Source organism: Phascolarctos cinereus, unplaced genomic scaffold (genome assembly GCF_003287225.1).
Source record: "Phascolarctos cinereus isolate Bilbo 61053 unplaced genomic scaffold, phaCin_HiC Scaffold_9;HRSCAF=440, whole genome shotgun sequence".
NCBI classification, from domain to species: Eukaryota; Metazoa; Chordata; class Mammalia; order Diprotodontia; family Phascolarctidae; genus Phascolarctos; species Phascolarctos cinereus.
Window position 1 is genome coordinate 84693451 of NW_027556402.1, and position 144179 is coordinate 84837629.

The following is a 144179-nucleotide window of genomic DNA, read 5'->3' on the forward strand; positions in this document are numbered from 1 at the left end:
GGTTCTAATTCTTACTTACAACATCACTAATATGAAAATATGTTTAATAGGAATGTATATGTACAGCCTATATCAGATTGTGTGCTATCTTGGGGAGAGGGAGAAAAATTTTAAGCTCAAAAGTATATGGAAGTGATTGTTGATAAATCTAAATAAGTTAATTTTAAAAAAAGAAGGGAGTTAGACAAAAAAAGTGGGCTCCCATTTATCAAGGAGATACAGGAAATATTTAGTAAATAACTACATCATCCTATGGAAACAGTTTAGAAACTTTGAATTGACTTCCAATCAACGAAGTTAAAAATGTTGGGTATATCCTTGGAGAAGAAAAATGAATTTATTTTATTTATGTGCACATTCATCATAAACTCTGGACTTTATTTCCTTTCATACTGAATAGGGGGTAGGGGAAGATTTGTCAAAAAGCCAAGGAGTACAGGGATCAAAAAAGGTTGACTTTGAACTAGGTGCCAAATCCAGCCCCTATCTAGTTCTGTACAGCTAGTAAGCTAAGTTTTACACTTTAAATGCAATTTTATTTAAGCACAACTTTATTTACAAGTATACAAGTTTATTTAAAAATGCAAAAACCATTCTTAACTCTCAGACCATATTAAAACAAGCAGTACACAATAATTTGTCAACTCTTGGCCTACACTAGATGATCTACAAAGTCTCTTTAAGCCCTAACATTCTATTACTAGAAATAGAATAGGATTTCAGAGAGAGGAGAAATCACAAGAATACTAGGAATATTTAGGAAGAATTCAGAAAAGAAGCAACATTTAAACTGAATCTTGAAGATTTGGGCAAATGAATAAGAGTACAAAGGTATTTTAGGTTTAGGTAGAAACAAGAGGGCAGGAAATAAAGCACAGATAAGGGTAGTCTTCTTAATTTCTCATTTTAAAAATTGTTTTTCCAGTGGGCTCACAACTGTCCCATACCTTCCTAATCATACTCATATCCATTAATCACATGATCTCTCCTTACCACCGTATGAAGAAGAAAAAGCAAATAAACATTTGACATCCTATAGTCATTCATTCTCCACCTGTATCCAGTTGTTTGAAACTTTATAGCAGCAAGCATTGTTTCATTTGGGTAGACTGACTGCGTTCCAAAACATCATTGCTTATTCTCTTTTACCATTTAATATTAAGTATGGCTAATGAGTAAAGTTATTGAAATTACCCAAGAAGCTTATTGGGGTAACATATCTAGGTTTTGCAACCACAAAGGTTAGGCACTAACATTTCTCTGTAAATCTTCACATGGGCCTGGAGTTTAATTCACACTCCTTTGACAGCCAGTTTCCCAAAAATATATATGGGCCTTTTCAATTCATTTTTCATCTTTCTGAGTCATACAACTGCATGATGTGTTAGGTAGCAGATTTCAGTGGTGCCCTGAAGTATTCCCGTGAAAAATCTAGTGAATGAGGTTGGTTTCTCTAATGGAGAAGGGTGTATATCCTCCTTTTTTTCAGATATACCAGTCTAGACATATTGATTCTACAAAATGATCCATACAGAAGCTCTATGGCAAAATCTTAGATATGGGTGGGACCTCAGAGGGTATCTAGTCCAAACCCATACCCAAATCAAAATTCTGTTGCAGCTCTAAAAAGTAGTCACCCAACTACATAGATGTCCAGGGAAAAGAAACTTGCTGCCTCCTAACATGGCCTATTCTAGTTGTTAGGAAGTTTTTTCTTACACTGAACACAGGTCTGGTCAAATAGTTGGTACATTGTCCACTCATGTTCCTCAGCAGCAGCCTTCTTCTATAGTACCTGTCTTTAAAACAACCTCATGTGCTTATAAATCACAAACCGTGTTTCATCTCTCCTGGGTAGCTCTCCTATTTTGCAGCAGGATAATCAGAAATGAATATTATAGACGGTTTCTTTCCTGGTGGCTAGTCAAATAAACAAAGCAAAGAAGAATACTGGAAGGTTCTTGTTTCCAGCTCCCTATTCTTCTGGCCGTGTTTCATTAAGATATCCTCAGTTATACAATACAACTTTATGTAGAAAAAAACAGAATTTTATGAAAAACACCCCAATAGATGGTTTCCTGCCGTGTCCTCCTACCCTGTCCTTTGTACAATCTCTGGAAACACTGGAACTTCACTGGAAATAAAAGGAAGCATTTTCAGAGTCCAGTGCATACTGGTAAAAACAGAAATGAAGGTATACAGAATAAAAATATGAATAAAAGAGGAATAAAAAATGAATAATGCTGTGTATACATATTGGTTTGCTTTTCTTTAGGGAGATAAATAGCTCTGAAGAAAGCCACAATTCTCTTCCATATAAGAAACTTCTGTAATAGAGGTTAGAGGAGGAAGGGGGAAGGGAGGATGGGGATGGAAGGGAGCACAGAAGAGAAAAACATAAATAAAGGAAGAACAAAATCGAATTTGCCCAAGGAAGTAAGAATGACTGTTATCCAACACCCCCTTTTTCATGAGGCAGCTATATAAAGGAACTATGCCTCTTATTTCATAGGAGACAGTAGCTTTTCTGTGAGAGATTTCCTGAATTTAACCCAACTGTTGCAAAACTTCAACAAATCTCTGTAAAACAAATATGATTTATTATACTTGATAATATATATATGCTATATATATAATATATAGCAGCAATTCTACATGTGCCACTTAAAACTTGTAGGGATATAAACAACAAAAGCACATCCTATACTAAAGAATCTGCCTTCATTTAAAAAAAAACAAAATAAGTTGATCCTTTATCTTAGTATATTCCATCAATTCAGTGCTAATGTTAGTGCTAATGTTAGTCCCTTCATAAATCTTCATTCTCCACTGAAGCTAATGGTGAATATATAGGAAGATATAGGAGACAGGTGAAAGATGAATTGTGAAGGATGATGCTCAATGAATGAAGGATGGTTTTGGAGTGATACTTTATGCCAGCAAGCTCACATTTTGATGTTTTACTTCTCGCTCTTGATGTTCTAATAACATTTACAATAGATATTATCACAAATGTATATGCATACATGTGGCACACATGTGCACATGCACACACACAGAACGTTCATACCAGAGAGTTGCATGCCAGAGTGTGGCTGTTTTTGAATGCCAGACCTAATCAGACTGTGCACAGATCGTTACATTTGTGATCATACTTTGTCCCTCCCTCTATTTCATTGCAATTGCTCCCAATTATCTCTAAAAATTTAGGTCTCTTTTATGGAGTCCCAAGTCCCTTGCCATCATCTGGGGCTTCCTCCAACTCTTCATGCACACAATTGAGAATGCTTTAAACCAGGACTTCTTGCCTTTTTCTATATCATAGACCCTGTTGGCAGTCTGGTAAAACCTATGAAACCCTTCTCAAAATAGTATTTTTAAATGCAGACTTGCAAAGAAAACCAATTATATTGAACTAAAGATATAACATTTTTTCCCATCCAAGTGCAAAGATGAACCCCAGGCTTTGGATGCTGATCCCAGCAGCAGGTTTCCACATACCCTTTTCATCTTTTAGACCTTTCCTCCAATAAACACAGCAGCCAGAGTGTGTTATCCATGATCCAGCCCCATGCACCCAGAACTAAGCTGAAGTCCTCACTGATAAAACCTTTGGGATGCCTACGGGTACCCAATTAAAAGTTTATTCTGTTGTAATGAAAGCCAAACTTTTGATGCAAGCCAGAAATGATTATTTTGTGGCATGGACCCAGAGATAAAGTGAGAGTTTGTCTTTGTTAGTTTCTTCCCTCTTGCCACACCCCTTTAGCTTCCCCTCCCTTCTCACCCTTATTTTAACTAGAAATTCCTTATTTTTAAAACCTACAAGTATGGTCACTGTCCTATTTTTTTATGCAATTCAACAAGCATTTCTTGACCAACTATAGCCCATAGCCCAGCTCCACCTTTACACACACACACACACATACACACACACACACACACACACACACGCAAACATACATATGCCTCTGGGTTCACATAGACTCAGTCCATATCTGAGGACTGATCCCCAGAAGGGCCATTATCTCTCTTTGGCTTTTTGCCTCCATGTGGAGTTTCTCCAGGAAAATCTCTAAATATAACTTAGTTTTGGCTCTTATCTAAGTTTTCCCAAATGTAGATAACAGGGTCTAAGTTCACAGGCACTCAAGGTAGTAATGCACAGGGGTAGGACACACTTTTACTACATAGAAAATACAGAAAGTGTGAAGGGCTCACTGGAGTCCACATTCAGAGAAACATATAAAGTACTCAATAGCCCATTGGCTCCCCTCATCATTTTGACATTCTGCTGTTCTCTTATGGGGCATCACTTTCTGCCGTAATTGCACTATAACTCTATGGTTTGGTTTTCCTCAGAAGGCAAACACACTTTAGGGTTACTGAATAAGCAATCCCTTTCCTATCAAATTTATACTGTCCAAATAAATCAATAGTTTTTTCCTCCAAGGATAATGCTATCCAAGAACTCTGGGAACAGCTTTCTTATTTCTCCAAGAAGCATAAATACAGAAGTAGGCAATTCCCTCCTCTCTGTAAAAGGCCTGATCTCCAAACTCTCAAACTTGGGAAACTGAAGTCATCCACAGGGAATCCCCAGTGTTGGAATTCTCCTCTCAGGCCAAGTGGGCATATTCATGTTTGGTCTGGTCATGTACTTCTAGAGGAAATTATTTGCTGCCCTCGCTGTTACCCTCTCACGTGTTGGAAAAGTCCTCTTTTAAGGTCTCTCCTCTCTCCAACCACTTGAAAGCATATCTGTCTTCCACAGTCCCTCTGCAAAAAGGCAACCATTTCTAGTTCCAGGGGAAAGGAAATGTGTCCATTTATGGGCACAAATCTTTACCCTCCCAAAACACAAGTCAGTTCTGTTTCATACTCATCTGTCTCCTGAACAGAAGAAGGCAAAAAGAAAGTCGAAAAGAGAGAATAAGCTGGTGTGTCAGCTCACTTTTACAGACCACATTGAGGGATGGCTCCTCATACAAGGGTCCATTTCCTTGAATCTCAAGCTATCAATCATCTAGGAGACATCCCTAATTACTGGGAATCGAAATAGGAATTCTGTGTCTTCTCAGTAAAGTGCCGCTCCAATCCATCTTCCATTTAGTCACTAAAATGATTTTCCTAAAGTGCAGGTCCAATCATGTTGGACATGAGCACACACAACAATCCTCTCCACTCAATAAACTCTAATGACTTCCTATTGCCTCCAGGAGCAAATACAAAATCCTCTGTTTGGTATTCAAAGCCTTTTATAACCTAGAGCCCTCCTAAATATCCAGTCTTTTTATATCTTAGTCCCCAACATGTATTCTTTGTTATAGTGATACTGGCCTTCTGGCTATTGCATAAACAAGACACTCCCTCTCTTGACATTTCCTTCTCCTGCTCATTTTACAGATGAGGAAACCGAGGTAAACTAGGTTAAGTGACTTGCCCAGTGTGGCCCACCTAAAAGTATTTGAGGCCAGATTTGAACCCTGAGGACTTCCTGAGTCCAAGCCCAGTATTAGTCCCATCAAGATAGTCTCATCAAATTGATATGGGACTCTCTCTCACACCTACTATATTTAAGGATCTGTGCTAAGCTCTGGGGATATGGATGTAAAGCTAAAAGAAGAAAAAGTATCCAGAAGAAAGTAGTAATGACAAAAAGAAAGGTCTCAAATATCAACAGGTAAGTTGCCACTACCTGGTGCCAGCACTTGCATGCACAATAGAGACCTGCTGGGGTAAAGTGGTTAATTACATAACTTCACTGCCAGCTAGGAAGATATAGTCTGTCTTTTCATTTAATTCAAGTGTGAAAGTACACAAAAATTAATAGGCCTGATGCCACTACTTTTTTTCCAAAATAACATGGCAACCAATCGATCAATGAGCATTTATTAAGTGCCTCCTATGTTTCAGACACTAGGTGCTATATGTACAAATACAAAGAATTAAACCATCCCTACTCTCAAAGAGCCTATAGTCTAATGGGGGAAATAAGTTACTAAATAAATATATGGAAAATAACTATAAAAAGAATAAATATAAGGTGGTCAAATACAAGGCAGTTTGGGAAGGAGGGCACTAGTAGTTGAGAGGATCAGAGAGGCTTCATGCAGATAGCGGTGCTTCAGCTAAGATTCAAAGAACTAGAGGTAGAATAAGGAGAAAGTGCTTTCAAAGAATGAGGAAGGGCCAAGGTAAAGGCATGGAGACTGTGGATGGATTATTGTGAATAAAGAACAGAAATAAGACCAATCTGACAGGATGACAGAGTGTGGGAAGACAGGTAATGGACAGTGAGGTTAGAACGATAGGTAGGAACATGTTGTGAAGGGCTTTATTTTTTTTTACCTCTGACAATTTTTTTAATCTATTTTTAGTTTTCAACAATCACTTCCATAAGCTTTTGAGTTTAAATTTTTTCTCCCCATCCTTCCCCTTCTCCCTCCCCAAGATGGTGTGCAATCTGATATAGGCTCTACATATACATTCTTATTAAACATATTTTCACATTAGTGATGTTGTAAGGAAGAATTAGAACCAATGGAAGGAACCATAAGAAAGAGGAAACAAAACAAAACAGAGGGAAAAAAAGAGCAAATAGTATGCATCAATCTGCATTCAAACTCCATAGTTCTTTCTCTGAATGTGGATAGCATTTTCCATCATGAGATTTTTGGAGATGGCTTAGATCCTTGCATTGTTGAGAAGGGCTAGGTTTTTCCACAGTTAGTCATTGTACAACATGACTGTTACTGAGTATAGTGCTCTCCTGGTTCTGCTCACTTCACTCAGCATCAGTCCATACAAGATTTTCCAGGTTTTTCCGAAGTCTGCGTGCTCATCATTTCTTATAACACAATGGTATTACATTACATTCATATACCACAACTTGTTTGGCCATTTCCCAATTGATGGGCATCCCCTCAATTTCTAATTCTTTACCACCACAGAAAGAGCTGCTATAAATATTTTTGTACATGTGGGTCCTTTTCCAATTTTTATGATCTCTTTGGGATACAGACCTAGAAGTGCCTGTTGCTGGTCAAAAGGTGTGCACATTTTTATAGCCCTTTGGGCATAGTTCCAAATTGTTCTCCAAAATGGTTGGAAACTGTCACTTCACAACTCCACCAACAGTGCATTAGTGTCCCAATTTTCCCACATCTTCTCCAGCATTTATAATTTTACTGTTTCGTCATGTTGACCAATCTGATAGGTGTAATGTGGTACCTCAGAGTTGTTTTGATTTGCATTTCTCTAATCAATAACAATTTAGAGCATTTTTTCATATGACTATAGATGGCTTTAATTTCTTCATCTGAGAACTGTCTGATTATATCCTTTGACCATTTATCAATTGGGGAATGGTTTGTGTTCTTATAAATTTGTCTTAATTCTCTATATATTTTAGAAATGAGGCCTTTATCAGAGAGATTGGTTGTAAAAATTCTTTCCCAATTTTCTACCTTCCTTCTAATCTTAGTTGCATTGGCTTTGTCTGTGCAAAAACTTTTCAATTTAATGTAATCAAAGTTATCCATTTTGCATTTTGTAATGTTCCCTATGTTCTGTTTGGTCATAAATTCTTCTGTTCTCCTTACATCTCACAGGTAAACTATTCCTTGCTCTCCCAGTTTACTTATACTATCAGCACTTATAACTAAATCATGAACCCGTATTGACTTTATTTTGGTACATAGTGCAAAATTTTGGTTCATGCCTCATTTCTGCCATACTCTTTTCCAGTTTTCCCAGCAGTCTTTTTTAGTGGGTTCTTATCCCAGAAGCCGGAGTGTTTGGGTTTATCAAACAGTAGATTACTATAGTCACTGACTACTGTGTCTTGCATACCTAACCTATTCACTGATCCACCACTCTATTTCTTAGCCAGTACCAAATAGTTTTGATGATTGCTGCTTTATAATACAATTTAAGATCTGGAATGGCTAGGCCACCTTCACCTGCATTTTTTTTATTAGTTTCCTTGATATTCTGGATCTTTTGTTATTCCAAATGAATCTTGTTATTATTTTTCTAGCTCTATAAAATAATTTTTGGTAGTTTGATTGGTATAGCACTGAATAATAAATTAACTTAGGTAGAATTGTCATTTTTATTATATTAGCTTGGCCTACCCATGAGCAACTGATGTTTTTCCAATTATTTAGATCTGACTTTATTTGTGTAAAAAGTGTTTTGTAATTGTGTTCATATAGTTTCTGGGTTTGTTTCAGTAGGTAGACTCCTAAATATTTTATAATGTCGACAGTAACTTTAAATGGAATTTCTCTTTCTATCTCTTTCTGTTGGGTTTTGTTGGTAATATGTAGAAATGCCAATGATTTATGTGGGTTTCTTTTATAGCCTGCAACTTTGCTAAAGATGTTTATTATTTCAAGTAGTTTTTCACTTGACTCTCTAGGATTCTCTAAGTATATCATCATATCATCTGCAAAGAGTGATAGCTTTGTTTCTTCTTTGCCTCTTCTAATATCTTCACTTTCTTTTTCTTCTCATATTGCTAAAGCTATATCTCCAGTACGATATTGAATAACAGTGGTGATAAGGGACATCCTTGTTTCACCCTTGATCTTATTGGAAATGCATCTAGCTTATCCCCATTACATATGATGCTTGCTGAAGGTTTTAGGTAGATGCAACTTATCATTTTAAGGAAGACTCCATTTATTCCTATGCTCTCTAGTCTTTTTAATAGGAATGGGTGTTATATTTTGTCAAAAGCATTTTCTGCATCTATTGAGAAGATCATGTGGTTTCTGTTAGTTCTGTTGTTGGTATGATCAACTACACTGATAGGTTTCCTAATATTGGACCAGCCCTGCATTCCTGGTATAAATCCTACCTGGTCATAGTGTTTTATTCTTGTGACAAGTTTCTGTAATCTATTTGCTAATATTTTATTTAAAATTTTTGCATCTATATTCATTAGGGGAATTGGTCTGTAATTTTCTTTCTCTGTTTTGACTCTTCTCAGTTTAAGCATCAGCACCATATTTGTATCATAAAAAGAATTTGGTAAGACTCCTTCTTCACCTATTTCCACAAATAATCTATATAGTATTGGAATTAATTGTTCTTTAAATGTTTGATAGAATTCATATGTAAATCCATGCTGTCCAGGCTCTTTTTTTCATCATGGTTTTCGGGTAGACCAATAATTTTTAAATTGTCTCTCCTGGATCGATTTTCCAGGTCAGTTGTTTTACCAATGAGGTTTTTTATGTTTTCATCTATTTTTTCATTCTTTTCTGTTTGACTCATTCTTGCTCTCTCATAGAGTCATTAGCTTCCACTTGCCCAATTCTAATTTTTAACAAATTGCTTTCTTCTGTTACATTTTGTACCTCCTTTTCCATTTGGCCCATTTTATTTTTTTAAGGAGTTCTTCTCCTCAGTGAGTTTTTGTGCCTTTTCCATTTGGCCAATTCTGCTTTTTAAGGAGTTGTTTTCTTCAATGTACTTTTTTTCCAGTTGGCCAATTGTATTTTTGTAGAGACTTGCTTTCTTTAGTGTCCTTTTTTTCTGTTGGCCAATTGTGTTTTTTAGGGACTTGTTTTCTACAGTTAATTTTTGTCCTTCCTTTTCCAAGCTATTGATTCTCTCTTGCATATCTCTCATTTCTTTTCCCAATTTTTCTTCTACCTCTCTTATTTAATTTTTAAATCCTTCTTGAGCTCTTCCAAGAAGGCTTTTTGGGCTTCAGATCAGTTCATATTCCCTTTTGAGGTTTTGGATGTGGGTTTGTTGATAACGTTGTCCTCTTCAGAATTTCTGCCTTGATCTTCACTGTCCCCATAATAAGAATCTATGGCCACTGTATGTTTCTTTATGCTCAGGGTTTTTGCTTATTTCCTGACCTTTAAAAAAATTGAGCTCTTCTGCTGGGGAGCAGGGGACACTGATGCAAGGTTCTTGTGCTGCGAGCCCAGGGCCTGACTGCTGGCTTTGCATGCTGGGGCCTCAGATGCTGCCATTTGGAAGTTGTAGGGTTCTTGCAGCTTACCTGATGTTGGTCTGGAATCATCAACACTGGAGCTCTAGGAGTAGGGGTGGGGAGTCTGGCCACTGGAGGATGCCTGCTCACCAGGGCCTTTCTCTCTTTTCTTTGACTCCTTGCAGATGGATGTTTCACTGCTGTAGGATGTTTCTCCACCTGGAGATTTCCTCTTGGAGTTGTGCTTCCCAGAGTTTTGCTGAAGCACCAGGAGACTTGGCTGCTAAAGAATGCCATGGCAGGTGGTGGTTTTCTGATCCAGTTTCCACTGGTTCCTCTGCCCATACTGAGGCACTTGGGGGGTCCTGGTGTTGGTGCTTGCCTGCTCCACCACCTGGGGTTTAGGATCTCCCCCTGGTATGCTGAGGTGGGGCTTTCCCCCATCTTGCTGGGACATCTCCCATTCTGTACTGCTTCCCCTCCCCCAGAGCAAAAGGGGCCTTTCCCATTAATCTCTCAAGCTTCCTGGGCTTCCTGAGCTTCCTGGACTGCTGCACCCCATCTTTCTGCTGGTTCAGCTGTTGCAGGGTTTTACCTGGGGTGATATTTTCTGGGCTTTCAGAGGTTAATAAGGGAAGGTAAGAGCAACTTACTTCTTACTCCACCATCTTGGCTCCCAGAAGTGGAACTCCTGTGAAGGGCTTTAAAAGTTAACAAGAGGAGGTCATATCTTCACTTAAGTCACTTAGGTAACTACATGGAGGATGGCCTAGAGTAGAGAGAGGCTTGAGACACAGACCAATTGGAAGGCTATTACTATAATCTAGGCAAGAGGTAATGGGAGCCTATGGTGTCTATGTCAATAGCAAAAAGAGGTCCAATGCAAGAAATGTTGTAGAGGCAGAAACGGCATGGTTTGCAACTGATTACATATGTTGGTGGGGAAAGGGGGGTGAGGTAGCAAATTACAGAGTCCATAAGAGATTAAGTTTCTGGAGTTCTTCCTGGGATCATCTGGAAGGCGCTTGGGCTCAGTCATTATACAAATCTTGCTTTTTGTGACTTGAATATTTAGGGCCTAAGTAAAAGTTAGCAAAACTGGCATCAAAAATCAGGTTGCTACTTGAAGGTAAGTCTCAAGGACTGAGGTTCTGTGAAGACTGAGTAAAAGTTCCAGGGCCTATATCAAACACTGAAAGTGATGAAGATTTCTTGGAAGGAAGAGTAGAAGAACACACCTTGTCAGAGAAGCTACCATTTTTATTTCGGAACATTATGCTATTTTTCATATACAAAGAAACAACTTACTGGCCATCAGCTGGGCACGGACTTCTTTTTTAATCATATGTTTGTATGGTAGGAAGTATAAAGTGCTACACTTGGAGACCTGAGTTTAAATCCTGCCTCAGACACTGTGGAACTTCATGCCAGTCACAGACACTATAGGTCCTAGATGGGGTTTGAATGCTTAGCAGTTCAGCTCAAGAAAGGACCTCATTGTCTGGTACCTTGTCTTGCCAGGTGATCTTCAGAATCTTTTCAAGACAATTCAAATGGAAGTGCTTCAATTTCCTGGCATGATGTTGGTATACTGTCCAGGGTTCACAGACATAGAACAATGAAAGTCAACACAATTGGCTCTGTAGACCTTCAATCTATGGTAGGCAGTGTAATACTCCTTCTCTCCCACGCTTTCCTTTGGAGCCTCCCAAACACTGAGCTAGCTCTGGCAATGCATGCATCAATCTCATCATCTATGTGTACAACCCTGGAAAGTATACTGCCAACACAAATGAATTTATCCACAACATTCAAAATTTCTCCATTTGTTGTAACCAATGGTTACAATATATGGATGGTGTGGTGCTGACTGGTGGAAAATCTGTGTTTTCTTGGTGTTAATTGTTAGGCCAAAATTAGCACAAGCAGCAGAGAACTGATCCATGCTTTGTTGCATCTTTGCTTCAGAGACTGCATTGAATGCACAATCATCTATGAACACAAAGCACACACCAACTCTCCCTCCACTTTACTCTTGGCATGTAAACTTTTCAGGTAAAATAACTTGCCATCAGTATGGTAGCTGACCTTGATGCCATTTTCATCCTCATTGAAGGTGTGTGACAACATCACTAAAAACATCTTGCTAAAAAGCACGGAAGTGAAAACATAGCCCTGCTTCATTCCATTGATGACCGGGAAAGCTTTAGAGTATTTGTCCATTATCCAAAACCTATTTAAGCATGCCATCATGAAAATGGCATACAACACTAATGAACACCTCCAGACAACCAAATTTTGCCACTATATTCCACAAGCCCTCATGACTGACAAAAGCCTTGGTCAGACTGACAAACATGTACAGACCTCTGTTCTGCCCCTGGCACTTCTCCTGGAGTTGTTGGGAAGCAAACCATGTCAACTATTCTTTGGCCCTTTCTGAAGCCACACTGGCTCTTGGGTAGATAACAATCTTCCAGGTGAAGGATCAGCCTATTAAGGAGGACCCTAGCAAGAATCTTGCCAGTAATGACTAAGAGATTCCCCCTGTGATTGTCACAGGACAAACCTATTTCCTTTTGCTTCATAGAGATGGACGATGGAAGCATCCTTGAACTCCTTGGGGATAACCCCTTGCCATGTAACCTGGAAGACTTCAGTCAGCTTTTGTATGAGCAGTAGACCCCCTGCCTTATAAACCTCACCTGTAATATGATCAGCACCAGGCACTTTGCCACACAGGAGTGTGGCATAGAAAACCTTTTCTTCAGTTGGAAGTTTAGCTGGAGAGGGATTGACTTCAACCTGAAGTATATGGTCAATGGCTTCAGCATTGCTTGATGATAGTAGGTTGAGAACACTATGGAAATGTTCAGCCCGTAGTTGGGGCAGCTATGTGGCACAGTGGATAAAGCATGGGCCCTGAAGTCAGGAAGACCTGAGTTCAAATCCAGCCTCAGACCAAACACTTGACACTTACTAGCTGTGTGACCCTAGGCAAGTCACTTAACCCCAATTGTCTAGAAAAGACAAGAATCGTGTCCTTATTGCTGAGTTTGTATCTTGATCTTTCCAGAACATAGTAGCTTTTTATGGTCAAGTTCTTTTTTTTTTATTGTTTTCTCATTTTTCCAGCCTATTTCTTAACTTTGAATGTTATATTAAAGTTGGGCTCTGGGGGCAGCTAGGTGGTACAGTGGATAGAGCACTGGCCCTGAAGTCATGAAGACCTGATTTCAAATCCGGCCTCAGACCAAACACTTGACACTTACTAGCTGTGTGACCCTGGGCAAGTCACTTAACCCCAATTGCCCCCCCAAAAAAAAGTTTAAAAAAAAGTTGGGTTCTGCTAATCTTAAGAGAGGGAGGCTCTGTCCCAAGCTTCAGGCTTTTTTGTAGTACTGTTTTCAGACCTAGTCTGGGGATCTGCATATTTTCTGTATTTCCAAGGTGGTGTGATTAGGAGAGAGATGTGGTCATTGTTCTCCTGGTCTGTGCTCTAATCTACCAAGGAAGGGCCCCTGCCTATAGCTACACTCCTTTTGTTCCTAAAACTGCTATGGACAATAGAGTTGCCAATCAGCACTCAGTGCCAACAAAAGGTCCCCTGTAATCTCTTACCAAGCAGCTGCCCAACCCTCTTACCATCTCTGGACTGAGAGCGCTGGAAACTGCTGTTGCGGTTGCCTCCAAGGCCCACCATTAATGCTGGTGCCACATGCACTATACTCTGGACCAGCCTCCACCCCAGGGTCACAGAACTTTTCTGCCAACCTCTTCAGTTTTTTTTCTTTTCAGGAAAACATTTTCAGCCTGACATTTTCTTGGCTCTACCACTCCAAAATTTGATTTGAGGCATTATTTTAATTGGGAGAGTTCTGTTGAATTGCTGCCTCAAATCCACCATCTTACCTCCACCCTATCATGTTTCTTTGAAGATAAAATATAGAATCCACTCATAAGACTTGTCATTTTCATTTTAATAATATGTATGCTGGTCTCCAGTTGATGAGATTATAGTGTATAAGAATATCTTAGAAGAGAAGACACCAGCAAACTGGGCTTGTATTCAAGAGATCTTACAGAGTAGAAATGACAAAATTTCACAACTGACTGGATATGTGGGATAAGTGGGAAAACTTCAGGATGGCATCAAGGTTGTTTTAAGTCTGGGTTCTTGGATGAATGGTGGCGCCTCTGGACAGTAACAGGAAAGTTCAGAAGAGAGATAAGTTAGGAAGAAAAGATATTAAGTTGTTTTGCACATGTTAAGTTTGAGATGCCAATGAGACATCTAATTGGAAATGCCCACATGGATGTCAAATTGCTGGCCCTGTCTAATAGGATATAAAATTGCTTGCCTTCTGGGGGAGGGTGGGGACAGAAGGGAGGGAGGAAGGGAGGAAGGAAGGAAGATCCATTAGGTAGTCTTAGATAAGAAAGGTTGGGAAGAAAAACTCATTTTGCTAGCAACTACGACTTCACTCTGCTGAGATCCATAGCTTTAGAATACACATGAATTCTTACTTCCTCCTTTGTCCTTCAAATTCTAGTGTCTCTGGCTTGACTTGGCATAGTCTCATGACTTGAACCATTCCCCCTCTTCCAACATTTTTTTTCCCAGGAGGGTAATTAAAGGAAGCCAAAGGGGAAATCCACACTGTTACTATTTTCTTCAGGGGGCAGAGATTCATTTTTTTTCTCTTTAAGATTATGGGTGCCTTCCCACCTGCCCCCCACAAGAGAATCCTGAGAAATATGAAATAATATAGAGTAAATAAGCATTACCAGGAGAATGGTACCCACAACAACAGTACTACCAAGACAAACAACCCCAAAAGACTCTGATCAGTTCAGCGATCAAGCATGTCTCAACAGGCCCTACGATGAAGCATGCTACCTATCTCCTAACAGAGAGGGGATGAACCCACCTCCTTTAAGAATGGGGATAGACCCAAGACATAGTAAAAGACACATTTTTGGTCATGGCTACTGTGACTGTGTTCTTGAATATACTTATGTGGCCCAGGTATATTCTGAGGAGCCTTATCCAAACCCCTACTCTCATGGATGAATCAGGTCTTCCAGACCAAGAGCAAGACTACAAATAATGGACTTTTGAAACCATTCTAAATATAGGCCACCAAAGAATAATAATAACAACTTACCTTTGTACAGAACTTTAAGGTTTTCAGACTGTTTCCCTCCCGACAATCTAAGGAAAGCAGGCAGACATTGCAGAAGTTGTTATTCTCATTTTACTGATGAAGGATCTGAGGTTCACAAAGATTAAGTGACTTTGTAAGGTCCCAAAATCAGTCAGTGTCAGAGATGGGATGTGATTTTCTATCACCAAACCCAGCACTCTCTCTCAGTGCTATAAAAACTATATAAACTGCTTCAGTTTACAACTCAGTGGACGTCTTGAGGTGGAATTGAGGATGTAAAATAACATATGCTTCATTTTTATTGTCACAAATGGGTTTTTTTGCAGTAATCACTTCACTGAAAAGTCATACGTCATGTTCAATTTTTTAAAAATTCCCGCTGTAAATAAGTCATAGAAGAAGAGTCACTAATTTGTTTTCTTGTGAAAACTCAGCATTCCAGTCTCTTCATAAATAAATTGTCATGACAAATTACAGGATGTTTCTAAAATTGTATGGCAGATCTGGCACATTTATTTTATAACAAATTAACTATATTTATTAGTTTTAATTTCCCCTCATTCAATATAGCAGCTTCACTGGTCCAAGCTAACGCATCTAATCCACCCTTGCATGAATTATTTGCCCAATTTCTGCCAATGACTTCAAAAACAAATTGTACTGAAGGTCATGTACCATGCCTGGTTTGCCATTCATTTGCATAAGCAAGAGTGATTTATTGTGTCTAAGATTTGTTTCTGTGGTGACACTGCTTGATTCTCATATAATGCAACCTCCTTATCTAAAGACCAAATCAATATTTATTTACTTAATTAAGATGCCAATTTCATAGGGAAAAAAGGGTATCTTTTCTAAAAATTCTATCTCCTAATACTTTTCTAACAAGCATGCTGCTGTGCCTAGGACTGAGCCCCTGAAGTGATGAGGCTTTCCTTTAAAGGGGCAAAAGGGTTGATCTTATAGTATGGAAGGAGTGCCATGCAGGGAAAAGAAAGATGAATATGGAATTAAAGGACATGCATTTGACTCGTGGCTCTGCCACCTGTGTGACACAAGGGAAGTCATTTCATCTCTTCTGATCCTCGGTATTATCTGTAATACTGGGGATTAGATGACCTCTGTAATCCTTTTTAGTCCTAAAATCCATGATTCGATGAGCTCTAAAATTTCACCTCTAAAATCAATTATCTTAGGGGAGTCTGGATGAGGGCATTACAGCCATCTAGGAGGCACCCACAGGAATTCTAACTACCTACAGCAGGGCCAACACAAGTATCTTGTGGCACAGCAGCAACTGGGATGACTAGAGTAAAAGTTATAATTTCTAGACCCCATGTTGCAGGGAAGAATATGGAAGCAGGACAATACCAAGGTCATTCTCCATTCCTCTGATTGCAAATCAGCTACATCTTTTCATAACTCCTAATCAGAACAAATCAACCATTTTTCTACCTATTGCTTAAATATGGTATGTATGCATGGGAAGATGTGGACAACCAGTCAGTCACCAAGCATTTGCATAGGACGTTGCAAAACGACTGGAAAACACAAATGGAACTCCTGAATCCATGAGCAGATTCATGGTATGAGTATCTGAATTGAGTATTTGCATGATTGGAATTGAGTATATGAATATATAGAGTTGAATCTTTGATTATAAAAGATAAACTCAGAGGAAAAGGCACAAGGATCAGGGGTAAACAGAAAAGGCCTCCTGTAGAAAGTGGCATTTGAGCTGTGTTGAAGGAAACTTATGGATTCTAAGAGACAGAGATAAGGAAAAGTGATGATAGAACTTGGTAGCCAAGACTCAGAAGAAACAGGACAGGGAAGTTGGTCCTAGGGGAAGGCATTTTTCTGCCTTTTCTAAAAGAGCTGGGGAAAACAAATTATGTATATGTTTTAAGCTAAAAAAGCATGGCAATAACCCCTCTTCCCTGAGGAAAAGAGCCAAGGATTTCAGCTTCATTATAAGCTGGAGATAAATGGAGACTACAGTAGAGCAATGACTGGCAAAGGCCATATTTGAGCAGCATCCAGCACAGACTGTGAGGCCAGTGGTACCATGTTGAGAAGTAGAGACTATGGGTTCAGGAGAGTAGTGACTAATGGAGAACAGAGCAACACAAGGATATGACTGAAAGATATCCACTGCCCTCAAAAACTGGAAGCGTTAAGTGCTACTCCACATATATGCCATGCCCATATGTGGCACGTGTGCCACTACGTGTATGTTCCCTATATGTGTCCACTCTTCTAAATGATACTGTGTGTTTGTAGGTAGGTATGCCCCAGTTTTGTAGAGCAAATGTTTTGTTGCTATATTTTTTTGGTCATTTAATTAAATGCCTGTGCTTGAACTAGTTGCTTCAATTACTAAAGATGAACACAATAGTGTGGCCTTGAGTTTATGTACAGTCACAGAGTAACTTGAATCTGCAAGTTGGTGGGTTACCTCTCTCTCTCTCTATTTCTCTATCTTTCCGGGAATGGCTGAGCAAGTTGTGGTATATGAATGTAATGGAATACTATTGTTCTATAAGAAATGATGAACAGGCTGACTTCAGAAAAACCTGGGAAGACTTATATGGTCTGATGCTGAGTGAAGTGAGCAGAACCAAGAGGACTTTGTATACAATAGCATCCACGTTATTCAATGACTAAGAATGTTAAACTGAACCCTTCTCAGCATTACAAGGATCTAAGACATCTCCAGAGGCCTCGGAATGGAAAATGCTGTCCACATCCAAAGAAAGAACTATGGAAATCGAATCGCTCTCACTTATTTTTACCTTCAGTTGAGTTTTGTTTCATCTTTCTGATGGTTCCTCCTATTGGTTTTAATTTTTACTTACAACTTCACTAATGTGAAAATATGTTTAATGGGTATGTAAAAGTAAAGCCTATCTCAGATTGTGCACCGTCTTGGGGAGCGTGGTGGGGAGGAGAAAAAGGGAGAAAAAATTTTCAACTCAAAAGCATATGGAAAAAATAAATTTAAAAAATAAATAAATAAATAATTTCTCTATCTTTCCCTCTCAGCAGCTATACGCACACACACATATAGATTCTAACTAATCTTCATAATAATACTATGAAGTAGATAGTGCAAGTATTATCATCCTCAATTTAAAAAATAAGAAAAGAGAGGCTCAGAGACCAAAGTTAAATGACTTTCCCAAAGTCACACAAATACTAAGTGTTGAAGGTTAGAGTTCAAACTCAGGTCTTCAGACTTCATGTTCAGTACTCTTTGCATGACAACACATGCCTTCTCAAATAAAATAAAATCCCTGCTCATAAATCCAAATAATTAGGCAAATAGTCTTTAGATGCAGACATTTTCTTAAATATCACTTCGTAGTAATTTTATTTATGTGATTCATCATAACTGGCCTGGGCCTATACTTTCAGACCTTTTAGTATGAATTGTCTTTGTTTCTAATTTCTTTCCTCCTTATTCTTCTCATCAGTGAAAATTAAACCATTATTAAAGGTTACCAGAATATTATCAGAAAAATAAATCTGCTTAATGTTAGATAGTATGGTAAAAAATCATAAGGTGATAATAATCACCTTATATATGCAAACATATGCATATATGGGTATATGCACATATCCACACATGCATACAAGTGCTTTGGCTTAAAATGAATTTGTTATTCAACCATTTCTGTCATGCATAATGTGCAACAACTGACTTTTAAGATAATTAAATATAATATTCATGAGAGACAGTCAAGGGTTCTTGAAGACTACCAAGGCCCCTGCCCTGACAAGCTCTGTCCATTTTCAGGAATTAGTAGCCCAGGCTGTAAGACACATATAAGCCTACAGCATTAGAAGGGAATCAATCAGTCATGTTATCTCTAGGCAGTCATGTTATCTCTAAGCAGTCACTCTATTTTCTTCTTGATTAATTTATTCCTTTATTACTTCTTTCCTTCCTTCAAAAAGCACCCGGAACAGGACCTTGTACACAGCAGAAACTTAATAAACAGTTGCTAATTGAATGAATGAAGCACCTACTACATGCGAGATACTATGATTCTTACTAGAATTACGGCATTGCTAATTGTTATTAGCAATTATTGAGTTCTACCTATCCTTTATTCCAAGAAACGTGAGTCATTGTCATTTAAATGGTTTAAGAAAGCTGCAATATGTGTTCATAAATATAATCATATCAACATTCATCCTGTTATATGACTACTAAACTTAGAGAAATTGAATTTGTTCCTATTAAAGTAGTACAGTAGCCATGTGGAATTTAATTGCAGAGGTGGCAACAAATTACATAAACAGATGAGCCACAAGAAAATGTACATAAATATTGTATTGCTTATACAACAAGCATTGATTAAACCTCTTTGACTTTCTTCTGCCTTTTAGTGAATGCCAAAAGCAGGGAAGAAAACAACTTTTTTTTTTTGCTTTTTGGCTAGGCAATCAGGGTTAAGTGACTTGCCCAGGGTCACACAGCTAGGAAGTGTCAAGTGTCTGAGGGCAGGTTTGAACTCAGGTCCTCCTGACTTCAGGGCTGGTGCTCTATCCATTGCATCACCTACCTGCCCCTTAAATTTATACTCTTTGATCTCAAAGTAGGATATTTCCAGAAGGCAGTGAAGAGTACTGAACATGAAGTCTGAAGACCTAAGTTTGAACTCTAACCTTCAACACTTCGTATATACATCAGTATCTCCTCTACCTGGCAACTTTCTTCAGTTGATACTAACTAAGCCTTTTTATTTTTCAGTCTTGCTTCTTTGATTCATTGACCTCCAGTAAAACAGACCAAGGAGGAATTACTCTTCAACAGGATCTGAGGACCACTGGTTGAGGTTTTCCCAACACTGAATGCATTCTAAAACAGCCTTTGCTTTCTTAGTTGTTATATCACACCACTGACTCATTCTGAACTCATAGTCTACTAAAACTTGAAAGCTTTTTCAGATTATCTATGATACTATCTAGTGATATTTCTAGTTATATTTCCCACATCTTATCCTTGCAAAGCTGATCTTTTGAACCCAAGCATAAGATTTTACATTTATCCTTATTACATATAATCTTACTAGATTTGACCTAATGTTCTAACGCATCAAAGTATTTTTGATCATGATCTTGTCATCCAATGTGTTAACTATTCCTCCCAGCCTTGGGTCATTTGCAAATTTGATAAGCATATCCTCTCAGTTTTTTTCCTAAGACATTACCCATTTTTTCTCCTCCTTCATTTCTTTAATGATGCATTCTATAATTTCCCTAGTAATCAAAGCCAAGCTTAGCATCCTATAATTTGCAGACACCATTCTCTTCCTTTTGTTTTAAAATTAGAGCATCCACCCCAATACTGTGATTGCTTTCTCCTTCATGATCTTTCAAAAATTGAATGCAGAGACTCAATAATTATATCTTGTAGTTTTTTCAACACCCTAGGACATAGTTCATCTGAACATGATGTCTTGAACTCATTAAAGGCAACCAGATGCTCTTTTAGTGCATCCTTACTTTTCTCGGGTATCAGCTCCTTAAGGATAACAAAGAGCATTTTAAAATTCTATACCTATTAGGGAAAAGTAGGACCAAAAGAGGAATAGATAAGACTGCTACTTGGGATAAAATAATGATAACTGATGATGGAAGGGAGAACTGTTTAACTCTCATTTTGCATTTGTGAATTCTACCATGGAGAATAATCTCAAGAATGGAAAACTTAGAAAACCACTAGTAAGGAGCTAATACCCAAGAAAAGTAAGCATGTAAAAAGTAAGCATCTGGTTGCCTTTAATGAGTTTAAGACATCATACTGAGATGAACTACGTCCTAGAGTGCTGAAAAAACTGCAAGATATAATTACTGAGTGTCATCAATTTTTGAAAGATCATGAAGGAGAGAGCAATCACAGTATTGTGGTGCTTAATTTTTCTTTTCAGCCTCAGCTTATTCTGAAGTTTAGCATTCCTAACACTGTCTTTACGGGACTATAGCATGGCCTCACTTTCCCTGTTCTTTGCATATTTTCTTTAAAAATTTTGGTTTTACTGTGAGTTCCCTGAGCATCCACATGAGCCTCTACAGACAATTCCCCTTTTACCTCCTCATCAAAATTGTTTATCATTTTGTCTTCAGAATTTCATTCTTAAGAGTTTCCTACCTTCTTGTGCTGCCTTTCCCTATAGAATTTGTCCTATCCTTTCTGAGACCTTCAACTTTTGATCCCTCCCAAATGCTATTAGTGTATGTTAAGTTATTTCCAGGTTTCTTCTCTTTGTGTGTCACAAATTCTAAGACAGAGCAACCATTTCCCCCCCAAGACACTCACTTCATTGCAATCCATTTTTTCCCACTATTCTGCCTTCCTACTCCCCAAATGCACTTATAAATGATGCCCATTCTGCCTAGTTTATTTAGAAAATTGAGGCCATCTTTACTTCTCAGCTTGACCACTTTATTTTTAAAAAACTTATCAAAATCATTACCTGTTCTTTCCTTTCACTCTAGTCACAGAGTGCCTAAGTCTAATTTCCTACCTGCACCCTTGATCCTGTTTCCTCCATACTCTTCCAAGATCTTTCTCCTCAGGATTAAGGTAGACAGAGGTAAAGTGACTTGCCCAGGGTCACACAGTGAGTGTCAAGTGTCTGAGGTTGGATTTGAACTCAGTTCTCTTGATTCCAAGGCCAGAGCTCTATCCATTATGCTACCTAGCTGCCCCCTGGGAAGAATATTTTTACACAAGAGCTGTAACGTTTCAACAAACAGAAATACAGAATCAATAACCAAGCAGAATGAAGTCTAAATTCTAAACAGAATTCCCTCCCCAGAGGCAACATCTACATTTTAAAATGTTTACATCAAGAGCCATAAGTAGGGCCAGGCAATTGGGGTCATTTCAGGTTCCTGAAATTTGGAGGGAATGAATAGCCCTTGTGCTTCTTTAGCAGTAGAAACAAATGAGTTCAGCACTTAGCAAGAATAATTAGTTAAAACAGAAATCTATGAAATGGACAGTTTCCCCTACCAATCTACTCCAGTAGACATAGACATGTCCTAAATTAATTCCTCCTCAATCTGAGCCCATTCTATTACCTCCTCCCACAAAAGCTTCCCTAGGAGCAATCTCCCAAGGTCGCTACATCCTTCCCTGCAATCGAATTTTTCTTAAAAAGATGAATTAAGAGCTTGCCTAGTTGTAACTCTGCTTGCATCTAAAGATTCCTTATTTCATCCCACCACCACATTCGGGCAATCCTATATAAAATTTAGGTGGCAGCCACAGAGCTTATATGAGTCCAATGGTCAGAACAAAGAAAGGCCAAAGGCGATAGCATGTTTGGACAGTAGAATAAGTGCCAGCCTGTTGAGCCTGCTCGACCCAACCATCGGAAGGTGGAGGGGGCAGAGTCTTAGAGAGGTATTGGGCCATCATGTCTCCTCTTTACAGACTGTTAGGTACCTGAAGGCTGGTGCTCTATCACCAGGGAGGTCCAAAATGTAAGCCACAGGATGAGAAACAGAAATAACACTTAGCTCTCCTGGCTACCTGCCCAAACACCAGGTTAACAGAAGAAGCTTATCCTAGGACAACAGTCTATTATTGGGACTGCACTCAATATTGTTTCAGTTTGGCAAGAACTACTAGAATTTGGGATCAGCTGATACAGCTTTCCAAAACCCAGGGTGATCTCCACATCAGAATGAGGCATCAGGATAGTACTTAAAAGGAAGATATTTTTGTTATAATGTGGGTCAAACGAGCTTTTGTGATCTGGCTTGAAAAACCTAACCACTCTGCATATTATTTTGTGAATTCCAAACAATTAAATATTGGAACCTAGTTGTAAATTAGGGGTTGCCTGTAGGACCAACTCTCAAAAATTCCCTTGGGAAACAAGGTTAAGTTCTACCACATAATCTCACACTTCTAGCTTCTTCTAGGCTCCTTAGCCCCATATCTACCCATTGCCCTACAAGCTGCTGCAAGGAAGAGATGGACAGCTTTAACGTCCACAAAATATTTTACATATACTATTTAATACTCACAAAGACCCTGTAAGGGAAGAGCCATTATTATTCCCATTTTACAGATAAAGAAATTGAGGTTAAGTGACTTGCTCAGAATCACGCAGGTAGTGAGACTACTTTAGAAAGACAGCGTCTATGGCAGGATTCAAACTCAAACTTTTCCGTCCAAGTACAAGTCCAAAGCCACCTAGCCTCCTTAAGGCACACTCATCTACCATCGCTACCTTTCAACTCCCAGCCACACTCAAATTCAGGTATCCTAGGTGCTTGGTAAGCACCTTTTCCTTTCTTTGGGGCCACTCTCCTCCCCCCCATTCCAGGCCACCCAATATGGTACAAAGGCGTGAATCCTATCTTTGGAACAGCCTAGGAAACCATAGTTTTCTACCAGAAGCGTGTAAACTGACTATGATAATGAATTAAGTCATCTTTCGCATGTAATACATTTTGTTATTTCCTAATCAGTGACAATAATGGAATTTTAAGTTTATTTTCTTCTGAAATAATTAGGTCCCATTGAAATATTACCTCATGATATCAGGTCTGGAAATCTTGTTATAATGGTTAGACATAGAAGAACATGTCTTTCTCAGATGTTAGTTCATCTCTACCCCCCAAAGATGTAATTTGAACTAAGGATCCAATAGCAATTTCACAAAAGTCTGAATTCTTGGGGCAGCAAGGTGGCGTGGTGGATAGAGCAGTGGCCCTAAAGCCAGAAGGTTCTGAGTTCAAATCTGACCTTAAACCAAACACTTGACACTTACTAGCTGTGTGACCCTGAGCAAGTCACTTAACCCCAATTACCCCCCTCCCAAAAAAGAAACTTTGGCACCAGGTCATCAGTGGCCTCAAAGCTACAGAGGGGTCTTCAGAATAGGCCTGGGCCCCAGATTCAACTTCATTCCCTAAGTTGCTCCTTTGCCTTCCCCCACACACACCAACACACACACGTACACTACTTGTGGAGGAAGGCTTTGGACCAGAGACATTAAGAGGTTTGAATTCTAAGTGGAAGCTTATCTAACATCTGGGTTGGTATGAAGGAACCCTGGATCTTTTGTAACATAATGCCATCATTCTCCATGGCAGGTGAAAGCTGATAAGCCAAATAGTAAATGCAACAAAATTAACCAACCAAAATGGGAACCAATTCAAATGTTAACAGTCTCAGACTTTTCCCTTTTTTAAACACAGTGCTTTTCTCCCAACAAGCCCTGTAAGGTAGGTAGTGCAACTATTCTTACTCTCTTCCCATCTCCCCCCCTTTTTTTTTTTTTACAGAATTGCAAACTAAGGCCTAAAGAAGACAAATGGGCTCACTCATGATTACAAAGCTAGAAATAGAAGAAACAGGTCTTCAGTCCAGGGTTCTTTGCGTTTCTTGAGAGACTTCTTCCAGCTCATCATTCTATGAATCAATGAGATATTTTCCCCTCACCTCTTTAACTTCCCTTTCCCTAAAATGTGGATTAAAAGCACTTTTCCCATACATATACAAGATAATTTGCAGCATCTGTATTAGACTACAAACGCCTCCATTAGACTGTGAGTTCTCCGAGGGGCAAAGACAGACAGCTTTTTGCCTTTCCCTACATCCTCAATTCTTAGCACCTCGCCTTATATAGTAGGCGATTAATAAATGCTAGTTGACAGAGTCACTGACCACGTGATAGTCAGCTCAGCTCCAGGGCCTGTGTTTGACAGGTGGAGGATGGGGAGGAGAGAGGGGAGTGCATCCAGGTTGCCCAAGAAAAAAAGGGGAATAGAATATAGTATTGCATTCAAGGGGTAGAGCAACCGATTTCATCAACAAGTTCTCTTTAGGACAGAGATATGACAGCACAGCTTAAAATATGAAGTTTATGAAAATATCCCCACCCCCCCGGGATGCAGTTAGCTCCCTGAGGACAGGCATTGTTTGTTTAATGTTTTTGGTCTCTGCATCCTTAGCTCTTTGCCCAGTGCCTGCCAAATAGCAGGCACTCAATAAATGTTCATTGAATTGACCAGTGATTTTAAAAAGGCAATCGAAGGCCCTTGAAAAAGGTCTTGACTTCTCGAGGCTGAAAAAGGAGAAGGCTGCGAAGTTCTCAGCGAGAAAACTGGCGCTCCAGTTCCACGGACGCCGCAAAAAAAAAAAAATGTAACGAAAACATCTTCGTCAGGCTTCAGTCTCACAGGAGGGTGGGCTGGGGTGGGGTACGAAATGAAGCCCTGGGGTACTTCACCAACCCCGCGTGTTCAGCAGGTGCATGCGCGCGGCCCCCGGTCCGTACCCCTCCTCCCACTTCCCGGAGCCGGCTTGCTATGCCGTCCTTGACCTTCTCCGCAGTTAGCTAAGGAAGGCAGCGGAGCCTGGCCCCATCGCGAGCATGCTCAGTGGAGCCCTGACCTACTTCTGCGCCTCCCGGCGTAAGGGACCAAGGCTGCCTTGGGCCACTTGGAGTATTTGTGCGGGGACCCAGAGAGGTAAAAAGGAAAGAAATCTGCCGTGGAGGGCCACGGCTGCCAGAGAAGCTTCCTGCGTGTCATCAAACCCTGACCCAGCGACGAAACATGCCCAGTGCGTCCTGGAAGTTCCTCCGAGGAGGAGCAATGGAGAAATCTGCTTCTCCGGGTCTTAGCCACAGCTGAAGGGAATGGAAAAGCAATGCAACCCTTAGAAGGAGTGGGGCGGGGAAAGAGGAGGGTATAGGGATGGGCTTGGAAGAAAGGGTAAGAGCTTAGGATATGGGCACCCCATAGGTGCAGTGTTATTCTGGAGGATTGGTGCACATGCACATACACGAACGATTTTCCCAGCAGAATTTAGGAATGTTTGACTTTAGAAGTGGCAGCAAACAGACCTGAGAACACATTGAAAACTAAGGTTGCAGCTCCTGGGCTGCTCAGTAGATGGAGTTTTGGACCTGGAGTCTGAAAGAGGCAAGTTCAAATTCAGCCAGACGCTTGGCTGTGTGACCGTGAGCAAGTCACTTAACCAGTTTCCTCGTCGGTAAAATGGGAATAATAGTACTTACCTCTCAGATTTGCTGTGAGGATAAAATGAGATATTAAAGTGCCATATAAATGGTAGCCATTATTATTCCCTGGGAAGCCTAGTGAGACAAGCAGGAAGTGCTTTTTGAGAGTTTTTCCCTTCTATTACCTTTAAACCTGGCTTAAAGGCATTGTTCATGGAAGGGGGGGAAAGTTCACCTGTTTAAATGCTCTATTCTCCCAGTATGCATTTGATTTCACGCCCACCATCAATGTGTGCCCAGCACCACTTTCCCTTTCTTGGAGTTCTCATTCACCCTAGCTATCAGTCACCAGCCCCTAAAAGCATGTGAAATTGTTTGATTCCCAACATGCAGCCTGGTGTCCCCCTCTTGTTGCTTCTGGGTCTGAGGACAAATTCCATTGGCTTGCTAGCTATAGAACCCTTGGGCAAAGATAATCCTCATCACTCTGACAAAGTCTCAGTTTCCTCATCTGGAAACTGCTAATACCTCCTATGCCACCTACCCCACTGAATTGTTGTGAACAAGAGATGACAGGAGCATAGATTTGGAGCTGGAAGGGACCTTGGAGGCCACCTCATTCAACCTCCGTGTTGTATAAATGGGGAAACTGAGACCCAGAAACGTTAAATGGCTTATCCACAAACTAACGTAATAGGAAATGATATTCGAACCAAAGAAGTCTGACTTCAAATGCAGCATCCTTTCCACTCGACTACGAGGACTCAATCCAGACCACGCATGAGTAATAAAAGTAGGGATGTGAACTTAAGTCCTAGGTGCTGTGCTTCAGAACATTCTGAACTACAACCATAAAATTATATTATTGCTGATATTAATCAAGCCTTAAAATGGGTTAGGTATAAACCATGCATTTTAAGCGGTTAGAGCCCTACTTTATAGAACCTTCCAACCTGTTTGGGAACAACTTGTGGCTGCTGATAGTTTTCTCCTTGGCCATTGACCCCCTCTCCTTCTCCCTCTTCCTCTCCCTCACCCTTACTCCTCCTCCTCCCCCTCCTCTTCTTCCTCTTACTTTCGCCCCACCCCCTTGGTAGGTTTCACCTCCTGGGAACTGGGTGGTTTCGACCCCACCCCCGACTACTCTTCCTGTGGCTGCTGCTAAAATCTGGAACAGTGGAGTTGCCTCCCTGCAACTCTTCTGTAGCTTTGGCAAGTCAGACTGGGCATGCTCAGCAGCCGGGCAGGTTTTCCTTTTTTTTTTTTTTTTTTTTTTTTTTTGGCCGCCAGTGGGTAGGCGGCTCTTGCTCTCCCGCAGCCTGCGGCATGCAGCCAGTGCATCCCTGAGGAGGCGGCGGCGGCGCACCGAGAAGACGATCTGGGCACTGTCCGCTCGCAGTAAGCACTGCTCTGGGGCTCGGGCGCGCAGGCGAGGGAGCCAGCCAGGGATGGAGGCGCTCAGCCCGGTCTCGCCGGGCTGGTGATGGCGCATGGCACACGCTGGCTACCTGAGTGGAAGCGTTCAGGTTAGCGAGGGCGCCCGCCGAGGGGAGGAAGGAGAGGGGTGGGGAGTGAGAGCCAGCTGCGGCAGCGAGCGCCTAGGGCGCGGGGACCTGGAGACGCCGAGGCTGCGAGCTGGCAGGGTAGCTAGCGGGCGAGAGTGGGGGCTGCGCCCGGCGTTTTGCGCCTTCTAACTTTGGGCTGACAAGCCCAGCGGGATGGGGAGGCTGCGCGCTAGAGCCAATACGGGGCATGGTGACGAGCGAGCGAGCTTCTCGGAGGGGCGCAGGATGCCGCAGAAGCCAATAGAGGGAAGGCTGGTGAGAGCGCAGCAGCAGGCAGCCCGCCGGGGACCCGGGACCCAGAAGCGGCCGGGCACCAGGACTAGAATACTGGGGCTAGCAGATAGCCTCGGTCCCGCAATTGGATGGACCATGATTAACCTTCAGACAGAAGGAGAGGCTGTTCACCTCTGCGCACCAGGACACCGCTTTTCCATGATCAGAAGAGGGCGGTGGGAATCTGGATTTCTTGCTACTCCTGGGGTGTGTTGGTTGGCTTCCAGTACCTCGGTTTCCTACTCTCGAACAGAGGTGTAATATGTGTTAGGGGTTGGTGCCTCGTTGCGAAGCTCTGGGGGCCGGTGAGGCGTGAGTGTGTGGGAGGCGGCCGAGGGGGAGGGGGATGTCTCTTGATCAACGATGCCGCAGAAGCACACGGAGCTGAGCTGTCAGTAAGAAGTGCGGCGTGACATTGCTGAGGGTGGGCTCAAGTTTCCACTAGAAGATGAAGCTTGGGCAAGTTGGCATCGGATTGTTTCATAGGGTGAAATTTGGAAATGTACCTCATCTGCTTTTAAAATAGACCTTTCTCTGATTTAAAAACACACAGAGAATGCTAGTAGCTGAAGCTATTTTTTAAGCTCTAACCCCAAGAGAAGACTATATTGAGTTTACAGTTTTTGAAAACAAGCCAGCAAGAAAAAAGTTAAGATTTTTCAGTGCCATTATCTGCCCACACTGCAGAATTTAAACTACTATTAGAGCTAAGTTGTGGATGTATTTAAAGGTACCTAGAGTGAAGTTATAGTTGTTATGACAGACTATACTTTGGGGTTTTCTTTTCTCTTAGGTTTAAATTCAAAATTTGGAAATCTGGCTCACATATAATGTTTAATGCATAATGAAATGGCAGAGGCAGCTTGGTAGAGTGGAAACAAAAGTGGTCTTCTAGTCCAAAGCCTGCCTTTCAGCCTTAGTTTAAAAGCGTGACCTGGGCCTGTCACTTAACCTCTGTGCTCACCAGTTTTCACATCTTCAAAATGGAGGTCATAATAGCACTTGTTCCACTGACCTCTCTGGGTTGTTTTTCAGGAAAACCCTCTGTGTGCCTTAAAGCCAGTGATATGTAAATGTGCATTTGTATATAGGAATAGGGACTGGATCTGTGATTTCATTAGTTTTGGAAATTCTTTGTACCTAGATAGAAGTACCTTCTCTTCAAACTACAGTCTTTGAGTGGCCTGGAGCCTAAAGGTATTAAATGACTTGCCCATGGTCTCACTGCCAGTTTGTGTCAGAGGTGAGACTCCAACTCAGTTCGTCCTGGATGCAGGGTCAGCTCTCTATTCATTATGCCAATCAGCAGCTCACATTATTTTATTATATTACTTATGACATTTTCCCAATTTTGTCAGTCCATGAAACACAGGGGCATTGTTCAGCAAAGTGGTTTAAACTGACAAGCAGATGCTTTATCTTAAACAGAGTACAGTAGTCTATAATCTTCTTAATTGTTACAGTAGTTGAGCCATTGGAAGGTTTCTCCTATAGTGGCCCATTGGTCCTACTCCAAATCAGAATAAATACTTAGGGTCCAAAAAAAACTACTTAGAGTCATTTAAAGCCACTGGAATTATAAACTAAGACTTCAGATAAGTGAAATGAGCAAACCCGTGCCCCAGTAGGAACTAATTAGGTAGTATTTCTGTGATTTTCTAATTCCTAAAATCTAGATTCCCAAACTCTCAGTCTCATTCTTTCTTGCCTGCCTTATACAGATGGCTTATGCCTCTAGATGGGTTTGCCAGTTTTACTGCCATGTTTATGAGAATTTCAGGAATCTTGATTTCTCTGCCCTTCATAAACCATTGCTTTTGAGTAGGCTTACAATTGTTCCACATTTCTGTGGGTCTGATCATCCTTTTTGCTAATAGGGATAAGACAAATATATACAGCCACATGTTTTTTCCATCCTATTGCTTGGCAAATACCATATGCAGGAAAAATCCCTAGGAATCAAGGAACTTTGTTTCAAGTGTCTTTGGATTTTTTTGAGGAGCAATATGGTAATTGCAAAAAGCTTAACATAACACAGAGAGTGAAGCTATGTTTTATGACACTGAGAAGTATCTTCTGTACCATTAATGAACCACCCTAACTATTCATTCCAGAGCAGAAATTGGTAAAAGTTCTTCTAGGAACTCGACTCTAGGAACTTAGCATCCATTTGCTAAGAGAGTAAATGGAATTTGTCGAGAAGTGGCATTTCCCTTGGTTGCTCAAGATCCGACTCCCATATAAGTATATTTAGTGTTCTTTAAGGCATGTGATTTTTTAAATTTAAAGATTATGCAAATAGTGCTAGCTTCCAACTTTTATAGTTCTCTCCAGATTGGAAAGGTCAGTGAATGGGACTGTTTGGTGCATGACTGCACATTTTTCAGAAGGAAATATATAATCTCTTTCACAGAGGATAGCCCAAAGGAAAGTTCAAAATAATTCAGTTTCAAGAGTTCTGATAACAGCCCCCTAAAGTTGTCAGAAAATTCTGCCTGGCACATATGGTTGTTAGTTTTTACTAGTTTAATAGTCCCTCAAATTAAAAATAAGAGAAATTGAGTTAATTGTGAATTAAAAAGGAAAAAGCACTTCATGATTTATAACTGACTAATAAACTACACCAGTTTCCAAGGACACTCCAAAAAGAGTGTCCAAGAAGGTTGTATTGTCCTAACGATTGCCAGTACCCTAAAGGATTAAATGGAGGTCTCCTCTTTAGACCTTGCCCTTAGAGATAGAAAGCCCTGTGCCTGTATTCCTTCATAGTCTTCAGAAACATCACACTCAGCCAACCATTTAGAGTTCAAGAAATCACTTCCCTGCAGTATGAAGAATCTTAGGGTACAAAGGACATTAAGATTGGCAAGCATACACCATATTTATAGAGGTCAGCTTTTGAAAAGAGGATCCTTTTAGAGACATGTTCTTTCTTCTGGACTCTATTTGGTTCCCAAAACTAGGGCCTTATTCTACTTGAGAGAGCCATCAGAAAAGTCTGATGTGTCTTTTTAGCTCTCTCTTGCTTATTTGTATTAATAGCCCAAGCCAGAGCTGTAATTTTTATTGTTACCCTCAAACCCTGAGGAAGGAAAATGCTTTTGTCTGAATTCTTAAGGTACTAGGTCCACCTCCATTCTCAGAAGTTAAAATTAACTAGTTGATCAAGTCAGTCTCTCAGTGATTTATTCCTCATCTGCAGTGGAGCATGCTGGGCTAGAGGACCTCTGAGGTCCCTTTCAACTCTTAATCTATGATTCAAATGGATTATCCACTTTATTCCTCTCTTTTTAATCTCATTTTCCTAGCCTCTTGTTCCCTGCATTTCCCCGATGAGAGAACCCTTCTCCCTACCCCCATCTCCTACAAATCCTTCTAGGCCCAGCTTAGATCCTTCTTCCTCCACAAAGTTTTCTTTGTTCAGCCCAACTGGAAGGGATACCTTTGAATGCCACATTACTTATTATCAATATCATTCATAAACAATTTAACAGACTGGTTTGTATCTGATATGTCCAAATTTCTTGTTTTAGTATCACAATATTTTTGCATATAGTAAGTAGGTACTTGGATAAGCATTTGTTGAATGAATGAACAAGTAAGTGAATAGGATTCTCTTGTCTTTAATAGATTCTTTCCCCTCTTATCCTGAGGCACCAGTATCTGCTCCCCTATTTTCAGCTTCCTGCCAATTGGTTACAGGTTTAGTGGTCAAAAGTATGTACTTCTGTAAAAGCAGAAGTACTGCTTTACAGGAATTTAAGTCATACCATACATTCATATGAATGATTCAGTTTATATGTTAGATAACCAATCTACTTATATTTATACGGTACTGCTCTCTCAAGTCTACCAGTAATATTCTTAATCACCAAATTCATTGGCTTTTTCATAGAATCATTTGTTTAGAGTTGTAAGGGGCCTTAGGGGCCATTGAATTCAACCCCTTCATTCAATAGATGAGGAAACTGAGGTCTGCTGAAGTGAGATTTGAACTTAGATCCTCCTTACTTCAAGCCCAATGCTCCATGTACTCTTCCACACTCCCTCACAAAGATTCGTCCATTTAAACCTGTTGGTTCTCTCCTTCTGGAAACTTTGCACTCTTGGTTTCTAGGACAACTACCTTTCTAACAATTCCTTCTCTGGCTAATCACTAATATTTCCTTCTTCTGTTCCCTAGATGCAATCATTTCACCAGGGTCTGTACTTAGCCCTCATTTCTCAAGAAAGGCAGCGTGGTGTAATGGAAATAACCCTGAATTTGGCATCAAAGAACCCAGATTTGAATATTGGCTCTGTCATTTACTAAGTTTGTGGTTTTAGTCCAGACCTAACTCTCTCTTTGAATTTCAGGTCTTCATCTGTGAAGTGTGGAGATTGGGAGAGATGATCTTGGAGGTTTCTTCCAGCTCTAACTCCTGTAGCTTTATTCTCCCTTCAAGACCTTGGTCCATACAGATGACTCTCAAATTTATATCTTAAGTTTTTACTTATCTCTGCCCCAAATTCCACATCCATATTTCTAGCTGCTTGCTTTGACCTATTCCATCAGTACTTCAAACTCATTCTGAGCAAAACTGATCTCAACATACTTTCCTCCTATTAAAAAAAAAATTAAAACAAACATAAAAAGCCGTTTTCCTCCTGACTTTCCTGTTTCTGTTAATGGCACCACTGTTCTCCTAGATTTAAAATGTCAGTATCCATTTTAATTTGTTTCCATTTTTTGTGGGTTACCTTACTTCCCCTTGCCCCAATACACTTAACCAGTCGTTACATCCTATCAATACCACCTTATCTGTGCCTTTTCATCCATCTCATCCTCTCCATCTTCACTACTGAAGTGTAAGTACAGGTCCTCATTACTTCTTGCTAGGTCATTTACAATAGTTTCTTAGCCCATCTCTTGCAGTGTTTTCTCCCTTTCAACCCATCCTACACATGAATAAACAATTAGTGTTCCTAAAGCATAGCTCTGACTACAAGATAACATTTAAAAACCTCCAGTAGTTCCCCATCACCAACAGAATAAAGTTCACATTCAGTAGACTGGTGGCATTCAGGACCCTCCAAAACTTAACTTTAGCTTATCTTTGCAATCTCACCTCTCATTACATGAATTCACAGATTCTCTGCCCCAGCCAAACTGGATTTACTTGTTCCCCAAACACTTCCTGCCCTTATTCATCTTCATATCTTTGCTCTTGCTGCTCATGGTTTAAAATTACTTTTCTTCTCCTGTTTGAGAACACTCTGGCCAGTTTCTCCCCTTATTGTTATATCCTCCATGAAGCCTTCCTTGATTACTAAAATGGGAATTTTTTTCTTTCTGTCCTAAATTCCTTAGGATTTTGTGCACACCTTCCTGATTTCACTTTCCCATTATATTTTGTGTGTATAGCTCTATTCTCTCCCCACTATCACATCCTTCCCTCATCTCACCACACATATATTTTGGGTAGCATTGAATATTTATCAAATAAATCCACAAGCATTTCTTAAGCATCTGCTATGTATCGAGCACAGGGAACACAAAAACAAAAGAGAGTCCTTGCCCTCAAGGAGTGTGCTTTCTATTCTGGGGAATAACACAAGTTCACAGATAAGTAAATACAGGATATATACAAAATAATTTCAGAGGGGGTAAAGTGGACACTCACAATTGATGGAATCAAGAAAGTTTCCAGGGGCAGCTAGGTGGCGCAGTGGATAGAGCACCGGCCCTGGAGACAGGAGGACCTGAGTTCAAATCTGGCCTCAGACATATAATACTCACTAGCTGTGTGACCCTAGGCAAGTCACTTAACCCCATGCCTAACCAAAAAAACCAAAACAAAAAAAAAAAAGAAAGTTTCAATAGTGTAGCAGGTAGCATTTGAACAGAGTCCTGAAGGGAGGTAGAAAGGAGGAAGGAGAATATTCCTACCATGGGGGACGTAACCTTAAATTACTTATACAAGAACAGCAAGCAGTCCAATTTGGCCAGAGCATAGAGTGTGTGAGTAGTGATGTAAAATTCTTCTGAATAATTGACTTTTGTTGCTAAACAGAGAAATTTACCCTAGAGGCAATAGGGAGCCACTGAAACTTCTTGACAAGATGAGTAACTCTGTCAGATGTGTTTTGAGAATATCAGTTTGGTTGCAGTGAGAAGAAGGAAGACAGAGAAATCCCATGGGTGATGCAGAGGGTCTGAGGTAGAGTGGTTACAGTGTGAACAGAGAGAAGAGAACAATTGGGAGAGATACTGTGGAGGTAGATTTGACAAAGTTTGGCAAAAATAATTGAATATAAGGGATGGTGAGTGAGAGGGGAGTGTTAAGGATGACTCCTGTATTACAAAGATGGGTGATTGGAAGAATGTTGGTGTCCTCCAATAGGCATAACAAAGTCATGAAGGTGGGGGAGGAGGTGAGGAGAGAATGAGTTCTGTTGTGGACAGAGTTTGAGATGCCTATGGAACCTCCAGGGGAAAAAAAAAAGCAGGCAGTCATAGATTTAGGACTGGAATGGGAAAATGAATATAGCGATCTTCTTTATATGCTATGCTGAGATCCCCAACAACAGATCACCAGAGACAGAAGCACTGTACACTTGATCCCCAAGGACCTCCATAAAATCACAAAGTATGCAAAGTTTGTCTCTGACATTCAGCATTCAACCATTGAATCCCCATCTCCCTTTTTGTCCTTTTCTTCTACCTCCTGATGCTTCCTCTCTGATTTATAAGTAGAAGTTTTAATAATGATTGCTCATTCCATTAAAGTATATTATGTTTAAAATAGTCATCAAATTTATTGTGAAATAAAGTTATCAAATCATAATCACAAATGCCCGTTGTTCAGTTTTCCATAGACTCTGCCTCCAGTTACCCTTTTTAGTTATGAATTGTTTTTTAGAACTCTATGTGGTATAAATCTGAAACTCTATACATTGAACATCATTTACAAATTTATATGTGAAAGCATCTTATATAACAAACATCTTTCTCTTTCTAATAAAAGGTGGTACATGTATAGACATGAGGAAAGGGAGCTGGACTTGTGATTTCCTTAGCGTAGGGAATTCTCATATAAGGAAAATCCCTCTGCCAATGCAGGTTGGCACCTTCTCTATAACTTCTATTCTTAAAGAGGGCACTGATAGGTTGAGTGACTTGCCCCAGGTTATAAATCCAGTATTTGTCAAAGTCAGGACTTGTAGGGTCATCTAGATGGTGCAATGGATAGAGCACCAGCCCTGGAGTCAGGAGGACCTGTGTTCAAACTGGGCCTCAGTCACTTACTAGCTGTGTGACCCTAGGCAAGTAACTTAGCCCTGATTGTCTCAAAAAAAAAAAACAGGACTTGAACCCAGATCTTCTTGGTTCTGCTCACTATCCTCTATTACACGTGAGATATGTCTAAAATTTGAGGGGTTGGGAAAAGCATGATATAGATGTATACAGAAGAATAATGAGGTATAAAGAAGCAGGGAAGACCAGAGAAACACAACATTTCGTGTAGTGGTTTGGAACCATATGACCTGGGTTCAATAGGTTCCGCAGCTTCCTACTACCTGTGCAGCCTCATCTGTGACATGAAGGATTTGGATTAAATGACCTCTAAGGTCCCTTCCAGGTTTGTATCTATGATCCTATGAATTAGAGACAGAAAGTCCTAAGACCTAGGTCTGAGTTCTGCCATTGACCTATTAGGTGACTATGGGCAAAAAAACCATCTCACCGTGCTGGGTCTGTTTCCTCATCCATAAAGACTTAGAACAGTTCAGGGGTTCTTAACATTTTCTGTGTCGTGGATCCCTCTGGCAGATTGGGGAAGCCCATGAACCAGTTCTCAGGATAATATTTTTAAAAGTATAAAATAAAATGCATAGGATTATAAAATAAACCAATTATATTAAAATACAACTACCAAAGTATCTTTAAAAACAAGTTTACAAGGGGCAACTAGGTGGGTACAGTGCTGGAATCAGGAGATCTGAGTTCAAATTCGGCCTCAGACACTTAATAGCTGTGTGATCCTGAGCAAGTTGCTTAACTCCCATTGCCTCGAAACAAAACAGAACAACCAGCTCAAGTTCACGGACTTCAGGTTAAGAACCCCTGGAGATGATCTCCTAGCTCTAAGTCTATGAAACAGGGCATTTTTTATGTGAAAGCAAGAACTTTAACCATGCAGCCAAGTAATTTGAGCCCCAGGTATCATAGCTTCATAGGTTTAGAGTTAGAAGAGAACCTTAGAAATCATCCAGTCCAACTGACCCCCTTGCTGTGCAACCCTGGAAACAGGCCCAAAGAGAGGTGAAATAGTCTTAAGAATCCTAGGATCCTATAGGGATGTAAGAGGTCTGTTAGTGTTAAAGCCCTTAGGATGAAGATTTTATAGGTTAAGTGAGCTGCTCAAATTCACACTGATAGTCACTTGCTGATCTGGAATTTGAGCCCAGGTCCTTGAATTCTCAGTCTGTCCTGCCTCCTACTGTATCACACTACTTTACTCAAGGTCGATTAGGTAGTAAAAGATTAATCTAGATTCTAGAATATAAACTCCAGGCCCTCTTACTTTCAGCCAATACTCTCTTTATGCTTAACCACACACATTTTATAATAGGATCTCTAGGGTTAGGGTCTCAAGATCTCTCTGTCTCTATAGGATCTAGAACATAAGCTTCCCCCCAGCGATTAGCACAAGGCCTGAAAAAGGGAAGCACTTGGGAAGTGCTTCTTGACTTGACTTGGGTCAGTCACTAAGGACAAGAATTCACAGTAGCTAGGAATTAATATTGAACAATCTTTGACTAGAATGGAAGATCAAGAGTCATACAAATACATACATACATACATACATACGTATATATGCATATACATATATACATATACACATATATATACGTATATATACATATACACAGACATCTACCTATACATAGATGTAGATATGTATGCAAAGAGAAAGAAAGCAAGAGCAGAGATGGAAAGAAAAGGGTAGAGAGTTACCTTATCATACAGGGACACACCAATGTTGTGGGGAAATAATGGAGGAAAGAGGAACTATAGTGGACAGCTAGCTGCCCAGCTATTTCCAGAAGCAGACAGAGGGGTGGGCAATCTGGGGCCTCAACTTGATTGGGAGAACTTGCTAGAACCTTCTCATTTAGAACTTTCGATCATTAGGACTGGGGGTGGTGGGCTGAAGTACATCTCTATAGAAAAGAAATATTTATTAAACTTGCTGAATAGTACAAACAAGAAGTCCATAAAAGTATACTTAAGGTATTTAGTGCTAAAAGAGGAGAGACCAGGATTCAAAGACATCACTGGCTCTATGACCATGGGCATTCTCTGGACCTCAGTTTCCTTCCCTGTAAAAGGGGATGATCATTCTTGCAGTACTTATCTTAGAGGATTTTTGTGAGGAAAGTATTCAAGACCAGAGCCACCTTCATCCAGGCTACTACTTTGATATGCTAATTAAAAGCATTCTTATCTATACCTTCAAGCTGACCTCTAGGTATTTATCCCACTGAGTTGAAATACTTATGGAAACTGTCTCTGTCAGACTAACTTTCTTCTCTTCTTTCTGCCACCCTGGATCCTAGCAGAGAAGTTGTCTTGCCTCCCCTTTACCTTCTCAGAGCACTTTTACGTGAGCCTAAATGAGTCTTTGAGATTTTAAAAAAGAAATTAGAGCTGTCTGTTTAGAGGTAACAAAAGAGCGTTTCTGAAAATCTACATTATGAAATATTTTAAAATAATTCAGTTGTGTTTGGATTCCCAACCCTGAACTTCACTTATGCAGTGCTTCCCACTTGTAATGTTTTGTAGGGCTGGAAACTGGGTCCCAGAGACTTTAAAAAGATTTGCCCCAGGTCCTGCTGGGAATAAGTGGCTGACTGTCTTTTCTGCCTAGCTATAGTTGGTTAAGTCCTCAGGTCAAGTTCTTCCTCCTCCCAGAACCTATTTCTAAACCTTTCTCCCCATATAGTATAGATTTATCTCTCAGCTTTCCTGCTTCTACTATATACTGGCTTGTCATTGTTATATGTTCTCAAATTGGAAACTCCTTAAAGACAGGAAATGGGCTTTATATTTCTGCATTCTCAAGGCACCTAGCAAACAGTTGTTCATATTTAGAGGGGTTCATTACATACCCTTTCAAGTATAACTGAATTGATATTGAAGCAAGTTCCAACTTCACACAAATAAACATTTTATTACCCATTTACTGTTAAGAAGATAAAAATAGATTAGTCCCTAATAAAATCAAAGAGCTCACTCTCATAGGCATGGACAAACAAAAACAAATATATATACAAAGTAATTTGGGGTATAGAGGTGGGAGGAATAACTAACAAATGAGATAAAGGCCTCTAAGGTGCCTTTGTAAATACAGAGAGCTTTCCAGTCAAGGAGGCAGAAGAGTATAGGCCCATCTCCCTGGAATGTGTGAGTGGAAATAATGTAGACTCAATTTGGAAAGATAGGTTGGTGGAGACAAATGATAAAGGTTTTCAAAGCCAAAGGAGTTTGTGTGTTATTCTCAAGGCAATAGGGAGAGACCAGAGTTTCTTGAGCCAGAGGAGTGTCATGATCAGATTCGTGATTTAGGAAAATCTAGGATGGATTGAAAAGGGAGGTAGAGAGATCAATGAGGAGGCTGTAGCAATAGCCCTGCCAATGAGGGCCTTAAGTGGGCTGTGAATAGACATTTATGAGAGATGCTTTGAAAGTAAAGTTGATGGCACATGGCATCTAATTGAATATGGAAGATGATGGGGGGGGGAGTTAAAGATGATCCCTAAGTTATGAATCTGGCTAACTGGAAGTATTGTGCAGCCCTTTCACATAAAAAGAGAAATTACACCAGCCCTGGAGTCAGGAGGACCCTGAGTTCAAATCCAGCTCCAGATACTTACTAGCTGTGTGACTCTGGGCAAGTCACTTAATCTCAATTACTTCCAAAAAACAAACAAAAAAAATTAGGAAGATTTTTAGAAAATTAAGAAGAGGATTGGGTTTAGGGGGGAAAGTTGAGATTTGCACGTGTTGAGTTTCAGATACTTATGGGACATCCAAATTGAGATGTCCAGGAGGCAGTTATTGAGGTGAAACTGGAGCTCAGGGGAGAGGGGTGCTGGATTTCTTAGCTTTTAAGTGTGCCTAAGTGCTTAGAGAAAATACAAAGTTTAGACAAGATGCAGTTCCTGCATTGGAGGTGCTAACTGTCTAGTAGGGGAATAATCAGTCAATAAATATTAAGCACCTGTTATATGCCAGGTACTGTGCTAAGAGCTAGGGATACAAAAAGAGGCAAAAAACTGTTCTTGCACCCAAGGAGTTCACAATCTAATGGAGGAGACAATAAGCAAATGAATATGTATAAACAAGTAATATACAGGAAAGAAAGGAAATTATTTTTTTAAAAAAAAGACACTAGAATTAAGAGGGGTTGGGAAAGACTTCTGTAGAAGATGAGATTTTAGTTGGGACATGAAGGAAACCAGGGAAGCCAGGAGGTAGAGATGAGGAGGGAGACCATGTCAGACATGGTGGACAGCCAGAGAAAATGTCAAGAGTATTTGTTCAAGGAGTAGCAAGAAGGTGTCACTGCTTCAAAGACAGAATAAGATGTAAGAAGACTGGAAATGTAGGGGGGAACTAGGTTATGAAGGCCTTTGAATGCTAAACAGAGGATTTTGTATTTGATCCTAGAGACAATAGGGAGCCATTGAAGTTTACTGAGTAGGGGTGACATGGTTGGACTTGTAGGTTGAACCTGAGGAACTAGAAGGATGGTGTTGCTCTTGACAGTAATAGGGAAGATTGGAGAGGCAGAATTTAGGAGGAAAGATCATGAATTCAGTTTTGGACATGTTGAATTTAAGATGTCTACTGGACATTCAGTTTGAGGTGTCTGAAAGGCACTTGGAGATTTGAGATTGGAGGTCAGTACAGAGATTGGGGCAGGACAGATAGATGTGATTGTCATCAGCACAGAGATAATTAAATTCCTGGGAGCTGATGAGGTCACCAAGTGAAATCAGATACAGGGCCCATTTCAGAACCCTGAGGGACACCCATAGTTAGAGCAGGTCTGCGCAACCTGCAGCCCGACAAAAGATTTTCGGGCAGCTCGCGAAAAATGTAAATGTGTAGTTTGCTGGACCATAAAGTGTGAAGGGAAGAGATCTGGAGATTTAAGGTGGCAGCTGTTTCTAAAGGGTCACCAAGCAGCAGAATTTGAACCTTGCTGAGAACAGGATAGGACTGGGTGACCCAAAGGACAATGGAAAGATAACTTGAACTTAAGAATTATTGACAACTTGCTCTTGAGAGGTGCTGTAAAATGAGTCACTGGAAACATGAGCTGAAAATGCTGTGGGCTGGTTATGTATTTCTAGGGAGGGATAAGAGACTGATGGGCTAGGTTCTGAATTGGTCTCTTTGAAATGTTAAACCAGAAAAAGATCTGATCACTGGGTAGGTTTTATGGAGGACTTATGGAAAGACATGGACAAGAATAACTAAGACAAACTGGTTGCAATTTTCATGAACATCGATATCATGGATCCATTGGAAGAAGTCTTATGGAATCAACTAAAAATGTGTCATTAGAATCCTAAAAAATTAAACAACTGGAGATGGATGGATATCTATGCTTTTTCCTGCCCCAGAAAACAAGTGCAGTCATTTTTCTTTCCAAGTTATCCATTTAGAAGATGTTTAATCTACCTTTCTCCTAATAAAGCACAAGAATTAAGTTAACTTTTAATCTTCTGTCATTTTTTAATTAATTTATTTATTTTTAGTTTTCAACACTTCCATAAGATTTTGAGTTTTAAATTTTCTCTCCCTCCTTTCCCTCTCCCCTCCCCAAGACATATACATTCATATTAAACATTTTCATATTAATCATGTTGTAGGGAAGAGTTAGAACCAATGAGAGGAACCATGAGAAAGAAGAAACAAAACAAAACAACAACAAAAAAGAGAGCAAATAGTATGCTTCCATGTGCATTCAGACTCCAAAGTTCTTTCTCTAAATGTGGATAGCATTTTCCGTCATGAGTCTTTTGGAGCTGTCTTAGATCTTTGCATTGCTAAGAAGAGCTAAAACTATCAAAGTTAGTCAACATACAATGTGGCTGTTACTGTATGCAATTTTGTCCTGGTTCTGCTCACTTCACTCAGCATCACTTCATATAAGTCTTTCAAGGTTTTTCTGAAGTCCATCTGCTCATCATTTCTTATAGCACAACAGTATAATCATTACATTCATATGCCACAACTTGTTGAGACATTCCCCAATTGATGGGCATCCCCTCAATTTCCAATTCTTGGCCACCACAAAAAGAGCTGCTATAGATATTTTTGTACATGTGGGTCCTTTTCTCATACATATGGTCTCTTTGGGATACAGACCTAGAAGAGGAATTACTGGGTCAAAAGGTACACAGTTTTATAGCCCTGTGGGCATAGTTCCAGATTGCTGTCCAGAGTGGTTGGATCAGTTCACAACTCTACTAACAATGCATTAGTATTCCAATTTTCCCACATCTTTTCCAACATTTATCATTTTCCTCTTTTGTCATATTAGCTTGTGTGATAGGTGGGATGTAGTACCTCAGAGTTGTTTTGATTTGCATTTCTCTAATCAGTAGTGATTTAGAGCATTTTTCATATGCCTATAGATAGCTTTCATTTTTTCCAATCACTTTTGAAAAACATTTAGCTTTGGTTTATCTTAAATTAGACATCTAGATTAACTGGAAGATATGGGAAGAAGTCATCTGCCTTTCTTGGAAGCAATGCTTTTGTCTTAAAGTGACAGTCACATAAATCTTTAAATAAAATGATTATGTAACTGTAGCCAACTTAACAAAGGCTCAGTCATTTATCATCTTAGTAGAAATGATGGAAAGGATGTGGGTATCAAAAATAATATGAAGTATTTGTGCTTGACCAGAGATAGAACCTGACAAGCTCATAGTGATCTGATCAGTGGGACACACCGTACCTTGACCCCAGTATGGTGATGTCATTTTGGTTTTCTTCCAGAACAAAGGACAGCAACTGAACAACTACCCAAAGAGTTAATGGGGCCTCACTTTGCATTTTAGAACTTCCCTTCTGTCTTTTTGGTTTTTAACATTTGGAGAAGACCAAATATTTATTGTTTCCCTATGACAAAAGGTCATAAAAGTTTTCACTTAAGGCTCAGAGAAATGTTCATGGTACAGTATTTACTAATGATAGTGGCCTTGTAAAGGAGGAAGAAAAGAAAGGAAATAGTTTATCCACTCTCTCCACATATTAGACATATTTTTATAAATACTGGAATATTTCTCAGATAAAAGGTGAAGCATTTCCTATTCAGTGTGTCTGAATTGCCTTAATCAAACTCTCACAGTAAAATTCTTACAATGGTTTGGGTTTTGTTTTTATTTTATGGAGGGAGGGCACTAAGGGTAGAGTTGTGGGCTGAAATTTTTGCAAATCATAGGAAAGGGCAAGCTGAAGGCAAACAAAAGAATTAGGCAATTGCTTTTTATTCTTTAAGATCAATGTTAAGAACAAAGCAACTGTTGAAGTTGAATTAGGTACCTAGTGAAGTGGTCATTATAGACTTCTTCATTGCCAAGCAACCAGTCCTCTGGAGAGGCAATTTTCCTACTGTTCAATGTTAGCCTGAGCATCAGCCCAGAAATCATAGAATCATAGACTGTTAACACTGGAAAACTTCAAAGGTACTCTAATTCAACTCCTTCATTTTACAGAAGGGGAAACTGAGTCCCAGAGTTGGAGAAATTTTCCCAACATCACCTACTTCCTTAGTGCCAAAGGGATCTCTAAAGACATTAAGCATTTAGTAACATTTTATTATAGGGTCTCCATGTTTGGCATGGTTGTGGGAAAACTATGAAGTGGCATATGAACCTCCATGTAGCCCCAATAGCACTAATTTCATGGGAGCCATCTCTGTGAATTCATCAAATATTTCTGAAAAGTGGGTGGAAGTTACAAGAAATGCTAGAAAAATGTGCTGGAATTTGACTTATTAAAAGTGTATGTCATTAAAAAAAGGAGTATGATATGAATGGCAGAAGTTTAAGGGATCTTAACTGTTTTATTTAATTGCTCTTAGAGATACATGAGTACTTCTGTAATCTCAAAAATGTGGGTATTCTAATTGTAACTTAACCATAGATTGTCATCCCATAGGATGCTTATCCATTCCCCATAGATTTTCCACCCCAGATTCTGGGAGCCTTCCTCTAGGTCTGTTAACATTAGATAATTACCAATTAAGCGCACAGTTGTCCATCCATTATCGCTCACTCTAACAATTTTATTGGCCCACATCCTTTGCCAGTCACACATGGCATTCTTTAAGATTTCCTTGCATTGGTGACATTTTATAGCATGCTTTTACTCTCCATGCACCTCTCTTGGGTACCTCATAATTTTCTTTGGTAACTATGGAGTCAAATCAAGTTTGACAAACTTTTATTAAGTACTTACTGTTAGGTAGGCTAGGCACTTACTTTGTGCTAAGCATAGGATATACAAAAAAATTTAAAAAACAGTCCTTGCCTTCAAGGAGTTCGCAATCTAACAGGGGGAACAAATGTGCCAACCATGTACAAACAAGATATATGCAGGATAATTTGGAAGTTGTTGTTCTCTCATTTTTGAAGAAGACAAATGACATGTGATGGTGCTTGACTTGTGCATGAATCTGAAGGTAATATCAGGCCGAAGGCACTCGTATCAAGGGGGACAGGGAAAGGCATTTTGCAGAAGGTGGGATCTAGCTGGGACTCAGCCAGGAGTCCAGTAGGCAGAGATGAAAAAGAGAAGCATTCTAGGCATGGGAGCAGCCAATAAAAATGTCCAAAGTTGGCATGTGGAGTGTGAGGAGCATCAAGGAAACCAGTGTCATTGAATCATAGGCTATGGGGAGAGGAACCAAAATTATAAGAAACCTAGAAAGTGACAGTCTTTGGGAGAGGGTTGTTGTAACCTCTAGCAAGTTACTTAACCTCTTTGGCTTCCTCAGCCATAAGATGAAGGGTTGAACTAAATGATCTCCAAGGTCCCTTCAAGGAGGACCAACTGTCTATCAAGGAATCTTCACAGATCTAGAGCTGAAGGGATCTCAGAGGCCATTTAGTCCAATACCCTCATTTTACAAATAAGAAATCTCAGGCCAAGAGACATCTGTCCAAATATATACATCTAGTAAGCGGCTAAGTCAGAATTTGAATTCAGCTCCTCTGACTCCCAAGTTTTATCCTCTTTCTACTGTATGTGTTAGATGAGTATTTGGACAGATGTGGGATTAAATAGATTCTGTGACTCCAAGGAGAAAAATCTTTAAAGGGCCTGTTTATGCTTCATTCAGTATTCACAAACAAACCATTATACCCCCCACCACCACCCCTGAAATTCTGGAGATGTTCCAGTTGCTTTTTCTCTGATAGCCATCACTTCTGGCTAATAGAAAACATCACATTGAAACAAAAAGAAATTCAGAGAAATGGCCCAACTAGTTTTTCAAAACTCAAATGGTAATTATTTTATCTAGATGACAAACTTCAATGTAAATTCACTTTTCCTTCCAGCCGGGATGGAGAAGGAGGGAGGATAAGAGGGAAGGAATGTTATGTCATTTTCTTTAATGAATTATAGCAACAGTAACTCATCTAAATAAGTCTCTCCAATTCTCAAGGTTGCCTGGCCCTTATACTTAGCAGCAGATAAAGAGTGTGAAGCTTTTGTTTGGGGTGGCTGCCAATTAAAATCAACTTTTGGGTCTGTCCCTGATGGATGGGCAGAAAGCTGCTTCTTTGAGCACCATCTCTTAATAGAATGTTAATATGAAATTAACACTGAAATTTGGTGACCTGACCAGGCAGAAGAACAAGATGAATAACTTAAGGGACAGCTAGGTGGCACCACAGTGCACAGAGTGCTAGGCCTATGTTTGAACCTGAGTTCAAATCCAGCCTCCATCACTTACTAGTTGTGTCCACCTGGGCATGTTACTTAACTTCTGTTTGCCTCAGTTTCCGCATATGTAAAATGAGGATAATAATAGCACCTGCTTCCCAGGGTCGTTGTGAGGATCAAATGAAATAATATTTGTAAAACACTTAGGATAGTCCCTGACACATAGTAAACACTATATAAGGGTTAGCTATTATTATAATTACCAGGTGAGAAATTGTCCCAGATTATGTTCCAATGGGTAAAAATTAATTTCGGTCTTTTAAGGTGAGGCCATTAGGACCTAACTTTGACAGATTCATGTTTCAAAGGCAGCTAGGTAGTGGATAGAGCACTGGATTTGGAATCAGGATGACTTGAGTTCATATTCTGCCTGGGATACTTACTAGCTGTATGGCCCTGGACAAGTCACTTAACCTTAGCTTCAGTTTACTCAGTTTACTTCAGTTTATTCATGAAATGGGGATAAAGATAGCACGTACCTCAAGGCTTGTTGTGAGAATCGAATGAGATATGGAAAATGCTTTGCAAACCTTAAAATAGATACTAGTTGTTATGTCTGAAAAACAAAACCCCTTATTTTCAAAAAATATATTTTTCCTCCTGCTCAGTATAGTTGGTCCTTGTCCCTCTATCTCACCAATTAATGCTGAATGAGGGCTGCTCATGCTTACAATGAGAGTGAAAAGGACAGGGTCAGTGACTACCAGTAACTCCTCTGGGTCACTATGAGCCTAGAAATCACAGTCCGTGGTTGGTCAGTAATGAGTAAAATAGGCCAAATTGTTGCGTAAGTGAAGTATTAACCAAAATGGGCACCTTAGCCTCCATTTATATTCTATTCCTTTTTTTGTTTGTTTGTTTGTTTTTGGTTTTTTTAGGCAGTTGGGGTTAAGTGACTTGCCCAGGGTCACACAGCTAGCAAGTGTCAAGTGTTTGGTCTGAGGCCGGATTTGAACTCCGGTACTCCTGGCTTCAGGGCCAGTGCTCTATCCACTGCACCACTAGCTGCCCCTGATTTATATTCTATTCTAATGCTTCACTGAGGCATGGAGGTGACTCTGGACTCTCGAAAGGTTATGCCAATAATGAACAAACCTACTTGGTAGACCCTACCAAGATAGAAAGGTGTTGATACACAACCTATCTGTCAGAGAAGCTTATCACCAGAAGTCTGGCTGAGAGTTAGATGATAATTTTTTTTTTCCATCATGGCAACTCACAGGGACCATCTAAAAAGAGTACAGGGATATGATTTCTCAGTGGAAAAAAAAATCATATTTCCTTCAAGTACTGAAATTAGTGACATATGGGAGAGGGCATAGCAAAGTAGAAAAAACTCTGACTCTAGAATCAGATGATTTGGGTTAACACCCCTGCTTTTGGTTATTCCTAGCCCTACAACCTTGTACAAGTCATTTATTACCTCTCTGGACTTTAGTTTTCTACCCTCTAAAAATATAGGCCTCTTCGATGACCTCTTAAGTGCTTCTAGCTCTAAATCTATATGATCTTAACTCTTTTGGAAGAAGAGAGATTACTTTAATCCAGTGTCCTACTCATGAGCAGAAGCCATTAAATCACACTAATCCCTTCACACAGCACCCCAAATTTGGGGGGGGGGTAGAGATATTCTTTTTATCACTCCAGGCATTGAGAAATTTTTATGCACATAGACAAGCTCTTCAGAACATGAAAAAAATATGAATGGAAAAGACTGTGTGTGCCATAACCAGCAACTTGCCCTTGGATGCTGAGATAGAAGCCTATTTAATTTGGAAGCAAAGGGTTGGATGACTATGTTTCTGAAGGCTAGAGTAATGTCTGTGGGAACATGCTTGTGCTGCAAATTACCCTGGCAAGTGGATTTGGGTTTCCATTGTCCTTGCTCAGAACTGACCATAAGTATTTAAAACTGAGCATACATGCATGGGAAAAGGAGCAGGAGGGAGAAGACTGAACCCATGGAGATTAGTTTTATTTGTGGCTCTTACAAAAGGTTATAGACACTAAAATGTTAGCTTACTTGGATTAGTCTGTGATCTTATGGCGTGGGGGATTCTCTCCACTTGTATAGTTTACAATCCCCTTCACGTCTTACCCTATGTAGTTCTTATTCATGTTTAAACCCATGCCTCTTATCAATGGGGATTTGGGGGGGGGGAATTTACCCATTTAAAAATATTTAATATTTTCCTAAATTTTTTCTATCATTACTAATCAATCAATAATCATTTATTAAGCATTTAAGCATCTACCAGATATTAGCAGATATTTAAGACAACACAAATACGAATACAAAATCAAAAATAATAATAGCTAGATACAGTGGTTTTAACCAAAAAAAAGTTTATACGTTGTTTTGCATGTTATCTCATTTGATTCTCACAAGTCTGTGAGGTAGGTACTATGAGGAAACTGAAACTAAAACTAAAAGAGATTAAGTGATTGGCCCAAGCTAGGAAATAAGTATTTGGGCAGAATTTGAACTCAGGTCTTCTTGAACCTGAAGTCCAGTGTTTTATCCACTCTGCCCTTCAACTGCCACAAAATAAAGCAATCTCTACCCTGGTGGAACTTGGAGTCAAACTGAAATAAGAGGTAACATGGGAGCTGGTCTTAGACAACTGGATTCAGAGCTGCCCTCTGACACTCACTGTGTGACAATGGACAAGTGGACTAATCCACTTTGAGGCAGTGTGCCTGACCAGCAGGCCATGGCAGTAGTCCAGGAGAGAAGTAATGAGAACCAGTACTAAGGTAGTGGCAGTATTAGAGGCCAGGGGAGGGGCACATATACAAGAGATGTTAGGAAGGTAAACTCCATAGGCATAGGCAACAGATTTGGTGGGGGTGGGGGGGGGAGATAAGGCAGGGGGTAGAGAATAAGGAGTAGAGGATGACACCTAGTCATGACCCTGTGTGACTGGGAGAATGGTGGCGCCCTCCACAACAAAAGCAAAGATAGGAGAGAGGACTAAGAGGGGAGAATAATGAATTCAGTTTTAGAGGTGTTGAATTTAAAATGCCTCTGGTACATTCATCCAACAGATAGTTGGAGATATGAATCTGGAAATCAGGTGAAAGGTTAGGGCTGGATAAGAAAATCTGAGAATCATCATCTTAAAAATGATAATTGAATTCAAGGGAGGAGATGAGATCACCAAGCAAAATGGTATAGAGAAAGAAGAGAAGAGGGCCCAGAACAGAATCAGAGGCGACACCCGTGGTTTGTGGGCATGATATGGATGAAGATTTATATTTAATCAAAGGAGTATTACATGGAAGCATTTTCTTTCTAGTCATGCCCATGCATACACAAATATATCAGTAATCAAATATATCAGTGATCATTAGAGCAGTCATCCTGAGTATGAAGAACAGGACAGAACAGAACATACAATTTTAGGTAACTTCTAGAATCACATTGTGGACGGGGGGGAAATCAGGAGTCAGTGTGACCAAGACAAAGACAGTAATGTATGTTCATGCAATTCCAAACACTCTGGAACAAGAGGCTTCCTCCCCCTTCCCACTGTCTCATTCATCTTCCCCCCCTGAGCTCCAGAAGCATATAGACCAGACAGCTGTCATGTTTACTCATAGCTACAGAAAAACAATGTTGTTTGAACCCCATCTCTTAATGTACTATTTATATAAAATTATAACATTGAAATGGGTAGGCTCTCTGTAATAGAAGGAAGATCAGCTGCTTGCTAAATCTTTTCATTTCAGTGTTATTTGTAGAAATAAGCTAACCTCAAGAAATTTTCCCAGAGGCTACAGGCAGTCACATGAAGCTTAACAATTTACTCATTGTATTTTCTGCTAAACCCTGGTTTTGGCAGGGTTTGGCATCCATATTCTTTGTTCTTATGCTTTGTTGAGCTTTATTTCAAGCAGCTAGATCATTTGTACTCAACGGTATATTTTCTTAGGTCTTGAAACGTTATCTACAGTGGCAGGGTACAATTCCCTGAACTGGCCATGTGGCTGTCTCTAAGGTAACCGATCATGAACTGACATACAAAACAACTTTTATTTCATTTGTATAGTATTTTTCTACTGTCTGAATGCACTCTGGGGAGGTGGTGCTTCCTGGAGGGTGAGAAGTCAACTATCAGCCCTAAATGTTTTCCTCTTTTGGGGAAGCTACAATTACTGAGTAGCACTAAGACCGTGTATGTTTCTAGATAGAAGTGGGGCTCATTGCAGAGGGAAGGACATTCATCTTAATTGTTTTAGATTTGGGTTAAGTCCTTTGTATGTTACCTTTTCTGTAGGGTGAAATAAAGGCTTTTGTGTATATAGTCATTGGATTGTCAGCTTCAATGCTTTGGGAACTGAAGACTTCTTTCACTTTTTCTCTAGAGACCTAAACACAAGCTATATTCTTGTGTGTGTGTGTGTGTGTGTGTGTGTGTGTGTGTGTGTGTGTTTGTGTACCTATGAAAACAAACCTAGTTTCATGTAAAACTAGAGCTTGGAGTTTCAGGTCATAGGACACATACCTTGTTTCTCCAAAGCCCTACAACCTTTGCTTCGTCCCTTTGGTGTAGCTCAGCCTAAAACAATTTTCACTAATTGGTGGTTTCTGTATAGATTTGCAATTCCTTAAATTTAAGTACAGTCATTGAAATTCATTGAATTAAGAAACCTTAGAGATCACTTACCCTTTGGAGTAATTTTTAGCAGGGAATGTAATGGAAAAATGGGAATTTTTTTTTAAACTTCACAACTGTCTCCTGTGGTGATTCCTGAGGTCTGGGACTAGGCTATCTTAAAACCTGATATTCCTAGAGCCTAGCCCTTTGCTAGGGCTTTGCACACATTAAGCTCTTGGTAAATGTTTGATAGATAACTGAATTGTACTTAATGACTGTCTGTCTATTTTGGAGCTTGAATAGAACTTTTTAAATTGTTTCATAACTAATAATAATGATAGCTAGAATTTATTTGAGGCTTGGAAAGCACTTTAAAATATTATCTCGAAACAATCCTGGAAGCCAGGTGCTGTTATTATACCCATTGTATAGGGGAGGAAACTGAGGCTGAGAGAGGTGAAGAGATTTGCTCAGGGCTACATAGATGGTGAGTATCTGGAACCAGATTTTAACTCAGGTCTATCCTGACTCCAAGTGCACTGCTCTGTGCCATGTGCCACCTGCCCCTGCCTTTCTGTTTCATGTGTAAGTCTATTCTTTGCAGATGGTGTATAAATTCCTTGAAGATCCCTATAATGTACTTCTTCTGGATCAGCAGAGCACACACTGCAGTGTTAGGTACACAGTTGTCCAGACTGTCACTAATTTAGTAACATACTTCTATATTTAGTAACATACAAGTAACATATTCTTTCTCAGCCATAGTTTCTTTCTCTGTCAAATGAGGAATTTGGACTAAGTGCTCTCTGCAGTTGACTCCACAAAATCAGCAGGACTTTGCAGTTGATTGGATATGGGACAGGTTAAGGGAATGTGAAGAATTGATGATAGTTCCAAAGTTGTGAACCTGGTTGGCTGGCAGGATTGGGGAGCCCTCAGAGAAAGAAATAAGGCACCTGGAAAAAGGAGTTGGAAGGAAATATAATAAGTTCTGTTTAGGTCATGTTGAGTTCAAGGTGTCTATAGGACATCCAGTTCCAAATGTCCAATAGGCAGTTGGTGATACCACTTTGATGCAGGCCCTCATCACCTCATGGGTCAGCTATTACAGTAGCCTGCCGTTGGTCTCTTCTGCTTCAAGTCTCTGTCCACTCTAGTACATCCTTCACTCATCTATCAAATTGATCTTCACAGATCTGACCCTATCACCCCTCTATTCAGTAAACTCCAGTGGCTCCCCATTATTTCCAGGGTCAAATATAAAAATCATCTGTCTGACTCTTAAAGCTCTTCATGAATGGGTCCCTTCCCAGCTTTCCAGTCTTCTTATACCTAACTCTTCACCATATATGATCGGTGATACTGACCTCCTTGCTGTTCTTCACACCCAACACTCTGTTTCCCAACTGTGCATTTTCACTGGTTGTTCTTCATACCTGTAATTCTCTCCCTCCTCATCTCTAGCTCCTAGATTCCCCAGCTTCCTACAAGTCTCAGCTGAAGTTCTATCTTCTACAAGAAGCAGAGGCAACAAGTGTGGACAGCTTTTTCTAAATGTTTGGCTGTGAAAGAGGAGACAGAGTTATAGTGTGATAGCCTACAGGGATATAAGTAGATCAAGCAAAAGGTAGGCCCATTAGGGCCCAAATTTTTAGTGGCCCTAGACAACATTCTAGTGTTAAGTGTCTCCAGTAGTGGTTCACAGCACATGCATGAGACCAGAGAAAGTAGATGATAGGGATGATCCAGATTTAGGCACAAATAGATAAGGGAAAGGATTTGGGGAATTGATAATATGTGCTTAAATTGGTGAGCTCTAGGGTCAAGATTGGGAATCGGGGAGAATGAAGCTAGAGCAAAATGACTGCCTAGGAGAGCAGTTAGGGTCAGAGATTAGAAGTTATGTTAAGAATGAAGGATATGTTTAGGAAGAATGAGGAACAGTGTGAGATGGAAAGATTAGATTATGGTCAGATGCAGGTTGGTTCTGTGAAAAAAGTGATGATTTTAGAGTTAAATAGCATAGATTAAAATCTTGCCTCTTTCACTTACTCCCTATGACCCTGGGCAAATCATTCAACCTCCCTGGGCCTCAGTTTCCTCTTCTATAAAATGAAGGGACTTACTAGATGGCCTCAAAAGTTCTTCAAGCTCTAAAACTTTGATCCTGTGCTTCTGTCTTCCTGTGTTCATCACTACTAGATAGAGAAATTGCAGAGTTTTTGATCATGTAAATAGAACATGTATGGGTGATGGTGAGATCAAGGGTATGAACATCTATTTAAGTATCCGAGTTGGAGTGAAGGTATAAATTGTGGAGGTTTAGAGGATGATGAAATAGGAGGCCAGGATCCTTAAGGGGGCAGTGACAGGTATTCTGAAGTCCTCAAGTATAAAGGGCAGGAGCTGGGATAGATAAAGACCCCAGATCAGATTCTGAACTCTTTGGGAAAGGAGAGGGAATGACCTGGGGCATTGGGGTGGCACATTGGATAACCGCTGCTAGGGTCTGGATAGTTAGATATCCAGTTGGTATGAGATGCAGAGGAGGACAAATTGCTGAATTAGTGGAGGCAGAGAAGATCTGGAAGTGGGAGGGCCTACCCTCCTCCTAATGTATCAGGGGGCCTGAGAAATAGTGTGGCTAGTCTTTAGGGGTGGTATTCAGGTGTGGACAATATATATTGTCCCTAAGTGGAACAGGTGCAGATGTCACCCTGAGAGTATGTGAATAGATACAGATAAAAAGCATATTAAGACCTGAAGCCTGTAGTGAGTACATTTCCTGTATATCAAACTCAACACTGCCTTACTGATCTAGAACCAGCATTCTTCGCAATCTTTCCTTGATGATCACCCTGGCTTTGTTTCTAGAATCTCCCTTTGTAGCATTGCTTATACTCTGGTTTATCTGGTTGGCACCTCCTTATGAATGACTTGGTAGCTTCATTCCTGTGGGCTTTGGTACTTAACCACAGAGTAATGGACTCTGACAATTAAAGGAATCATAAGCAATTCAAGAGACAAGGAAGTGTGGCGCTTAAGAAGCTTCCCATGTGTATGTGCAAATATAAACAGTACTTATGTGCATCTAAATCATGATTTTATTTTTCCATATTCCAGCCATTTGGTGACAAATAAATTGACTCCAGTATAAAGCAACAATAACAATAAAGTTGCTTGTAGAGCATAACACAGTGCGTTTGCAACTTATTAAAATCTAAGAGCTGGTTTATTGTCAATCAGTTCAATACTTAGTTTGAATCATAAATTAGCACCAGGAGAGTGTTCCTAGTCAAGGCATTCTTTGTTGCAAACAACCTGTGAATTAAACAATCTGTTTCACATGTGCCATTTGAAAACCAAAGCTCTTTTTCTCCTTATAAGGGGAACAATCAGCTTACCCAGGGAAATCATGGTATTGAGATGAAAATCGCATCATAAGACCTCTGAAGAGATGGCATGTTGCTGCAGAACAATAACTGTGTTTTTGGCTCAAAGCAACTACAGACATTACTAGAACATAATAGGAGAATTGTTCCCTTCCCATGGTTTTGTTATTGTTTTGGTTGGGTGGGGTTTTTTTTGCTAGTTTGAAGAATTTTCTTTTTTTTAATATATTTTTATTTATTTTGTTAAATATTTCCCAATTAAATGTAAAAAATTCTAACCATTCATTTTTCAAAATTCTGAGTTCCAAATTCTCTCCCTCCCTTTTACCTCACCCTCTGAGAAGGCAAAAAATAAGCATTAAAGAATTAATAATGAAAAATATATTCATATAGACTCTTGAAATATTTGTCTTCTTCCACTAAATATATCTTCCTCAATTAGTTACACCCCGACTACCACCCGTTTTCCATTTTTGATATGCATGTTTGTAAGAGAGACAGGATGGTGTAGTATAGCGAATGGAGAACTGGGCTCAGAGTCAGGAAAATATCTGGGTTCAGGTTGTGTCTCTGACATACTTAATGATACTTGTGGATTGACTTCATGAAGGCTTTCAGACTTTACCTTCTCACTCCACTCTTCTAGCCCCCTTCTTCCACTTGGGAATTCCTCTTTGAATCTCTATTTGGAGGAAAGGCCTAGAGTAGACTTTATGTGTTGTCTTTCCCCATTAGAAGGAGGAAGATCCCTTTTGCTTGTATGTGTATCCCCAGCACTTGGCATAGAGCCTGGTACATAGTAAGTTCTTACTAAACGCTTACTGACTAACTGGTTGTCAGTGCTTTAGGAAACTTTCAAGACCATTAACGGTAGTTGCAAAACTGCATGGGTGCAAAGAATTCCCCCTGTAGAAATTCACCACACTAATGAAATAGTAGGTGTGGTGTGCGCACACACACACACACACACACACACACACACACACATTTATGGGAACAAAATCTTCACAGAATATCATAGTTGGAAGGGACTTCAGAGGCCTTGTAATCCAACCCATCTATAGTAGCCAGTAATTGTCAAACACAAGTCACCTAGCCTTTGTTTAAGAACTCCTATACCACAGAAGTGACTACTCTTTGAGACAGTTCATTCCACTCTAGAACAACTGTAATTGTTAGGAAGCTTCCTGACACTGGCTTGAAATCTGCCTCTCTGAACCTCCTCCCTGCCACCACTGCCCCCCACATACACCCCATGCCCCTAGTTTACCCTGGTTGCTTTATTAGATTTTGTTCTTCCCAAATTAGGTGCTCTGACCTTTAACTGTCTGTCATTTTAGCTTTAGGGTCACTGAAGGAGGACCATATTCTTAAAGATATTCGATGTTCTTTTACTGATCCAGTTTTAAAAAAATATTTTTATTGATACCTTTTGTTTTCACATCACCTAAATTTCCTCTTGTATCTCTCCCCTTCCCCTTCCCAGAGGGCCATCTCATATAACAAAGCATATTTTTAAAAGAAAGGAAAAAGAAACAAACAAACCAAAAAAAAAACTCGATCTAATTTTACTCATTTCAAGTGTACATGTTAATAAGGCTATTTTGAGCAAAAATAGAAAAAAAATGCACTTATTTAGCAATCTTCATGACTTTTAAATGAAAAGCTGATAAGGCAGCATATCTAATTTAGTAAACTATTTTGAGGTTGGAAAGCTACTTTATACTGTTACTGTAGGAAAGCCACAATTCACTGTCAAATGAGGGAGAGTGGAAAACCGTGCAAAGTCATCGTAAATAATCAAGCCTTTTTAAGCCTTTCCTATCACCCTCAGACACACAAAGATAGGATATAGCTTCACTAGAGACAGGAATGGCAAAGTGGATAGAACATGGAAGTCTGAAAGTCATGAGATGTTGAGCCTAATATTTTCTTCCCTACTGAGTGAATTGGGAATCTACAGCTAACATTATCCCTTTAGGGTTCCTCATGCATAACGGGGGAGTAATAGTGATGATGCCCACCTGAACACTAAATTTTTTTAGTGTTCTTGGCCTCAAAGATTTCATAATCTAGCTTTGAAGAATGCTTCAAGGATTTGTGATTTTAACAGCAAAGGTAATCCCTCCATAAAAGCAGACAGCAGTCTATCTGTTTATCAAGAGCCTTGGAGAGTTGCTGTTTGTAGAGCTAAAAAATTTATTACCCTGCATGGACAAGCTGGTGACAAGTCTTTCACTTAACTAGGCTTATCTTTAAACAACAGACATATATACTCCATCACTAGTTTCTTTCTCACAGCCTTTCTGAGACCTTTTACAATGCCTAGATTCCTTTAAAGCTCAGCTCAAGTATCATTGCCTATTGAGACCTTTCCCATTTCCCCTCACTGCTAATACTTTCCCCCAGGCATTATATAACACACACACACACACACACACACACACACACACACACACATATATGTGCATGTGCACTCGTGTGCATTTGTGCACCTATGTGTGTGTAGGGAGGAGGGTATTTCCCACATTTCATGTGTATGTTCATATGGGTTTGTCTAAATGTAGCTGAAGTGGAAACTTGATTCCTGCCTGGAAGAGAGCAAGAGAAGGGACCACAAGGCTAGCCTTTCTTTTCTCCTCAGAGAGGGGATACTATTCTAGAATGATCTCTACCTACACACACACACACACACACAACACTCTCACTCACACACACCACTAGTCGAGGATAATTTTTTTTCTTGAGATCAAGCCATTTTCATGGTCACTAGCTCTTAAAGAGGAAAAAGTGCCAAGCTTATTAAAAACACAGTGCTGGTTACACAAAAGACCATCATAGATAGTAAATAGCAAGTAAAATCATTTCTTCTAAATCTGGCATATAGAATATACCAGACAATACACACAGTGAATAAATTCTCCCTCAGGAATGAAATAGCTCACCTCAGGTGGGAGAGTCTGATCTCACCTGAGGGAAAATTCTCTGAAGTCTCTAGGGAGACAAACTGGACATTAAGAATGTGTTGAGGCATCAGATTTCGCCTGCATCTGCTATATCCCAAAGTCTTTTCTCTTTCTTACTGATTTCCATCTGAAGAAGATCTGAAGCCATATGTGTCCTTTTTTTAAGCAAGAAGGAAGAAACCCTCAATCAGTGAGGAAAGTCTTTTTGCGAATTCTCCAGGTTTGAACCCAGAGTTACATATGCATGCACACATGCACTTGTGCACGCACACACACACATATCTATCATAGATTGTAAGCTCCTTGAGGGCAAGTACTGTTTCCATTTTTTGTCTATCTATCCTCATTGCCTAGAACATTTGGTTTTTTGTGAACACATGATTTCATCATTGTAGAGATTTGCAAGGAAATTGCCTTTACCAGTATCAATCAGCTCCTGCTCTTCAGCTTATATTCTTTGAGAGGTACCTGGGGACACTGAGAGCTAATGACTTGTCTAGCAGACAAGTATGTGTGGGATGCAGGACTTTGAATCCAGATCTTCCTGACACTGAGGCTAACTCTCTGTTCATTTTGCCACACTTTCTCTGCCTAGCACATAGTAGGTGCTTAATAGATGTGTGTTAATTATATACTACAACCCACTGGAACTTGTTATGTTTTGGCCTAGCCTTTGAAAGCCTAGTGTCTTGTAGGAGGACCTTTGGTGAAGTTTTAAAGAATGTTGTCTGAAAAACCAGGATGCTGTTTTTAAAACAAAAACCAAAGCCCTGTATCTTTAAAAATAAATAAAGTGAAAGGACTTTGTGTGTCATCAGAGCTCTTGTTTGAAGTTTAATTTACAATCCATGAAATCTGGATTTATAGGTAAGCTCTATATGGTCAGAAGTGTGAAGAGTTTTCTTTTAGCGATGAATACTATAATATTATATATACAAGTATATAAAATCTTTTCAATAATACTTTTACAATAATAAAGTACTTTTTTTTTGTTCTGTAATCTTTCATAGGCTTGTTTAATCAAGGAGCAGCTCCATGGATCAAGGGTAAGTGTTTCCTGTGGCCTGCCCTGGACAGCGTCCAGCCAAATACAAGTTTCCATCACCCCACCACCTCTCTGTGGCCTTACAGAGCAAAGAAAGAAAAATGAATCGACTCCACATCAGAGTGAGAGCATGCTTCTTGCTTCCGATGCCCTTCTTACTAAGCATCTTAGCGACTTTTGCTGCAGCTAAGAATATAACTAACAGCACTTTAAATGGCACAGACATGGTCTTGGGATCCATGCCTGTCATTATTGCCCGAGTGGACCATGTGATCGTCAAGGAAGGAAAAAGTGCCTTGATTGACTGTAATGTTCACGGCATTCCTGATCCCCATTTCAAGTGGTATAATTCCAATGGCCACTTACTGAAGGAAGATGAAGACCAAGAGGGCACAGGAGGAGGTAGGACCGAACATTGTGTTAAATTTCATGCAGCCCAAATGAGGCCTTTTGGGAGCCAAAACTTTGCATGAAAGCTGTATTTACACTGTCTTCTTGTTTTATGTTTTCTCATGAGCTAGAAAACAAGTGGGGAGAGGGAGAAACAACTGACCATACATACTTGTGAAAAGGCCAGGGGTTCAAGGTTCTAATCTCACCTTTGCCACAAACTGGCCTGGTAACCTATCTAAATAAGGCAGTTATGTTAGATGATCCCGAAGGTTGCTGTCAGCTCCATGAAACTATGATTAGCCTGTGTTTGAAAGCAGCAATCAGTTCACCTTTCATCTGTCATTTAAAATGACAGAATGAAGATTACACATCAACTCCACCAAGGAATCTCTTTTTCATCCCCAGTTTCCTTATCTGTAAAATGAGGATAATAATAACACCTACCACTAGGATCAAAAGAGCCCTCTGCAAACAGAAAAACTCTGTGCAAACGTTAGAGCACCACATGAATTTGAGCTGCTACTGTTTTTCATCACAGCACATCCCTAGATGCTATCCTTAGCTATCACATAAGAGTCTTTTCCATTCTATGCTATTTGAGAACTGTCTTAAGTTTCCAGACAGCGTCGTGTAGATGAAGGGAAGATGCAACAGCCAGAAAGACAGAAGAAGAGAGAGTTTCTTAATGAGCTAGCTTTATTTGGAGTATTTTGTGGAAGAGTTAATGCAAGTCCCTTAGCACCCAGGTTGCTTCAAGAGTGTGACTAAGGCCCTAGGGAAAACTTAGCTCATCAGGCAGGGTTCTTCTGCTTTTGTGTAGATAAATCTTGCTTAGGGTGTGAGAGGTAAGTGGCCAGTAATAAAAGCCAGCATTTAGATAGCCCTTTCAGATTTACAAAGTGCTATGTGTCTATTGCCTCAATCTATCCTTACAATCTGTGAGGTAAGTGTTATTATTTTCCCCATTTTACAGATGAGTTAACTGAGACATGAAGATGATTAAGTGGTGTGTCCAAGGTCGCATAGCTAGTAAGCATCTGAGATAGTATTTGAACTCAGGTCTTCATTATATCAGCTGTGCCACCTATCGCTAGTATAGTATGCTAAATGGCATTTAGAGGCCCCCATAAAGTTCATCAATGTTCATGAGTGACTCATTTTCAAAAATGTAGAGACTCAGATCTTGGGAAAAAAATTAAAACCCATTCTGTCTTTTAATTATCACATATTTATCCTGTATATACCCTGTTTGTAAGTATGTTTGTATGTTGTCTCTTCCATTAGATTCTGAGCTCCTTCAACACAAGGACGTCTTTTGCCTCTTTTTATATTCCCAGTGTTTAGCACACTGCCTAGCACGTAGTAGGCATTTAATAAGTGATTAATGTCTGAGTGACTGACTAACTCACTAGAATCACAGACTCATAGCTTGAAGGGATCTTAGAGACCACCTAGCCAGAACAAATCAGGATTTGTTCTGTGAAGTTTGGATTCCGTCAAAGGGCTGAACTTGAGGACCTAGAGAATCTGGAGGCCTCAGGTTCCCTACTCCTGAGTCAACTCCCTCATTTTACAGATGAGTAAACTGAGGCCCAGAGTGGTTAAGTAACTTCATACACTAACTTCAGGTCCATTAGTGACAAAGGCAAGATTCCAGAGAGAGACAGTATAAAGGAAATAGACCATTGTAGTAGGAAGGACATTGGACTACTAGACTGAAGACCTGGACTCCATCACTTATTAGCTGCCTGATCTGGGGCAAGCCTTTGAGCCTTTTTTTCCTCATCTGTAAAATGAGGAAAATAATACTTGTACTATATCACCTCACAAGTCTTTTGTGAGGGTCAAAGGAGTTGATTACACATGAAATAGCTTCACAGGACTATACATTGTTATTATATTGGTCTCTACCTCTTTTTTATTTGTGTGCCCTCCTTAGGATAAATGTAAAGGTGGGTAAAGAGTGAACTTTTCTCAGGTCTACCAATTATCAGTTCTCCTTCCAATGGCTTTCAGTATTAATGTCCAGAGGCACCTAGGTGGTGCTCTAGTGCACAGAGCGCTGGTCCTGGAGTTAGAAAGACTCTGAGTTCAAATTTGGCCTCTGATACTTACTAGCTTCATGACTTTGAGCAAGTCACTTAAACTTTGCCTCAATTTCCTCAACTGTAAAATGAGAATAATAAAAGCATCTACTTGCCAGGGTTGTTGGGATAAAATGAGATAACATTTTTGAAGTGCTTAGCACAGTGCCAGGAACATAGTAGATGCTAGTTAACATCGTCATCATCATCATCATATCACAGTGATGCTACAAAATTGACATGAACATTATTACATCCCTTTAACTCTATTTTCTCTACTTCTAATTTCACTCTTGCACGCTGATGGAATAAGGGCTTTTGAAAATGAACAAGAAAATTTCAGTCAGCTAGCATTTATTAGACACCTATTGTGTGCCAGGCACTGTCCTAAGTGTTGGGAATACAAAGAAACCATAAATCAGTCCCTGCTCTTAAGGAGCTCACAGTCTAATGGGGGAGAAAACATGTAAACAGTGATGTACAAACGAGCTTTATACAGCAACTGGGGTTCTGACCTCTGCTATTCGTAAGACCTTGAGCAAGTCAGTCATCATTTGTAAAATGAAGATTTTTGATCTTCACTGTTCTCTTTCCATCCCTAGTATGATGAATATGTTTTTTCATTTTGGGTTTTTTTTTAATTTTTCTGAGGTGAATTCAGTAGTGCTTTTGAGAGTACCTGCATGATATGTAGGATTGTTTGACAGCAATAAATAGACTTCCCTTACTTTGCTTCTCTAGTTGATAATTTTTCTGCCTCCTCTCTTGTAATTATTATTGCTTATCACACCTAATAAATTTCTTTTCCCTACTACCTACAACCAGCTTATAGTGGGAGACAGCACAGTATGGTGGAAAGATTATTGGTTTTGGAATCACAGGGCCTGGTTTCATATCCTGACTCATCACTTATTCCCTATAGACCTCTTGGCCTCAGCTTCCTCATCTGCAAAATGAAGGCACTGAAATCAATGACCACTAAGGTCCTTTCCAGTTCTAAGTCTTGGATGTTTTAATCCTATGACTAGGATTCCTGAATCCTGGGTTCCTATCAGGGTTCTAGATGGTTGAAATTTCCAAAATCTTAGTCACAGATAAATGGACCATTATTACTTCAGTGCCAGTGAAAAGAACACAGGACCTGGAATAAGGAAACTGGGTGTGAGTCCCATTGCTGGCACTGAGCTATGTGACCTTGAGTAAACCACATACCTTCTCTGATGTTCAATTTTCTCATTATACAATGGTAGTCATATTATATTTGTGCTACCTGCATGTCAGGGTTGTTGCGAGAAAGTAGTCTATTGTAAGACTTCAGAGTACTATATGGAATAGGAACAGTTCTTATAAATTATATTGCTCTAGTTGAATTGATCAAAGTTGGTAGTTTTGGATTTAGTATGCAATTCATACTTTTTTTTGTTAAGATCCTTTAGTTAAGATACTACTCCTGGATTCCTTCTACCCTGAGTGCTCTCCACTTAAGTAGAATCATTTCCTTCCAGGAGAACAGTAAAGACAGTTACTTTCTCACTTTGATAATATGTATCCTCCAGTACCTAGCTGCATGAGCTTCTAGGTGGTACAATGTAGCACTGGGCCTGGAGTCAGGAACAACTGAGTTTGAATCTGGCCTCAGATCCTTACTAGCTGTGTGACCCGGGGCAAGTCATTTAACCCTGTTTGCCTCAGTTTCCTCATCTGTAAAATGAGCTAGAGAAGAAAATGGCAGATCACTCTAGTATCTTTGCCAAGAAAACCCCAAAAGGGGTCACAAACAGTCAGCCTTGACTAAAAAAATGACTCAGAAACAACAGCAGTACCTAGCATAGTGCCAGGCACACAATAGATACTTAATACTTGTTAAAATGAATCCCCTAGTTAAAGATTTTACCTTAAAGGTGGGCACACCCTTTACTGATATAGATTGCAATTCTTATGAAGCTTAGTAGAAAGTCTTTTCTGTGGCCAAAAGATCCATCACAGCCAACCTGGTGATGAGTATCTCTCAGTTAGTCTAATCCATCCTCTGTGGGCAGATACAGTCCACTACTGGGCCTGCTACCAGCCTTTCCAACTTATTAGAACCTTTCCAGAGCTCATACTTGGCTGGCCTCACCTTTCAAAACCCAAGGTCACCTCCTCTGTAGGATAAGATATCAGAGACTTTGAATGACATATACAAAGAGAATCGTGCAGTGGGGCTTTGTGCCAGGGCCAGGCTTGGCTGTTGTACTTTTCGGTAGTCTGGTAAGCCTGGTTGGACTCACTCTGGGTTACCTGGATTCTTGCACTGACCTCCACCAGCCACGATTAGGCCCTCTTGAATCGTTGAGGTTCAGAACAGTGGCTCTTTAAACCTTATGTAGTGTCTCAGGACAGCGTTAGAGCCAGAAAGTGCCTTAGACATCATCTGGCTCATCTCCCTCATGTTATAGAAATAGAGGCTTAGAGACACCAAGGCTTCCTTAATGTCAGTCAGTAACAAAGGCAGAACCATAGTGTCCTTAGAGAAGGTTGGGGTTAAAGCTCTTCCAACTCCCAACAAATTCATCCCCTTACCTAATCTTCACAGCCTTCCCCCTAAGAGCCAACAGGAAGTGACATCACACATGTCCAGTTACCATAGTGACTAGGAGCTCTTCCCAGACACATACAACCCCTCACACACTCCAGCCCCGCTTCTTCTCCAGGTCTGCTTCGGGGCTGGGTCACTGCTGGGGCCACTGCCCTCACTGGGATAAGGGGAATGGAATTGAGGCCTGGATTCATCACCCACATGGATCCTACAGCCAAGGTTATCCCTGGGTATTGGGGATTGTGGGGACAGGGGGTCCAACACCTGTCTAGAGAAGGAAAGATGTATCAGCCACCAGAGCTTTCCTCAGACCAAGGAGTCTCCTACAAAATTATAAATTTGTTCCAGATTACTTTGCTCTATCATTTCTTTCTATCTGTCTGACTGTTTATGGGTGAAAGCAGACCACCTATATGTGGTCATTCTCTAACTTGCATATCACAACAAAGATAGACCCAACAAGAGTAGCCTCACTTTGCCCTCACGAAACACTGCGTCTACACTGACCTGATTTGGGCACAAAGTTATTCTGTCAGAACTCACTGTTGGTATGACTTGTGTACCCACTCCTCGTACCACTGAGTCAAACAGCTATTATAAGCCCTAGGGGCATACCAGGAACTCCTGAGGTGGCAAAATAGGAAAAGCAGTGTCTCTGGATTTGAAGTCAGAGGACCTGGATTAAAATTCTGGGTCTGCCATCTATGCCATCTGTGTGACTTTGGGTAAGTCATTTGAACTCTCTGGGCCTCTATTTCCTCATAAGTAAAAATGGAAGAGATTAGATTAGATGACCTCTCTGAAACCCTTTTCTTGTCTTAGGGTATGCTCATGTACCTGATGCCTTAGTGAGCCATTGTAATTGCATGTGATTATATAAATAATATGAATAGGTAAAATATATGTGTATGTATATGTATATATAGATACATACATATATAGATAGAACAAAAGGCAGTGTGTATATGTATATATATGTATAAATATGTATAAATATACATATATAGAAAAATACACACACACATACACACATTAGGCCTTCCCTCCCCCGGGGAAAACACAAAAGGTCCTGCATGCATATACATTTGTATTTAAAGAATATTGTTTGTATATAGAAATTCAACTAAATTTGGGACTAAGCCATGAATTTATAATTGCTTTGAACAAAAGACAAAAGGAAGAACAGAGTACAGAAATCAGTCTGGAATCTCAAACCATTCCATCTCTTTCACGTTGTTGCTATAAGGCTCAAGTAAGCATGTGTGAAAAGTACTTCGTGATCATAAGGTGGTTATTGTGGTTATGTGATTACAATCCTCTCATTTTCTTTTTTTTTTAAATTTTTTGTTTGTTTGTTTGTTTTTCTTGCATTTTCTAAGTGAACAAACTGAGGTCCCCAGGGATTAAGTGATGGGTGATGCAGGTTTCAATTTTAAGGCAAAATGGCAGGCAGAAAGTTAATATTTGGCAGCATTTCAGAAACAGAGCTGTACCTAAGGCGGGGGAAGCAAGGGATCCAGGGGGCCAATATCTGGGAGAGGCACCTTGTCTCTGATCTAGTCTGGAAGCTGCTTTTCCTATGTCTCATGCCTCTAAGTCTTAAGTTATTGGTATAATTTGATATTGTTATAAAATTATTGATATAGTAATATTGATCTAAATTATTGATATAATTTAAGAATTCAGCTGATGTGATTTTATTTGGGACATATGATAGATACACAAACACACAGACTAAAAGCCACCTGATACTTCCTGGTGGTAAGGGAGAGTGACCCCTGGGTTGACAATTGCTATGTCAGCACAGTCTGTCAGATTGGAACAAGCTAGAAGAGCCTTCAGATATGGCCTCAATGAAAGACTGCCTGTCACCTGAGAGCCAGGCTAGCCAAGTTCAGAAAGAGTCCTTTACCCAGAAAGTTAACCACTGGGTAAAGCAATGTTTTTGGCTTCACCAAATCATGAAACCATCTGTGAAGTCATGAAATCCTGGATCTTTGGGGAATATGATATATGGGGAGCTATGATATAGTATTGAATAGCCCCACATAGCTGTTTTCAGTTCAGCTCTTTAATAAATAGAATATAAATTCCTTGAAGGCAGGCACAGTTTCATTCTTTGATATCCTGAGTGGCTATAGGATACTAGTGCTTTATAAATGTTTGTTTGATTTATTGATTAATCTGATAAGCACTTCTGTGAGTGTTCTTTTTTTTTTCTTCTTTTAAGTTCTCTCAACAGCCCATATTAGGCTACAAAATATATTGCCAAAACCCCCAAACTTTAATGATATTTTTCAGTGCTCTTTTTGACAGAGAGTAAAATAAAAAAGCAGCATCAGAGTTTTAGAGTGTTTCATGGAACCTAGTACAGAGTAGGCATGTAGTACTTATTATGTCATAAGAGCAGCTCCCAGCTATTTCAGGGACTGTTTGTCCATTATATTCCTACTTCTCCACCTCCATCCTCTTGCCTGACTTTCTTTTTTCAATATTTAAATTTTACTTATTTTATTTTTAATTTATGAAATAAAACAAGCATTTCCATAACACAATCGAAGAAAAAAGAAGATGATTCTTGCCTGACTTTCACCCACATTGCTTAATGCTAGCACTCCCTTCAGATGACAAGCAAAAGGGCGAGTCAAAAAAATATAATTAAAGCAGCACTATAGAGAGGAAAGAACATTTGTTTTTGGAACAGAGACATAACTAGTGAATCTGGTAACTGGGGCAAATAGCAATAAAGCATCCAGGGCTAGCAGCATGAATTATAGCTTCAGGTCAACTTTATAATGCATAATATGAAAGTAATAACAGATGTAGTTAAAGATGTGGAGTTGGTTGGGAGGTAAGAATTAGTTACTGTCATGTCTTATACATTGAAGAGAAAAAAGGAGGAAGGAAGGAAGGAAGGAAGGAAGAAAGAAAGAAAGAAAGAAAGAAAGAAAGAAAGAAAGAAAGAAAGAAAGAAAGAAAGAAAGAAAGAAAGAAAGAAAGAAAGAAAGAAAGAAAGAAAGAAAGAAAGAGAAAGAAAGAAAGAAAGAAGAAAGAAGAAAAAAGGAAGGAGGGAAGGAAAAAAGAAAGAGAGAAACAAAAAGGAAAAAGAAAAAATGAAAAAGGAAGGAAAAAAAGAAGGGAGGGAGGAGGGAAGGAAGGAGAAAGGGAGAGAGGAAGGAAAGAAGAATATATTAGGGGCTTACTATGTGCAAAGTATTGTGTTAAGTGTTGGAGATACAAATAGAACATTTCTTGCTCTCCAGGAGCTCACATTCTATTGGGGGAGAGAAAACACAGAGGTTTCATGTATAAGTCTGATGGAAAGGTCTCATAGTCTTTGGGGTATAGCTGCAAAGCAGATGCTTATCCATCTTCTTTAACATCATTTCTGCTGATGAAAAGCATATCACTTTCTGATGTTGAAACTTTTGACAGTGCCAAGGACTTTGTTGGTTAGAATGTTTTTTCCTGGGTGTCTGGTAGCCATGTCTATTTAGTTCTTGTAGAAACAGTGGACCAGGTCACATGTCACATCTCTACAGATCCATCTTCCCTGAGGACTAGGCTTGAGGGCAGGACCCACAGTCGTCTGGGGTATGCTAACATTTCTGGGGCTCTCAGGTGAACCCTAGTTATTGGTGACAGTTGGTCAGAGTTGTTGGTTTGTGGTAGTATAGAAGGTGAACCCCTTGTCCATAAATTGCTCCCTTCAGTGAAAGCTGTAGAGAGACAAGACGGAAGCAAGGCCAGTGGCAGGAGGATTAGAGTTGGAGTTAGGTGGGAGGGGAGGAAGCACTGCCATTTCCAAGGCTTTGGGGTTCAGGGGTCTGGGCTGTCTCCATCAGGGTGTGAGAGAGGGTAGTGGTGGTGATGTGACACATGTCACCTTTTCCTCCTGGCTTCCTTGCTGCTTCGGCTAAGCCGGTTTGCCTGCCTTGTACATGGCAGTTGGAACACATGAGGTATGTATGTGCCCTCTAAATTTTGGCATCACGCATAACACCACCCAAGTTGGAGTCAAGAGCCCAGAGTTTGAGTCCTGGCTGTAGCATTTTCTTAACTTCATAACTTTTTGAGCCTCAGTTTGCTCTCTGTAAAATGAAGATAATAAATACTTGCACAATCTATCTCAGATGGTTGTTTGTGGGAACAAAAGAGATCAAGTCAATTTAACAAGCACTTATTAAGTGCCCACTACATGCCAGGCACTGTGCTGGGTAACGGGAACACATCGACAAAAAAAATGAAACCATCCCTACTCTTAATCTCACATTCTATATGGGGAGACAAGTAAGTGTGTGTGTGTGCGTGTGCTTACAAAATAAATGTAAAGAAGATAACTACACATAATTACAGTGTAATTGAATAAAAGGTATATAGAGTGGGAGGACACCAGCAATGGGGTTGGGAGATGAGGTTTCATGTCGATTCTAATTTTCCTCGAGCTGTGACTGAAAGGAAGAAAGAAATTGTCTCATGAGGTAGAGGGGAGTGAGGAGAGCATGGGGACCAGTGCAAAGGCAATGAGAATATGGATGAGAAATGCTTTGTAACTAAAAAGTTCAATGTAAGTGTGAGTTGTTAAAGGAACTCAGTAGGGAAGGGAATAAGCACTGGCTATATCAAGCCTACTGTGTGCCAGGCACTGTGCTAAGCTCTTTACAAATACTATCTCATTTCATCTCATTAGCCTCTCTGATTAAAATAGAAGTTCTTAACCATTTTTTTTGTATCATAGACCCCCTTTAAGAATGTTTTTAAATGCATGAAAAAATTGGATTTACAAAAGAAATCAGTTACATTGAAATACAATTATCATTACCAAAATATTTTTTTCAAAGTTCGCAGACTTGAAAATAAGAACCCCTAGATTAAAGACTTGCTAAGCAAAATGATGAAAAGGACTATTTTAAAGGGAAGTCTTGGAGTTACTTATACAGTTCCACTACCCAGGCATAGACCTCACTACCGTCACTGATTATGAATAATTAAGAACTGGTTTTCATAGTAAACATGCTAATGGACAAATAAAATTACAGCTACTTAAAGAGAGTAAAATAACTGCTACATGTGCTACTTTGATAAGTCTGTGATCTCAGTGATGTGAGTATTCTCTTCCCTGATGTAGATTGCAGCACATCTGGGCAATTCCCTAAATCCTCTGTAGGAGATTACAGAAATGTTATAGCAGTATTTCTGTGATTCCATTAGCATAGCTCCTCCTTCTTCTCCTCTTACTGATCCATCCCTTCCGTGCTGGAATCCAGTGTTTCTCAAAGTTTTTTATCTTGGCACCTTTGCACTCTTAAAAATTGAGCTTTTGTTTTTTGTGCGTCATATCTATTGATACTGTATTAAAAATTAAGATGCCTTAGTTTTATTATGAAAGTAGTTTTGACCTCATGGACTCTCTGAAAGGTCTCAGGGCCATTTACAACCTGTGTGATCTTGGGCAATCAGCTTCTCTGGGACTCAGTTTCCTCATCTGTAAAATGAAGATGTTCAACTAGATGACCTCTAAAGTCCCTTCCAGTTCTAAAGTCTACCAGTTGGTGAATATGACTGCTAAACCCTGGTCACAGTCATCTTTGAAGGATTTTGAAGAACTTCAAAAGATTATGAAACTGAAAGATAGTGAAAAAGGAGACGTACTATAGGAATAAAGGCTTAATATTCTGATTTTTTCTTTTAAAGGGGAGTAGTTTTTGAGTAAAGTCCTCACTGTGGTACAGTGGATTTGGCTTTTATTCTGGGAAAAATGCTAGGACTTATCAAAAGGATGTTTGTGAACATCTACAAAGAGAAGCAATGATCACAGAGAGTCAACACAGAGAGTCCCCAGTCAAGTCACTATGTGCTTATTAAGCACCTACTATGTGCTAGGCAGTTAGGTGGCTCAGTGGATAGAGTGCTAGCCCTGGAATCAGGAACACCTGAGTTCAAATCTGGCCTCAGACACTTACTGTGTGACCCAAGGCAAATCACTTAACTCTGTTTGCCTCAATTTTCTTGTCTGTAAAATGAGCTAGACCCCACTGGACACAACTGAAAGTGACTGAACAACAACAAAAATGTGCCAGCCCAAATTTTAATTGCATCAAGAAGTTTAAGTTAGTTTGGTCATGCTAGAATAATCCCGTTTCCTCTTTTGGTAACATTAATGGACTGATAGATTAGGGGAATGCTACCAGTAAAGTTGTGTAGATTTTTAGGAGAACAGCAGGATCTCTCAGTACTATTGTTGTGGCCAAGATAGAAATATGTAAGCTAGAAAATGGTGGATTCAAGACCAGCTGAATGACCAGACCCAAAGCATAGTCAGATAGCTGAGTGCTCCAGGGAGCTGTTTAACATTTTTATAAATGACTTGGATAAAAGCATACGTCACGTGCTTATCAAATTTCCAGATGGCACAAAGCAGGACTGATAACATCTGAATAATGTAATCATGATCCAAAGTGATCTTGGCAGGCCAGAGCACTGGGCTGAATATCTCAGTCTCACCCAGCATTAAATCTGTGATCCTGTGAGTCTGAGAAGATGGAATTTGATAGAGATAAATGTGCCATATTTGAGTATTTAAGTTAAATTGTTTAAAATTTTCACAAGTACAGGATGGGGGATGTCCACTGGGTAGTTTGTAACTAATCTCAAAGAGATCTAAGGACTTTAGTGGCCTTCAAGTTATATGTGAACCAATAGCATGAGGTCATGAGATTACAGATTTGTAGCTGGAGGTCATTTAATCTAACTGCAGTTAGATTAAATGCTGTTGTTGTTTTTGGTTTGTTTTTTGGTTTTTTGCAGTTGAGGAAACTGAGGCCCAGAGAGGTTAAAGCAATTTGCTAGAGTCAAGTGTGTTTCACTGGAAGTCAGCAGGTCCTTTGTTCGTGAAAAGTTCCTTGGCTTTCTTCAAAACTCTATATCAAAACTGCTACTTCCTACAGGAAGGCTTCCTTGATTTCTCCTAGCTCTTAATGTGCTCTCACTTTGCCAATTATATTGTATTTACTTATCTAAAAGTAAGCAATAGAGATTATAAATTTAAAGTTCTAAAGGGCTTGCAGGTCATTTAGTCTAATTTTCTCAATTTTCAGATGAGGGAACTGAGGTACAGGGAAGCTTAAGTGACTTGCCTAAGGTCACACTTATCGTACTAAGCAAAAGAATTTCACAACCAGATCCTTGGACTGAATCTAAGTAAGCTAATTTTACATACACACACACACACACACACACACACATACATATAGATTCCTTTAGAACCTGTCATCAACCATGAAGGCTCCTTAGCAGGTGCAATCATACAATTATAGATTTGTTTTTACTTCTTTTTTTTTTTTACCCCAAGGAGTGTATACTTTGCTCAGTAACCAACAAGAAGCCTCTAAATATATTATATGCAAATACCAGAAGGGTCTTCGATTTCCTCAGTGTCAGAGACTCCCAGGGTGAAAACTCCCTCCACTCACACATTTCAGCTAGTCTGAAATTTAGATATTTCTAGGGATTTTGATAAAGTTCTAGTTTTATCTAGAACTTTAGATAAATTCTTTCCGAAATTTAGATTATATCAATTGCCTGAAATACATAAAGTTTAAATAACTTGCCCTCAGCCACATAACAAGTGTCAAAAGAAAAATTTGAACCTGGATCTCCTTGACTATAAGCCTGGCGTTCTATTATTATTCTGCTCTGCCTTTATATATTTTCGTGTGTGCAAATAAGAAGTATCCCAAAGGCTCAATATGTAGGGCTGTAATTTAGCATTTCCTGAATGAGGACCATTACCTAAATGTGTGTGTGAACATCTGTGTATGTATATGTGTGTGTATTCTGAAAGCACAGTACTAGTCAATTAGAATTTATTAAGCTCCTATTATGTGTCAGTCACTGTGCTAAACACTGAGGATACGAAGAAAGGCAGAAGACTATCCCTGCCCTCAAGGAGCTTACAATGTAATGGAGGAAACATGTTAAACAATGTACAAACAAGATATATACAGGATAAACTGGAGCTACTTCTAACATTATATGTGTGTTTAGTATGTATATATACATTTGTGTGTGTATACATAAACATTCTGTAAGCAGGAGGATAGATAGATAGATAGATAGATAGATAGATAGATAGATAGATAGATAGATAAATAGATAGATAGATAGATATAATTTTGTTACACATGCTTAGGGAAGGCTTGTAGAATTCTAACTCTGAAGAGTTATTGCGATGTCACTTCAATGAAACCACTCTTACTTGGGTAGACTCTTGGAATTATGTACATGTATGGCTCAGAAGCCTAAATCCAGACTTAGGAATCCTTCATCGAGGTGTGGACTTCATTCTGCCCTCTAATATTGTGGACTTGCTGCCCCTCAGTTTCATCTTGCTGCCTGTTAAGGAAATTCCTAGTTGGCCCCTCATTAATTTGAGAAGCATTCTTTAGAGCTCAGTAGTGTTTGTGTCCTTATGTTTAGGTCCTTAAATAGGTCCTGCCATCTAAGGAGCCTTCCAGTACTGCAGATTGTGCTTGACTTTTCCCCCTATGTTTCTTTTTCATGATTCGTTACAATAAGAAAAGAAAAAAAAAACTTCAGCCCCTGATGATCAGCCCTCTGCTAGTGGGGTTCTCTGACAGCTAGCCTTGGTCTTCAGGCAGCACCCAAGTGTGAGGTAAAAAGAACATTGGACTTTGCAGAATTGCAGAACTTCAGAGCTGGAAGGAGCCTTGGCAGTCATCTTGTCCTATCCATACCTGAAAAACGTATCCATACAGCTTACCCACAAGTGGTATTCAGCATTTTCTTGAAGACTTCAGGAAAGGGGGCAAGGATGACTACCTGACGAACAATCCAGAGGAAATAATCTGGAATCAAATTACCTGGGATTGAATTTCAGCTTTTCCACTCACTACTTTTATGGCTTCAGGCAATGTACCTTCTCTGGACCTCAGTTTTCCCCTCTATAAAATATGGGAGGTTGATTATATGATCTCTAAGTTCCCTTCTGAATCCTTATGACAGAGGACACAGTCTTTCCCCATGCCCTTCTTGAATCCTTTCCAATTTGATACAACCTGCCAGGACTTATACTCCACTGGGGTAGCCCTGGGAGCACAGGATTACCTCCACACCACCACGAGGCACCAAAGTAAGACCTCTACAGAGGAGTGTTAGTATAAAACAGTGGTTCTCAAATTTTTCTGCAGTGGTAGAACCCTTCAATTATAACAAACTTCTGCAGAACCTTGTATTAAAATCATACACAAGTATTATATTAGTGCCTATTAATAAATAATTTAAGAGTCACTTAAAAACAAACAAGATGATTCGGGATTCATTGCAGCACAGGTGATATAGAACACTTAGCAGTTTCACCTAAAATCCCAGGCTAAGGCTATGGGGGAAGAATTCAGAAGGCTTATAGTTTTACTAGACAGTGTTGAAAAAGAGTTTATTACAGTATTTAAGATCAATGGATTATAGACCTGTATCTGGAAGAGACTCTCCCAGGCTATTGAGTCCATTATGCATTTTCCAGAATGACTAGTTTCTCTAAATCCAGGAAAGCAACCTGGGGGAAATGGTATCTTATAATAGGAATAGGAACTAGACCTTTAATTACATTGATAGAAGGAACTTCCAGGGTATTGCCTCCTGATAATGTGTTCTTATTCTTTCAATGGCTGAACTTTGTAGATTCTTTGAGTACTGATAAAGGAGGAGAAGGGGAGGAGCAGCTAGGTGGCACCGTGAATAGACAGATCACTGAACCTGGAATCAGGAAGAACTGAGTTCAAATACAGCCTCAAACACTTATTATCTGTGTGACCCTGGACAAGTCACTTAATGCCGCGGCTGTATTTCTATTCTGGTCAAGTATGAGAGAGAGAAAGAAACACGCAGGCCAGGTGGGTAGCAAGTAAAGAACAAGCTCCGTTTATTAATCTGAGGGCTAGGGTTTTTATACCTCACTTGTGGGAACAGCACCCACAGTAGCAAAGGCAAAGTATCAACAATTATTTTTCTCATGGGAACAGTAACCAGGGGGAGTCCCCGCCTTGAACCATTTCCTCACCTCCTGTAATCTTCAAGGTCCTTCTGTTCTCAAGAGACACAGAGCAAGGGGGGTTGGACAGCCCACATTTCTGACTTAGGCAGCCATCAGACACAGGAAAACAACAGGTAAAACTTGGAGTGGCCTAAATCCTCTGACTTGTCAGTGCTGGCCCTCAACAACTTAACCCTGTTTGCCTCAGTTTCCTCATCTGTAAAATGAGCTGGAGAAGGAAATGGCAAACATTCCAGTATCTTTGCCAAGAAAACCTCAAAGGGGGTCACAAAGAGCCAAACGTGACTGAAATGACTGAACAATAATGACATGTATGTTTCACAGTGATTCTCTTTGAATCTTTCCTTCAGTTCCAGGGTTTGTTGACATATAACCTTTATTCTTTTTGCATGACACAACCAGAGATCCTCTTTTCCTTTTGTTTAAACCTTTCAAGGAGAGCTTGCAGAGGCATAGCCTATATTTGTTATGTTTATAGTTAGAGTAGACTCTGCTGCCCTATAGACTTTCTTGTGGTTTCAGCTCTGCCTCTAAGCATCCATTGGTACAGTGATGATTATCTCTCTTTCTAATTGCTAGATGGCCCAGCTGAAAGAATCCATGTTGGCATCAAATTGTGCTTCAACATGTCTTGGGTGTGTTGTTCTCATCCCATGTGCATTAGTCAATCTTTAATTTATGCAATGGGGATAGCTTAGCCAGTATAATATAATAATAGGAATAATAATAAACAACTCCCTAAAACCCAGCCCATTATCTGTGATGTGATATCAATAACAAAGTCAATAAACATTTATTAAGTACCTCATATGTGCCCAGCACCAGGCTAATTCCTGGGAATACAAAGAAAGACATAAGACAGGCCCTGGCCTCAAGGAGCTTACAATCTAATGGGGGAGACAGTACATAAAAAGAAGCTAAAAGGCTGGGGGAAGGGGAGAAATGTGAAAAGAGAAAAGTCCCCCCCCCTTTGGGGTATGAAATGATGAAGTTATAAAGCCAGGGTTGGGAGGGGAATGATCTGAGGAAGTGAAGAGTATCAGAGTTGATTTCATCTGAAAGAATGATGAATTTCTGGAGGTGATAAAGTCCAGGAAAGTAGCCAGGTGAGAAATGATATAGAGAATTTCCTGGGTGCTCTCCTTAAATGCCAGAGGATTGGGGATGAGCTCCTAGATGTCTTTCCCTCCAACCCTCTCCAACCAGACTGAGGAAGGGGCCCTAGAGGGAGAGGGTATGAAGAGGAATGAGTTGCGGAGTTGATTTTATCTTCCAGAAAGATGAGTTTCTGGAGATGATGATAGAGTCCAGAAAAGCAGCTCCTTGGGAAATGATAAGAGGAATTCCCCCAGGATTATGTAATAAGGATAAGAACTAGACCTTTGATTTCATTGGTAGAGGGACCTTTCAGCTAAGAGAACTCCTTCTACCAATGTAAACCAGCTACTCCTCTAGAACAAGGTCTTAGAGAATTGCCTAGGGCACTAAGAGGTGAAATGACTTGGCTAGGGATCAGAGGTGAGATTTAAAATCAAGTCTTCCCAGCTCTAAGACCAGCTATCTCTCCACTATACCAAACTGCCTTGATAATATAGCTCAGAGGCAGAGCATGCATGCTATGCCATAACAACAACAACAAGTAGTAGTAGTAATGATAATAACAGTGGAGCTTACATTTAGATAACATTTTAAAGCTTCACAAACATTATCTCATTGAGTCTCATATAAGCCTGGCAAGCAGATACTATAGTTATCCTCCCCCTTTATGGATAAGAAAACTGTCCCTTGGTGACTTGCCCAGGGCCACACAGCTAATAAATGCCTTATGTGAGATTGAACCTAGGTCTATTTTAATCCAAGCCTGTCACTTAAACACTATGCTATGTAGCATTAAGCTACTTTTGACATTTTAAAAATAAAACCCTATAACTTAGAATGGAAAAACTCTGGGTCAGGAACAACCAATTCTCACTTATACCTTCCTGGTCTTAATATTATTCTTGATCACCTTTGTGTCATATGGTATAACAAATAGCTGGCCAGAAGCAACCAGTTCTTTTCACTTTTACCTTCCTGTGCTATAATCTTAAACTGGTCTTAATATTATTCTGGATCACCTTTGTTTCATATGGTATAGCAAATATCTTGTTAGAGCTGCCCTAAGACTCTATTTGGCCAGCTAGTTTAATAACATTTTCATTGACAATAGCTTTTTTGAAATATATTGGTAGAGAGTCCCTGAATTTATAAATATGTAATACTCTCACGCAGCTGCAGCTATGAGGGATTCTCTGCTTTTTCCAGATAGAAAGGATGGGGGAGTTCCTTCTTGATGCCAGACCTCTGTGAGTTGAGGGAGGAAAGCAAAGTATCTCAAACTCAAAAGGTCAAATTCTGAATAAGACAAATATGAAGAAGAGGGAAGGACTTAGGGAGACGGCAAAGGTCACTATGAGAAAAAAAAAAACTTTTCCAAGCTTGAATTTTTTTAAAATAAAACATACCTTGATTCTCCCATATAGATGGTAACTTATTTTTATATAGACATTTAAAAAGAAAATTTAAAAGTGCTTTACAAAGCACTTTTCTCAACAACAACTATAATAGTTGTAAGTATTCTTCTCATTTTATGCATGAGGAAATTGACATTCAAAGAGATGGTAACTTGTCTGTAGACGTCAGTCACTTCATAAGTGTCAGAGCCAACTCATGTCTTCCTAACTCTGAAGTACCTTGCTGTTTCCACCACATCATATCAACTCTCATGCTTTTGGTGTTCTGTGCTCTTTCCACTCTGTCCCTAAAAATGCAATTTGCCTGGCTGGAAGAGATAATTGCCTTCTCAAAACTTCTAAGATGAGTGGTTTCTTATTCCTGCATCTTTCTGTTAATCTTTAAAAAGCAGAATACATGAAGCAATTATTGTTTTTTTAATTTAAACCCTTCAGGCTTATATCAACATACAGGAATGTGACTCATTCAGCCTTTCTGCCTATGAAGAAGTTGGCTGCAGCTGCTGGATGACTAGGAGAAGGCTCAGCATAGCCAGCTGTTAGCCCAGGCCATGTGGCCATGCACAGGAGGACCAGAGGCTCTCCCAAGAAGTCTTGGTCTGGTTGAGCATCCCAGAGAGGGCAGGAGTAAACTTTCTCGAGGAACCATCTGGACAGTGTTCCATTTGGAAATTACTTGATTCAGTGAACAACTAAATCAAAGAAAAAGAGGCTTGCCAAAGTCATCTAGTTTGTCCAAAAGCACTGCTTCTGTTAATATTCAATCTGTAATACCTGGGAGAAGGGTAACATATTAAGGATATTAACATATTAAGTATGTATATGTGTATTTATTAATCATTAACAAGTTAATGTGACTCTCTTCTATGATCCTGACTGACTATAAACTTGGTCAAGTTAGAGAAGTTTTGATGAGGGGAAGGGTAAAGAAAGGAGTCCAGAGCACAGAGTACCACTTGATAGGTTGATAGGCCTGGTTGGGTGCCATGGTAACAAAGGGTCTTTGGTCAGCCTGGAGACTTTACCTGAAGCTATGTACACATGGCCCTGCCATTGTTTCTGCCCCTTTTATACATGCTGTGAGGTAGAAAGCCAAGCTTCCCATCATCAGGCACTTAGAGAATCAGGCTCACCCAGTGCACATGGCACCCAAAACTCCATAGGGTGTGGGAGTCCTGCCCCATCATATCTTTCGGGAGGTGTTGGTCTGAGATTGACAGAAGGACCCAAAATGGCCCTTATGGTTCTAAATGTTGGGCATGGTATAAGAAAGGTCTGGCTTCAAATTCCTCCTCTCACACTTATTATGTCATATGTATATGTTATATGTATAACCCTAGGTTATATTCAACCTCCATACCATAGGGGCAGCTAGGTGGCATAATAGATAGAGCACAGGGCCTGGAGTCAGCAAGACTTGAATTCAAATCCCTGGGCAAGTCACTTAACCGCTGCCTGCCTCAGTTTCCTCAGATGTGAAATAGAGATTAAAATAGCATCTACCTTTCAGGGTTGTGAGAATCAAATGAGATAGTAAAGTCCTAAGCACAGTATCTGGAACATAGTAGGTGCTTAATAAATACTCATTTCCTTCCTTCCTAAATGGCAATGTTACTATAGCAGAGTAATATGTCACTATAGGATAGTATAGGAATAGTGGCATATTATTATACTCTAGTAATTATATTATAGTATTTATAGTGGTTATACTATAGTAATTCTATCTTATAATAATAATATGACAGTATAATATAGTATCTACACTATAGTATAATATGCTAAATTATACTATAGTATGATAATAGTATGGTCATAGTAATAGAAATATAATTTGTATTATATAGTAATATTAATATCACAATAATAATATATTATACTATAGTATAATATGGGAATACAAATATATTTTATAGTACAGTGACATAATATATTATAGTACAAGAACAATAATATCCATTTTTAAAAGTTTTATTGATAAATTTTGTACTTGTATCGTGGTCATAATCTGGATATTACCTGGGCTGGCCAAACATCTACCCAAATCCCCCAGAAAAATCTGGCTTTTCTTGTAAACAACAGACAGCTATGTGGTGCAGTGGATAAAATGCCAGGCCTGGAGTTAGGAAAACTTATCTTCCTGAGTTCAAATCTGGCTTCCGACTCTTACTACATCTGTGACTCTGGGCAAGTCACTTAGCCCTGTTTGCCTCAGTTTCCTCATCTGTAAAATGAGCTGGAGAAGGAAATGGCAAACCACTCTAGTATTTTTGCCAAGAAAACCCCAAATAAGGTCACAAGGAAATGACTGAAAAGAAAAACAGTGAAGCAAAATTTATTGAGGTGGTAATTGGGAGGCGCTTCTTCCTCCTTTCTTCGTCAGGACCAAGATTGGTCATTACAATTGCTCAGTGTCTGGCCTCACTTTAATGTTCTCTTCATACTTCATATTCTCAAGAGCTCACTGTTTTTCCCCTAATGTCTGCAGATGTCATTTAATTAAACATTACCTATTTGATTTGTAATTTGTGCCCTCTTTTCACTATGTATAAGGGGCATCGTGGGAAGCTACCAAGTAGTTATTCCTGATTAAACTGGTTGGTAAAGGTCATCAGACTCCTTCCTTCTAGGAAGAGTTAAATGTAATCTCTTCCTGCTGGGAGATAGCTCCAACTGTGCAGAAATGTCTTTCAAAAGGGCATTTGTTCCAGCAAAACATTGGTATGTTGTAATTAGGATACATTTCAGGATTACTGATTCTGCAACAGTGGCTTGAATACAGTTATCACTACTGAAACCGTAACTTTGGAAAGGATAATTACTCTGTGCCCTTGGCACCCCCTCCCTCTTGCAGCCTTTCCTGCACCACTCTCATAATGCTCTCATTGCCCCCATCTTCATCCAAACAGATTGTTCCTCAAGAAGAGAAGAAACAAACTTTATGAGCAGACCAGTCTCTCCTGGGTGCTAGCAAAGGCACAAGTGGTGTGCAATGTATGCCCAGAGAACCTAATCTAATACTCTCCTTCTGGAGGGAAGGGAAGAGGGAGAGGAGAAAAATATAAAGGCTTGAGTGATGCTTAAGATACCAAGGTCTTTCTGGGTCTCACCTGGATTCCCTGGTAAGATCCTCTACAAATGGAATTCTTAACCTTTATTGTGTCGTGGATGCCGTTGGCAGTCTGCTGAAACCCATGGATCTTTTCTCAGAATAATGTTCTTAAAAGCATAAAATACATAAGATAGGAAACCAAAGGTTAGTGAAAATAAAGATGTAATTTTTTTTTCCCATCCAAGTTTATGGACCCCTTGAAAGTGAGAATCTCTGAACCTTGGGTTAGAATCCTTACTCTACAGGGCAGACAGAGGTAGCATAGTGGATAGAGAGCTGGCCTAGTCAGGAACATCTGAATTCAAAACCAGCCTCAGACACTTACTAGCTGTACAGTTTCCTTACCTGTAAAATGAAAATGAGAATACCATCTACCTCACAGAGTTGTTGTGAGGATCCAGTGAGATAATATTTGGTGTTTGTTTTTTTTTTTTTTAAAGCATGTAGCATAGGGCCTGACACATAGTAGACACTAAAAAATGCTTGTTCTCTTCCCTTTTCCCTTCTCAATAAAGACTCAGAATCAGACCAAACTCCTAAGTTGAGATTCAGACCATGGAATCACTTAGCAAGCCTCTGCCCTAGAGAGAGGCGCAAATCTAGCCATGACCTATTCTAAATCCAAGAAGACCCCCAATATACGCCTTGACCAACCAACATCATAATCTTAGGGTTGGGCTGGGACCAAACTGGCCCGTTTGGGGAGAGAGAGAGAGAGAGAGAGAGAGTGAAGGAGAGAAGGAAGGAGGGAGGGAGAGAGAGAGAGAGAGTATTCAGTGGGGTAGGGAAAGGAAAGAAAAATATTCTTTTCAGATTTAGTAAAGACTTTCTGAATTCTTAATGCATTTGCACAGCTAGACTCAATGGAAGAAAATTAATACCAGCTTCCAAATTTCTACACTGGCAGCAACTTACATGAAAGCAACCAAGGAATTTCAGGTTGTTTCAAATAACAGAGATTTGTATGAATTGATACAGTGGTGTAAGGGGAGCCTACAACAGGATAAATACAAAATCTGGACTGTAATAAATTAAAAAACCAGCTCTGGTTCTAGGGAACAGATAAGGAAATATATTTCCTTCCCAGGGCAGTGCTGGAGCTAGCTCTTAAAGGTTCTCAAGAGATGATTGTTAAACATTTACCCCTGAGAAATCAGCAAGCACTACAAATTGGGGCTTGACTTATTGTTTTGTTGAATGTGTAGATTTAAATAAGTGATGGAGACAATATTAATAATAACAAATTAAACTCAAAAGTGTTTTCTGTGCATTTTTTCCCCAGAGAACTAATTGTTAAACATTACACCCCCGCAACCCTCCTCTAAGCAGAAAGGCAAGGGACTACTAGGAAAGAAAGCCATGTACATTGTCAGATACTATCAATGTTTTGGATAGTTTTGCTTAACTTTCCTTTCTGACAAAGGAGAGTTCAGCTCTGAGTGGGTGAAGGGGGAGGACAAATAATAGAGGAGAAACAGCTTTCCAGAAATGATTGATGCAAAACCAAAATCAATAAAAGTTTTCTAAAAGTTTTTCTTTCTTTTAAAACATTGTTATTTTATACTTGACAAACAAAACTTTGAAAAAAAACCACCTTAAGTAATACATTGCCAGTTACTGTATTTTAATGAACTTTCTGGACCGTCTCAAAGCAAGGGTCTGTGACCCCAGGTTTAAAATCCCTGTTCTATGAAAATAGTTATATGGGAAATACAAATTTAAAAAAAAAACTCTGAATCATTCTAGATTTTATTTGTTTATTTATTTAGTTAGTTATTTTGGTTAGGCAATGGGGTTAAGTGACTTGCCCAGGGTCACACAGTAGTAACTGTTATGTGTCTGATGCCGGATTTGAACTCAGGTCCTCCCGAATCCAGGGCCAGTGCTCTATCCACTGCGCTACCTAGCTGCCCCCAATCATTCTAGATTTTAAATTGACCCTCCACACACATCCCTTGGATCCTCTAGATCAGAGGTTCTTGACCTTTTTTATGTCATTGGGAAAGTCTAGTTAAGCCTATGGACTCCTTTTTTTAGAGGAATGTTTTTAAGTGCTTAAAACAAAAATCATGGAATTACAAAGGAAATCAAAGGTTTCCTCTGACGAATTTTAAACTTCCTCGAACTTGAGAAAATTTCTTAGCGAAACAGTGAATGTATGAAGCAAATCAGAACAATTCTTTGACATCTCCAGTTAAAGATGTATGAAGGACAGAAATTACTTTCCTATGTGCTTATTGCTGACCTAAATGTTCTGTCTTTGACTTGAAAATAAATACCTTTGCAGGAATATGTTAGCTAGCCTTGCACAGCAAGTGCTGAAAAATAATAATTGTACATCCTTGAATTAATTTTTTTTCCTTCCCAATAGGAAAATGGTGGATTCAAGACAATGGACTACTGAACATTACCCAGGTATCATTTTCAGACCGAGGTAAATACACATGTGTCGCTTCTAACATCTATGGCACTGTGAACAATACAGTGACATTGAGAGTCGTCTTCATCTCTGGGGACATGGGCATCTACTACATGATTGTCTGCCTAGTGGCTTTTACCATTGTCATGGTCTTGAACATCACCAGACTCTGCATGATGAGCAGCCACTTGAAGAAGACAGAGAAAGCAATCAATGAATTCTTTAGGACAGAAGGAGCAGAGAAACTGCAAAAGGCTTTTGAGATTGCTAAGCGTATCCCAATCATCACCTCAGCCAAAACTCTCGAGCTTGCCAAAGTGACCCAGTTCAAAACCATGGAGTTTGCCCGCTATATTGAGGAGCTCGCCAGGAGTGTCCCTCTGCCTCCCCTCATTATGAACTGCAGGACGATAATGGAAGAAATCATGGAAGTAGTGGGCCTGGAGGAGCAGGGCCAGAACTTTGTAAGGCACACCCCTGAGGGCCAGGAGGCCACCGATGGGGATGAGGTCTATACAATCCCCAGTGCTCTCAAGCGGAGTGACTCACCCACTGGTGACTCAGATGCCTCATCCCTTCATGAGCAGCCTCAACAGATTGCCATCAAGGTGTCTGTTCACTCCTTGTCCAAAAAGGACCACTTGGAAGACCAAGATGGGGCACAGGTAGAGATCAAGGATGTGGAGGTGCTAGAGGCAGCTGTAGTACCAGAGGGGCCAGAACCACCCATTGAGCCATCTGCAGAAGCTGACGCTTCTGAGGAGGTAGCGCCTTCAGAGTCAGCACCCCCTTCAGAACCTGTGCCCCCTATAGGGCAGCTGGCACCTGCTCATCTGAAGCCTACTGAGCAAGCCATGACAAATGTAATGAATACCTGTATTATTTATGAAAGCCATGTATAATACTTAACTTTGAAAAAGCTATGCATATCAAGAAAATCAGGGGCTGCTCCTTGTAACACAGATATAGTATGTACTTGCCGCTAAAGCCTTACCAGTAGACTTATCATAACATACATAGGAGTGATGCTCTTTTAAAAGGGGAAAGATATTGATGCAGTGTGTGTGTGTGTGTGTGTGTGTGTGTGTGTGTGTGTGTGTGTGAGTGTGTGTGTGTGACTCTTAACTCCTTCCTCCTACCTCCTCCCCACTAGGAAAGTGTACCAGAGATATCAGTGTGTGTAAGAGATAGCATTGGATGGACTATGGCCCATCAAGTTGTGGGCATAGATGATTTAGGCCATATTCTCTTCCAGGCTGCTTAACCTGGTGGCAGAAGGCACCCTTCCCATCTGTCATTCTGAGTTTGAGAGATCCTTCTGCTCTCTGCTGTCAGAAAGTCCCTTTCCCTCCCCCAGTAATTTGAACACTGCATTTCTTTTCCCTTTTAAAAAGCATGTCCATGGATTATTTGGCACTTTCTCCCCCATTTCAATGTTGTTTGGTTATGATGGAGTAATTGTTATTATATTAATATTAATTGCTCTTTCTGATTTGTCTTCGCCCTTTTTGTCTCTCTATATACATATATAATTTTTATCCCTTGAAACATTTACCTCAGAGACTTCTTATCAGCCCCTTGTTCCAGGGCTGACATCTAGTAGCCGTTTGTAGTGCTGCAAAGAGTGACCAGACTTTGCAGATAAGAAGTCGTATTTCTCTTTCTTTCCCTATCCCTTCCCTACTTTCCTCTGTTGAATTTTGTACAGTGAAATTGCTGTTGTGAACGTGAGGGTCATGCCCCAGAAGCAGCACTTTAAGAGCCAAATACAAATCTGTTTACCAATTGGGTTCTGAGGGCTTTTGGTGAGCCACACTGATGTGTGGAGGGAAATTTTCACAGGTTAAATGTATCCATTCCCTGACAACCCACACTTCAATCCAGTTTTATTCACAAGTAAACAATGTCATCCCCCATAAACTAAGATCATAGAAACAGACATGGCTTCAAAAGAGAAAAACATCAGGCATAATATCTGAGGAGTCATTTTAGAGAAGCTCCCTGGAAATTGTCACTAGGTGACTCAAACAGAAGATGAGACTGAGTGACATGAAATTCTGTGAATGAATAGGACCAGGTGTGTTGAAGGGAACAGCTACCCAAATCCTGGCCCAAGAGATGAGATAGGAGCCTTCTATTCAATAGAACACTCATACCAGATCTCCTACCAAAACTGTTGTTAGAGTCTGTGAGAGGAAAACAGGCATGTAAGGGGCAGAATAGTTTAGTTTCCAAAACAAAAAACTAGATTGAAGAAACCTTAGCTCTAATTCTGGCTCTGCCACTAAGCAGCTTAAGTGACCCTGAGTAAGGCACTTAACTTCTTAGCCTCATTTTCCTTTGTCTGTAAAATGAGGGGGTTAAGCACAGTCTCTTAAGGTACTTTCTAGCTCTGAATCTGTGATCCTATGATGATCTCTTCCTGGGAAAGTTGGATTAAATCATCTGTAAAGTTACTTTCAGCTCAAAAAAGTCCATGATACAGTTACTAGCTGGAGGAAAAAAAAAAAGATAGCTGTGGGTGGTAGTGGAAAGAAGGAAGGAAATAAGCATTTAGCACCTATCATATGCCAGGCACTATTCTAATCAAGGATTTCTTTGAGTTTCTTCCTTGGAATCCTAATATTTAAAACCAAGAGAACTAAAATCAAAACCAACCAAAAGGAAATCAGTCTTTTTCTCGTGCTTTGGAATGTTCTGTGAAAATGAACTCATCATATTAACATGACCTATGTTGTTTTGCTTTAAGAATAAGTAAAGCTGTTGACTTTCCCCTTTCTGAGCAGCAGATTACCACCTCTTTCAAAATGCTCACAGCATCCAAATTTCACCAAATAATGAGTTGTGGGTGGGACTAGCAAACTAAAAATGGGTGGATTTCAGTGGTCTGTATTCAGTAGAGTATTTCACATTATATAACCTTGTAGCCACATTGGGGCAAAAACGGAACCCTACACACACACACACACACACACACACACACACACACACACACACACAAAACCCCACATCTGTGATTCCCAGATGCTTCTTGTTACTTGGTATGTCAACATGTCACTGTAGAAAGTGACTGATTCTGGTATCTAATGACCTGAGTTCAAATCCTGCCTCTGACACTTACTAACCAAGTGACAATTAGAAATCATTCAACCTCCATCTTCAGTTTCTTCATCTGGAAAATCAGGGTGATAGACTAAATGGCTGCTTGCTTTTGTTCTATGATCTATTTTTAGCCAAGGTAACTCAGCATCCTTGGTTTATGAAGGCCATAGCCTTTGGTTTAGGATCACCTAGAAGACGTGAGAGGCTTATTGGTGTGAGAGTGCTGACATTATTCCACTAAGTGAGCTTTATAGCATCTGCATGAAAAGAGGTTATTTATTTGAACACACAAAAGCTTGTCCATTATGGATTTGTCCACAGTTTCTACCACCATGAATTGTAACTGGACAAAGCTATACTCAAAGCTAGTAATAGTTACGGATTTTGCATCTGTGACAACTGTAAGAAAAGGGGAAATTGAAATGACCTTTCTAAAATTTTGTCTCTGTATCAGAGAGTCTTAGCTCCCTTTTTGGTGAGTTTGATGACAATCCTCATCTACTTTATAGAGATGATAATCATGAGTGGGTAGAAATCTTGTTTTGTGTAATGGGAAAATGAGGTTATGTTGGGCCACTATTTGATCTGATAAAAGTGGAAGATGGGGTCTAACCCTCACTCTGCAGAATTACAAAATGTTTAACAGATGTGTGAATTTCCTGACATGAGTAGTGAACAAGTGGTATTCCTAGATGGACAGAACCATGATCCTATCAATGTGGACATTTCCTCTATTGGTGCACATCCTATCCACAATTTCTCATCCTGTACTATTCCTGTCCTGTGTCATCTGATAAATCCTCCCAAAGAAATATCACCCAATATCAACTCATCATATTGGAGGCCTTCCTAGGTCTTTTGACGTTTCATGGTGATGTGAAATCGCTAAGAATTAAGATGTGTGTCTTGGGTAACAAATAAATTTAGTAAGTACACATTATCTACATACCAACACTGGCTCTGGAGTCAGAGAGACAAGGTTCTAATCCAACCTCTGATGTTTATTACCTGTGTGACCTTAGCCATGTCCTTTAACCTCTCTGGGCCTTAGTTTCCTCATCCATAAAATGAAGGGGCTGGGCTAAATGGCCTCTGAGATGCCTTCCAGCTGTAGATTAATGATCTTGTAATCCTATAATTTAGAATGTTCTCTTTCTGATTCTGAGCTTCTCAACCAACCCTTGTCCCTCCCGCAACCTCGTGTGGATTTCCCTTCAAAGGCATCTTACTCCATATTGGTTCTTACAAAGGAGAAATTTCCCCTGAAGCAGGAGTAAAGATGGGTACTCAGAAAAGTGGTTTTCCTCACTTCAGCTAAAGGAGGTAACTTGATTTTCCTAACCTGCTAACTCAGTAAAACATGTTCCTTTGTAATGTAAGGTAAGAGGAGTTCTCCCTTCGTCAATGCTACCTACTTATTTCTCATCCTGGCAGCTTAGTCTGGGCCCTAGGGAGCCTCTCCTTCTCGGGTCTGAGATCTGAAAAACCTCCTGTTTCTTGGATGAATTTTCAAAGATGTCAGAAAAAAAGTGGTACAGAAATGTAGAGCAATCCAACTGAAGTGCACCCAGAGTGTGCATGTTTTTTAAAGCTTAACAGCAAATTAATTCTAAGCCATATCCTTTGGATCTTGGGCAATCATCCTAAAATCAGGCAGCTGCTCAAGTTTCTGAGTGATGCTTGTCTTATCTCTAAAGACTCCTTGTTTGTGTGCTTCTTAAAAGACTGGAGAAGCCTCAGAAATATGTATTTGATCCACTTAAATGACCTGACATCTTGGTTGACCTTTCTTGGGTTCTCTAAGTGGAATGCAGAATTTTATATGGAAAATATATGTAATTTATAATAGTTCTGTTTTATATATTATATTTTCATATGCTTAGGGCACATATGCTACTGTCTACATCCTTTTGTACATAATAATGAACAGAAATAAATACCAATACTTGACTCAACTTTCTAGGAACCAAATGTGGTACAAGGTGTATCAAATCTCTCTCAAGTATCTGAATGATCTTCACCCTCCCAAGTACCCTTGTCCTGTGACTTTAGCATCCCTATGGCTGTGTATGGGATGCTTATGATCACCCTATTCAGGACCAAGGTGGAGGGACCTGACACCCTATACAAAGAAATAGATCCTTAAAGGGGAAAAAGCACTGGCTTAGGAATCAGAGGACTTGGGTTCAAATTCCACTTCTGATGCTTACTACCCATGACTTTGAGCAAGTCACTTCTCTCTAGGCCTCAGTTTCTTCATCTGTAAAATGAGGTTAGACTATAAAGTCTCTGAGGTCTCTCCCAGCTGTGGATCTATAATCCCTTCCTCTATTGGAAATAAGTTTTGTTTTTTGATAGAAGTTCAGACTCTTCACTCGGGAAAATGAGTGATTATAAGTATACAAATTTATGTCTATTTCAATCATGTAGATGTTTCAGTGGAACAATAACATGTCATGACTGCTTCAATTATTATTTCATTATTGTGAGATCAGCACAGGCTTCCTATTTCTAGTGATCATTGTGAGATGCCAAAAACATTTGGGGGGGTTACTGATTAGGCAAGAGAAGCAGTGAGGTATGATGGAAAGAACTCTGGCCTGGTAGCCAAGGGACCTGAATTGTTCTAATGGTCCTTCTATCAATTTGTGCAACTGTGAGCACTTCATTGGGCCTCATTGCCTCAACAGTAAATTGGAGGGAACTGGATTATCTCGGAAGTAGCTTCTAATTTTAACATGTTATGAATAAAAATCTAGACCAACATCAATTAACTCATATGTGGAAACTCCAACTCTAACCCACGGAGGGAACCTGGTTTTAGAAATGGAATTCAGATGCCTTTATTTTTTAAACTTTAGACATATGTCAGATTAGAAAACAGGCCCAAATCAGTGCTCACACTTTGTAGCTACAGTCTGTGATTGACTTAATATCTATGGAGGTTTCATAGTTTTCACTCCAAGCATTTCATTAATAGGAAGGTAATGTTGTTTTGGACCTATCTTTCTGAAAATCTGCTTTCTGAATGCAGTTTAGCTATTATTTGATTCAGTCTTAAGACAGGCTTTTGCTGTTGTTTGGAGACTAATTCCCCTATCTCTGACCCAGCTTCTATGCTCACTCATAAGTTGCCTTTTAAAACTTTATCTTATCTCATTGTTCATTCAATAATTATTTACTTAGCACCTGTTGGCTTTGGGATACTCATTATTTTTACAATGATATGTTAACTTTAAAATCAACACAAAACATTTTGTTGTTTCTGTTAATGCTGATGAAGGGCAGGGTGGCTTACTGGATAGAGGGCTGCCCTTAGAGTCAGAAAGACCAAGATTGAAATCCTGCCTCTCACGCGCACATACTGGTTGTGTGACGCCGGGCGAGTTAACCTTTCAGTATCAGGCCACTCTCTAAGACCAAGTTGTTGCTGAGTTTTAGCCCTGCAGAGGTAGGGGGGTTTCCACACTGAGAGTTCTTCTGTTGTCACAGGGTCTATACATCTCCCTATCCCCCACCCCAACCCTGCAAAAAATGTTGATGGAATTAGGTTTGGATTAAACAAAGCATTGTAGGAGTGGAAGGAGATTTGGATTTTAGTGAAGCTGTTTTTTTATCTTATCCAAAGATATGAGTGTCCTGAATATTATAAAAATAAATGCTATATGAGGGCAATAATTAACAGTGAGCCTTTAATTGAGACTTTCAAAGGCTGAGATGTAAATGGTCAAGTCCCAGAGGGTACTACTATACTCAAAAATTGAATAGAGAGAGAGCATAAAAAGCTACAAAGCAGTGTTTCTACTGAAATGCTGTCATGATTGCCTTCCATCTAAACAAAAAATCAGAAGCCTTCAAGGTATCTCTCAGACATCACAGAGTGGTTAAAAGCTCATTAGACTCAAAAAGAATGACCACACTGAAGTCTTATTTGTTATATTTCAGTCATTCTGGGAGTCCTTTGTTGCCATGTAATGGGTATATAAGTAAAAGAAAAAAGGATTTGAGCAGAAAAACCATAAAATTGTCTGGTGATTTTGTGAACTGTCAATGTTCATTTTTGAAGTTCGCAGATGTAAACAAATGGCAGCATCTAAGTGACTGTAACAACAGCCAAAAAACAAAAAAGCGTGATCCATCCTGTAAACTGATTGTTGCTTCAATAAAGAATTTGCACAGGTTTTGTTGAATGTGTGTGTGTGTGTGTACCTCCCGAAGAGCATTTTTTCAGAAACAGGTGCAGGGCTACTGTGGATTTTTCCATACTTTCTCCGACTTGTGAATGTGTACTTAACTAGTTCTGTGAACACATTCTACATTTGTGCAGCTTTTTTGTAAGGAATGGTAAATTGGAATAACCTTTATAAAGCTTATCTCTTTCTGAATTAGGAAATCTTAAGTTTACTTTTGACGTGATTAAAGACTTCATCTACCTTAGAATTTGATTTTGGAAACAGGAGCCTACAGACAGCAGCCTTAATCCTTCTCCATTCCATCTCACCCCACTCCACCAAATCTAATATGTAAAGTCCCCTTTTATCGAGAAAACTGAAATTTTTCACTGTCAGGGAGAGCTGTCCCTACCAAGAAGCCCTGAGAAGGCCTAAAGTGGAAGCAGATTTCAAGAAAATGCTCTGATTGGTCAATTCGTCAACCCAGAGGCTGTAGTAATTGAATACTACTAGACCAAGAAGGAAGAAGACAGGGAAATGAGGATGAATCAAAGAACAAGGAAAGCAGTGAGGAGAAGAAATGGAAAACAAAGGAAGAAGAGAAAAATCAAAATTACTGTAGTAGTGCTCAATATACAAGCAACAGAAGAAAAGTAATAGCTATAACTTGAGTCCCATAGCCCATTAAGTGATAATGATGTGCATTTTAAGGTCATAGGTTCTAATCTTGGCTCTGCCATCTAATACCTTTAGGATATTGGACAAGTGGATTAACCTCTAGGCTTCATCTTCCTCATCTGTTAAATGAGGAAGTTAGACTAAATGACTTCTAAAGTTCCTTATAGCTCTTCAGTCTATGATTCTAAGGTAAAACTAGGTTCATCTGAAGAAAGCAGAATGTTAGTTCCGAATATAAAATATTGTTACAGAAGAGATTTCATGAGAAAACTGGTCTATCATGTAATCCATTTTGAGTATCAATATGATGATACCTTCAAAAATGTAATTTTAAAAGTTTCTTGTGCCTGTAATTCTTTGAAAAGGGAAACATTAGGAGGAGCCTCAGTTTCCTAAGGCTAAGTTTGTCTCAGTTTTCTCATCTGTAAAATGGAGATAACAATATCACCTCCCAAGGTGGTTGTGAGGATAAAATGAGATAATATTTATAAAACATTTTGCAAACCTTAAAGCATTAAATAAATGCTAGCTATTAAAAAAACTATTATTAGTATTAACACCATAGATACTTAAATACTTGTTGATTGATTACCACTCTTCGCAGTTTGCTGTGGCCATTCCCAGAATCCATCCCACAGAAAAGGAAGCTGAAGAGCACCAGGTATTAGGAAGGAATGGGCTCCCTAAAAAGTGGACCTGGCTGGTTTCCTACCTCTGATGTCCCAAGAGGATAGATGACAATTAGCCAAGAAGTTGAAAGTTTCTGGCCAGATATTGAGAGGGAGAAAGTGCAGAGAAAGGACAGAGCAGGAACACCAGGGAGTACCCAGGGGTGAGTATATCTAGAGCAGACATTGGTCTGTATTACCACAGAGGCCTATTACTAGTTATGGGTCTCATTCTTAAAGACATTACAATCTTACCCCCATGTGACATACCTGGAATTCAGTTGTTCAAAGAATCAAACTTTTAACCTAGAGCTTATCAAACTACTTTAGATTAATGTTTGAAAAAGAGTTTCTCAAAGGCCTTTGATGATGATAGTAAATTGACTTCTCAAGAGCCACAAGAGTTTTAAATACTCTTGTAATTAAAAGTGGGGTAAGTAAAATCTCTCCATTTCTCTGCCTTATATTGAGTAAATTGCCAACAGTCACAAAGCAAGTAAGAATCAGAGCCAATACCATAGACTCCAGGTTTTGTGTTTTAATTTTTTTTTCATTTTTGTAGGAGGATGAGTTGGGGGATGGGGAGGGATTTGAAGAACAGAAATTAATTCTGAGGCTCAGAAGTTACTGTAGAAAATGTTTCATTGGCCCCTTCTCAGAATATTTTTGAAATCCAAGTTTATGGCCCTGAAATTGAGAACTCTTTGCTGTAGACAAAGTGTTATAAGTTAAGAAGTTATCAGTTGATCCTGACCCACTGTTTCGGAATTGCTACTGCTGTACGATCATGAAGACCTAATCTGGTTTGGTATCAGACTTGTTACCCAGGATGTCTTTGGAAGCTATAAGGCAGAGATCACAGGGCAGACTGGTGACATCTTTTCCTCCATGCCTTTTATTCTCAAGGAGGCAGGAAACTGCATTCTTTATCTCGCAAAGCTTCCAAGTGGTCTCTCTGGTCCTTCTCAGAAAAAAAAGAAGGTATTGGACAATCCCTGCTGGCAATTCTTTTCTGCCACAAGTGTTGGAATGAATATTTTGGTAAATATATGAGATATTTTTTTTTCTTTTTTTATATTGGGATACATAAGAAGTAGTACGATTTGGGGGTAGGGTTGTTTTGTTTTTGTATCCCCTTTGCCTAGCACATAAAATGCCTTGCATGTAGCCAGAGATTAATAAATGCTTGTTGGATTGGATTGGATTGGATCGATCCAACGGTAAGTATTCAAGTTAATGTTCTCTGATATAAAACCTAAGTTGTTAAAAATCTAAAACTTTCAAAGAAATTATACCTCCCCCCTCAATGAAACCAGATGGCAGCCTCTGAAAAAAATCCCCATTATTTCTAATGAAAGCTCAGGCCAAGATTCTAGTTAAACAGAGCTACTAAAACATCTTAAATGCATCTTTGTTTATTAAGTGTAGCACATTAAAACAACCCATTATGATCAAGTTCTTCTTACTCTCCCAAAGTGTCATTTCATTAGTGTTCTGATCTATATCTTTCCCCTCAGAGCTATGCCAGTTCTAATGCTCATGTTATTTATACACTCCAGCATTGATTTTCCACTTAACTGAAAGTTCAACCCAAGCTCCGTCGAATTGCCTTGGCATGAAAACAACCTACTTCTCAGCCTTAGAGAATGGCACTGCTTTGCTAGGAATAAGGTCTTAGCCGGTTTACTCTGAATTGAAGTTCCCTAAACTTGTCTAAAGGCATTTATTTTAATGGGACTTATTCTTCCATTCTTGAAGCCTCTGTGATTTCTTCCACTGCTCCTCCCTCTACCAACAGAGCCAAACTCCTCCACTACTCTTCAGAAAGTGTCTTTGAGTGCTTCTCTGGCTGGAAAACTAAGCACTCTTCAGCCAACCTAGTTATGAGTCTCTGGACTCAGGCTGGTCCTTAGACAATAGATTGATCTCTGAAGTTTGAAGCCTTCCAAGATTGGCAGGACCTGGGAAGGTTTATGTTATGATTTGTGTACTGTTGTGGGGATCAAAAGAGATAATATTGTAAAGCTCTTAGCACAGTGCCTGGCACAAAATAGGTGCTTAATAGATGCTTGCTTCCTTCCTTCCTTTTTGACAACCATAGGCAGACACTTTGGGCTTTGGATTTTTATAGCTCCCATCTGTCTCATATCCAGATTATTGTTATTGTTGTCTCCCCATATAAATACCTTCTTTTAACAATGGAATTGATTTCTTTTAGTTTTCCTCTCTTTTTGGCCACTTTCATCCACTAATTGAAAAGTCCTTTGTCTACTTTTGGGTTCCCACTGTCAGGCAATCTTGCTCATTTACAAATCAGCACAAAATCCAAAGGAAAGAATTTATGGTGTTGAAGTGACCTTGGTAGCAATACACTGTCATGTTCTCTGCAAGTATCTGAATTCAGCCAGGAGAACAAGTGGAGTAAAAATGCACCTTGCATCAACACAGTATCTGCAGCCCCAGCAGATGGACGACAGATAGTGATTGCTTCAGTGAATTATATTGGCCCAAATGCCTTGGCTTTGCTTCAAATTTCTTTTTCCTCTGGAAAATAAAAATAAAACTAGTGAAAAGCAGGAACACAGAAGTCAGCTCCTATAAGCCACAATTCCCTCCCTAGACAGGGTAAGACTCTGAACTGTAACTTATACTATATAGCTGGCTTCACTTTGCCTTGCCTCATGATCCTATGAGAATTGTTTCAGGTTTTGGCAAAGATGGTCCCTGCTAAACCTAACTCTCTCTAAATCAAAACTTCCTAACCTGAGGTCCAACAACTCCCAATGAAAGTGTATGGGAAATAAAACTTTCATCTTTATTTCAATGTGATTGTTTTTCTTTGTAATCTAATGTATTTTATTTTATGCATTTAGAAACATTACTCTGAGATGGGATTCATAAGCCCAAGAGGTCTGAAGACGTCTTCCCATGACATTATTGATCCTCTTTGCAACAAAAAACAAACAACTTAATAGGCAGAGATAGATGGCTTATGATCCACAGCATTGAAAAGAATGCCCACGTTGCTGGAATCACAGATTCATTTGAATAATAAATATTCTAGGCTCAATATGAGTTAGGAGTGTGACACAGACAAAAATGGTTAATTCACCATACTTTGCCCCAACCAGACCACATCTGGAATATTGTATTTGTCCAAGAGCCAGGAAGACTTGAGTTCAAATCTGGCCTCAGACGCTTATTATCTGTGTACACTGGGCAAGCTGCTTTATCATCTGACTGGCTCAGTTTCCCCAGGCATAAAGTGAGATAATAATAGCACCTACTTCTCAGAATTGTTGTGAGGATCAAATGAGATAATATTTGTAAAGCTCTAAGCACAGAGCCTGGCATATGGTAGGCTTTATATAGATACTAGTAATTATTAGTTCTAATACCAATGCAGATACAAGATTCATATATACCCTCTCCTTCCTCCTTCCCTCTTTAGCAGTATGGTCTTGACTTTCCCCACTCTGACCACCTCCCCTTATCTGCTGCCCTCCAACCCCACCATCTATAAACAAACTGTAACAATGACTGGACTGGCAAAGAGGAAGGAGTGCTGATAGGGTTGTGGTCATCTCCATAAATGGAGAGACAAGAAAAGAACTAGTACTGGGGAAAGGCACTATTAATGGTGACAGAAAAGCTGAGTTTAAATCATACCTCTGGTATTTACTTACATTATGACCATGGGAAAGTCAGCCATTCTTGGAGGGCTTGGCTTTATTCATCTACAAAATGATGAGTTTGGACTTGATGACCTCTAAAGTGCCCTCCTCAACTGAATCCTGTAATCTTAGGATCCCATGTTGTCGGTAGCAAACATCATCACATATGAATGTTGCATTAGTATTTGGCATCATGAAAATATGGCCCTTTGTTCACATGTCACACCAACTGCTACCCTGAATAGTGCCTTACCCTCTCACTGATCTACCCTCCTGAGCATGTATATTTAATTAATACTCTTAGTGGGAAAGATGGAGAGGAATTCAGAGCAAGATGCAAATGATTAAGCTTCCTCCTGAGCCATCTTAAAACACCCTCCTGAGCTGTTGAGTTTAATAGTTACTTTCGATAAGAAGCTGGGTTATTCTAGAAAGCAATTTGGAATTATTATGAAAGTGACTGAAATGCCCAAGCTCTTTGACAGTGAGGTTCCACTGATAGGTATATATGCCAAAGAGCATAATAACAATGAAAAAAGGTCCATATCCACCACAATATTTATAATAGAACTTTTTGTGGTAGTAAAGAACTGAAAACAAAGTGGATGCCTATTAATTGAGGAATGTCTAAACAAGTTGTGGTACCTGGATGTGATAGAATATGAAATGATGAACATGGTGAATACAGAGAAGCATGAAAAGACTCATGAACTGATGCAAAGTAGAGTAAGCAGAATTGGAAAAGCTTAATAGTGATAATGAAGGCAATAAGGTAAATGGAAATAACTATAACCAAATAATTGTAAACAAACGCTGGTATAAAGTATAAGGGCCAAGCCTGACTAAAAGAAGACCTATGAGAAGCATCTTGCCCTGGCTTCTTTGCAGAAGTGAAACAGTATGGGTAGAGTGACCACCTATAAGGTCAGATTTTTTATATATTGCTTAGTTTTACTGAATTGTTTCTTTCCTCACTTTTACTCTTTATAGGCTCTGTAGGAGGAGGGAGGAAAGTACATAGGGAAATGTAGGTGATATAAAAGCAATAGACAATAATAAAAACTTATTTATTTAAAAAAAAAAGAAGCCTCAGAGGCCTGATTTAGCAGAAATTAGTATTCAAGGATGAGATGGGCAAAATGACTTCTGAAGTCTCTTCCAAATCCAGTGCTGTCTGGTGGTGAATCTGGTTCCCATTTCCTTAATCAACAATAGCCCTGATCAGTCTGTGGGTGAATCATTTTTGTCCTATTGGTAGATGCGAAGGGATCTACAGCCACTAGTTTTTTTTAAAAAGTAGGCATGCTTTTGAATTTCCTTTCATAATTTAGTGCCAGTTCTACTCTGTTGTTTTCTGAGCTTTATTTAGCATGTCTATCAGGAGGCAGGACAAGACATTTATCTTCTTCTGAGCCTCAGTTTCTTCATCTGCAAAATGAGAGGTTGAACTTGATGTGTCCTCCAAGTTCTCTTCCAGCTCTAAACCTATGATCCTACAATCCCATTAGCGTAAGCCTTTGGATCTGGATGCCCACAGAAGGCAATTATGTTACTTTTTTTTTCAGGTGAACATGGTATAAATTTAAAGTTCACTTGCTAACTCTCCTAGAATTCAATTTTATTAATTACACAAGTTATTGCAATGTAACCTGCTTTTCCATTTGCTTAGGAAAAAAAATCATATTCATTGAGTTCCTTTTCCTTCCTTGACGATAACCATGTACGTTTGTGGAATCATAATCATGACTCAAATTTCTGTAGCATTTTGAGGTTTGCAAAGCAGTTTCCTCACAGTGAAACTGTGGAGTAGGTGGTGAAAACATTTCCATGCCTTTTTTACAGATGAGGAAACTGAGTCTCAGGTTTATTGACTTGCCCAGAGTCACACAGCCAGTAAATATCAGTTCCAGGATTGAAGTCAGATATTTCTAATTCCAAGTACTTTTCAGTGGTGGAATGGCTATGAATCATGGAATAGCTTGATCTCAGAAGAATCAAAATGGCAGGCAACCCAAAGAGCTATGGAGCGATGATGGGGGTGTCATTAGCGAGCTGTAGCATTACTACTGATGACTTATGTGAAAGAGCTTACATAAAAAAAGTCATCTTAGGGCACTTATTAGTGAAAAGAAAGTGCCACAGGAGATGGAGACCCTGCCCTGCATGAGAGACAGGTTGGAGTTGTCAAGAAGGGAGAGCTTCAGTTCTCAGATAGTCCCCCTTTGGGGACTCATCATTCTACCATGCCTGGATTTCAGCTTTAAGAGAGAAGATGGAAGAGCCAACCCCACTTCAGATTGCTGAAGGAAAAGACTCTGGGAAGACTTAGGAGGAGTGGGCAGTCTCCATCATGTCCAGATTCCCAGCTTGCTACTCTAGGGACTTCAAGGAGTTTCCTCTTGGGTGAGATCTAGGACCCTCTCTCTTTATTGAGCTGTTACCTCACTCTCAATGGGATTTTTTGTTTTATTACCTATTTCAATAAATAGGCTTCAGAAAGAAAGAAAGAATATGCCGCAGGCTCTGAAAGCAATTCAAAAACCCTTCCAAGTGACAAGATCACTGGGAAGAAAGAGACCAGTGGAAAGAATACTGGACTTGGAGTCCAAGGACCTGGGTTCAAATCCCAATTCTGTCATTTATTACCTGTGTAACCTTAGTTAAGTCACTTAAATCAATCTGGACTTTGGTTTCTTCATCTATAGAAGAAGAGTGGGACTGGATGACTCTTGTGGTCTCTTCAAGCTGTGAATATGTGATCCTATGACTGCCCTATTCTGCATGGAAATGAAGAATATTTTCTAAATATTTTTTCCTTTGTAGCATTGTGGCATTATGGCTAATGTCTGAGTTGGTGTCAGGTAGATCTGGGTTCCTCTGATACTTATTGGGTGTGTGACTATAGCAAATCACTTAACCTCCTGGAAGCTCAGTTTCCCAATATGTAACATGGGGAAAATAACACCTGAACTACCTGTTTCACAGAGTTTTTATGAGGCTCAACAGACATAATATGCTTTGACAATTTTAAAGGGATAAGGATAGAAACTGGACCTATAACTTCCTTGGTAAAGGGAACTCCCAGATGAAGAAACTCCCTCTGCCAGTTCAGGTTGGCTCCTTCTCTGCACTGAGAGATTAGGTGACTTGCCCATATAGAGGTAGAATTTGAACACAGATCTCTTGCTTCAAGTCTAACCCATATGCCGTTACACCATGCTGACTCTCAGACTTTAAAGGATTGTATCAATGTTATTATTAATAAATATATGTGTGTTACCATTTTCCTTTATGCTTCAAATTTAAAGTATGTAGGAGACATTAAGGTAAGGGAGCATAAAGGGAAATCTCTGATTTGCTCCAAGGCCAGGTCAGATTCCTATTATAGATTCCCCCATATGTTTGCCATATTGCTTGTATTTGGATCCCTGAAGTTCCCTATTGCCTCCCTCATGATAGTTGTTCCAGTTATTAATAAGGTAATTATGCATCTCATCATGACACATGGAAATGAACCACAGTGTACTAAACATGATGCATAGAGAAGGAAATATTTCCAACATAGGAAAGAGGTAGATTTCTCAGTTCTCAAAGAAATCTTTGTCATTCTGCTAGGCAGTTACATATGATGCCCCCAATCTTCTACAGACAGGGATATTCACTTGACGGAAAAAAACCCGTCTTTTGTGAAGATAAGAATGAGCTGAAATAGGTCAGAGGTCAGAACAGAGACAGAGCCATGTCTTGGAATTTTTTGCACCCAGGAAAAATTCAATTGAGCAGGGGAGGAGTCTTGGGGAAACTGGCTAAAAAGAGTGGACCATCCCAAATATAGTTGCTCCAGGAGAGGAGAAAGCCTATAACCCAGAGAGTCTGGCCCAAAACCTTGCAGCACAGTCAAAAGTCCTAGATGCCCCAGTCTCCAGAAGGAGGCTGGGTAGAGGGTAGAACAAGCAGGGTTTGTGGGCCCACAGAGAGACACACCACAGAATTGGGCCCTGGATACCTGGGCTCCACACCAGGCAAATGGCAGGGTGGTAGCCCTGGTAGAAAAACAGAAGACCAAAACGTACGGACACAGTAGGCTGGAAGACTGTCTTAGGGATAAAGAATCCCCCCTAGAATGTCAGCACACTGAGATAAAGTCCCATTCATCCTGACCTATTTCTATCTCTTTAATCAAAAGACCTAGAGGATAATTCTGAGGCATAGCTGTCATTCAAATTCTCCTTCAGATTTGGAACAACTTCATAGACCTCACTGGAAATATTTGATTTATTCTGCAGGTGACAGCCTCTAAACACATATCTCAACATCCCTTCCCCATATGTCATTGCAACATAACTATAAGCTCCTTTTTAAAAAAAAATCTCTAATTTTTTAAATGTCCTCTCCATTTTGTCAAATTTTACATGGTAAGAGCCTTCCAAGTTTTGGCCTCAAAGTGGGGCCGTAAATGCAGACAATGATGTGGCAGGTAGGTCCAAACTAAAACTGACGGTAGGAAACACACAAAGGTTTAACTTGACACAGTATTGATAAGACAAAAACACTTTGCTCATATTTTTCTTCCCATGTCATAGGAGCTAGCAGATTTGTCTTGTTGTCAAGACACTTGCTCTCTCACAGCAGGACCTCTCAAAAGAGCCCGGTGGGATATGGAAATGAGCAGGAACACTTCATATCCTCAAGATGAAGACAAATACAAACCCAGCAGTCCCCAGAGTTTATGCCCGTGAAGCAGCACTTCATCCTCCATCAGATACAGTGGCTCCTCGGATTTGATTTAGGATTGAGGTGTCACCAAAGCACTTTCTTATAGATATCATCACAAATTACCAGGTGTGGAGTAGAGCAAGAGCTATGTCAAGACATTCTGCAAACTAAGAGAAAATGACACTTCGGCTGCTCTGTCAGGTGGCTTCTTTTTTTTCAGCTTCCACAAGAGACCACAGCTCACAAGAGAGCTAACTTGTCAACTTTCTGCTTCACTGAATTAAGAAATTGAGAAAATCAGCCCCTTTTAGCCATGGCTGGTTCAGGAGGAGTTCTGTAGTCATAGAAACTGGGACTGATCAGAATACAGTTCTTGGCCACTCCAAACACAATCCTTAGTTGGAAAGAACTTGAAGTTGCCAGAGATCTGAAATGTATTCTCTGGGGACTGTGAAAGCAAAGTCTTCCCAGACTGCCAAGCTGGAAGGAACTTGGCTCTGCCTGTTCTTTTGCAGATGAACGGTACATAATAAACAAGCAGAAAGAGAAAGCTTAAATTCTAAATACCCTCTTGAGGAAAACCAGAAAGTAGTTCCTGGGAACAATGAACAAAGGCTGTCATAAAAAGTGAAGTCATTGGTTTCTATCATGAATGACTTATGATCATTATAGTGTGGTTAGAATAGAGATTCAGCTTCCGCTGTCTAAGGAATTGCTGGAAATGTCTGCTATGAGGTTCCACTTACACTCACTTGATAAAAGCATCCCGATAAATTAGACCATCTCTGGTTTGTTTAAATCTGTCCTTCTCATGCTCATGAGAGTATTTACCCATGAATCCTATTGCCATTTATCTGTGCCTTTGGAACTTTGCTCACTCTTGGGAAGGCATGATGCATGTTGAAGGTTTAGGGTAAGATAAATAGTTGTATATTGCCCAGCTTTTGATATTTTCATGTCAATATATGTGAGGCACTAAGCATGGAGAATAACGAGTTCTGTGAACTTTCCAGACAGCATGAAAGCCTTGAAGTAATCCACTGCATGCCAAGTACATCCCAATCCAGCTGACTGGCAATAAGACCCTGGCACTGAACTGGCAATGGAGTTAGAAGGATAAAATTCCAGGATACCAAGCTTATACATGTCTAACAAAACCAGAGGTGGTGAGCCTAAATCATCCAAGCAAGTGGATAGATGGGTCACATTCCATTCTCTTCTGATCATGTTTCAAATGAAAATAAATGTAAGCTCATCTGTAAAGTTCAAAATTAAATCTTTTTTTAAAATTAAACATTAAATATTATTATCATGAACAATAATAATATGGGGCCTTATGCTTATAAGAAGCGTTACAAAAACATATTTAATAATTATGATAGCTAGCATTTATTTAGTGTCCGGTATGCACAGGTCACACACTGTGCTAAGCACTTTATAAATAGCATCTAATTTGATCTTCACAATCACCCTGGGAGATAGATGCCATTAATAGCTCCATTTTATGGCTGATAAAACTGAAGCAATGCACACAGTAAAATGCACTATGCCCCCTCATCCACATTTTTTTTTAAAGTTTGAGAAGGTCAAGGTCAATGCTTTGGTTCACAATAATAACCTGTTGGTGTAAGTCCTACTGAGTTACCATCAATCAATAAATAAACATTTATTAAGCAGCTACTTTGTGCCAGGCACTGTACTACTACTACTTAGACTATAAGCTTCATGAAAGGAGAGTCCACATCTTATTTAACCTTTGTCATCTTCTCCCACCCTCCACCAAAGTGCTGCACTGATGCTTCATTGTGGCATTCACAGCACCCTGGGTTTTCAAAGGTTATAACAGAAGAACACAAGCTTTAATAGGTCCTATCATTGCTGAAAAGAGTTCCATTTTGGGCCCAGTAATGAAATGTATGTCTGCTGTCCAAGAACCAACCTCACTGAGTCTGGAGAGGCTCACCATCAGGTTGGCCACAGGTTGATTTTGTAGCCATGGCAATCCTTCGACACCACCTACTAAGTCGTGCAGAGGTTGTAACATGTGCCAACAGAATATATAATAACTGCTAACAATCCAAAAATATTTTGCAAAGCACTATTCATGCCACCCAGCTTTCGAACTAATCTTCCCAAAGTACACATCTGACCACGTCACTTCCCTCTTCAAGGAGCACCATTAATTCCTTTTCACCCCTAGGCGATAGCATTTAAAGCCTTTCATGGTTGGGGTCCAGGCTGTCCTTCCAGGATGATGACACTTTTCTCCTAATCATCATGCCCTCTATGCTCCAGCCAACTGGGCCTCCTTGTTGTTCCCCATCTTTGACATTCCTTAGCCTGTTTTAAATGCTCTCCCTCTTCTCCTGTTCTTGGAACCCGTAACTCCCTTCAAAGCTCAATTCAGGATATATAAAGGGTTCTGCATTTGGAGTCTGAAGCATGGATTTGAATCCCAGACCTGCCACTTAATTTTGTTTTGTTGTTGCTTGTTTTTAGAGGCAATCAGGGTTAAGTGACTTGCCCAGGGTCACACGGCTAGTCAGTGTCTGAGGCCAGATTTGAACTCAGGTCCTCCTGATTCCAGTGCTCTACCCACTGCATCATCTAGTTCCCCCAAGTCATTTAATTTCTATAGGTCTCAAATCCACATCTAAAAATGGAAATGCTGCATGGTATGGCCTCAGAGTCCCCTTCCAAATCTGAATTTAATCTAATCTAGAAACATTAGGGTTAAATACTACTCTAGGCTTAATCATTTTTTTTATTAATTCATCATATAACCAGACAGGTTAACAGTTTTCAATCTTTATGCAACCATAAATCCATTTCTTCTCTTGTTCAGAAGGTGTGAGTTGGTTGCATCATTTGGATACAGCAGTCAATGCTTGCCTGGACTAGTAGCTCAGGTTCTGTTTGAGTCATCTGAACAATTCACTGCTAGTTAGGAAGAAGCTCTTAGTGAAATTGAGGCTGAGAATAAATTTCTGTGTATACTAATGGAAAGCATACTAGTGAACCAAATCTCTGGAGATTTATGAATTTCCATTAAGTAAACCCTTGACTACAATTGTTGTGGAGTAACATAACTATATTCTGCTTTTCAGAGTGAGAATATCTTGGAGACCTCTGAAGGCACTTTGGGAAGAAGAAGGCAAATGGGAGGGTTGGGCAAACTGGTCTTGTTACCTTGCCCCCACCTCCATCCTCCAGCCTCCGCTAAGCCTATCAAAATTGATGAAGTAAACATAATTGATGTTATTGCCAAGTGGGTTCATATTGTCTTTGAGCTGTCCTCAAGACTCCAGCTCTACTACTGACACTCCCACCTTTCCCACGTCCGCCTGTTTTCAAATCTTTTAATTTAGTCATGTCAGCTATCTTCAGTTAATTGTTTTCTGCTAATATCTGTATAATACCTCAGCATGGTTGTACAGGGGGAAGAGGTCTAGACTCTGAAGTTAGAAGATCTGGATTTGAGACCAATGTGATCTTGGGAAAGTCACTTAACCCCTTAATCCCTTAAACCTCTAGTCCTCAGATGTAAAATGAGGAGAGTGGACTAACTGATCTCTAAGCTCTCTTTAAATAGCCAACATTCTGTGTTTGAATAACTGAATAACCTTCAGCTATTAAGCATCTTAGGGGTATTTTCATTTTTAAGAGGTGATTCTTGAAGCCTATGTTAAAGGCTTCAAGACCAAAAAGTATTGGTCTCTATTCTGTACAAGGGGTGCTGGTTAGTGGAAGAACTTGTCTGAATTGGGGCACTGCCCAGAATCCCTCAATTCATAGCAGTAGGTGTACCATTACAGTTCTTGTTCCTGAAGTCATGCCTTCCCAGCCCCGAGGCTGGAAAAGTCAGGGATCAGGAATGCTGAAAGTATGAGAGGGAGTTGAGGGGAAGGGAGGAAGGGAGAGGAAAAGGAGAGAGACAGATTCAGAGACAGAGAGAAAAAGAGAGAGAGAGGAGAAAGAGAGAACTAGAGTGAGAGAAAGACAGAGAAATAGAGCCACAGAACGAGAGACCTGACATTCTGATTTTTCCCTGTCACAGGTTCTTCCTTTAGAACCCCTACACAGGAATTTGAAAATGGGTAGGCCTTAGACCTAGGCATCACTCTGCCAATAAAAATATTTTTAAAACTATAAATATCATGGAAAGCAGTTGCTTGAAAATGAGTTCCATTTTATAAAGTATAAGCAACTGTGTAAAATCAGATCACATTGAAGCATTGACCAAAGCTAGTAAAATGTTTCTAAGCAACAGGGATGGAGACATGATCAACAGAACTGGTTATCAATAAAGAGTAAAAAGTAATCCAAAAATAGCCTGGATTTTCATTTAAAATAATTAACTTGAATTCATTCCAAATATTTGAGGACTGAATAATGATCTCTTCCTGGCCCCCTCCCCTGCCCCCAACAATGGTTTCAGCTTGAAATCTCCATGATAATCACCATTTTTTTCAGTCCAACATAATTTCCTCACTTTAGAATATCTACACTGAAGATGTCTGCCTACCTACCTGGTACCAGAAAAAAAAATCAGCATGAATTTGAGTCATTTGGCAATGCTGTGCACCAGTCACCCAGACTTTGATGTCAACATAACTAATAATTTGTTTCAACTAAGTTTTTTAAGTATCTACTAGGGGCACAACACTGTGCTAGGCCCTGAGAATTCAAAGATGAAATGACACAGCTCCTGCCCTTAAGGGGCTTACAATCTAATGTAACATACGCAAGTAAGTATGATACAAGGTAGAATGTAATGAAGGCAAAGGATAAATTCATTCAAAATACTTTAAGTAACTTTAAGGAGGTAGAGAACACTTTCATGTGGGAGAATAAGTGAAAACTTCACATGAGTTTGTCCTAAAAGGAAAAGAAAGAATATATGGAGATCAAAAAGGGCGCGGATGTGATCAGGGAAGCAGTGATATGGTAGAATAAAGAACTGGTTTCTTTTGATCTGTCAAGATATCAGGAGACACTCTGTTTTCCAGAGCCAAGGCCCAGCAAGCAAGCTGTGCCTTGAGCTTCGCATAACAACAATCCTTTGCACCCATTCTCTGGCAAAATCGTAATTATTGTATTGCTTTGACCAGCACCAGGTGTTCTTTGAGCTCAGAGGAGCACCAGAGAGTTCTGGTCACGAAGCCCTGCTGTGAATCAGACTTGTTATATTGTTGCTGTCATTCCTCTTTGCCAGGGCTGCAGCTCACTGTGCAACCATTGGTGTAAGTATTGAGATTGCTCCACACTGCCGTGGCTACCCCCTGCTGTCAACAGGCCCCCCCCCCCAGCACATTTATCCTTGCTTCCAAGATGTTTTCCTCATTTTGAAATTAAATTTGTTTGACTTCTGACTTTCTTGTCTCTAGCCTGCTCTGTTTGGCCCTGGCTAGCCATAGATTAGAGGCCAGTTCGGTCTGGTTGACAAATCCTTTAACAATTAGGCCAAAACACACAGTATTTATTTTTATAAGTACATATTTTATGAGGCAGCTAGGTAGCACAGTGAACAGAGCACTGGAACTGAAGTTGGCAAGACCTGTGTTCAAATCCCACCTCAGAGACTTAGCAGTTGTGTGACCCTGGGCATCACTTAGTCTCAGTCTCAGTTTCCTCCTGTAAAGTGGGGATAATTATAGCACTTACCTCCCAAGGCTGTTATGTGAACCAAATGAGATAATATTTGTGAAGCTTTTTGCAAACCATGAAGTCCTATAAAATGTTAGCTATCGTTATTTTTTTATGTGCTATGTGAATTTTTCAAATGGAAATGTGATATTCTTTGTCAGCTAAATTCAGCAATGAGAGCTATTATATATTTTTAATGTTATTGATGCCTTTTGTTTTTTAGAGCACAATGATTTTCTACTATGCCGTCAGCCACCCCCACACTAAAATGAACCCTCCTCATAATAAAAGGGAAAAAAAGGTCCATCAAGTAAAACCAACTAATACAGTCTCACTCAGCACTTCTCTACCCAGAGAAGGGAGGTGTGTTTCACCTTCTGTAAGAGATACCTAATTTAGAGGCAGCTAGGTGGTGTAGTGAATAGAGCTCTCAGACACATAACACTAGCTGTCAAGTGTAGCTGGGCAAGTCACTTAACCTAGATTGCCTCACCAAAAAGCCAAAAAAAAAAAAAGGCAGCTAGATGGTGCAGTGGATAGAGCTCCGGCCTTGGAGTCAGGAGGACCTGAATTCAGATGTGGCCTCAGACCCATAACATTAGCTGTGTGACTCTGGACAAGTCACTTAACCCTGATGGCCTCGCCAAAAATTTAAAAAGAGAGAGAGAGAGAGATACCTAATTTAGAGGAAGATCTGGGTACTGCAAGACAATATCTATAGACCTGACTAGTAATCTTGTAGAGAAGAGCATTGGGAACCCTAGTATGTTTTATTAAAGTTATATAAAAATCCTCTAAATTATTTTATGACTCTTTCCATTGGATAATAGCTTAGGAAAGAATCTGCAAAAATTGGAACAATTTATTGATGATGAGTGATATGAAAAATGCACACTTTTTCAATTAAAAAAAAAAGCTAAGGCAAAAGCATGGCACCTATATATTTGTGTTTTCAGCCCTCTTTTACTAACAATAACAAAGCACAAAATAAGATATGAGGACTGATGGTGGGGGTGGAGGGATGGGAGAGAGAAATAGTCCTAGATAGAGTATCTTTTATGTCTAGGACAGTCAAAACTAAAACTTAAAAAAAAAAAGGCAATCCATGAATTTTCAATGAAAAGCTACTAGTTTCTGTGATCAGATACCAGCAAATAATGACCAGCTGTCAAACGGGCATTCTGTTTAGCTAGAATGCTATACACCAGGAAATCAAATTCCAACCTCTTCACTCCCAGCCAAACAAAGGCGCAAGTAGAGGCTGATTTCAAAAAAAAAAAATGTTATGTAAATGTAGAATACGAAAAGATTAACAAAGTATTTTGCTCACAATAACCTTGTAACATAGACAGTGTAAGCAGAATTATCCTATTTTCCAGATGAGGAAAATAAATGTCAGAAATGTTAAATAACTTGCCTACTGTCCCCCAAGGGGTAATACTCATAGTTGGAATTTGAACTTGGGGCTCCTAACTACAGGCCCAACATTTACGTTTATAATGTAGTGGACATCATTCCTTTGCAGAGTGGTGCAACCTTTTTTTTTTTTTAATTGGTAATCTATTTTATGGGTGCCCAGTGGCTTGACAATTGACACACATTTTAGGCATCATCAAAATAAATAAATTATCACAGCTTTTAAACGTGATGGGATACTATTTGTTGGGTTAAAAGTACCAGGCCTTGGCTCTCACCAAATACCAGTGTGTGTAGTTTCGTTGCTCCTGGTGGAACGAAACTATCCCTGATCTTTTAACCCTGTTTGTATTTTTATCTACTTCACTTTTATATTATGACCATGTTTCTTTGTTTTGCTAAACTATTAGTGCCTTGCTTTTTGGAGGTTACTAGCCAAATTTATTACCATTTGTTGGAACTTTTCTGGGTGAACTTTGATTAAATGAAGGCATTTTATTCTTCTTCTTCTTATCATCATCATCATCATCATCATAGCTTTAAAAATTATTCCTACCACCTATTATTCTTTTGCATTTCAGCAGGTTGAAATTATAGTGAAATAAAATGTTTTGAGAGGTTTTTTTCCTTCTCCAGAAAATGCTTAAAATAAAGGTCATGTAAATTTACTTCACAACCTTAAATTAAGCTGCCAGGCCTTCCTATTTCTGATTTCTTCAGGTACAAAAATGTTTTTTCCTCCAGTACCATTAAGCATCTTTATGATGAGTACCCAAAGGAGTTAAAGAGCTATATTAGACTCTAGAATCAAGTGAGGGATTGATATTCTTTTACTCACTCAGTCCCCAGCACTAATATTCTCTTTGCTGATATAGCCATTTTTTATTTTGATAGTGTAATGGTGTTTCATTCAGACATATAGCTTACCTTAATGCTGTCTGCCCTATGAGTGTGTATATTTAAATGGCACCAGACCACGTCAGCAAAATATTATGTTGGTCACAGCTCATGGCTGATAGAGTGGGGCTGGACTGATAAAGACACTAAGTCCCTTCTAATTGTTTACTACATTATACCTTCATGAGTCGAACGATAGAAAAAAAAAACATTTCGTGGCAGGCAAGATTATTCCTGAAGCTACTCACTCAGGCAAGTAAGTTGATATGGTCTGAGCAAATAAAATCATATGCACAAAATCTGAATAGTGAGATTGATACCTATGATCTCATGTTTCCCACAGATTTAGATCTAGAGGGAATCTCAAAGACCATTTAGTTGCACCTCCTCGTTTTATAGATGAAGAAACTGAGGCTCTGAAATGATCTAGGCTAATAACTCAATCCACCAGGCATTCAAAACAATGATATTTCAGAAAACTACTCTGCAGTCATAAGAGGCACAGTGTAGGACATCCAGGTTATGTGACCAACAAGATGGTGGACTAGGCACTTTCTCTGATCCTCATGCCCTTCAAATCCCTCCAAAATAGGAGTTATACTCAAGAGATAGAGCATTTTCAGCTCTCTCCAGGGTCTAAAGCAGTGGTGTCAAACTCAAATAGAAATAGAGGCCATACATATCCATAAAGATCCCTGCACGCCACATATTGACTTAGAAAACCACATACCAACATTATCTATGTATTTTTGTTTATTTTGTTAAATGTTTCCCAATTACATTTTAATCTGATTCCAGCTGTACTTGGATGGGGAGTAAGGGTGGTCAGTCTCTGTGTTTGATACCTCTGCTCTAAGACACCAAGAACCCAGAAGTAAAAAACCTTATAAATTGAGAGACATAATGTGGGGAAAGCATTGGATCTTGAATCTAAGGACCTTGGTTCTTGGTTCATACTCCAGCTCCTTTACTAATAACTGTGTGACCCTGGGCACTTAAATTTAACGTCACTTAACCTCTCTATGCCTCAGTTTCCTCAAATGCAAGATGAGAATGTTGAATTAGATGGCCTTTAAGGTCCCTTCCAGCCCTAGATCTATGATAGATGTATTCATTTCTGCTACAAAATATTTGACTTTTCAGGCTGCAATAGACAACTTCACTACCATCAGACACAGCACAGCAATATTTTTTCCTGGCTTACCATGAGACATGTAGGGTTTGGATTGGGGAAAAACCATGAAATACAGTAATAAGTGAAAAGCCATAAAAACTAAAACTCTGTGAAAAGTGGAAGCCCAAACATGGTGACCTGTTTACAGTCATAACTTGAGATACTATGACCTATTAAAGCCAAAACAAGAATATTATGACCCATATGTGACCAGTACATGTTCCATACACAAACTTATATTTGGGCATAGCATTGGCTTAACTCCCAAGCTTATTATTAATCAGGAAACCAAGAAATATCCACCAATCAGTAGTGATGTGCTCTCTAGCTCCTCCTGCTTTTTTCTGTTTTTTTCTAATTGCCACAGGGATTTTGGTGTTCTTTAGCGGGGATCCACAGAACAGTCTGACTACCTCCCCAGACCAAAGATTGCCCATTTGTAGGTATCCATAATGATTGATTATACTACTACTTATAATCAATCTAGAGCTCCCTGGTCTCTTCCTTTGGTATTAAAAAGAACACCCCATGGTTATGGTGGAGGTACACGGTTCCCTAGCCAGGGGAATTCTGGACCTTACAATTTGCATAGTCAGGCAGAATACCAAAGGAATGCCAAGGCAGTGGGGAATAGGACAAGGGGTGGGGAGGGGAAATCCCTGGATGGCCTCCACATGGGATGAGGTGTGATTAGAGCAATGGCCTGAAAATTCTGAAAGGCCTAGAGTCCCTTCCGCTGGAATTATGTTCCATCACATTGGGAAAAGGAGGAAGAAAGTAGTGGCAGTATGTTAGCACCTCCTCACAGCATTAAAAAAAAAAAGGCACTATTAAGTTCCCAGACTCAAAGGTTAAGAATAGAAAGGAATTCCAGTTGGAAGAAACATGCCAGTTGACCAGGTTGAAGGAAGTTAAATATGTAGACAAGGGCAGGGCAGCTAGGTGGTGCAGTGGATAGAGCACCAGCCTGAAGTCAGGAGGACCTGAGTTCAAATCTGGCCTTAGACACATAACACTTACTAGCTGTGTGACCCTGGGCAAGTCACTTAACCCCAATTGCCTAAATAATTTTTTAAAAAATGTAGACAGGAAAGCTACAAAGCGTTTGTGAGAAAGTCTTTCTCCTCTCTCTCCAACTCTGGCTGACTGCAAGCAGCCTGGATGGATGAACAGAAAAGAGAGAAAGAGAAATAGAAGTGAAGTAAAAGTTTTATACATATACATATATATATATATGTGTGTACACATGTACATAAATATACGCGCACACAAGTGTGTGTGTGTGTGTGTGTGTGTGTGTGTGTGTGTGTGTGTGTGTGTTTTCTTTCTCTCCCTCTGCATTCAGAACTGTGGACACGTTCTGGAGTATAAAAGTACAGACAAGAAAAAAAAAGGAAAGGGGGGAAACCTTTTCCCCTCAGATCTAAGAGAAGAAGGTTACTTCACTAATTACAGAGAAGAGGGTTTGGGGGCTGTGTCAGTGAAAGTTTCAAAGTTTGCACTTTGGAATACAACTGACATTTAACCGTTTCCTGGCTCACAAAAAGGGAAAGATTGTGTGAATCAGGAAACAACCAAAAGGTAATTGAGTTTGATTGGAATATCTAGTTTGGTATTTAGGGAGTGTTACAAATTAAAATCAAGTATTGGTCAATTTTTAAAATAATTTCTTAAATTGGGGCATGCGTTAAAATTGGAAACTTGACTAATTTATACGAGACTCCTATTCATAAGAAGAAATCATAGAGAGCTATGGGTAAATTAATAAGCTATGGGTTCCTTCCAAGATTGTGGAACCCAGATGTGAAATAAATTAGAACATGCTCTTAAGTGTGATAATTGGGGTAGATTGAATCTTAACATCAGATTGCCACTTTTACAGTCTTTGGCAGTGGATTGGCTAGAAAAAGTGGACCCCATAATATAAAATGATTGTGATAAGTAGCATTTGTGTAAAATATAATGCTGCAATCAGTATTAAAATCATAACCCCAGATTCTGTGTAATACCATTTCAAACATAGATCCAGGTAATTGAAGTCATTGTGTTCACTTGTTAAGTGAAATATTGTCTTTCCTAATTTGATGCTTAAGATAAGTCAGAATGTGTTATACTATTTGGCACTAATTGGGAAAATACACAGATCTGAAATTTAACTGGGTGACTTTAAACAAGTTATTATTAGTTCCTTAATTAGATGTGACTTTAGACAGTGAGACCAGTCAAAAAGCTAATGAAGTAGTCCACGCAAGAGGTAATAAGGGCTCACAATAGAAGAATGGTTGTGGGATTGGAAAGAAGGTGCCCCAGTGGATAGAACGCTGGGCCTACAGTTAGGAAGATCAGAGTTCAAATCTTGTCTCAGATACTGACTACCTCTGTGAGCTCGGGCAAGTAATTAACTTCTGGATGCCTCAGTTTCCTCAACTGCAAAATGGACATAACAATAGCATCTACCTCCCAGAGTTGTTGTGAGGATAAAACTAGGTATCTGTAAAGCGCTTTGCAAAACTTAAAGTTCTCCATAATTGCTTATTGACTTGACTTAACCCATCCTCAATTCTCCCTTCCCACTTTCTCATGGGGGTTACCCAGTGGAACCATACAGACTATCCTCCATATGCCACCAACTCCTTCCAGCTGATGTCCAGTGTGACCTAATCCAACTGGGGTACATTGTCCTCCATAATAAGCCCCAACCCAAGAGAATCAGCTCAGAATGCCAGACTTCCTGGTTATAGATCTGACTACTCTGTAGGCCAGCTGTAGACTCTGGACTATAAACCTAGTTATATAAGTTCTCAGCAAAAAATAGAATCTTAGTAAAAGCAGATCTTTTACTTGCTAGCCTGACTATAGAACACCTTTCAGCTTTATGCGTAGAATGTGTACACACCCATTAATTAGTGACAATTTGCATTCTCTTCATTCCATTGTAAGGAATTTCCTTATTTTCCCAGAGCTTCAATGTATGATAAACTAGTAAAGAGTCCTTTAGGTCCTTATTGTAATCTTTAGCTGAGTATACACACTTGTGCAAATATACACAAGATTGTGTGTGTCTATATGCGTGTGGTGTATTTATACACACCTACAGATGTATGCATGGCCTATTTTCTCTGCCTGCTTAGTAGGCAGCCTCCACACCTCTTTGTCTTGAAGCTTCAGATAATTTTTGCATGGATGTTCTTCCCTTCATGACTCTGTACCCAAAGGAGAAGAATGGTGCCAGACCTGCCTATGTGCCAAGGAACCAGTATGTTCTGATTTCATTCATTTGGTTAGTCATCAGATAGGTCTTTGGTTCACGGTGTCAATAAAAGTGAATAAAGCCATTTTGCCAGTATCAAAATTCATTGAACAATACTTTACGCTTAGATAGCAGCTTCAGAGTTTAAAAACCACATTCACATATGGGATCTCATTTGATCCCCACAACAACTTGCACAATTAAATTATGCTTATTTTGCATTTGAGGAAAATGGGGCTCGGGGAAGACAAATGGGTTGCCCAGGATCACACAGTCAGTAAGAGGAAGAACTAAAACAAGTAATCCAGCTCTTTGGAATTTTTGAATCTGGGGCAAAAGGCAGAAAAAGTGTCTTCACTGGAGATAGTGTAAGCTCCTGAAACATTGGCGTGAGGTAGAGATAGAAAGAGGAATTCTCACACCTGAAGATCATCTGTTAGCTTCCAATTCAATCCAGTCAGCATTTATTAAATTTCTACTATGTACAAAGCACTGCAAGAAATTATTAAAAATTCTAACTTAACTTTAATACTTCTTTTTTAATCTGATAACCTGAATTTTGTTACTGATTAAAAGAGAAGAATTCACAGAGTTATTTTCATTTACATTTATGATAAGGAGAGATTTTGTAAACAAGCAGAAGTGAGAATGGCATGTTGCACAGGGCATTTGTAGGGATATTTTAGTGTGACAAAATAGGTATAATCATTTTGATTGTGTTGAATAATGGTTTTTCACGGTTGAAATACCTGAATTTGTATTATTGTAACTAAGATTTTAAAACTGTGATTTTTCTTATTTCAATTATGTAGATTCAGAATAAAATAAAATTTCTCAGAGTTTTAAAATTTTTTAACATTTTTATTTAAAGTTTTGAGTTCCAAATTCTATTCCTCCTTACTCTCCCCTCTTCCTTAGATGGTAAGCAATCGTTTATTGGTTATGCATGTGCAATTATGTAAAACATTTCCTTATTAGTCATTTTGTACAAGAAGACTCTAATAAAAGAAAAAAAAGAAAGAAAGTGAAAATAGCATTCTTCAGTCTGTATTCAATCAATATCAGTTCTTTCTCTGGAGCAATATAGTATACTTCATCATGGGATTGTCTTGGATCATTGTATTGCTGAGAATAGCTAAGTCATTCATAATTCTTCATCAAACAATGTTGCTGTTACTGTGTACAACATTCTCCTAGTTCAGTTCACTTCACTGTGCATCAATTCATGTAAGTCTTTCCAGGTTTTTCTGAAATTATCCCTCTTGTTATTTCTAATAGCATAATAATATTCCATTATAATTATATACCACAGCTTGGTTAGCCATTCCCCAATTAATAAGCATCCCTTTGATTTCCAATTCTTAGCCTCCACAAAAATGGCTGTTATAAATATTTTCATACAAATATGTCCTTTTCCCTTTTGGGGATGATGTCTTTGGGATACACACCTAGCAGTGGTATTGCTGGATCAAAGGGTATGCAGAGTTTTATAGCCCCTTGGGCAAAGTTCCAAATTGCTGTCCATTTAGAGTTGTTTTAATTTTTCTATATGATAGCTTTGATTTCTTTCTCTGAAAACTTCCTGTTCATATCCTTTGACCATTTATCAATTGGGGAATGACTTGTATTTTTATAAATTTGACTCAGTTCTCTATATATTTGAGAAATGAGGCCTTGATCAGAGATACTTGTTACAAAATTTCCCCCAGTTTTCTGCTTTCCTTATACTTTTGGTTGCATTGGTTTTGTTTGTGCAAAAACTTCTTAATTTTATATAATCAAAATTATCTGTTTTACATTTTGTAATTCTCTATACATTGTCTTTGGTCCTAAATTCTTCCCTTATCCACAAATCTGACAGATAAACTATTCCATGCTCTCTCAATTTGTTTATGGTATTACCCTTTATATGTAATGATTTACATATAAAGGGTAATACCATAAACAAATTAAGAGAGCATGTACCCATTTTGACCTTATCTTGCTATAATGTGAGATGCTGGTCTATACCTAGTTTCTGTCATACTGTTTTCCAGTTTTCCCAGTAGTTGTTGTCAAATAATGAGTTTTTGTTCCAAAACCTTGGATCTTTGGGTTTATCATATACCATATTGCTATGGTCGTTTGCTATAAGTTGTACCTAATCTATTCCACTGACCCACCACTGTTTTTCTTAGCCAGTACCGTATTATTTTGATATTTGCCACTTTGTAATACATTTTGAGATGTGGTCACAGCTAGACCACTTCTTTTGTATTTTTTTTTGTTGATTCTCTTGATATCCTTGAGCTTTTGTTCTTTCAGATGAATTTTGTTATTATTTTTTCTAGCTCTGTAAAATAATTTTTTGAAAGTTTGATTGGTATTCCACTGAAAAACAAATTAATTTAAGTAGAATTGTCAGTTTTATTATATTGCCTCATTCTACCCCTGAGCAATTAATATTTTTCCAATTGTTTAGATCTGACTTTATTTGTGTGAAAAAGTGTTTTATAGTTGTGATCATATAGTTCCTGGATGTTTCTTGGCAAGTGGACTCCCAAGTATTTTAATTTACAATTATTTTAAATGGAATTTCTATTTATATCACTTGCTGGCCTGTGTTCTGGTCTGTGAGTGACCACGAGCACTCTTTTCTGCCCTGGAACTGTGAGGAGGGCTCCATCTGCACTGCTGCCACAAGCTCTGCTACGCTAGTGCTCCTCCTCACATTGGTTCTGCCACCCAGGACTGAGACCCAGATACAATTATAGGCAAAGCAACAGAATCCTGTCTCAGTGCCAGCAAAGAGACTCCGGTAATCTTCTGATCAGTTGTTCCATCCCCTTACTGTCTGTGGGCTGAGGGCTCTGGAAGCAGTTGCTGCCACTGCTGCCACTGCCCTAAGGCTGCACTGTACTCCTCTCTCACCCAGGTCCAACAGACCTTTCCCACTGATCTTCTAAATTGTCTTTGGCATTTGTGGGTTGAGAAGTCTAGAAACTGTCACTGCTGCCTGCGATTCAGTTCCCTGAAGCCTGCTCCATATTTGCTGGGGCCTGGTCTATGCTAGTGTGGCCCACACTAAATTATGCTCCGCTCCCAGCCAGGTGCAACAGACGTTTCCAATCAACTATCCAGGTTGTCTTGGGCTGGAAATTTGTTTCACTCTGTCTTTTTGCGGGTTCTGCTGCTCTAGAATTTGTTTAGAGTCATTTTTAACAAGTTTTGGAGGGGTTTGGAGGAGAGCTCAAGCTCCCTGTTTTTACTCCACCATCTTGGCTCCACCCCAAATCTCAGAACTCTTGAACTCAAGTGATCCAGCAACCTCAGTTTCCAGGCATTATAATCATGAAATGCCATGCCTGAATGAATGGAGTTTTATGTACCAAAAAAATTATAACAGCTATTTTTGTTGTTGAAGAGAAAAAGAGGGGCAGCTCAGTGGTGCAATGGATAGAGCACTGTCCGTGAAGTCAGGAGGACCTCAGTTCAAATCCGGACTCAGACCAAACACTTGACACTTACTAGCTGTGTGACCCTGGGGAAGTCAAGAAAGAAAGAAAGAAAGAAAGAAAGAAAGAAAGAAAGAAAGAAAGAAAGAAAGAAAGAAAGAAAGAAAGAAAGAAAGAAAGAAAGAAGAAAGAAAAGAAAGAAAGAAGAAAGAAAAGAAAAAGAAAGAAAGAAAGAAAGAAAGAAAGAAAGAAGGAAAGAAAGAAAGAAAGAAAGAAAGAAAGAAAGAAAGAAAGAGAAACAAAAGAGAACTAGAAAAAATTAGGGAATGGCTAAACAAATTAAGTATAGGAAGAATTGTATGAACTGATACAGACAGAAGAGAGCAAAATTAGGAGAAAAACTATAGAGTAACAACTTCATGAAGAAAAACTTTGAAAGACTTCAAAACTCTGAGTAGTACAATGGCTCACCATGACTTCAGAATATTTATGATACCTGTCTCCTAACAGAGAATGAGATAGATACATAGATAAATAGATGATAGATAGATAGATAGATAGATAGATAGATAGATAGATAGATAGATAGATAGATGGATATAATATACATTTTGGATGACGTGTGTGTGTGTGTGTGTATGACATGAAAAATATGTGGATTTGTCTTTCTGGATTATGCTTATTTGTTACAAAGATTAGTTTTAGTCATCTGTTGGAGGAAGAAGGGCAAGTAGAGCTAAGGACAGTGTTTCCCAGAAAAAAAGGAGGAAAGAAAAAAGAGCGTTTTGAAACATTTTTAAAAATACGTATTTAAACTTAAAGAAGTTCAGAAGGAAACACAATGAAGCATGACAGCTTAAAAAATAGCATGTTGAATTTATTGCATATTCTATTTTTAAATTCTAAAATATATAATTTTTTAAGTTAGTTTTCGTAATATTCTAGTCAGTGGTTCTTAATATAGGGTCTTGGTAATTCCATGTAGTTTGTTTTATGCACTTAAAAACATTTTTCCAAGAAGGGGTTTATAAGTTCCACCAGACTGCTAAAGGGGTCCATGACACAAGAAAGGCATAGAATCTCTATTCTAGAGCCTTGAGAGATACAGCACCACCTGGATCCTGTTTCCAATGACTTTGACTGGAAGACTGCTGTGGTACTTTGCCTGATCCATGTTGTTATTTCCCCAAGTCAGAATACCCTTGCTCCTGATCATTCTTGTGCTCTTGGGTTTGCCCCTAAGAGTCACTATGTTGTTTTTGACTATATATATAGTTAAAAGGATCCAGTTTCAGACCAGGCATAGACTCCTTCAGTCTTCAGAAGAACTGTGTGTTCCACAGATTTTCATAGGGCACACTTGAAGCCAGAACAAATGGCCTTACAGACATTTCCCTGTTCTAGAAGTCCTATCTCTCAAAGTCTCCCGAATTCTAGGATGGTAGAAAAAACTCTACAACCTTTGTTTTGGATACATAGCACTCTCTGACTTCTGGTTACTAGTTCTCTGCCTCCTTCCTTTGCTCCTTTTCCTTTTTTTTTCATATGTGTTGGTTTTCTTCAAGAGTCTATCTCAGACCCTGTTAGAAGCAGCTAGGTGGCACCATGTAAGGAACACTAGACCTGAAGTTATAAAGACATAAGTTCAAATCCAGCCCCAGACACTTACTGTATAACCCTAGGCAAGTCAATTAACCTCTGTTTAACTCTCTTTTTAAAAAATTTTTATTAATTTACTTATTTTTAGTTTTCAATATTCACTTCCACAAGATTTTGAGTTCCATATTTTCTCCCTATCTCTCCCCCTCACCTCACCCCAAGACAGTGTGCATTCTGACTACACCTTCCCCCAATCTGCCCTCCCTTCTATCACCCCCTTTTCTTATCCTCTTCCCCTTCTATTTTCCTGTAGGGTAAGATAGATTTTTACACCCCATTGCCTGTATACCTTATTTCCCAGTTGCATGTAAAAACAATTTTTAACATTCATTTTTAAAATGTTGAGTTCTAAATTCTCTCCCTTCCACCCTCCCCATCTACCCTTATTAAGAAGGCAAGCAATTCAATATAGGTTATACATGTGTAGTCATGCAAAACACTTCCATAATACTCACCTTGTAGACGACTAACTATATTTTCCTCCATCCTATCTCGCCCCCTGCCCCATTTTTTCTATTCTCTCCTTTAACCCTATTCCTCTTCAAAAAAGTTTGCTTCTGATTAACCCCTCCATCAATCTGCCCTCCCTTCTATCATCATCCCCTCTCTTATCCCCTTCACCTCTATTTTCCTATAGGGTAAGATGTATTTCCATACCCAATTAAGTGTGTATGTTATTCCCTCTTAAGCCATTTTTTACAAGTACTTGGAGAGGTTTGGGGGAGAGCTCAAGCAAGTCACTGCTTTTACTCCACCATCTTTACTCCACCCCCAACTCTCTTTCTTTAACTGTAAAATGGGGAAAATAATACCACTCCCAGAACTCTAGTGAAACTTAAATGAGGTAATATTTATAAAGCATAGTGCTTGGGACATGGCAGATACTTAATAAATGCTTGTTCTTTTTCCTTCTTCTTCCTTTTTTCTTTACCCTGTATACTCTTGGTGAAAAATAAAACTAGAGAAATTTCCCATAATTTAATTGTATCATTGGTACCCATGAAATATTAGAAGCATCACAAGAAGGCTTTCAACAAGAGATGGAGCCAGGATGGTGGAGTAAAGGCAGAGACTCACCTGAGCTCTCCCTAAACCCCTCCAAACACCTTCAAAAAAAATTCTAAACAAATTCAAGAGCAGCAGAACCCACAAAAAGACAGAGTGAAACAAATTCTCAGCCCAAGACAACTTGGAATGTCAGTAGGAAAGGTCTGTTGCATCTGGGTGTGAGTGGAACACAGTCCAGTGCAGGCCACACCAGCACAGCCCCAGCCCCAGCAAACCAGCAGAAGGCCTTGGAAGCCACTGAATCATCAGTGGCAGTGGCTGCTTCCAGAGCTCTCAGCCCACAGATAGTCAGGGAGTCGAACAATTGGTCAGAAGGAGGTTACAGAAGTCTTTTTGCTAGCACTGGGGGAGGACTGCGTTGCCTTGCCCACACTTGGATACAGGTCACAGTCCTGGCTGGCAGTCTCAGGATAAGAAGGAACATTAGTATAACAGAGCTTGTGGCCATAGTGCAAGGGAAGCCTCCTCACAGTTCCAGGGCAGAAAAGAGTACTTGTGGTCACTCACAGACCAGAGCACAGTCCAGGAAAGGAGTAAACACCTCTAGTTAGATCATACCACCTTGGAAGAACTGAAAACCTACAAAACATCAGCACAAAATCCCTGAAGCTTGGAGCAGTGTGCCCTCCACACCTTTGTTAAAGCAGAGCCCTACTTTAACAAAGAATTAAAAGTCAAGTAATAGGCTAGGGAAAATGAGCAAATAATGGCAAAAAAAACTCTGATTATAGAAAGTTATTATGGGGATAAGGAAGCTGAAAACACACACTGAGAAGAAGACAACAAAGTCAAAGCTCCTGTATCCAGAGCCTCCAAGAAAGCTATGAATTGGTTTCAGGCTGTTGAAGAGCTCAAAAAGGATTTTGAAAATCAAGTAAGAGAGGTAGAAGAAAAAATTGGAAGAGAAATGAGAGGGATGCAGGAAAATCATGAAAAACAGGTCAATGGCTTAATGTAAAGGGGACACAAAAAAATACTGAAGAAAATAACGCCTTAAAAAACAGACTAGGCCAAATGATAAAGGAGGTCCAAAAAGCCAATGAGGAGAAGAATGCCTTAAAAAGCAGAATTGGCCAAATGGAAAAGGAGATTCAAAAGCTCACTGCAGAAAATGATTCCTTAAAAATTAGAATAGAGCAAATGGAAAATAATGACTTTATGAGAAATCAGAAACGATAAAACAAAAGAATGAAAAAAAATGGAAGACAGTGTGAAATATCTCATTGGAAAAACAACTGACCTGGAAAATAGATCCAAGAGAGAGAATTTAAAAATTATTGGGCTACCTGAAAGCCATGATGAAAAAAAGAGCCTAGACATCGTCTTTCAAGAAATTATCAAGGAAAACTGCCTTGATATTTTAGAACCAGAGGGCAAAATAGAAATTGAAAGAATCTACCAATCACCTCCTGAACGAGATCCTCAAAGAAAACTCCTAGGACTATTGTAGCCAAATTCCAGAGTTCCCAGGTCAAGGAGAAAATATTGCAAGTAGCCAGAAAGAAACAATTCAAGCATTGTGGAAACAAAATCAGGATAACACAAGATTTAGCAGCTTCTACATTAAGGGACCCGCAGGGCTTGGAATATTATATTCCAGAGGATAAAGGAGATAGGATTACAACCAAGAATCACCTACCCAGCAAAACTGAGTATAATCCTTCAAGGGGAAAAATGGACATTCAATGAAATAGAGGACTTTCAGGCATTCTTGATGAAAAGACCAGAGCTGAATAGAAAATTTGACTTTCAAATACAAGACTTGAGAGAAGATAAAAAGGTAAGTAGAAAAGGGAAATCAAAAGGGACTTAATAAAGTTAAACTGTTTACATTCCTACATAGGAAGATGATTTTATAACTCATAAGACCTTTTTCATTATTAGGGTAGTTAGAAGGAGTATATATAGATAGAGAGCACAGGTGTGAGTTGAATATGAAGGGATGATATCTAAAAATAAAATTAAGGAGTAAGAGAGAAATGTACTGAGAGAAAGAGAAAGGAAGGGGCAGAATGAGGTAAATTATCTCACATAAAACAGGCAAGAAAAAGCTTTTACAATGGAGGGGAAGAGGAGGGAGTTGAGAGGGAGTGAGTGAACCTTATCTCATCAGAATTGGCTCAAAGAGGCAAAAACATACACATTCAATTGCATATAGAAATCTATCTTACCCTATAGGAAATTAGGAGGGCAAGGGGATAAGAGAAGGGGGGTGTGATAGAAGGGACAGAAGATTGGGGGAGGGGGTAGTCAGAAACAAAACCCTTTTGAGGAGGTATAGGGTGAAAGGAGAGAGAGAATAAAATAAATTGGGGGGAATAGAGGGAAGGAAATATAGTTAGCAATAGTAGCTGTGAAAAAATTTTTAAGCAGGTTTCTCTGACGAAGTCCTTATTTCTCAAATATAGAGAGAACTGAGTCAAATTTATGAAAGTGAGAGTCATATACCAATTGATAAATGTTCAAAAGATATTATCAGTTTTCAGATGAAGTAATCAAAGCTATCTATAGCCATATGAAAAATAATTTCACTATTGATTAGAGAAATGCAAATTAAAACAATTCTGAGGTACTACCTCATACCTACTAGATTGGTTAATAGAAAAGCTAAATCACAAATGTTGGAAGGGATGTGGAGAAAATGAGACATTAATGCACTCTTGGTGGAGTTGTGAATTGATTCAACCATTCTATAGAGCAATTTGGAACTATGCCCAAAGGGCTATAAAACCATGCATACCCTTTGACCTAGCAGTACCACTACGAGGTCTATATCCCAAATGTACAAAAATATTTATACTAGCTCTTTTCTGGGGGCAAAGAATTAGAAATTGAAGGGATGCCCATCAATTGGGGAATGGCTGAACAGGTTGTGATATATTATTATGATGGAATACCATTGTAGTGTAAGAAATGAAGAGCAGGATGCCCTGAGAAAAACTCGGAAAGACTTGCATGGGTTGATGCAAAGTGAAAGGTACTATGTACAAAGTTTGCAAAGCAATACTGTAAGATGATCAGCTGTGAATAACTTAGCTATTCTCAGCAATACAACAATCCAAGACATCTCTGAAGGACTTATGATGAAAAATGCCATGCATTCCCAAAGAAAGAACTGATCGTGTCTAAATACAGATTGAAACCTGTTTTTTTAACTTTCTTTGTTTTTCTCGAGTTTTTTTGTCTTTTTTTTTTTTACAACATGACTACTATGGATATGCTTTGCATGACTACACACGTATAACCTGTGTCTAATTACTTGCCTTCTCAATAAGGAGGGGTGATGAAGGAGGAAGGGAGAGAATTTCAAACTCAGAAGTTTTAAAAATGAATGTTAAAAATTGTTTTTACATTTAACTGGGAAAAAAACAAAATACTAAATAAAAAAGTGAAAAAAGAAGCAGGCTTCCAGAACTTCTAGATGGGGACCTCTAGGGAAGAAGTACAGAAATATGTGAACAAGAATTACCCAAGACAAGAAGGTCTGAAGAAGGTTGCCACCTGTACCAGCAGAATTAACCACTGCTAGAATAACATATATTCAAATGTGAAATATAAATAATTCTGAATTGTACAAATAATTATATGGAAATGGACATGGAAATATTTATTAATTATTCTTTATTCTATTTGTATTTATTGAAATTGATATTTTTGCTGTTAGAATTATTTTTAAAAAACTTAACGTATTATTAAACTTCACCTTTCTTATGATGCCCAGCAGAGGGTCTGCCACAAAATAGGTACTCAATAGGTGGTTTTCACCTTAGACTATAAATCATTCAACCAGAAAATCCTGAAAAAATGTCCCTAGGGAGTAGAGGATTGACTCACAGGCAACTTTTTTGGCAGTTATTTAACTATTGAGAGTTGGTGTGACATAGTGGCTAAGGTGTTGAATTTAGTGTCAGGAGACCTCTATTTGAATGATGGAAAAATTATTTAAATTCTCAGAGCCTCCATTTTCTGATCTGTAAAATGGTAATAATGCTTGTGTAAGTTATTGCTGTGGTCCCCACTGCCTGAAGGTCAAGTGTGTTACATTTCACCCTTTCCCCAGAGTTCTCTAATACTCTTAAAGTGTTGACAAATGGGTCTGTCATCTTCACTATTGCTTCAAGCCCCCACTGATTATGTTCCCTTAATTTTAGGAGGTCTCTAGCACCCCAGTTCTATTTTAGCACTTAAAAGTCAGGTTAGCATTAATATTTACTTCGAAGGCATAGCAAAAGCAAACATACAAACATTCCTCCCCATACTAGAAGAGGCATAATCCCCCCTACACAACCTCAGTCTGCAGAGGGTAAGGGGATTAGGTTCACAGCTTAACTCTGTTCTTATCATTCCCTGCCTTCAAGGAGTTTACATTCTAAAGAAGACCACACACATGAAATGCCTATTCAAATGTATTCTGTCACCTCAAAATTAACCCTTTAGAAAAGCAGAAGCTGCCTTTCTTAAAACAATCTAGCACAGTTTTCCAAAATTATCAGGTTTATAAAAGTTATGCTTGTGCCTCCCAAAGTAGATTGGCCTAGATTGTATTTATTGATATTGCTTTCTGCCTCCATCTCTTTCCATGGTTCCATATTGACCAAGAAAACACAATCAATACCTACAGTCAATATATTCAAATTTGCCCATAGAAACAGAATTCTATGAAACTAAATGCAAAAGGAAAAGAAATAAGATGTGTAGCATGTTGGATTATTTGACTGACTGTCTGATTCACATTATTCCCTAATAGCCTTAATCCTCTTCAGCCCTGAGAACATGAGCCAGATCTTAACCTCAAGGAAGATGCCCCACAAATATCAGGTTGTTGTGCTACTAATTTTCTGAATCCTAGCCATTGCCTCCTATAGTCACAAACCATATTATCATCAGGAAAGATAAAACCACAGAATAAACATTCAAGAACAGTTAGTTGCTCAATAAAAATTCATGGAGCATCCCTGGTTTTGTTTTGAGTTGATTTATCAAACATTTTGAGCTGATTTATTCGAGATTGAGTAGGTTATGGGAGCCAGTCCAAAATTTCTGTTGCTGGTCAACTGAGAATTTGTAAAAAAAAAAAAAAAACCATGAAATTCGAGTTTTCTTGACTTTACTATCAGGTCCCTGGAAAATGAGGCTTGATATTTAATAAATCCACTTAAAGTCAGGCATGCCCCATGCATTCATTATTTAGTAAGAATTCTTTGGAGATGTACATATAAATGTATATATGTATGTATGTATGTATACACATAGATAGATAGATAGATAGATAGATAGATAGATAGATAGATAGATAGATAGATAGATAGATGCTCTGAGGTTTTTAATCCTTCCCAATCTTAATTTGGGAATATTTGTGAAATAAACTCTGTGGTTGCATTATGAAGGTTATGGACTAGCATTGGGATTTCAGAGTCAAACTCCAGTGCTAAACCACAGAACTATAAAACCAAGGTGTTTTTCAGCATAAAGCTACCTTCCCCTCACAATTAGTCGTTATTGAATTTCTGTTGAAAGAAAAAGGATTTTCCATCTGGGGTTTTCATTCCACATAGGACCTACAAACTACAAAGCCTTGGGAGCCTTATCAAAAGTGTCCATTTACGGAACAGTTTCCATGCAGTTCAACAAATAGCTACTGAGTGGCCACTGTATAGGATCACAGACCTAGAGCTGAAAGTGACCTTAAAGGTCATCTAGTCCAATGTTCTCATTTTACAGATGAGGAAACAGAAGCCCAGGGAGATCACATGACTTTCACAAGTAGCAAGAGACAGAGTTGAGATTGGAACCCAGGTCCTCTGATCCTAACAGAGCTCTTTCCTTCTGTAAGGATGGTTTTATTGTGGAAAAAAGAGAGCTATTTAGGAGAGTGGGTGGCTCTAAAGTCATCTTGCAGAGGAGGTCCTAGGCTAAGGGAAGTCCCAAGAAAATGTTAGTTCTTTTCCCAGCTCACCTTCTTGACACCTATCTACAGACACTACGATATAATCTGTTGTTTCATTATACAAATGTTTCCAATAAACTGAATTTTGCCCCAAATAAAAACAGGCTAAAGGTTAACTAGTTATTGTTTAGTCATTTCAGTCGTGTCTGTTTCTTTATTACCCCATTTGGGATTTTCTTAGCAAGGATACTGAAGTGGTTTGCCATTTCCTTCTCCAGCTCATTTTACAGATGAGGAAACTAAGGCCAGAAAGGTTAAGTGACTTCTATAAGGTCACACTGCTAGTAAGTGTCTGAGGCTGGGTTTCCTGACTCCAGGCCTGTTATCTTCTGTGTTACCTAGCTGCCCCAGGGTTAACTAAAGATAGATATAAATGTAAGATTAGAGACAATCTCTAATTAGGTGTCAATAGTCTTCCAAACTGGGGGTTCATAGCAATTGGGACTGAACTCAGAACTTTTCATCTAAAATAAACTCCCTAAAACCAAAAAGGAGAGAACCAATTGGACCTGAAGGGCCATTTTATTGGCCACGGGCTTAAAACAAGCTGAATTTACAACAGAGCGCTGTCTCTTTTGTTGTTATTATTTGATAACATACTTTAGCAGATCTATAATGAGCTGTTTCTGCACCTCAGGCCAGTAGCACAAACTTTGCTGAACAAGCTCCATAGTAGGGGACAGGACCAGGCCAGGAAGGCAATCACTTGGAGTCTAGCCATCAGGAGAGGGCAACATACCATCTGATAACTTCCAATTTAACTGCTAAACTCAGTTTTTTTAACTGCTTTAAAAAAAAATACAAGTGCTACAAGAAACCTCTCATTTTAAGTACCTTGAGGCAAACCTCCAGTGTACCTGCCCTAGTTACAGCTCTGTCTATCTACAATCATATCAATGAAGAATTTTTATTGCTTCTGTAATAAGAGACACAACTGAGCTCCAAATGAAGGGAATATACAAAACCAAAGAGAGGCAACATAGCTTAAAGAAGGGCTAGGCTTCACAGTCAAGTCCTGATCCTGTACAACAGTGGAAAGAGCCATGACTCCATCATCAGAGGACATCAGGTTCAAATCCTACCTCCAGTGCTTATCACCTGTATAACCTAAGGCAATCTCCCTGGACCTCAGTTTCCTCATCTCAACCTGTCAGACTAACTGGCTTCTGCAGTCCCTCAGAGCTCACTTACACTTTTAGCATCCCAGAGAATTCTCTCAGAGTACAAGTTACAGAGGAGAAGCCAATCTGTATCAGGGCAAAAGCAGTTTCCACACCAGGAATTCCCTCTGTTGATGAATCATTGGCCTGGGAACAAACAAACAAATAAATGAATTGTTAATCATAGGTCTGGTCCTCTTAAATATGGTTTATAAAATAACAATGAAGTGAATACTCAATACATATTTGTTAGTTTAATTTTTATTGGTTTTTTGCATCACCAAATTTCCCTCAGTGTCTCTCCCTCTCTCTGCCTAGACAGCCATCCCGTAAACAAATAATATTTTAAAGGGAAAAAGAAAGAAAAAGTGAAAAATCAGCAAAATTGATAAACATCAAAAAAGTCTGAAAACATACACAGTGCTCCACAGCCATGGATGGACCTCCCATCTCTGCAAAGGTATGACAGTCGAGGACATCATTTCCCATCTCTTCTTTGGGACACGCTTGTTCTTTGTAATTTTACAATATTCACACTTGATTGTTTGGGGGTTGTTCTTCCTGTGTACATAGTCATAGTCACGTGTGTTGTTTTCACGGTCCTGCGTTCTTCATTCTGCATCAGTTCATGTTGATCTTGACATACTTCTTCCATACATTTATTACATTTGTCCTGGCTTACAGCATAGTAATGTTCTATTATATTCACATTTTGTTTAGTTGTTCCCCAGTGAATGGGTATCTATTTTGTTTCCAAGTATCTGCTACCAGAAAAAGTACTGCTGCAAATATTTTGATGTATGTGGAGATTTTTTCTTATTAATGGACTCCTTTTTCTTATTAATGCCTAGTAGGGGGATTTCTCAAAGTATATGGACAATATAATCACTTCGCATAATTCCAAATTGCTTTCCAAAATGGTTGTACTGATTCAAACTCTGCCAATGATGCACTAGTGTGCCTGATGTCTCATAACCCCTCCATACTGACTATTCTTATATTTTATTCATCTATGCCAATTTGCAAGGTGTGCGGTGAATGTTTAAGGTTGTTTTGATTTGCATTTCTATTATTATTTGTGATTTGGAGCATTTTTTCAAGTAGTTGTTAATGATTTTCAGTTCTTTTGAGAACTGTTCCTATCCTTTGACCACTTATTTTTCGGAGAATGGCAGATGGGAAGTTTGTTCCAATGGCCATGAAGACATGAAGATGGCTGAAGCAGGTGCTATGGAGTGCCTAGAGCTCAATTAGATTGTTAGAGTCCTAGTTGGAGACATGTGAAATAAAGATGAGTAAAGAAAGACTTCAAAGCGAGGCAGAGGATTTTGGATTTGATTTGGCTGAAATTATGTTTATTTTTCGTCACCAAATGGGAGGCAGTATGGGTTAGTAGAAAGAATACTGGCTCTGGAGTCACCAAGCAAAGACATCAAGGCCATCCACTGCATCCTGGCCCATCACCAGTCGTCTTGACTTTTGTTTTGCCACTGGATTTCAGTGACTCTGGAAGAAAGAGTGAGGCTAACAATTTTGCACAATTCTGTCTCATTTAAATCCAATTCATTTGAGTTAAGACATCATCCTATGATATCGTTGGTCCTCCTCAAAAACAAAGGACAAATAATACTAACATTGGAGAATGACTTTGGGTCTTATATATGTATATTAGATATTTGTTGAACTGTACCAAATCTATCTTATAGATAAGTATTGCTGGCAGAGCTTCCAACGCTGTGTGGTTCTCAAACTTCCTGTTTTGTCCGAGATAGCCAGGAAGTGTAGCCATGTTGCTGTTATACTTACATATATGAATCCAACAAGTAGGTTTGGAAAATCTGAGGTCTGTTCTACTTTTTAATGCCATTGTCTCTTGCTGTTGACCAGTCCTCATTCCTTCATATCCCTTCCCACATCACTAAGCTGAGAGAAAATATGACCTTCAGAAAAAATTATTTTCTACCAAACACAAATGCTCAAAGAAACAATGAAAATGACATGAACCAAAACAATAGCTTACACTGCTTTGTGATTTACAAAACTTTTTTTTCAAATTACTCCTTGTGAGACATCACAAGATCATCATAAAATTACTTTACTTCAGCACAAAGCAATAACTAGGGATGAATGACCATGGCTTCTCCCCAGTGTAGCAAAATTTAATGGGTACTCAAAGTACATTCAGTCTTTCCTGAATGAAAACAACTGAGTTTTTAGTACCTGATTAGCAAAAATAATTAGATAAAATCTTAAACTGTGAGGTGGTATGCAGAGGTCACTGTGTCTTGTTTCATGCTGTTGGAACTTGAGTATTATAGGATCATGGACCTTGCAACTGAAAGAGAATTCAGACCCATATAGTCCAATACCCCTCCCTCTCACATTAGAGATAAATAAAATGAGGGCAAGATAGAGTAAGTGTGATAATAACAATCAAAAGTGAGATTTAAACAGGATATCAGACTCCAGAGCCAGTCCTCTTTCTGATAACCCACACTGCCTCCCATTTGGTGACTAAAAATAAACATAATTTCAGCCAAATCAAATCCAAAATCCTCTGCCTGGCTTTGAAGTCGTTCTTTCTTTATTTTATTTCTCATAGGTCTCCAATGAGTTCCAACCTCAGTAGATCTCCTCAGACTTCCATCTGTATTCCTATCTCTGTGCCTTTATTCGTACTGCTTAGAATACCCTCTCCAACTTCTCTCCAACTTTTTCATACTTTAAAGTTTGCCTCTCTTCCATTTACTCTCCTCCATGAAAAACTACACACTCCTTAAGCCTCCACAGCTCTCTCCCTTCTCTGAAATCTTATTGTGCTTGGAGTCACCCCTATGTAATTTGTGCCTTTTTGTTCTGTCTTAATGTTCCATGGAGATTAGTTTCACTTCCCCAACTAAATATAGTATACAGCCCTCTCCAAAGTTTTGGTCACATATACTTCTGTAAAAACCAATCTCCACCAACAATTCATAAATGAATAAGTTATGCCTCATTGATGGTGGAGCTGTGAATTGTTCCAACAATCTGGAAAACAATTTTGCACTATGTCTAGAAAGTACATTACCTTTCGCTCAGTGACACCACTATGAATCTTGTGCCCGAAAGAGATTCAAGGATAGAGGAAACAGACACATGGACAAAAATATTTTAGCTGTTCTTTTCGTAATGACAAAGAATTAGAGACTGAGGGGATGACTATCAGTTGGGGAATGACTGAACAACATATGGCAGAGGAACATGATGGAATGTTATTGTGCAGTAAGATATGAAAAAAGAGATGATTCCAGAAAGCTTGGGAAAACAGGTATAATGATATACAGCGAAGCAAGCAGAACTAGAACACTTTGTACTATAGGATCAATATTGTATATATTCAGTCATTTCAGTGATGTCCAACTCTTCATGACTCTATTTGGAGTTTTCTTGGCAAAGATAATGGAGTGGTTTGTCATTTCCTTCTCCAGCTCATTTTACAGATGAGAAAACTGAGGCTAATAGGGTTAAGTCACTTACTCAGGGTCATACAACTAGAATAAGTGTCTAAGTATGGATTTGAACTCAGGTCTTCCTGACTCCAGGCCCAGCATTCTATCCACTGTGCCACATATTGTAAAAATGAACAATCCTGAAAGACTTAGTAAACTCTGATCAACTAAATAATCAACTGTGATTCCAGAGGTCTGGTGAAGAAGAATACTGCCCACTGCAATGCAGTGAGAGAATAGACAATATGCAGAATAAGAAATGCCTTTGTGGATCTGGCCAACATGGGAATGTGCTTTACTTGACTATGTTTACGTGATACAAGGGTTCTTTATTTCTTCCTTCCTTCCTATGTAGATACACATACACATACATATGTATAATCCTGTAACATACACATGCATGCATATACACATACATACACAATGCCTGTACACATACATGTGCACACATGTACAATCACCTGCAATGTACACAATACACATTGCACATGCACATATATATATTCATTACCCAATCCTGTACATATGCACGTGCATGCATACATATGCACAGCCATATATACACAAATGGGAATGTGTGCTCACGTGTGTGCATATATGCACATGTGTATAATCACATACTTACATGTAATTGTATATGAATTGCCATGCACGTGCAGTGCATGTATGCACGTAGAAATACACATTTGTGTACATATACATATGCATATGTGCATAAACACACACACATAGACACATAGACATAGACACATACACAAAGAGAAGCAGCCTGGTGTGATAGATGGAGAGCTGGCCTCAACCCAGGAAAACCTAGGTTCAAGTCCTGCCTCTGACACATACTAGCTGTGTGACCTTGAACAAGTCACTTAATTTCTCAACACTCTCTATGCAATACCTCCCAAGATGATAAGCTGCAGAGAAAGTATAGACCTACATAGGTGGAAGGTGTGTCCTCACATAGGAATTCCCTACACTCATAAAATCAAAAGTCTAGTCCCTTCTCCTCTGGATGATAATAACTGCACACTTCTCAAGTACTTTTGTATATTTCTCATTTGATCTCTTTCGAAGGATAGCTTCAAAGTGGGAGATTCAATACATCAATGGGGATGTTTGATAACTAGCCTTAGGGATAAACAAGTGTGCACAAGCACAGTTCATGACTTCAGGGAAGTATATTAATATCCTTTTATAAGAATATGTGCCATATTATCAAATAAATTTCTGGCAGAAGCCAGAAGTATACACAAGAGTCCACTGCATAGTTGCTAATGTCACTATGTGGAAACAGACTTTGATTTTCAATCAGAAGACCTGAGCTCTGGTCCCAACTCTCCCACTTAACTGTGATGGAACCATTGGCATATCATTCAATTTCCTTCAACCACAATTCATCATCTGTAAAATGGGCTTGATAATATTTGCACTACTTACCTCTCCAATTTTTTGTGAGGAACAAATGAAATATGTACATAAGACATTTTGTAAGTTGTAAAACTATAGTCAATGTCAGCTATTAAGAACAGTCTACTAATTTGCTGATCATTGATGGACATTAGTACTTATATGTTATATATAAATATAGCTGTACACAAATGCGTATACACACAATATGAATTATTAATCAATCAACAATCAATGGATAGAGTGATTGGCCTGGAATCAGGAAGACCTGAGTTCAAATCCAGCCTGAGACACTTACCAACTAAGCAAGTCACTTAACTTGTCTGCCTCAGTTTCTTCAACTATAAAATAAGGATAGTACTTACTTCACAAGGTTGGGAGGGTCAAATGGCATAACTTCGTCAAGTGCTTAGCACAGTGCCTGGCACATAGTAGATGCTTAATAAATGCTTGTTCACTTGTTCCTTCCTCCATTTATTAAGCACCTGCTTTGTGCCAGGCACTGCATTAGAAACTGAGGAATGCATAAATAATATGTGTATATTTGCATTTTCTAAAGTTTTCATAGGAGCTGAAAAGATCTCTTAAGCCATCTAATCCAAGCCTCTAACTTTATAGAGATGACATTGAATATCATGTAAGTTTAGTGATTTGCCCAACATTACATAGGTAAGGATTATCTATGTAAGGTTACATAGTAAACATTACCTATGTAAGGTTACATATTAAGCGTTACAGATAGGATTTGGATCTACATCTTCTGACTCCAGAAGTAGTTTTCTTTCCCCTAGTACATAGTAGGTGCTTAATAAATGTTAATTGACTATACCCCATTTTCTCCAAACTTAGAGTTAGAAGGGACCTCAGAGTCATCTAATACACCCTGCTAGTTTTATAGATGATTAAATTTAAGGCAAGAGAAGATAGATGACTTACCCAAGGTCACTCAAATAGTAAGTGGCAGAACTGGGGTTTGAATCAAGGACCTCTGCTTTTAAAACTAATATACTTTCTGCTGCTTCATGCTCTCCTCTCCCCAGCAGAAGCAGTTTGCTTAAGGTTGAGGGAATTACAAAATGGTATTAGAATAGCAAGTTTCCTTCTCTTCTTCCTTCATCCTTTCTGAGGGTCTGTGTACTAGGGCTAAGCCTGAACCAAAGCTATTGACAATTTCCCCATACAAACATGAAGAAAAGTAGGAAAGGCAAGATACGGATGCCAGCAGTTTCTCCCTTTCCCAAAATCAATGGGATGAAAGTAAAGCCCTACCTATCCATTAGACTGTCATTCTCCTTCCTTATTCCCATCTCAAGGTTTTGTCTTTTTGATGCTCACTGATTTAGCAGCTTCTATAACTATTTTCCTACCACATGTTTCCAGAGAGTTCCTTAGGAATAAGATAGGAAAGGTTTCCCTATGAACTGACTCCTCCATTGCATCTCCCCCAACACCTCTCCCCCTCTCACACACATTGAGCATCCCAGAAGACAAGTCATTAGGGAGGTCTGAGTTTGTCCAGGTCACACCCTTCTTCTTTTGGCCATGGAATTGAATATGCACCAGAATATCTCAGGAACCTTGAAACAGATTCAAGTATAATAGATTAGTCCAAACAGCAGTCAGGATAATGGGCCAAGTGGCTGTCAATCACCCAGTGCTTTGCCCCCTTGCTGGTTAAATCTGGGGCTCTTTGATCTAGGTTGCCTGTTAATCTCAAGGGTAGATATGCTACTCATTCACTCAGACCCCCACCTCTAAGCCATACCTATTCCTTTCTGATCAAGCATGTTATTTTCTTCACTTCTTATTTAGTATCCTCAATGTTCAAGGTTAAACAACAATTTAATTAAATAAGTAAAAAAGCATGGTAGAAGTCAACCCACTTGAATCACAATGTGTGAGTGGCAAACCCTGTCCCCTCAGGTCAGAATCCATTTCTGCTCTCTTCAGTTTCCCAAGTTGCAAAAAAAAAAAAAATCATGAAAATTCATCTGCCAATTATACATACAAAATCCCTCTAGCTCTTCAGCCTTTCTCTCTCTCTCTCTCTCCACAGAGATGCAAGATTTCAGCTGCCCAGTAAGAATTAAGAGAATGGCTTTGGAAGCAGAAATGATGAGATGAAACTACCAAAGGGAAATGAAATGTGAAGCTTATATTAAGTGGTCACTCCTAGTGCTTTTTTTTTATTTTTAATTTTTTAACATTTTTATTTAAACTTTTGAGTTCAAATTCTATCCCTCCCTCCTTCCCATTCCCCCTCCCTGTTTTTAATTTTATATAATCAAAATTATCTATTTTGTATTCTGTAATGCTGGTCCTCAATTCTTTGGTCCTAAATTCTTCCCTTATCCATAAATCTGGCAGATAAACTATTCCATGCTCTCTTAATTTGTTTATGGTATGACTCTTTCTACATAAATCACATAGCCGTTTTGACCTTATCTTGCTATACAGTATGAGTTGCTGGCCTATACCTAATTTCTGTCATACTATTTTCCAGTTTTCCCAGCAGTTGTTGTCAAATAATGAGTTTTTGTTCCAAAAGCTTAGATCTTTGGGTTTATCATATTCTAGATTACTGTTGTCATTTACTACCTAATCTATTCCACTAACCTGCCACTCTATTTTTTAACAAGTACCAGATTGATTTAATAATTACCATTTTATAATACAGTTTGAGATCTGGTACAGCTAGACCACCTTCTTCTGCATTTTTTTTCTTTGATTCCCTTGATATCCTTGAGCTTTTGTTCTTCCAGATGAATTTTGTTATTATATTTTCTAGCTTCATAAAATAATTTTTTGAAAGTTTGGTATGTCACTGAATATATAGATTAAGTAGAATTGTCATTTTTATCATATTGGCTCAGCTTACCCATGACCAATTAATATTTTTCCAGTTGTTTAGATCTGACTTTATATGTGTGAAAAAGTGTTTTATAGTTATGGTCATATAGTTTCTGGGTATTTCTTGACAGGAAGACTCCCAAGTATATTATATTCTCTACAGTTATTTTAAATGAAATTTCTCTTTCTATCTCTTGCTGTTGGATTCTGTTGGTAATATATAGAAATGCTAATGATTCATGTGGGTTTATTTTGTATCCAGCAACTTTGCTAAAGTTGTTAAAGATTTCAAATAGTTTTTTAGTTGATTTCTAGGATTTTCAAAGTATAATATAGCATCTACAAAGTAATAGTTTTGTTTCCTCATTGTCTATTCTAATTCCTTTCATTTGTTTTTCTTCTCTTATTGCTAAAACTAACATTTTTAGTACAATATTAAATAATAGAGGTGATAATGGGCATCCTTGCTTCACCTTTGATTGTATTGGGAAGGTTTCTAGCTTATCCCCATTACAGATAATGCTTGTTGATGGTTTCAGATAAATAGCACTTATCATTTTAAGATAAGCTCCATTTATTCCCATGTTCTCAGATGGGTTGTTATTTGTTTTTTTTAAATTTGAATGGGTGCTGTATTTTGTCAAAGGCTTTTTCTGCATCTGTTGAGATAATCATATGATTTCTCTTGGTTTTGTTATGCTATGTTATGCTAAGTGTTCCTAATATTGAACCAACCCTGCATTCCTGGTATCAATTCCACTTCATCATAGTGCATTATCCTTGTGATATATTGCTGTAATATCTTTGCTAGTATTTTATTTAAAATTTTGAATCAATATTCATTAGAGACATTGGTCTATAATTTTCTTTCTCTGTTTTAGCTCTTCCTGGTTTGGGTATCAACACCATATGTGTGTCATAAAAGGGGATTTGGTAGGACTCTACCTATTTTTCCAAATAGTTTATAGAGTAATGGGATTAACTGTTATTTAAATGTTTGGTAGAATTGGCTTGTGGATCCATCTGGTCCTGGGGAGTTTTTCTTAGAAAGTTCATTGATGGCTTATTCAATTTCTTTTTGTAAGATTGTGTTATTTAAGTATTTTATTTCTTATTCTGTTAATCTGGGTAATTTATATTTTTTGCAGATATTCAACCATTTAATTTAGATTGTCAAATTTATTGGCATATAATTGGGCAAAATAGCTCCTAACAATTGTCTTAATTTGCTCTTCATAGGTGGTGAGTTCACCCCTGTCATTTTTGTTACTAGTAATTTGGCTTACTTCTTTCCTTTTTTTTAATCAAATTAACTAGTGGTTTGCCTATTTTATTGATTTTTTTTATAAAACCAGATTCTATTTTTATTTATTAGTTTAATGGTTTTCTTACTTTCAATTTTATTAATCTCTCCTTTGATTTTCATTTTTTTCTAATTTGATATTTTATTGGGGATCTTTAATTTGTTCTTTTTCTAATTTTTTTTAAGTTGCATTCCCAATTCATTGATCTGGTTTTTCTCTGTTTTATGGAAAGAAGCAATTAGAGATAAAAAATTTTCCCCTAAGGTTTTTTGTGGGATAACATACCCCTCTAATCTCCCCCCTTCATCTTCTTCCCATTCAATTTTCTTTCTCACTCCTTCATTTTGTTTTTATGGGTATCATCCCATCAACATCATCTTATATCCACACCCTCTGTCTACATATACTAATTGCTCCTCACAGCAATAAAGTTAAGAATTTAAAAATATCATCTTGCCATATAGAAATATAAAGTTTAACCTTATTGAATTTCTTATGGTTTCTCTGTCTTGTTTCTTTTACCTTTTTATGCTTTAGTCTTATATTTGGAAGTCAACTTTTTAATTCAGCTCTGGTCTTTTAATTAGAAATGCTTGAAAGTCCTCTGTTTCATTAAATATCCATTTCCCCCACCCCACCCCCCCAAAAAAGATTATATTCAATTTTGCTGGGTAGGTGATTCTTGGTTGAAATCCTAACTCCTTTGTCTTTTGGTATATCACATTCCAATACCTCTGGTTCTTCAATGTGGAAGCTGCCACATCCTGACTACAGTAATCCTGAGCTCCATGATATTTGAATTATTTCATTTTGGATGCTTGCAATACTTTCTCCTTGATCTATGAGCTCTGGAATTTGGCTGTATTTTCCTGGGAGTTTTCATTCGGGGATCTCTTTCAGGCAGTGATTGGTGGATTCTTTCAGTTTCTATGTTGCCCTCCAGTTCTAATATATCAGGGCAGTTTTCTTTGATAATTTCTTTTTTTTTCTTTTTGATGAGGCAATCAGGGTTAAGTGACTTGCCCAGGGTCACACAGCTAGTAAGTGTCATGTTTCTGAGGCCAGATTTGAACTCAGGTTTTCCTGACTCCAAGGCCGGAGCTCTATCTACTGAGCCACCTAGCTGCCCCTCTTTGATAATTTCTTGAAAAATATTGTCCCAGCTTTCAGGTAGTCCAATAATTGTTAGATTCTTTCTCAGATCTATTTTCTAGGTCAGTTGTTTATCCAATGAGAAATTTCTCGTTTTCTTCTTTTTTTTTTTACTTTTTAAATTTTGTTTTATCATTTCTTGACATCTCATAGAGTCATTAATTTCCACTTGTTCAATTCTAGTTTTTAAGGAATTATTTTCTTCAGTGTACTTTTGTACTTCCTTTTCCATTTGGCCAATTCAATTTTTTAGGCAGTTATTTTCCTCAGTAAATTTTTGCACATCTTTTTCCATGCTATTGACTATTTTTTATGATCCTCTTGCATTGTTCTTATTTTTTTCCCCCAATTTTTCGTCCACTTTTCTAATTTGTCTTTTTAAAGCCTTGTTAAGTTCTTCCAAGAATTCTTTTTGGGCCTGGCCAAATTACATTTTCTTCGAGGCTTCACATGTAGCCGTTTTGACACTATTGTTCTCTTCTAAGTTTATGCCTTGATCCTCCCTGCCACCACAGTTACTTTCTACAGTCAATTACTTTTTTTGTTGTTTTTTTTTTGCTCATTGTTTTCTGCCTTTTTTGTGTGATTTGGTATTTTTTATGTGACAGTTGGGCTCTGATTCTATATTGTCTCAAGCTTTTTGTGCTGGGACTCTGGGTCTTTCTGCTGGCTTTCACTGGGCTTCAGGATTTAGCTTCTTGCTTTCTCTGGAAGGTAAGCTTCCCTCCTGGCTTGTGCTGGGGTGTGGGGCCTACCTGCTGGCCTCCCCTGGGTGTGGGGTTTAGTTGCTGATCTGCTCCAGGGGTGGAGCCTTGCTACTGGGTTGCTATGGAAACAGGGTCCCTCTGCTGATAGGCCTCGGGCAGGGTCTTGATATTGGCCAGCCCTGGGGTGGGGCTTCATGACTGGTCAGCAATAGGGTCAAGGCCTAGCTGGTGGGCTATGTTGGAAATGGGGTCGCTAGGGTAGGACCTTGCTGTGCTACACAGACTGCTCATTTGCCTAGAGGTCTGCTGGCTAGCAGGAGGGCAGGCCCCCTGTGAGGGAGGCTGGCTGCTGCTGCTGCAGCTACTGCTCTTGAATCTCACTCCCCTCCCACCCCAGTGAGACAGAGCTTTCCTGCAGGGCTGGTAAACTGCTTCCCTGATCCTAAACCAATTCTGAGGTGGTTTTCTAGTTCTTTGGAGGGGAATTTGGGAGAGTGCCATCTTGGCACCAGAAGTCCCAGTGCTTATATTTCAGTAGGATTATATACATAAAAAAACCCAATAATACAATAGCTATAACAGCAATAATTATAATACCTGATGAGTGCATAACAGAAATGCAAACTAAGTGTTAGATGAGGTCTGAAGTGGGGGGAAAAGTAAATTATCAACAGCAAAGTAAATGAAAATGTGTTAAGGAAAAAAGCATGTATTAAGCACCTACTTACAACAACCCTGGTAGGTAGGTGGTATTATTGGATACTTGAGGAAACTGAGGCAAATAGATGTTAAGTTACTTGCCCAAGATCACAGAGCTATTAAGTGTCTAAGACAGAGTCTGAATTAAGCAGTTGCTATGTGCTAAGCAATAGGAATATAAATACAAGCAGAAAAAAGGCAGTCTCTGCCCTCAAGGAGCTTACATTCTAATGGGAGAAAGGAGCTGAAAAGGATATATCTATAGAAGGGGAAAATGAAGGTACCTGGTTGTAGAAGTGTGGTAGACAAAGCCATGTGGAGACAAGTCAGAGGTACAGCCTGAAGAAGAATGAAAACATGGTTGGCCTGGGCATCCTCCTTAAAAAGGAGGTTCTGTAATGAACCAGCCCATCAGAGGAAAGGGCTTCTGGGAGAAGGGATAGGAGAAATGGAGGCATTTGTGGTGGGCTTTAAAGGATAGCTTTGAGAAGGGTGGAGGAACAGAAGGAAAGCATTTCAGGGGAAGAAAAACAGTATGAACAAAGGCATGGAGAGGGGAAGAAATGTTTGAAAGGGGAACTTTCTGTTTTGGATATACACAGTTCATAAGAGATAAAGCTGGACAGGAGGAAAGGACAGGAAGGATTATAACTTTACACTGTTGATGTACTTCTTAAGAACAAGGTCAGTTTCGTCGTTGTTTTTATCCCTGGCACCTAGCACATAGCAGGAGTTTAATAAATGCATTTCGATTGATTGATTCCAAGCAGAGCAGGGATATCAGCAGATCTATAGTCTTTGTCCTTGTTATCTTGGACCTGTGATTTGTTGGTGTGGGGAGCTCCTGCTGTGGAACCTCTATCCACTAATGCAAACCAACAACTTGTCTGTAACTTAAGAGTCACAGAGAGTTACCTGGGGAACTGAGGGGGTTAAATAACTTCTAATTTGAGGTGAGATTTGAACCCATATTTCCATGATTCCATGATGATGTTCCTGACTGCCAGACAAGCCCTTAATTTACTATTCAGCTCTGCCTTTTTGCATAAAAAGCATTCATCTGGCAGGAGTTTGAAGGATAGATTAGACAGAGGAGACATTGGATACTCTGTGGGACTAACAGATGGACCTGTTAGGAGACTATTGCAATAGTACAGGCAAGGCACTGAGGCTCCATTCTGGGGTGGTGGGTGGCAGGCAGGAAGAAGTAAAAGTTACAAGAGATATTGCTAAGGCAGAATAAGCGGCAAGCTAACTGTGCAACCATGGGCAAATCATTTCATGTCTCTGGGCTTCAGCTTCTTCATCTAGATGCCCTCTCTAAGATTCCTTCCAGCATTCAGTCTATGATCCTAGGCCTATGAATAACTTTTTAACTTATTAAATACAAGAAGAGAGAGAAGAGTCAAAAATAGCCCTAAAGTTTTGGGCTTTTTTATGTTGAGGTAATCAAAGTAAAGTGACTTGCCCAGCGTCGCATAGCTAGTAAATGTCTGAGGCCATATTTGAACTCAGGTCCTCCTGAGTCCAGGGCCAATGCTCTATCCACTGAGCCACCTAGCTGCCTTTAATAGCCCTAAAGTTTCAAATGTGGGGTATATGGTGAGGCCACTGACAAAAAAACTAAGTTAGAAGAAAGTTTTAGGAGGTTTGCAAAGAGCTTTACAAATATTATCTTATTTTATCCCCACAGCAACCCTTGGGAAGACAGTACAGGTAAGGACTATTATTATCCCTATTTTACAGACAGAGGGACTAAGACATAACTTAACACAACAAATTAGCGTCTGAAGGAAGATTTAAACTCAGGTCTTCCTGACTCCAGGCCTTGGGTTCTATCCACTGGGCCCCCTTAGATATCCTAAACATATGAAACTGAAATCCTGCACAACTGGGGAAGAGAACCATGAACCTCCTCATGGAGGTGGTTGCAGTTCTTACAAAAAGCACAGTTGTGCTGAATTAGGGCACCAGCATCAAAGGAGAAGCAAACCACCTGCTGGTAGCCATTTGTTCATGGTAATTTTAAGCCTCAACAGGAGGCAAATAGTTCCATGTGCCATCCTCATCCCTTTTCCTTCCCACCCTTAGCACTAAAAATAAGTTTTCTAAAGGCAGCTTTGTCTTGCAGGTGTTCTATTTACACACTATAGTTTGTATTTTATGTGGTTGGGAAAGAAGGGAGCTGCTACTAGCAGCTCTGGCTTCACACTTGTTTGTTGGGACACTCAGCAGCCTTAGAAAGCAGCATGTCACAAGGAACCTATGGAATTTCTACTTCAATAAGGAAAATTAATTCAACTCAAGTAAATTCTGGACACCAATGAAGCAGACATCCAATCAGCAACGATTAGAAATACATGTCCTATTTTTCTAAAGCCCTCCTAGAGAAAAGAAATTTAAAAAAAAAAAAAGAATTTTAAAGCAGGCCTTAACACAATAGCAATACCCACACTACACTGTCCTTTAAATCTAAAGCTATTAGTGACCCATCATTAACAGAGGAAGGAGCAAAGTTTGGTAGTGATAACCATGCCCGGGGAGTTCTAGATCTGGCTGTTCTACTAATTTATTATGTGACCCTAGGCATCATCCCTCTGGACCTCAATTTCATCAGCTGTCAAATGAAGGGGTTGGGTAGATCACAAGCTCATCTACTATGAGTTGGAAGGGACTTCAGACTATCAGGAGCAGCTGGGATGCAGTGGATAGCATGCCAGACCTGGAGTCAAGAAGATTCATCTTCCAGAGTGCAAATTTAGCCTCAGACATTTAGCTGTGCGACTGTGGGCAAATCACTTAACCCTATTTGCTTCAATTTCCCCATCTGTAAAGTGAGCTGGAAAAGGAAATGGGAAACTACACCAGTTATCTCTGCCAAGAAAACCCTAAATTGGGTCATGAAGAATCATATACGATTGAAAAATGACATGACAATAGTTAGAGATTTTCTAGTCTGACCCCCATATAAGACATTAAATGGCAGAGCCAGGATTTAAACACAGGTCTCTGGACTCCAAATCCAGCACTCTTAACATGACATTGTCCTTTCAGCTTTAAAAAAAAAATTGTGATGATTCATGATTTTTATGTTTTGAGTTGGGGTGTTTTTTGTTTGTTTTTGTTTTTGTTTTCAGAATAGGTGATTGCCAATACTTGACCAGATATACTCTCTACTTTAATCTTAATGACACATTTGTGAATAGACAGGTGATGAGTATATTCCAGCAAATATGAGGATGGCTGTATTTCCTTCTTGTAAAATTAACTGGCCTGGGTGGAGATTAAATCTTTGACCTTGCCCTTATTAACATGAAATCTCTTAATCATGGCAAAGTTGAGATGAATGCTTTATAGACAATAGTCAACTATCCACTGGGATTCTGGGGAATATGAGTTCCTCCGCAAAACCTAGGCAATTTTGTATAATAAAAGCTGCTTGACAGCCCACCTGTTTGGGACTTTTGTCTTTGTGTCATAGATTTAGAGTTGGAAGGGACCTCACAGGCCATCTAGCGAAATTCTCTCATTTTAAAGATGAGGAAGTTAACCATATCCCCAGTCTATCATAATGCCTTGCATATAATAGGCACTTAATAAATGCTTATTGTGAAAAATTATTTCTCTTGGAATAAAATTAAGGGATAAGATAAGATTATAAGGAGAGAAGGAGAAAGGGAGAGGTAGAATGGGGTAAGTTATCTCACATAAAACGGACAAGAAAAGGCTTTTACAGTGGAGGGGAAACGGGAGAAGATGAGAGGGAATGAGTGAATCTTATTCTCATCGGATTGGGCTTAAGGAGAGCATAACATACATACTCAGTTGGGTATGGAAATCTATCTTACCCTACAGGAAAATAGGGAGGGAAGGGGACAAGAGAGCAGGAGGATGATAGAGAGGTGGGCAGATTGTGGGAGGGTGTAATCAGAAGCAAACACTTCTGAGGAGGGACAGGGTCAAAAGAAAGAATAGAATAAATGGGGGGGCCAGATAGGATTAAGGGAAATACACTTAGTTTTTTTGTTTGTTTTTGTTTTTGGTTTGTTTTTTTTTTTTAGGCAATTGGGGTTAAGTGACTTGCCCAAGGTCACACAGCTAGTAAGTGTCAAGTGTTTGGTCTGAGGCCAGATTTGAGCTCAGGTCCTCCTGACTTCAGGGCCGGTGCTCTATCCACTGCACCACCTAGCTGCCCCGAAATATGCTTAGTTCTTCACAACATGATTACTGTGGAAGTGTTTTGCATGACTACGCATGTCTAACCTATATCAAGTTGCTTGCCTTCTCAATGAGGGTGGGTAGGGAGGGAGGAAGGGAGAAAATTTGGAACCCAAAGTTTTAAAAACAATAGTTTAAAAAAAATTATTTCTCTTGGTAATCTGTGTCTTGGAGACTCAGAGCTCCCCCCTACCAGCCTTCTGTCCAAAGTTGTTCAGAAGGACATCTCTGATAATGAGATTGTATTGAATCTTCTTATTTTGGTCAAACTCCAAGCCAAGCCTGAATGGATTTTATCCTACTCAGGGTTGGGTGGAGACAGACTCCCAAGACAAGGGGTGGTATTTCCTTAGATGGCAGACAATATGGACTAAGTAATTTAAGGCACTATCAAAACCTCATTTTAATATGACCACCTCCTAGTGTGTCAACCAATCATAATTTGATTGGCACCCCATGGGAACACTACTCTTGGAGGGGCATATAAGACTGTACCCTAAAATCCCAAACCCAGCCAGTTCTGAATTGGCCCTCTAAGGGGGACCCAGTTTTGGACTGAACTCCCATGTCAAGCCAGATTGAAATTAAACCATGGACACACGTATCCCAATTTGGTTTGTCTCTTAGGTAATAAACTGGGGTTTGTGGGGTGCGGAGTTCACATTTTCGAATACGGGTTTTTAGTAGATGCAAAAGAACAAATATTGATCAAAGATCACTGATCAAAAAACCATGAGAAGCTTAGTTTTTCCCTTAGAAGTATTTAGCTGCTAATACTGAAAGTTTCTGATTCAAATGCAGCCTCCTTGGTCATCTTACCAATATTCTCAGTTTCAGAGATTCAATGTATCTCCTTTTGGCCATTATCCATATCTGTTTTGGGAGCATTATCTAACACTGTTGTCCATTTGACTCACCAAAACTCCAGGTCCTCAAGGATGGATGATTTTGGGGCTGGGAAGAGGGCAGGGGTTGGAAGTGTATACTCCCTCCATTGACACAAATCACAGTTCTTCTGTTCTTTAGATGGCCTTCAGACCTTCATAAGTTGCTCTGGCCAAAAAAATCACCACAGTTCAACCAATCTGCCAAACGTATACAGGCTATATAATGAATGAAGGGGAGGGAAGGGGAGGAAGAGAGAGAGAGAAAGTACAGTTAAAATTTTAGCCATGTTCTCCTGGTATGAAAATATAAGTTTAATTTCTTGTGATGGGAAAACCAAATATGAGACCAGCAAAGAAAAGAGAGAAGAATTTGGGAAGGGTGAAGAGGCCGTCTGGAAATTCAGGAGCAAAGCCACAGGAAGCAATTCTGGTGCTCCAGTCAAACATCACAAAACCAGGACATACCACAAGAAAGGTTCCCTCACCTCAATTGTTTTTTTTAAAAAAATCAGTGGAGTGCAGCACGGCGATGGAGTTTTAGGAGAGACCTGAGGGAGAGACTATCATATCACAGGATATAAGATTGAATGGAGAGAGAAGACCCAGGATGACAAAAGTTCATTTCTGGGGAAGTTGCTGCAAGGGATGAGAACAGAATAGAGCCAGACTGAGCAAAGGCTCATCTGAGGTGTGAGAGGAGGAGAAAACAACATCATCCGGTAGCTTCCTATTTTCAAGAATTATTCTTGCTAACTCAGGGCTAAACTCAGTTTCTTTTATTTTGTAAAGAAGTACAAGCATTGTCAGAGCCTTGTATATTTTAGCACATGTGGACCAAGCTTTTATCACCCCACCCTAGTTTTAACTCTGTAATGGGTGGGGTCACTGCTCATACTAGCATTCATTTTGCAATGGAGAAACTTATTCTTCTGGGCTGTGGGTACCTCCTGGCTCATTCCCTAAACTCCTCAAGCTGCATGACCTCAGGCCTACTCTGGCCCTGGCTCAGGAGCCCAAAAGGTTAGAGAAGGTAGCAGTCAAGAGTTTTCTACAATCCATGTGACATTGGTGGGTAGACAGGATGATAAGACCTATTTCATTTAAAAACTCTTAAGTACCCTTAAGGTATTCTGTGAATACCTTCACGGAATGCTAATCCACCCACCAACTTCTGCTCTTTTCTCACCCCAATCATCCTTTCACATTTCCCAAATCCCTTGCAAATTTTAAAATGTACAGAAGATTTCTGGTAATCAGTCCCAGAATATTAGGTTTGAGTATAAATAGCATTGGTGACTTTAATTCATTTCTCTTTCTTAGAGACCAGTGAATATGATATGTAAATTTATTTAAACTATAGAATTGTGGGAGGCTTTAGAACAAACTAGCAACTTTAATACTTGAACTTTGCTTAGCACTGAGACCTGCTGGTAGCAAGAACCCCATAAAGGCTTACTGTTTCTGGAATTGAATTGAATCACCAGGTTAAGCATTTTGAGAAAAATTCTATTATGAATATTGCCTCAGGAAATAATTCTCCTGGTGGGAGAGGGGGGAAGCTAATGAAAAATGACTTGCATTTCTCAGAAATGGATTTCTCCTCAGCCCCAAGTGATACTTTTTATTTCATTTCATATGAAACATTAACTTTTCTCACACATAGCTAGACTTTGAATATTGACTACTTCCATTGCATCTCAATACATTGAGAAGCAGCGACAGGAGCCCCAGGAATAAGGCCTGCTCCCCACCCTCACCCCTTGAAGCAGCAGCTGCTCCAAGTCTTGGGCACTAGGCCTTTCAGCCTGAACTACTATCAAAGGAAGCAGGCTTTCTTTTCTGTTGAATGAATGGCCAGCAGGGCCAATGCAAACATCCAGGAAGTCTTTCATAAATTCAACAGCCTCCTGTTAAGTATTTCACTCCCAAAGGAAGCTAAATTTTAAAATAAATCCAATGTTTTTAGAGTACTTAAAAGATGTACCAAGTATGCTCAGGGTTTGGGGTTTGTGGGGAAGGGGGTAGTGTGTATGTGTGTTTATCACTGAGCCATATGAAGCAACTATGGAAAAACTAAATAAGTGGCAATGATTTTGTTCTACTTCCAGTAGAACTGGTGTTTATTTCTTGCTTTGTGACCCATTCTTTACACAAGTTTTTATCACTCAAATGACGCCAAGGGAGACCACTTGGCTGTTAGGGATAGAGAGAGCAGTAGTAGGAATAAGGAAGATTTCCAAGTCCTACCTATGACATATGCTGGGTGTGTCATTAAACTTCTCAGTGCCCCAGGCAACTAACTCTCTGAGACTGTAAGTTGAGAGAAAATGCCAACCAGATGAAGCTCTGCATCAGGAGCTCCCAGTGAAATCATAGGTCAGGTTTAAAAAGAAAAAAAGTTAACATGTGAACTTATACAGAGCGAAATAAGGAGAATCCAGAAAGATGTATTGAGGTTTAGAGCTGGGAGAGCTGGTTCAGATGTGAAAGAATTCACCTAGACCTTCTCTGTAACCATTGAGAGCTTTACATGGAAGCTTCATGAGCCTGAGGTTAGCAAGGAGCTGAACAAAGACCTCCATACAGGAAAAACCCCAGGCTTATATAGACAGCCTGTAGAATGATGATGTAATTTTAGGGTTTCTTATGGGGGTTGAAGATTAGGTCATGACACTGGATAGGGAAGATGAATGACAGGATAAGGAACACAGGGTATGGGAGACAAAGGCAATTCTTTTGGTACAAGTCCTATGATATTTCAAGATAAGGGGAAAAGGACTTGAGAAGCTCTCAAGTTCCAGGATTTCAAGGTACAGGATATGCTACAGAATGAGCCTCAAACCCCCTCAGGGGGCCTGGGAAAGTAAACCTTAATATTATTTTTAATCCTAGAGCACCCTTTGTACCCGCATAAGATGGATGATGGATAGACAGACACAGATAATTTATAATATAAATGGTTAAAAGGAAGCCTGAGTAATTAAAATAAAAGTATGGTATCCTATAGAAAATACCTCTATCCTCACAATATTGAAGGGGGCAGGCTACTAAAATAGAGCATAGTGTACACTGTTCCATGCAATCACTATATCAGACATATGTGCTTTAATGTTTTTCTCTGCTATACGGAAAAGTTCAGTTTGATAAGGTTGGGTATGGAGGACATGATATAACTAGAAATTACTGTGATGCAAAAATAAAAGGCTTGAATTGCATTTTTTTTAAAAGTCTATGATCCCATGAACTTGATAGACTGTCTTCTTATATTTTACTCCCCAATTTATACTCTTTGATCCAGGGACACTAGATTCCTGGCTGTTCCATGAATAATATACTCCATCTCTCTTGGCTCTGGGCTTTCTGTCAAGCTGTCCCCATGCCTGGAATGCTCACTCCTCCAATCCTACCGTTAAGCTTCAGAGGTGCTGGAAACCCAAAATATTGAGATCAAGAGACACGGATCCTTCCTGAATGAATTCAACCGAACCCTTATTTCAGCTAAAAAACAAGGTTTATTAAAGACCCACCATATTGACCAGACTCTTAAGGAATCTAAATATTTTTGACATTCATAATGACAAGTGGGCTTGAGCAAGTCTCAGCCCTTGGCTAGATTTTAAGAATCTGAGCACTTGACTAGACTCTTATGGAATCTGAACATCTGTATCACTAATGAAAGTGGGACAGATTTTAAAGAATCTGAGTAGCTTAATGGAAGCCAGATTGGACCTTATATACAGAAAGACTATGGGAGGGATGTAGGAGTGGTTCAGTAGTTTGAGGTGACTGGTGGAGGGGTCTGGGAGAAGGGGTATATTGATGGGAGTGGCCAGTAAGCTGGGGTGACCAGAGGAGGGGTCTGGGCAGGATCTTGATGGGAGTGACTGGAAGGTGAAGAATGGGGTTCCAGATAGGATCAAGGGTGGGAAGTAGCCTGGGGCCACTGGGAGGTAATAGACAATGGAGGGCTGGGCTAGGTTAAGGGTAACAGAAAATTGGGAGATTGAATTTAGGCAATAATAAAAGGCCAGTAGGTAGGATTATAGTATCAGGAAAACATTAGAGGGGCAGATAGAGTGGATAGAGCACCTGCCCTAAAGTTGGGAGGACCTGAGTTCAAACCCAGCCTCAGACCAAACATCTGACACTTACTAGCTATGTGACCCTGGGCAATTCACTTAACCCCAATTGCCTTAAAAAAAAAAAAAAGAATATTAGAGACTTACTTAATCAAGTAGGAGAATTCAAGAAAAGTTCAAGGTTGAGTTTTCTAGGGCCCATAGACAAATGGGCCCCAAATTCTTTTTGGGGTGATGGGCAAAGATCTCAGCTTGGGTCCAAACCCTATCACTACTACTGACTTTGCTGGCTTCAACTCCCAAAAAAATCTCACATCCTACAGAAAGCCTTCCTCAACCCCTCTTCATTCTTGGGCCTTTCCTCTGTTAATTATTTCCCATTTTTCCTGTATACACCTTGCTTTGAATATATATTTGCATGTTGTCCCCTACCCCATTAGATTGTAAATTTCTTGAGGGCAGGGACTTTTTTTTGCCTCTTTTAGTATCTCTAGTGCTTAGCACAGTACCTTACACCTTGTAAGCGTTCACTAAATGTTTATTAAATTTTTTTATTTAATTGATTTGATATTATAGAATGTGC

General features: G+C 39.3%; 1 protein-coding gene across 5 annotated transcripts; it reads left to right on the top strand.

The window, feature by feature from the left end:
• The first annotated feature begins 27428 nt into the window (after nucleotides 1-27428).
• Nucleotides 27429-87430, top strand: MFAP3L (microfibril associated protein 3 like). Of its 5 annotated transcripts, none has more exons than XM_020997837.2 (3): nucleotides 27429-27518; nucleotides 56945-56980; nucleotides 80100-87430. In XM_020997837.2, exon 3 carries the CDS (start codon nucleotides 80246-80248, stop codon nucleotides 81047-81049), a length of 804 nt encoding a protein of 267 aa, XP_020853496.1. In that variant the 5' UTR covers nucleotides 27429-27518; nucleotides 56945-56980; nucleotides 80100-80245; the 3' UTR covers nucleotides 81050-87430. The 5 variants fall into 5 exon arrangements, with proteins under 5 accessions (XP_020853496.1, XP_020853494.1, XP_020853492.1 ...); XM_020997835.2 differs by having other exon boundaries at nucleotides 27444-27646; XM_020997833.2 differs by having other exon boundaries at nucleotides 27445-27646; nucleotides 56945-57381.
• The last annotated feature ends 56749 nt before the right edge of the window (nucleotides 87431-144179 follow it).

Excerpts from the sequence above, each read along its gene's own strand:
- MFAP3L (XM_020997833.2), top strand. The coding sequence starts at position 57,081 with ATGAATCGACTCCACATCAGAGTGAGAGCATGCTTCTTGCTTCCGATG. Across the intron at positions 57,382-80,099 it reads CCAAGAGGGCACAGGAGGAG|GAAAATGGTGGATTCAAGAC; the intron begins GTAGGACCGAAC and ends CCTTCCCAATAG.